Raw genomic sequence first — 131008 nt, 5'->3', positions numbered from 1 at the left:
TTTTGAATTCGTTGGGTTAGAAGTTGATTTTTATATTATAATATTTGGGAAAGATTGGAGGGAGATCTGAGAGGAGGTTTATGATTAGGGGTTAGGATTGTTGATAAAATTGTGGAAACTGTTGAAAGATATCTAAGGGGTGATCATTGTGTTAAGGGCTTAGTATCATCTATACAAACTCCATTCACTGGAAAGCCTGAGATGGCCTCCAAAAATTTAAGACAACAAATGGGAACGTGGTCTGTTCATTCCCAAAGTTTTGGAACAGTGGTACAAGAAATAGAAAAGGAATGGCAGATTACTATGCAAAAGACAATAATAACAGGGTTTCAGCAAGTGAATGAAGGTCTTAGCAAAATAGAAGATCTGATGAAAGTGACGAAAGAGGGGACATTAGATGCCAAACAAAACTTAAATGAAGCCGCACAAACTTTAGAACTGTCTTTATTGGGCATGACACCAGGTAACATAGATGGGATAGAGAGTTATCCAGTGACCTATGCAGCTGCCAAAATTAAAAAGCATTATGTTAAAAATCTCAAGAAAGCAGAGATACTGAAACAAGAGAATCTTATTGTGAAAATATGGGAAGTGACAAAAATGGATATTCTGTCAGATGGGCTGAAAGACTGTTCAATTCAAAAGGAAACTGAACGATGGGATGTATTGTATAAACGGCTGCAGTTATCAGATAGTGTTGGAGTAACATAGAATTAAACTAAAATTAAATGATAAGATGAAAGCAGGAGGGTAATCAAACTGTGAAAAAGCAAAAAGTTGATTTGTTATTGTAATAGAGCATACACTGAAATGAGAACTTAAATCTGGAAGGCAGAAAATAGTAAAAAGAGTAATCTGGAATTTTGATATGGCAATATGTATAGAATGGATGTTAGTATGTTATTGTTTCTCCTCTTCCCTCTTAACCTCAATTCCCTTTTTCCTTTTTGTCAACCCTTGTTAAAAAAAAGTTTAAAAAAAAGAGAAACAGGCAAGTAAGGTGTTTAAAAGTCTGCACTGGAGCAGGACTGAACTGCTGGGAGCTTCAAACAGGAATTTGCAACCAGCTACTTTAAGAAATCATGGTGGCGCTGCAGGTTAAACCGCAGAAGCCTCTGTGCTGCAAGGTCGGAAGACCAGCCGTCGTAAGATTGAATCCACACGATGGAGGGAGTTCCCGTCGCTTGTCCCAGCTCCTGCCAACCTAGCCATTCGAAAGCATGTAAATGCAAGTAGATAAATAGGTACCACCTGAGTAGAAATGTAACGGTGTTCCGTGTCTAGTCATGCTGGCCACGTGACTATGGAAACTGTCTTCAGATAACCGCTGGCTCTATGGCTTGGAAACGAAGATGAGCACTGTGCCCTAGAGTTGGACACGACTGGACTAAATGTCAAGGGGAACCTTTACTTTATGAAGTGCAGAGTTCCAGGCGCTTCCCACCTTGTAGGCAGACACCAAGGTCTCATATCTCAGAAAAGGTGAGGAGCAGATCTAAGAAGGAGCGGCATTCTCAGCTGTGAGAGCAACATGACTTGAAGTGATTTGGGAAGGGTTGATATTTCTATGCATTATCCTGAGTCAGTCCCAGGATATAAGTTTCCAATTTACAGTTAAATAGCTGGGATCTTTCTTAATTACTTAAAACGGGCGGGGCGTCTTCGGTGGGGCAGGAGGTGTTTTCTGAGAGGAACTACTGTTGGAAGGCCCTGCCACCAAAGGGAGCTTGGTCTACTCTAAGGAGTGGAGCAAAGCTTAGCAGAGTTTTGCAATCTGTTTTTTAAATACAGTATGTTCTATTTCAGGTACAAGCACACAGTCATTATCTGCCATATACACGTGTGTACAGTATATGTTTATAATATAGATAATATTTTATTTTAATAAGGTTTATTATTACAGTTTCATTCAGATCTGTGCTCATGATGGTAAAATAATAATTTTGTTTTGTAACTTCAGTTCAGCATATGCCGTTGTGATTGAGGCTGGATTAAAGATAGTTATCATTAATCAAAGATTACAGTTCATTTCTTATAGAACCAGTTCAAATCTGCTTTGAGAACCCTGCAGTTTAAATTTGGTTGCACTGGGAGAAGAAACAGCAGGCACTGTTTAAATAACAAGAGCCACTGAGGCTGTTTGAATAATCAAGGGGGTTCAAATAATAACAGAGAGGTTGATTGACTGATTGATTACAAAGGAAGAGAAAACTCAGCTTGCAGGCATTTAAAGGAAGACATCTAAGAGGAAGTGGTGGGTGGACGGAGTACTAGACTAAGCATGGGGAGACAGGGGCTCTGCTCCCTGGTGGGCCGTGGAAACTCACTGGTGGTAATGGGGTGGAATGGGTAAAACTCCCCATTTAGCAGTCTGCTGCCAAATTCCACACCACAACTTTTTTTTAATTAAACAATTCCAACAAGTGGGGGGGGGGGACATGAAGCTGCACCTTCCTCCTGTCCCCCCAGAAAAAACGTTTTTGAGGAGGATGTCCCTGACACGCACAGGTTGGTTCCCCCCCCCCCCCAAAGTCTCATTGAAAAGATACATGGGGAAATGGTGGCTTTGGCCTTGGTTGTCAGTTTGATAACAGCAGCAAAAAAAAAAGAATCTCTGTTTGCTTCGGTTTGGAACACGGGGCTCCCTTCCCTTCCGTGGGGCTGTATTTTTTGGAATCTGGGACACGGCTAGTGCGATTTAGCTGGCATGCTACAAGCGAGCTAGAGGTAGCCATCCATGTGTAACTAGAAGAGCTCCAGAAGGCTGGCGCTGTTTCATCACGGAGAGACTCGATGCAGGCCATTGCCCTCAATTCTTTGCTTCCTCAGACGTGATGGATTGGGGTCCCTGCAGTAGGAAAGCCGCGTCCAAAGCCCAGGGTGACATCATTATTTGCCAGGCAGTTTTCAGAAGTGTGATGTTCTGGTTCAACAAGAGTCCAACTCAAGGTTGGGGGTCCCAGAGAGAATGGATCCCTCATAGGGACAACTGCCACACCTTTCAGGTCAGGGGCTGGGGGCAAGCTGCCCAAGGAGGCAGCTCTCCTAGGGATCCCTGACTGAGGAAGCAGCTCTCCTGGGGATCCCTGACCGAGGAGGCAGCACTCCTGGGGATCCCTGACTGAGGAGGCAGCTTTCCTAGGGATCCCTGACTGAGGAGGCAACTCTCTTGGGGATCCCTGACTGAGGAAGCAGCTCTCCTAGGGATCCCTGACTGAGGAAGCAGCTCTCCTAGGGATCCCTGACTGAGGAGGCAACTCTCTTGGGGATCCCTGACCGAGGAGGCAACTCTCCTGGGGATCCCTGACTGAGGAGGCAACTCTCTTGGGGATCACTGACTGGCTGCCACTGGGCATGCAAGCTGCTGGTGAGCTGGTCATTCCTTCCCTGTGAGTAAGGCTTTATAGGAAGAGAAATCCTTTGACAGACCCCTGAGATCATCCTGAAATGCCAGGCCTGGGTTTCAGCTGATTTTTGCATTAGGAGCCCCCCCCCCCCCTGCCAGATTATTAGGTCAGCTGCATGTATGATGCCAAAGGTATGTTCTTTGGGGGCAGGTGAGTTTTCTGCAGGTATACACCTGCACAGACCAACACATTTAAATTGGATTTAACTTAAGTAGTTTGCCTTCTGCCTCCACACCTGCCTGCAAAAAAGCAAGGGGGGGGGCTGAGCAAAGGGGCTTTGTGTGAAAATGCCTGTACAGTAGATTAGAAATCAGGAATGGTTTTGTTAAACTTGGGGAGTGAAGGGTGTTGAGCAGTCCCACAAATGTCAGCCACAAAACCTTGAGCTCTGGCTCTCCGGAGGAATGGTGGGAGCAGAGTCTGTTTAAACTCTGTTTGCAAGTGGAGACAAGACTCACTGAGTAGGAATTCTCCACGGCGACATTACACGGGAGAAAGGCATCGAGAAAACCTCTCTGGGATGGCAGTCATCTCTCTAGACATAACAGTCCAACTCTGTCCACGTCAGCCGTACCTTGGAACTGCTGCCCAAGGGATGAGCGTGGTTTGGTGACGGTGGCGGGGCCTCGGGATCCCTCTGCGCTTAGTCAGAGAGGCAGGAACATCCATGCTATTTGTGAGAAGATGTACTTAGGGGTCTACCAAGTGTGATAAGGGCATGAAAGCAGGAGAGAGAGCGAGAGGGAAGGAGATCTTCTCCGTAGTTGGGCTTCCCACCCTCCCTTTCCTGAGGGTCGCCCTGCTTAAAATGAGCAGGAGAACTGTCCCATCTGTTGCAAAACGGGGTCTGTTGCCGGTGCCTCTCTGTGTGCGAAGGGGCTGATCAGCCAATGTCATGGTGGTTCTTCCAGAAGGACATGGAGCCCTGGACACTTCCCTCCATTACTTTATTCACCACCCTGGGTCAAAGTGCAACAGCATTGCCCGCGACCCCTCTGTCTCTTGATGCCAAGCCTGCCTGCCTGCCTGCCTGCCTGCCTGCCTCCTGTGGATGCCCAGGGGCGGGCGTGGGCATGAAGGCTGTGAGGGCCAGCTGGCCTTGGGCATGCCTCCTGTTCTTCTGCCAGCATTGCTCTTGGGTGGCTTTCAGCGCCCTTCCCCACCCAACAGGCACGGGACCCTCTCCTTGGATATGGTACCAGGTACTCCCTCTTTCTTCCTTCAAATCCTTCCCTGCTGCCCCCACCCCCAACCTCCCAAACCTTCTGCAAAGCCTTCAGCAACTCTCCTGGCACTTCCCAGCCGCAACCAACACAGCGTTTGCCCTGCCTTGCCCTGGCCTTCCCACCCCCCCGACCCCCTCCCCCCGGTCATATTCTCAGTTCTCTCTCCGGTTGTTGCTTTTTGCTTCCAGAGAAGGAGCTCTTTTCCAAGGAAACTGATGCACAGTCTTGGTGCACCTTAGCGATGAGTGACTCTGTGTCTTATCTGGCATGTCCTTCCTGATGGGCTGCAGCCCATGTCTGCTGTTGGCAGAGTTTAGTAAGCTCCTTGAGGGCGAGGGCCTACTTTTGGCTGCGAAAGTGGGGCTGTGCTGTTTTGTAGGCCAACCCAAGGGCCTGCAGGCTTCGTGTACACAAATGGTGTGTATTGTTCAAATACACAAATAATTGAACAATAACAACACCCAAAGGGAACAGTCAGCCAGTCAGCCTGTAGAGAGGAACGATCACGGGGTGGCGAAAGGGGATTGAAATTGCTCTGGGTTTTAAATCTTTAATCAAAAAGCTTCCGGGGTGTGTGTTCTTGTTTACACCCAAAGGCCCTTTGGTCATCAAGACGGGCAGGACCAGCTGGCTTTGGAATGATCTAGTCCAGGAAGGAACGCAGGTCTTTTGAATGAACTGATAAATGAGTGGGTATCAAGGGATCAGCCATTTAATCAGCAGTTATGGCCACAGAACGGCTAATTACGACACCCACATGCTTTGCCTGGCCCACCAGCACGTGCTTCTTTCTGAGCCTCCGGCTTGCTGCACGGGGAGGTCTCCCAGTGTGCTTTGCGGTTGGTGTCCCATATTTTGCCGAGGCGGCTGATGGGAAACCATTTAAACAGCGGAAACGGCTAGCTTTTCTGCTCCTGCTCAAGCCACTAAGGCAACTTCTGTATCTTCTCCTACAGTGGGTTCAGTCTGAACCCAGGACAGCCGTTCACTTCTGAAAGTAAGAGATGGGATTAGAGCCACAGAGTTGATGGGTGAGGAGAGGGGGTTAACCCTTTGGGATGCTCCTCCTACTCTAATTAACACCTCCCCCCACTGCCCAATGCTATTAGCTGTAGAGGAGAAAATAGTGGGGCTTTCTCCCTCCCCTACCCCCTCGCATGCCGAAAGGACCTTGAACTGTCTAAGCATGATATTCCTATAGGTAAAGGTTCCCCTTGACCTTTAGTCCAGTCGTGTCCAACTCTAGGGCATAGTACTCATCCCTGTTTCCAAGCCATAGAACCATTTACATGCTTTCGAATGGCTAGGTTGGCAGGAGCTGGGACAAGCAACGGGGGCTCCCTCCGCTGCATGGACTCAATCTTACGACGGCTGGTCTTCCGACCTTGCAGCACAGAGGCTTCTGCGGTTTAACCCGCAGCGCCACCACGTGATATTCCTACCCGATGCCTAACCTGGCTGTCAAAGGTCTCTGAGCAAAACCCAGGCCTGGTGGATGACCTCTGAACAAGACTTGAAGGAATTCCAAGTATGGATGGTGAGTTTTTTAAAGCCCTGAATGGTTTGCACCCCAGCTCCTGGAAGGAGGGTCTATTCACCCCCGGACAGCTCTTAATTGAGGCACCCTCCCCAACATTTTGGGACGGCGCCTCCCTCCTGCTCCTCAGCTTGCAACCCACCCTGAGCCAACCCTTGTAAGAAGAGCCTGCTCCTGCTTTCGGATGATCTCCGGGGCTCCTTGCCTCAACCCAGCCCTTGCGATCCCCAAAGCTGCGGAGGATTCCCGATCCTCTTTGGGGGTGGCCCCATCCTCCTCCAAAGGGAACTGGTTGTCCCCTTGGGCGTTTGACACCTGGTGACTTCATGGCTTTGGTGTCCCGTCCAAAGTTGTTTTTGTGTCAGCTGTTGACTTTACTGTATTTATCTTGATGAGAATCTTATTGGTTACACCCATGGAGTCACCCAGTCAGACTCTAAATCTCATGGCTCAATGGTTGTCAGTTAAGAAGTTCCCCCAGGGACATTTCCTGTCGCTTAATCAATCCTGCCACTCAGCCCACAGCAGGGGAAAAAAATCTAGGTTGAGGGCACTTTGCTGCCCAGATTTATGCTGTTTGTGTGATGCTGGCACTAAACTAGAGCAGGACTTGCAGCCATAGTTTTAAAGTGTTTTTTGGACACAGTCGTTGAATGGTTTTGGGTTCTGAGTGTCAGGTCCTTTTGTCCGCTGCCCGAGAGTTGGGTCTGTCTGTCTACCTGTTGGGTCTCCAGGCCTCCTCCTCATAGAGCCGGTCTCAGCGAAGCTGGCCTGAGGAGCGAGCAGGAGCGGGAGCGCTTCGTGCAGAGTGACCCGGGGCCCCCTCCTAAGCCCCGGTGGAGCGCAACGCCGCCTTCCCTATAGTACCTCCGGGGGTGGGGGTGGGGGCATCCCTCTTTCTGGCTTCGGTTGTTTCTCCGGGGCTGCTTCTGCTCACGGGACCTCACCTGCCGCCCAGCAGGAAATGGTCTCTCGAGAGAGGGGATGATGGCGGGCAGGATTCGGGGAAGGACGCCTGTTGCCTTCGGGTGGGCAAGTTCCCTCGTGGACTACAACTCCCAGCAGGCACTGCGGGCCGAACAAAAAGGGGAACTTTTCGAGGCTCTGGCCGGGCGCGGATTACGAACGCCACCTGGCCCGCCCGCGCAGGTACCTCCTCGGTCAGCCCACGGGAGTCAGTCAGGGCGGCAGCCGTTTGCCAGGGAGAAAGCCCGGGCGCCCCGGGAAAGTCGCGCTGCCAGAGGATCGGGCGCAGCGCAGTTCTCCCCGACCACGTGGGGGGGCGTGGCTTCCCCTGACAGCTGTCTCTCCTCCGCACCTGCGTGCCACGTGGACCCGGCCCCGCCTACCAAGGGGGGCGGAACCTCCCGCAGGCAGGTCGGAACGCTCCTTCATTGTGACGTCACGGGGCCTCCCGCGGGTTTTCCTTCGGGAAGGCCGCGTGGCCCGCGCAGCCAATCAGAGGGGCAGGGAGGCGGAGCACGCGGGGGGGGAAGACGCTGTCTCCGCCTCCTAGAGACCAATGGTAGTAGAGCATGGGCATGAGTGGCTGTAGGATGGGCCATTGGGGGAGACGGCTGGGCCGGGCAGAGGCTATTGGGGGCCCGGAGGCGGGGTTGGGGGAGCAGGGGCGGGGCGACGGGCGGGCCCGAAGGCGGCCTCCTCGCGCGCCCTCGCCCTTCTGCCCAATGGGAAGGAGGGCTTCGTCGAGATGGACGGCGCCTGGAGCCAGTAGCGGCGTAGGGGTGGTGCAGGCGAGGACGTTGCTAGGCGGGGGCGGGCCCTCTGGCTCCCCAGTTGCCCCGGCGAGCGAGACGTGACGGGCCGGCCCCGCAGAGGCAGCGCGAGAAGGGGCGGCCGGGGAGCCGCCGGCGGTGAGTCGCTCCCGGGGGGAGGAGGACGGGCGGCGGGGGGGGGGGAGAGAGGCGCGCCGGGGGGGGCAGCGGCGGACGGGCAAGAGAAGGAGGCAGGCGGGAGGCCCCCCCTCCCTTGTGCGGTGCCCCCCCGCCTTCTCGGCCCCGAAGGTTGGCCCCTGGGGGGGGAGCCCTGGCGAGGAGGGGGGGTGGGCGTGTGTGTGTGCGGGGGGGGCGGCCCTCCGCCAGGGTCTCCCCTTTCCCTGCCTCTTGGCCGGCGGGGGGGGGGGCGCGGGGGATGGCGGGCCTCGAACTCTCCCCCCCCCCGTCTTGGATGGGGCTGCGGAACCCGGTTGGCCTCCCGTGGAGGGTTGGGGGTCGGCCAGGGGGAGGCGGGTCCGGGAAGGGCGGCGGGAGGATCCTGGGACTTCAGAGTCGACCGAAAGGGACGTTTCTGTTCTGGGGGTGGGCAGCGGGGGGGGGGGGCTGGGCGCCTTTCCTCCCTCCCTCCTTCCCTCCCTTCCTTTTTCCTTCCTTCCTTCCTTCCCCGCTTTTCTTTCTTTCCTTGCTTTTTTTGCTTCCTCCACTCTCTTTTCCTCCCTCTTTCCCTTCTTTTTCTCTTTTCCTGCCTTCCTTCCTTCCCCGTCTCTTTTCCTTCCCCCTTTTCTCTCTTTTCCTCCGTCTCACACTTCTCTCTCTCTCTCTCTCTTTCCTTCCAACCTTCTCTCTCTTCTTGCTTTTCTTGCTTCCTCCGTTCTCTTGTCTTTCCTTCCTTCCCCTTATCTCTCTTCTCCTCCCTACCTTCTTTCTCTCCCTCTTTTCCTGCCTTCTCCGTTTCTTTTCCTTCCTTCCTTCCTCTTTTCTTGCCTCCCTCCCTCCCTCCTCCTCCTCCTATTTCGAAAGGGGGGGCCTGTTTGGAGGTGGCAGGCGCGCTCTGGCGGGCGGGGGGGGGCGCGCGCGCTCCCGGCGCCGGCTGTGTGGGCTCCGGGGGGGCGGGGGCTGCCGGTGGGCATGGCCGCCGCCGCCGGCGCCGGGGATTATCCACCGCGCGGGGAGCAAGCAGGCAGATGCCACTCGAGCGCCGCGACGGCAGGCTGGTAGCTGGCTCGCTCGCTGGCTCGCTCCTCGCGCGGTCCTTCTCTCCCCGCCTTGCTCCGGAGCGCATCCCTGCCCGTCCGCCCGGCTCGGCCAAACTTGGCTTCGGGACGCCGCCTCGCCGAGCCGTGATCGCCGCCTGCTCGCCCGCCTGCTCGCCCGCTTCCTCGCCCGGCGTTTGCTATGCCTGCCATCCTGCTCTTCTGGAGCCGCGTGGAGAGGTAGGCGAGTGACTTTGCCCCGCCGCGGAAGGAACTTCTCTCCCGACTCCGGGTCTCCGATTGGGCCGCCGGGGGGGGGGGCGCGCGCGCGGGGAGGAGAGACCCCTCCAGGGGTCTGGGCGGAAGAGCGCGCGGTCTCGGCCAGGGAGGACCGTCGGCGGGTGTCGGTTCGCTCGCCCGCTCGCTGGCTGTGGCCGGGTTGGCCTGGAAGGGGGCTGCGGGGAGCCCCCCTGCCCAGGATGGGGCGCAGCTGCCGGTCCTCCCTCAGCGGGCTGTCCCTTGGTGGAGGGGCGGCGGCGGCGGCGGCGGCTTACATCCTGCGGGCCCGGGACCCCCCCCCCCCCGAGCCGTGGACGACCGTGCCACGGAGGCTAGACAGAGGGCAGCCGGGTGCCCCTGCTCTGGATGGGGGCTGGAGGTCCGGGCGCTGCGAGGAGGGGAGGCGCGAGCCTGGCAGGGGGGCCTCTGGCCCGGATGCCCTCCCAGCGGCGCTTGACCCAGCCGGGGAGGGGGGGCTGGCATTCCACCGGTCGAGTCCTGCCCTCTTCCTTCCCGCCCCTTTCCGCCTGGCGGGCGGAGGGCTCGGAGGCGATCCCCTGGCGGAATCGGCCCTGCGCCGGATCCTCAACAGGTGTGGGGCTCCTTTCCCCGAGGCCGCGTGTGTAAAGGGGAGGAACGGAAGGGCAGAGGGACCCCCCCCCCTTTTCCATCCCCGGTTGTGTAACTGGGGAGAGGGACGGGGCGCACCAGCGAGGGCTGCGCCTCTTCCTGAGCGCCAGGCAGGAAACCAATGAGAAGCGCGCTCCGGGCTGGCGTGGAGTTCATTCAGCATTTTCGCTGGAAGCGAGGCGAAGGGAGGCGGCGGCGGCGGAGGAGGATGAGGATGATGATGATGAGGATGCCGGGCAGCGCGCGAAGGGAAGGCGGCGGGCAGGGGCCGGCCCGCTGAGCGCTGCGGGGCGCCGGGCTCGCCCTCCCGGGCTCCTCTCCGGCCAGGGGCGGCCCTGCGCCCTCCCAGCTCGGCTTCTCTCGGCTCTCCCTCGCCGGGGCCGGGCCTCGGCCGCCCTGGCGCCCCGCAAGAAGCCTCCCCCCGCGGCGGCCGTGCAGGCCATGTTCCGCTTCAAGCTGGAGCCGCGGAGGATGAGCGCCTGGGCGGGGAGCGCCTTCGTCCGGTGGCGGTGAGTGAGGCCCCCTGGCCGCGGCCCGGCCTCGCCCTCCCTCTTGGCGGCGCTCCGGAGGGCGCTCGGGGAGCTGGCGGGGGTGGGTGGGGGACCCTACCGCCGCCGGCCCCCGCCTTCCTCCCCCCCCCCGCCTTCCCTGCCCGCCGACCCGGCCCTGACCTTGCGGGGGGGGGGGGGCTGGGTCGGAAGAGAGGTGGTCTCCTGGGCAGAGGGCAAGGCAGGGCAGGTGGGGGGGGGGAGAAGAGAGGGCTGGGTCCTTGGGGGAAGCCCCCCTCCTGCTGCCCCCTTGCTTGGCTTGGTTTTCTAATCTCGCCTTCCGCCTCCTCCTCCCCCGGGGCTTCCTCTGTGGAAGGAGACGATGCTGGCAAGGGCCAGGGGTCTGGGTTTGTTGGGGTGTGTGTGTGTGTGTGTGTGTGTATGTATAGGTAGCTTTTGTAGGTGAAGGCAGTGGGGTGGGGGGAGGACATCTCTCCCCCCCCCAACCTGAGCCCACAAGAGGGTTCTCGAAAGCACACCGGGGCCGGGCTGTCGCCATGTGTTTTCCTTGCCACCGCACAGCTGGCTCCCGGTGGGTGGCAGGGATGATGCGGGACTGAGTCGTGTTTTACCAAAATCTGTGTGGGGGTGCCTTTCGGAGAGGACGGTAAGCCCGCAGGGTGACCTACACGGCTTGGCAGCCTTCCCTGCAGGCTGACGTCAGGCAGCAGCCCCCACACCGGGGAAAATCTCCCTGCTCTTCGGGTGCCCGAGCAGGGGTGGCAGCACAGCGTGGCTGCTTCCACGCACGCACGCACGCTCTTCTCGCTCCTTCTTTTCCTCTGCCTGGTGCCAGGGAGGGGAGGGCGAGCGAGCGGGCTTCCGAAAGACACCCCTATCTATTCACGCTGGGCTCCCTCTCCTTCCCTCCCTCCCTCCCCCCGGGATGCTTGCCCTTCAAGAACAAAGGGAGGGCACAGCCCAGACGCCTGTCCTCTTGCTCCCATTCTCTCTCTTAGGGGGTGGCTTGCCTTTCCGCTCGCATCGGCTTTCTTCCTCCGCCAACCCGGTGTACGCCCTGGTTTCTTTGAGATGATGCCGAGGGCGCGGAGTGTCACTCCCAAGGCTCCCACTGCCCCCCAAACCCCCCCTGGGGATTGTTGACGCAAATGGGGCTGGCCTTGTCGCACCCCACCACAGGCGTTCAAAGGAAACGTGGCAGCTGCTCTTGCCCCCCCCATTGAACGCTGTAGGTTCTTGGCATCTGCTGCAGTCACCAGCGGCGTGCCCCCGGGGGGGGCGAGGGGGGGGAAGCTGCTGGGTCTCCTCTTTCAAGCATTGAGAGCCCACCTCCTTGTGTGTTGTGTTCTGGATTTGCCAGTTGTGTGTCTCACAACAGAACTCCCACTGTGCTCGGGCTGGGTGGGTGGGAGGGGGCTGAGGTGCCCAAGTGGCGCTGCTGGTTCCGGCGCCCCCCCCCCCGCTGCTGGATTCTTATTTCCAGGGGGTGATCTCACTCATTCACGCAGGTCATGGCCACTTCAGTGTCGGCAACGCTCCTGCTCTCACACCCTCCCTGGTACACCACGCAGCCTCGCCAAAGCGTGGGTGGCGTGTGACGACACCTGCAAGGCACAGCGGGGGCAGCAGCAGCTGGGGGGGGGCTGAGGGCTCAGAGAAGGTTGTGCCAGCTTTTGTGTGTCAGCCTTGGGGTAGTGCTGGGCGGGGGCCTCAACCCGCTGCCCTTCACAGAGGTCTGGCTTTGTCCGTCCTCCCCGCTCTCGCCTGCCTGCCTGTCCTTGGCGGTGTCTGCTTTCCAGAGCGAAGCAGGGCCTCTGCTGGCTCGTCCCTGTGTGGGAAGCGGGCCCCGGAAATACGAGAGGCCACCAGGGAGCGCTGGGAGAGAATCCCGCCTTGAACCCTGGACAGCCGCTGAGAATCTGGGAGCTGAGACTCCCAAAACCCAGGCTGGGAGGAACAAGGAGCCGTCTGGGGCCAAAGCAGCTCCCCCACCCCACCCCGCGTGGTTCTGGTGTGCACCCCAAAGACTCTGTACGAAGGGGAGGGCTCTGCTGTCCTCCTGCTCTTGGCCCAGATGGGCAGTGGCCGGCCCAGCCCCTTTGTTTTGTCTTCTGGGTGTGGGATCGGATGTGGGCTGCCCCGGTTCCTCCACGTGGCTTGTGAGGACAGGGTGGTGGCAGTGGCAGCAGGTGGTTCGTGGAAGGATGTTGGAGGCCCGGGAAGTTCTGGGAAAAGGCCCGGGAGGTCCCAAAAGCTCTACTGGGACGTGAGCCGAGATGGTCTCCTTCGGGGGAGGGAGCCGGCCCCCGACCTTGGAGATGCCCCCTCCCAGAAGGTGAATCCCTGCCCCCTGCCCCACTCTGTCGTTGTCCAGAGATGCAAGGGGGTGGGCGGCCCTAGGCTTGCTCTGGAGAGGGTCTGGGCAAGTTCTATTTTTGGGTCGTGACCGAGGGATCAGGAACGGAGGTTAGTCAAACCTCTCGGAGGAAGGGGTGAGTCATCTGCCTGCTTGCTAGTGAATCCATTCACACACCCCAACCCCCTCCGCCCCCCATATTTGTGGTCAGAGGCCATTTCCAGGGTGCTGCAGCATTTCCCTGTGGTTTGCAGCCTCCTTTCAGCCGGGCGGGCGAGCGAGCGCTTTAAAAATAGCCTCCCACCATCGCAAGGCAGGCAAAGCAAGGCAAGATGTCTCCCGTCTAACAGCACCATCCTCTGCCGTCTTTCTGCTGGTACATGATGGGAACGTGTCCCCGCGTGAACTCCCCGCGCTGTATTGTTCAAAAAGTTCTTTTAAGGCAATCTGCAAAAAGCATGAAGGGGAAGGCAGAGCCGAGAGAGCGTGGGGGAGGGAGAAAGCCTTCTCCCTCGCTAATTAACCTCTCATTTTGCCCTACATGAAGAGGGCTGGTGCGCAGGTCCTCCCTCCCTGCACCTCGGGCTGCTCCCTGCCCCCCCCAATGAAAGGGGCTGAGGTTGAGAGGGACACCCCTCCCTCCCGCCCACCCACCCTCCGTCCAGGTTGACTGCGGGGTGAAATGTAAGCCAAGCAGCTGCGTTTCCTCTGGCTGGTCCAAGGATTGCCTGCCGGCGGGCTCTCTCTTTTCCCAAGCCTCCTTCCTGGCCCAGGGGCAGGCGGGCAGCCCGGCCCTCCCTCTCTGGTTACAGCGCGTCACGTGGGGCCCTCCAAATAACAACACAGCCTTCTCTCTCTGGCTGTGCAATTTGCCCCTGTAAATCTTGCCGAGAAAAGGTGAGTAAAGCTCCTTAAAACCAACTTGCCTTTGGCCTTGCCAGCCCTGGAGCCGGGGGGATTCGAGCAGGCGGGCGGGCGCAGGGGGGCGGGCGGGCAGAGACTTTGCCCTTGACATCCTTGAGTAGCTCAGGTGTGAGCAGAGGTAGCGAACAACTTTGCAGGCGAATTGATGCCGGTGCTCGGCTTCCCACCCCTTCCTGGACCTCTTGGAAAGCCACTTTCCTGACCTCTCCCCTCCTCCCCGTTTCCCTCTTTCTCTTCCTTCTCTCCGCCCTTCCAGGAATAAAGAGTCAGCAGCAGCAGCTGGGACCGTCTCCACCATGGGGAAGGACTATTATAATGCCCTGGGGATTCAGTCGGGAGCCAACGAAGATGAGATCAAGAAGGCCTACCGAAAAATGGCCCTGAAGTATCATCCTGATAAGAACAAGGATCCCAATGCGGAGGAGAAGTTTAAGGAGATTGCTGAGGCCTACGATGTCCTGAGCGACCCCAAGAAGCGGGCTGTGTATGACCAGTACGGAGAAGAAGGTGAGACGGCAGCCTGGGGGCGCTGGCCGCCCTCTTGTCGGGTTTCCCCGGCTGTCTGTCTGCGCGCAGGGCGAGGTGCACCTGGTTGGTGGCTCCCGTTGCTTCTCCCCTGTCTTGCTCACACCCAGTGTGTGCCGGGGGGGGGGCATTATTCTCTTCCTTCCATCCCTCTTTGCTGTCGGTGACTAGAGCCCCCCCTCCTCTGCCCCCTCCCCCTCTTGCTAGTCCAGATAAGTGGGGAGGCTTGTTTGGGAGGGGGCAGGGGGCTAGAATTAGCCCTTCTTCCTAACAGTCAAGATAACGCGGGTGGAGAGGAGGGACGGTTATTAGCAGGCTGATCTGTGGGTGTGAGTCTCTTCCATGGGGGAGCTGAGCTTGCGGGGTGTGTGTGTGTGTGTGCAGGGCAGGCGCACTTCCCGCCTCCTCTTTTGCTTCCTTTTCAGTACATGCTTCCCTCGGTGTGTTTGTGTTTCAGAGCCTTTCCCAATTTTAGTCATCGCTCCTGGTTTCATAAGCAATCCCGAGCTGTTTGGCAGAGAGCGCCGCAGGCCTGCAGCCCCCCCTCCCCTTTCTTTTTTGCTGAGGGTGGGGGAGGACGGGAGCTGTGAATAGCAGCGGCGTTCATGAGCGCCTGTGTCAGTCCCGGGCTGCTGACGGCTGAGCGGCAGCTCCAGAGAAACAGCCTCCGGCTGGCCTGCCACCTTGGGAAGGCCCAGTCTTTGAAGGATGCAGATGCGTCAGAAGGGTCTCTGCCCTTTGCTTTGCCCGTGTTCGGTTTCCCTAACGCCGCTTGTAAAAGAATCTGGAGCAGCTGCAGCAGAATCTGAGGGCAGCCGGCAGTGGCTACCAGTGGCCTGCGAAGGCTTGTCTGCACGCGGGCATCGGGGTCTTGAGAAAGCTCCTCTTGGCAAGCAGAAAAAGTGTCTTGGGTTCACTTGGGGGTCTGGGAGTGGTCGTTAAAAAACAACCTCTCCAAACGGTGGCCGATGGGCATGCCCGCCAGAGTCGCAAACTTCAGAGGCTCTTCTATGAACTCCACTCGGGTTGTTTGAGAAGCTTCGCTAGCTTTGGATAGTAGGAAGAGCACACCCGAGTTATATCTCTCCACGGCTTGCCTGCGCTCTCGGGAACGCTTTTGAAAAGGAGGTGTGGGAAGGGCGGTGGAAGCCCTGGGGCACGAGGGGGAAGCCGGAGGGCGATCCTCTGCCCGGCCAAAGCGCTCTGCTCCAGGGGCTCCCCGGCCATGGGGGAGGGGGGGATCTCATTCCATCCGAATGTCGACTGGCAAGACGGAATTGCTGCAATTTCTACTAAAAGCTCTGAACCTGTTCCCTGCGGAGATAAGTGAGGTTCTCCCGGGGGGCATTGGGGGGGGGGGAAGAACCACCTTCAAGCAGACCCCATGGCAATGCTTGGGAGTTTGGGGGAAATTGCCAGCGAGCGTGATAGGGGAAGAGGGCTCTGGTGGAACAGGGGTTGCTCACCCATCTCATTAATCGGAGAAGTTTTGAGATGGGGGGGGTGAAGCCCCAGCAGCTGAGTGCCCCTCTTCTGCCCCCTCAACAGGAGGCCACACTTTTGTCCTTTGCTCCCCCCCCCTGGCGATGGCTGAGGAGGAGGAGGGGCAGTCACAGAGCCTGCACTCGGCCAGCCGGCTGTTTGCTATTAAAAGCCTTGCAGCTGCCGGCCGGCTGGCTCTGCGAAAGAGGGACCCAGAAATAGCTGCCCTGGCAGGCTCTGGAGGAGACTCCTTTTTGGCCTCGGTCTGTTTTTCGAGGCCCCGGGCCTCGGTCGCACCGCCACCCCCTACAGCCCTTACGGTCAGGGGCTTCGGGGAAGTTGCTTCCTTAAGCGGCTGTTTCCTTAAGCCTTCGCTTGACATAAGCTGCCTGCCTGCCTGCCGGAGGGATGGACGGATGGATGGACGGCGGTTCCCCCAGCCCCTGTGATAGCTTTAGGATGGCCTCCTCCACGCTGGCACCCTCCAAGTGCTTTGGGGCCCAACTCACAGAACACTGGCTGTGGGATTGTGGGAGCTGTAGTCCAGTCCACCCAGAGGGCACCGGCTAGGGGTCCTCTGGCCCTTGACTTTCTGGCTGGGGGATTGTGGGAACCGTCGTCCAGAGGCATCACTTTCCCAAGCTCTGGGCTGAGGTGGGTCAAAGGGTTGCTGAACCCCTTCGGGCCACCAGGCAGGAGGAGGAGGAGAAGACCATGGGCTGGTTTGGCTGCTAGCCGCCTCTTTCTCTTATGTCCCCTCGGTGAGTTTTCCTCCTTGGGCTTTCCTGGCAGAAACGAAGCCGGAGATTAGTATCTCTGTGGATTTTCCAAGGAAGGTCCGGCAAGGACCTGGAGTCCCTGCTCTTGGCAGCCCCTGATTCTTGACTGGGAAGGGCCTCTGGGACAGTTGTGCCAAAAGCCAATCTCTTCCGGAAAAGGGAGCTCCTTGCCGCAGCCCAACGCTCTCTCAGCGTTGCCCCCAAAAGAACATTTCAAAGAACGTTTCCAGAATTCTGGAGATGGCGGCTGAAGTGGGGGGTGGGGGTGGGGGCGGTGGAGTGAAGGGGGGGCAGGGCTTTTCTTGTGATATTGCAGACTACTGCAGGTTGGTGCAGCTTCCTCTCCGGCTTCTAGACCAGCCTGCAGAATCTTGATTTTGTAGCAGCGCTTCCCGTGTCTGTGAACACTCCTTTGAGGGACGGGTCTTTCATTTTTTAAAATTTTTCTTTCAGGCCTGAAAACCGGTGGCGGTACCTCTGGCACGCCTGGAAACACCTTCCACTACACCTTCCACGGGGACCCCCACGCCACCTTCGCCTCTTTCTTCGGGGGCACCAACCCCTTTGACATTTTTTTCACCAGCGGCCGTTCCCGGATCTTCAACGGCTTTGACCACGAGGACATGGATGTGGACGACGACAACGACGACCCTTTCACGGCCTTCGGCAGGTTTGGCTTCAATGGCCTTAACGGCGTGCACCGGCGGCACCCGGAGCCCATCCACATGCGCCGGAAGGTGCAGGACCCGCCCGTGGTCCATGAGCTCAAGGTCTCCCTGGAGGAGATCTACCACGGTGCGACCAAACGCATGAAGATCACTCGCCGGCGGCTGAACCCAGACGGCAGAACGATGCGGACAGAGGATAAGATCCTGAACATTGTCATCAAGCGCGGCTGGAAAGAGGGAACCAAGATCACCTTCCCAAAGGAAGGAGACGCCACCCCGGACAACATCCCCGCCGACATCGTCTTTGTCCTGAAGGATAAGCCCCATGCCCACTTCCGGCGGGACGGGACAAACGTCATCTACACGGCCACCATCAGTCTTAAAGAGGTAACTGGCTGGGGCTTTCTTCTCTGGGTTGCGTTTCTGCCCATCTCGTGGTGCTCTTCCCCAGAGAGGTAGGGACACTGCAGAGGCTGGGGGTTGAATGTATTTATCTTTGCATTTTTTTTCCTGACCGTGGGGCGCCCCACAGTCCCACTGTATCAGTATTTCTTCTCACAAGGAGCCCTTTCCCTTCTTTGGGGAGCGAGGAGAGACCGGATTGTCCCCTGTCAGGGATTTGGGAAGGCCTCACCCTGTTTGAGCAGGAACGCTGGGTTGTGCGTCATGAGCCACCCATGGGGGAGCGAGCTGCACAAGCCATGCTATGTTTGTAGGTGTGGGGGCCTGCGATGTGGAGGCAGGAGGGCTGGCATGGAAGAAGTGCCCGTGGGCAGGGGCTATGGACCCTGAGCGGAGGGGCAGAGGAGGAGCGGAGAGAGGGTTGCTTTGCAAGATGGAAGGGCAGGCTGGCGGGTCTCCTTCCTTCCTTCCTTCTCCGTTCAGGTGGCAGTGTGCCTTCCTCCAAGTTCTTTTGGCTCTCTTTCCCTTATTTCACGGCCTGGTGGGGGGGGGGGTCACAGGAAGTGGGGGACATGGGGAGGAACCCTTTTGCACAAGAGCAGCTCTTTTGTCTGTAAAAAACAAAGACAGAAAACATAAAAAGCAGCCACACAAGAGCTGGAGGAGAGACCCAGAATCCACCCTGGCCCACGAACCTTTATGGGAAGGCCCAGCAAGGCAGACCAGAACCCATCAAGCCTCTGGGTCGTCTTCCTGGGGATAGGAAAGGAACGTTTGGGGTGGAGGTTAGATTAGGTTAGAAAGAAGGCAGCCAAAAATGGGAACGTCGTGTATAGAGATGATGCCTGTTTGGGAGAAAGTGAAGAGTGAAGGTCCAGGCCCCATCTTCTTCCCCCCCACCCCCAATAATACTGGAAGCTGGGGGGTCACGTTCTTGTTGTTCAGCACGGAGGAGAGGCAGTCCTCCTTCCCCTAAGAGTCAACTTTGAGGCTGAGTTCCCCAAAAGCAGCTGAGGGTGGCCAGCTTAGAAGATGGTTTTTGGGAGAGGGAAGGGGTGAGCGGACAGATTTATGAGGGGAGGGGCTGTCAGGAGGTCTGGGTTCCCCCCCCTGGGGCAGCTCCTCCTGCCCCTGTCAGGGGGACACCATGAGGAACGTGGGCTACCTGCATGGGCTTATGGGGTTTGTAGGTGAACATCTTGGTTTGGTTGTGCATGTTTCCCAGCCGTTCCTCCTGCTCTTCTGCAAGGCCGTTTTCATGAGCCTCAGTTCAAGCCAAGGTTATGCTGGCTGGAGAGCTCCGGGGTTGAGGTCTCTGGCTGCAGAGCTAGAGGTTGGGGGTTTGATCCCCCCCCCCAATGGGGCCTCCTGGGAGAAGAGCCAGCCTGGGTGGCCTTGGGCCAGCGGCACAGCAGTCCCAGGGTGCCCCCTAGAAGAAGGGAATGGCCCACCCCTTTATAAGTATTCTTTATTTAGAAAACTCTGAAGAGGATCACTGTGAGTCAGAATTGACTGGTCAGCACATGATTATTAATCCACAAAAGCTATGGACCACCCCCTCCCCTGAGATTTTGCCCTTCCTTGATTGCCCCCCCCCTTTGCCCTTCCCTCCCCTCCCCTCCCCGGCCCCACCGTTCACTAAGAGAGGTCTTGGTTGGCTTTGGGCTGGACTTCAAGGCCCAGGTATCCGCTTTTCAAGGTAGAAGCCACAACCACCTCCAGGCCCCTCCTTGCCCTACTTCTTTCCACACCCGACCCGATTCTGGGCAAGTCCGCTGGGGTTGATACCAGCGTGGGATCCTGCTCTTGGAAGGTGACCTCGAGGCCATCCAGTCCAGCCCCCTCCGCTTGCCAGAAAGGCAGAGATGGCCACCCCACCCATCCACTGTTTCAAAACCTCCCCACCTTCTGAGGCAGGCGGTCCCTTCCAGGGTGGCTCTTGTGACTTCCCTCTTGGTGGAGTGCGAGGTTGTGGGGGAAGCCTCAGTGTCAGTGGGGACGTTGAGGGGGTCATAGAGGGAATCGCAGGGGAGTTTTGAGATGGTGGGAGAGATGAAGAGCAGGCGTTGCTCCCTCCCTCTGGGCTGCCCTGTCTCCTCTTCACCTCCTCGTATGGGTCAGGATTCGTTTGGCAACCCTTAACGTCCCGTGGGTTTTTAAAAAAACCTTGCCCGGCCGCTGCTGTTCCTCTCCTGTTGAGGTTGGCAGGAGAGGGTCCTCCAAAACTCTGCCTTCCTGGAAGTTGGCCCCGTGCATGAGTCAAGCCATAAGCCTCTCTTGGCTGCCCTCCCTAACCTTTTCGGAGCTGCCCGCCGGCTGCCCCGGGGCCTCTGCCTGACAGCCAAGCCAGCTGGAAGAAGCAGGGAGGGCGAAGGCAGGCGCCACCCTCCTCTTCGGGTGGCTTCCCTGGAGGGAGGTTGAGCTGTGATGCCCGTCTCAGTTGAGCCTCTGCTTCTGGCTCAGACTCCCCCCCCCACCCCGTGCTTTGCCCAGGGCGTCCTCTCCCAAGCCCCTCTCCTTCCCAGCCTCCCAGGGCCCCCAGGTGAAGATTTCCTTTTTAGCTGGTGGTGGTGGGTAAGTGGTTGGTTTCAAAGCAGATGAGTGCACCGAGAGGAGCCACTTCCTTCAGGACACTGAAGCCGAGCAGCAACGTCACCCTGTTGTTCCCAGGGACAGTGGGGCCTTTGTGAGAGAGCATGGCCCGTTTTTGTGTCTTTTACAAATCACTTATTAGAAAAGCACAGGGCCTGTGGCCAGTTAGGTTTAGACTGAGTATTTTTTGTCCCCTGAAGGTTAGCTCAGGCCCCATTGTTCCAGAGGGAATTCGGAAACCACCGTGGCACATGCCTTCTCCAGACTGGCACCGGAGGGCCCGGAAAGAGCGGCCTGCCTTCAGCTTGGCACGGGGTTTTCGCCCTCTGGGCCTCTGCGCTTCTGCTGGCCTAACCCTCACCCTCTTCCCGTCTCTCTTGCAGGCTTTGTGCGGCTGCACCGTGAACATTCCCACCGTCGACGGGCGCGTCATCCCCTTGCCCTGCAACGACATCATCAAACCCGGCACGGTGAAGAGGCTGCGTGGCGAAGGGCTGCCTTTCCCGAAGGTCCCCACGCAGCGCGGAGACTTGATCGTAGAGTTTAAAGTCCGCTTCCCAGAACGAATAGCTCCTCAGACCCGGCTGATCCTCAAGCAGCACCTCCCCTGTTCCTAGAGCCTGCCTGCCCGCCCGCCCGCCCGCTTGACCTCCGGGCAGCAATCCTTCACATGCGCGCGCATGTGCAGCAGCGCCCTGTGCCTGCGCAAGGCCGGGGGTTCAGCCGCGCCTCTCACTGCAAACCTCACCCCCCCCTTTCCTAAGAGTCACTGACCTGGCTTGTAGGGCTCTCCCTTTCTTTCCTCCCCCCCCCCCCCAGCAGCTCACCTCGCACGTTGCAGGGGGTTGCCTTGCTGGGTCTGGTGTGCCAGCTTTGTGTGAGCCTTGAGCCCCGAGCCTGCCCTCTCCCAGCCACGGAGGGCCTTCTGCTTTGTGTAGAGTCTGGCTGGCAAGCCACCGACGATGGACGTCATGCCATGGAGTGCGAGGGGGGTGTCCCTGATGTAAATAGGACTCTGGCGTCTCCTCTTCCCCGCTTCCTTCCAGGCGGCCTGGGAGGTCTTTCTTAGGGTGCTCTTTCTTTGCCTGGGACCGGGGCAGTGGCTTTGGTCCTGAAGGCAGTCCTTAAGGCCTTGGAGCTGGGGCCAGTCCAAAACTTGGCCCGCTGTGCCCCCCCGTCCGTCCTTTTCCACTGAAAGGAGATGGGCCCCTCCTAGCCCCTGCTGAGCAGACTTTCTTGGGCTCCCCAACGGAGCCAGGGCTGTACCCGGAAAACGCTCTTGGAAGATTCGTGCCTCTGCTGGCGAGCCAAGGCCAATTGCTTGGCTACAATAAAATGGGACGGAGAAGAGGGACCCAGCGGCACTCAGATCATTTTGGCAGGGCCTCTTCGAATGGATGCTCCCCCAGCTTTTACGCCCTTAGGAGCCTTGCAAGAACTGGCCCTTCCTGCGGCCCATGTTGAGTTCCCCGCTGCGGTTGATCCCGTCTTCTCTGAGTGGCCAAAGGGAGCTGTTGGCTTGCAGCGTCTTGAGAGCACAAGCGGGGGACGTAAGCGCTTGGGGTCCAAGGCTGCAGGGGGAGGAGGGAGGGAAGCCTCGGCAGGACGGTGTGCAGGGTTGCGTCCGTCCCCACTCAGCCGGACCGCGCGTGGAGAGGGAATGCGAGATGCGTGTGGGTAAAGACTGCACCTTTGAAAACGTTTCAGAGGGAATGCTTTTTTAAAGCAAAACTTAATCGGTGCCACCTCTGAATGTTCCTTCGTTGGCAGGGAGAACCCGAGGCCGGGACGTGTTCTTGAGCCTCGCTTTGGGGAAGGTTTAAAGCAGTTTTCCGAAAGGGACTTTTTTCTCTTTCCTTCCCCCCCCCCCCAAATTAAAATCTGGTGCCAAAACTGTCCTGCGTGAGAGTCCTGACTTTTTTTCTGTTTTTTTTTTTTTTTTTAACAAAAGACACAAACAATGTATTTATTCTGATCTGACACGGGGGAAGCTGCTTTTGGGCTTTCTCTCGGGTCTTGTTCCCTTTGCCAAGGACAGCCGGCCCCGTCGGGTGGCCCTCGCTTTGGCTGGTTTTTAGAGTTGACCCTGAGCTAAAACTCCTTGATTTTATCTGTGGTAGCTGAAGGGAGCGGCTGACCGCCCCGGGCGCAGCCGCCTGCTGTATAGCTGTACAGAGTCTAACATGTCCACGTGCCATTTTTCTTTTGAGAAGATTAAAACTGTTAGGCAGTGTTGAACTTATCAACCAGTTTGAATGGTTAAGACAATGCCTTTTTTGCCCTCCCCCCTGCAACACGTGTGTGTGTGTTTTTTTAAAGTACAAAAAAACTTAGGCTGATGACAAGCAGATGAGGGGGGGAGGTAGCCGCGCCATAGGGTTTTTTCTCCATTTCTGGGAGACCCTGAGTGGTTTTATAGCGTTTTTTTTTCTTTTTTGTATGTCTTCTTTTGTAATGTCCTGTATTAATATTTAAAAATAAAGTATTTTAAAAGTAGCAGCTGTCTGCGATGGATGTGTTTCCGGTGATGCCTCCCCTTCGGCCAGCAGGGAGGAGGGCTGGCTGCCTCGGCTTGTTGTCATAAAGCCAACTGGATCCAGGGTAAGAAGTTTCCATGCCCACGTTCCCAGTTGCCTCTGGATCTTCTAGAAACCAAAATACGTGGCCACACGACCCCCTTGAGACCATTCCCTTGCCCTCGTCTGTCTAGAAAGGTAGCCCCCCCCCAGTTCGCTGGGCAGCCACCTGGGCAGCTAGCCCACACCCGGTTGTGCCTACAGAACCAGCGGCATCAAGCTCACTGGTGTGTTTCCAAGGCAGGGTGCAGGCTTCTGGATCACACAAGCCTCTTCACGCTGGGCGTTCAAAGCACAGGTTTGTGCCGGGGTGAGCTAATGTGCAGCTCCTCCCACGAGGGTGGGAAGGAAGATGGAGATAGATAAAACATGCCGGGAGGGTTCGAGCCCGTGTTGCTGCTCTTGCACCGCCCAGGGAAAGTTGGCCTGCCGAGGAAGCCCCACGAGCGTGGCCCGTGGCGAGTGATTTTGGGAACTGCTGTCTGGCCATAGCTAAGGGCCCGAGGGTGGGACCCTCTGACCCCTGCCAAGCTCCGGGCTTGGTGGGAATCTTGGCGCCCAGCTGGCTGCTTGGGCTGGGGTGATTCTGAGCCAGAGGTAGCGCGGTGGGGGAGGGAGGCAGGCCTACATCTCAGGGTTCCGACCTCTCCTCGCTTCTTTGGAAGGTAAAAATTGTGCGCAGGCACGCCTGGGTGAGGTTCAAAGGTGAGCCCCATTCTCTTCACGCAGCTGGAGGTGCTTTTTGAGTTGGGAAGCACGTTGGCCGGGGCCTTGGTGTGAGCGCTGCCATGTTTCTCGGCTTCCTTTTCTGCATGATCTGAGTTCGCCTGGTCTTGGCTGCCCTGACTGCATGGAAAGTTTATAAGAGATCGTGTCCCCGCTCATGCCTGGAGGCGCCCCTTTTCCTAGCTGAATGCCTGGCCTGGTTTGTGGGGTGAGCAGGAGTCTGGCAGTGGATGTGGGGGGTGGGGAGGGGGCAGCTTGGAAGCCCTGCAGGAGGGGGGAGAGGGGGCATGTTGTCTCTTGCTGCCAGGCTGCATCTGACTTAACGGCAACCCTCATGGAAAGGCTTCCTGTTGGCCACCCCCACCCATTGTGAATTTTTGTGCCCAACTGGGATTCTTCTGGGTCCTCACTGGACCATCGAGCCACTACACCACGCTGTCCCTCAGGGTATTCCTCGAGCAAGTTTTTAAAGGGAGCATACAAAGTACAGAATCAGATGGGGGACAACGTTGCCATTTTTAAAGATTATTTCGATGCTGCTGGGAATCTGGCGGCCTAAATCCTAAACCTTGACCAGGAAATGGAGGATTTTCTCCATTAATCCCAGTCCCTTGGCACGGACAGACCTGGCCCTGGCAGTCATCAGAGTTTTAGGGTATGTTGACCTTGTGGGTGTCATGGGTGAGGGTTGGTGGTTCTGTTTGCCTTTGAGCCGCCCCTCCAGGAACAGACAGACATTGGAATACAGTACTGGGTTGGAAAACGTGGGACATTTCGGGCGGGGGGGGGAGGGATCTGATCTCCCAGATCCGAGCTGCCCGGGTACCCTTTGGGCCGGTCGCTCCTTTCCACCCTGACTTGCCGCTCCGGGTGGGTGGTTGTCTGGATGACCATGGGTGGAGGAGAGCCTTGGTCTTCCGCTTGAGCCCACCAGGAGAAAGGGACTCATCAATCACTAGTGGCGCCTGCATGGACAGGCACCTCACACACCGTCGTTGCCCAGATTTGCCAGTCGGAGGGGATGTGCCGTTCCATCCCTCTTGGCCTGTAATTGTACGTGTAGTTTCCGGGGGGGGGGGGGGATGGTTCAACAGGCTCAAACTGAACCTGGACAAGGCAGAGAGGTCTCCAGAAGGTTGTGGGGTGGGATTGTCCCTAAGGGGGTTGGCATCGCTCTCCCATTTCAGGAGCAAATTCACCATCTGGAGGTCCTCCTGGGCCCAGCTCTCTCTTGGGAGTCCCAGGTTGTTCTCGTGTCCAGATCAGCCTTTCATCAGCTAATCACTCAACTCCAGCCCTTACCTAGATGAGCTCTCCCTCAGGACCTTGGTGCAGGCCCTGGTCATCTCCCAGATCGACTACTGCAACACTCTCTACGTGAGGCTTCCCTTGAGGCTGGTCTGGAGGCGACGAGTGTGTCCAGAATGCAGCAGACAGACTTGTGAATATAGTCTTATCACTCTGGTTCTGGCTCATCTCCACTGGTTACCTGTTGCATCCCAGATCAAGTTCAAGATTTTGACACTCGCGTACAGTGTAAAGTCCTCCATGGTTTGGGCCCACGTTACTTGTTGGAGCATCTTTCCTTAAGCTTATCTGCCCAACCCTCTAGATAGATCATTCCAGGAGAGGATCCTCCGGGTGGCCACCCTGAGGGAAGTCGTCGACAGTAAGTCATCCACAAGGCGCAGGGCCTTCTTTGTGGTGGCTCCAACCTTGTGGGGCCACCTTCTGCAGAAGCTTCGCCTGGTCCCTTCCCTGTGGACCTTTAGGAGGGAACTGAAGATGTGGCTTTTCAGGGAGGCTTTCCACACCAACTCTAGCTGAACACTTTTGTCTGCCAGTTTTTGCATCATTGCTTTGAGTCAGCAGTTAAATTATTTTTAGAAGTTTTACTTGTATTTTTGGTTTTGCACTGGTTTTCATTGTAAACTGCCCAGAGTTGTGCCTTGCCATGAGCAGGAGCCCTATACAAATCCAACCAACCAACCCACCCATCCACCCCTCTCTGACGCACACCAGGACTGGCTTCTGAGTGAATCTGCATAGGATTCTTGCTGTTGATTAAAGGGCCAAATAAAGTGTTCCGAAACCTTTGGATTGGTTAAGTGGCAGTTTGATGCAAGCCGTTTTATACAATGCCCTGGATTGTCAGAATAAAACAACTGAACATGAGAAAAAGTTGGCTGCTGCTACTACTTCCCTGGATTCTTCTCCCACAATGACAACAAACTCAAAGCCTCGTCCTTTCCCAGGGACCGTCTGCAACTCACCGCTTCCCCTTTGGCACTAGGTCCGTGTCTTGAACCGACAGGGGTCAGGGCAGGCTCCCACCTCAGTTGGCCTCAGGTATTTCCCTTTTCCAGGGAGGGAGGCAGTCCTGCCCCAGGCAGGATGGCTCGACCATCTCAGCCTTTGGGACTGTCAGCCCCCATGGCTCCCAGAGAGGGGGTTCACCCAGAATTCTGTGGCCGTCCTTCTCTGCAGCCCTACCTGCTGACCACGTGGGTCTTAGGGGTTTCCCCCCACCTGACTATGTTACCTGCTGCTGAAGGGGTGTGTGTGTGTGTGCATTTGGAGGGGGGGTAGTTCATGCCATTTCAGGAGCTTGGCTGCCCTCCTCTGAGGAGCCCTTGACACATGCACAGTCCTGTGGGACGGGCTGGAGATATATCCCCATGGCTTAAATCCACACTTGCGCCCACCGTTCCAGAGATTGAAGAAGTTGCTTTCCTCAGCCAGACGGGGCGAATCTGGTTCTCGTTGCCCAAGGAGACGCTTCCCCCAAGGTCTGGCCTCTCTGGTAGGTGAGGGGTGCCCGTGCTCAGGCTTCGTTCTCAGCCTTGGCTGGTGGGTTGTGATGCCCTGCCCTGAACACCAGGGAGGGAGAAGGAGAAAGAGAAGGCGGAAATAGGCTCAGAGATGGTGAAAATATGAACTGGGCGCCCTCAGAGAGACCCCTCTCTGCCCCCTACCGTGTTCATGTGGCTTGCCTGATTCCCCGGGGAAAGCGGGCGGGGAGGCATCTCCCCCAAGGCCACCTGCTTTTGGGGTCCCACCAAGGATGGCTGGCTGGCTGGCGTGTTTCTCACAACCAGGAACTGACACAAAATCAGCCAGCAAACTTAGGAGAGCACCATCTTTGTGGGGGTGGGGTGGGGAATGACACTTTTTTGGGGGATGTATTCCCTGGCACTCATTCAGGCTGCTGTCCGTTGGATAAGGAACTGGGAACAAGGGCTCGGCAGCACTGGTTTCCCTTTCTGCCAACCAGGAGTGCTGGAAGTTGGCTTATGCCAGGCCGGAGCCTTGGTGCCTATCACAGCCCATCTCACCCACTCCAGGTGGCAGCAACAGGTAGGGCGTCTCTCCCGAGTTCCAGGCAAGGTGGATTCTTGGGTCTCTGGAGAAATGCCATGGGCTGAACCAGCAGGCAAGGCAGGGGCTCTGCTATGGAGTGACAGAGTCCCATCACAGGGAACGTGGTCCCTCCCCACCCCACACACTACTAACCAAGCCCAAATGTGCTGACGTAGCTTTCAAACCCAGAAGAAACTGTGTGTGTGTGTGTGTGTGTGTGTGTTTAGGGTGGTGGGCCCAGCAAGCAGCTTCCCTCCTATGGTGGAGGAAGAAAGGAAGGGGGCTACACTTGAGAAGCAAACAGTGGCCTTGCAAAACCGGTGGAGGGGGGCAATGGCTGGGGCTGTTATTCATTAAACTGGGGTACTCCAAAGAGAAGATGGAGGAGACCTGGCCCACCATTCCAGCCATGTACCTGGGTTCTCCCAGGAGAGCTGGCATGGATTATGATGACTGATGGGTGTCCCCGACTGCGTTACTTGCCCCCTTCCAAAATGCAATGCGAAGTCCCTTCTAGATTGCCTGGAAGAAAACTGGGGTGGGGGTTCTTGGTTGGAAGGAAGACACCCCCACAGTGCTGTAATGTGGTCCGGGTGCCCTCTAGCGGCTGGAGAGGAAAAAACAAGAGGAGTAGCCCAGGTTGGTCAAGGTTTGCCTGTCCCAGATGAAAACTTTGCCTCCCCCAAGAGGAAAGCCACACAGTTTTGCAATCTGTGGAGAGAATTAGGGTCCACGTCTCCATTTTGTGGTTTGAAAAAAAGATAGAAAAAGCAACTGTTGAAGAGGAACAGCACATATTTATAAAAAAAGAAAGAACAACCTGGTGATTTTAGAAATCGTCCCCAGCCCCCATGGGTCTCCAGCGGTCTGGTGGGAAAAAGAACATTTCCAAGAGAAGGCCGGAGTGGATTTCGGGCTCCTTTGAATGGGAGCAAACCCAACTCCCCAAATCCAGCTGCTCTTCTCGCAGGAATCCAAATCAAAGCATACCTGCCAGGTGATTATCTAAGTTTTTCTTGAAGGCCTCCAGGGTTGGAGCGCTTGCCACCTCCCCAGAGGTCATGGGTTCCACGGTCGTACTGCTCTAACAATGAGGAAATCTGGCTTCCTTAACTTGAGCCCACAGTTACGTGTCCTGCGCAGAGGGAGGACACTTCGGATGAGAGAAAGCCAGCTCTAGGGACCGTGTGTCTTAGCATTCTGCAGCCAGCATGAATAAGGCTCCAGCTTGGGGGGGGGGGGTGGATCCTGGGAGGCACAGTCCAAAAGGTGAACCTTCCCCCACCCCCACCCCCAAGCTGTGTGTCCTCAGGAGAAGAGCCAGGAAGCAATGCCTCCCGCATCCAAAGGGGCCTGAAAATCTCGAGCTGAAATCTCGAGACGACCAGCGCATGGGCCAGCGTGGCGAGGGATCCGGTGTGAAGGTAGGGACACAGCTGGGTGACCCGCTTTAGGTGGAAATAAGCGGAATGGACCACTGACACTACCTGAGATGTCATGGATAGTGATGGGTCCACAAGCACGCCCAAGCTACGAACCTCATCCTTCATGGAAAGAGTGCCCCCTCCAAAAGGGTAGGGAGGCCCACAGACACTAGGGGCCCCCAACCACAGGATTTCCATCTTGTCTGGGTTCAGCCTTCTTCTGTTGTTCCTTATCCATCCCAGCACCGCATCCAAGCAGCGCACAAGGGACGGGATGGCATCCACTGCAGAAGGAGGGAAGGAGAGAGCGAGCTGCGTGTCATCCACGTATGGGTGACACAGAGCTCCAAAACTCCTGGTGACCTCCCCCAGTGGCCTCGTAGAGATATTTAATAGCATTGGGGTGATGACTGACCCCTGCGGAACCTCACAATTGAGAGTCCATGGAGCAGACAACATCTCCCCAAGCCGAACTTTCTGAGGACGGTCGTCCAGGAAGGATCGAAGCCAAGCCAAAGCCATTGACGGATGGATGGATGGGTGGATGGATGGATGGATGACCTTGAACTGCCACTCCCAGGCTGGTCCATTCCATTCTAAGAGCTGCCATTCAAAACCCCCACAACAATCTCAAGCACCAGTTTCATTTGCACCCCATCTTTCCTTCGAACGATGCTGTGGGTCAGTGGTTCTCAGCTGGCACGTTCCGAAACTCTGGTGGGGCACAGATTGGTGTGGGGTTTGTAGGACCGCAGAACGGAATCAGAGAAGAGACCCCCGAAGGTCATCACATCCATCCCTGTGACAAAGCAGGACACCCACAGCTCCGGCTTCCCTGAGAGAGAGAGGGGACCTTTCGTGAAGGAGAGGCTGCCCCCCCCTGCTCCCGAGGCTGCCTGCCCCACATTGCAACAGCTCTTACGCTCAGGAACCTCTTCCCAAGGTTTAGTCAAGGTTGCCTTTCTTATCCATGGCTTCCTCTCTCACGGAGCCACAGAAGCATGGCCTTCTCTGCCTTCCGTGGGACGTCCCTCCATACGTTTCACATCACTTCTCAGTGTTGTCCACATGGGGTTAAACGTGTCCTTTCTGCAGCCCCTGGCAACGGATGCCAAAGGGATCTTGCTGGTCTTGCATACCAGGTTGCCCTTCAGGTGAGGGTGGGGGTGGGGGGGGGTGGGGGTGGGGGTGAGAGCTGAACGGACTCGTTTCCGCTGCATTTTTGCACCCTGGTTCTCCAAGTAGTGTGAGTGATGGGGTTGCCAGTGGGGAGGGTTCACCCAGGGTCTGGGTTTCCTTCCAGGGAGGTGTCTGTTGCCTTGGGGGGGGGACGTGCAGAGGGCGTCATGTTACCGGCCAATTTTGGGTTCCGGCTTTCTGGCGAGGAAATCAGGCAGAGACAAGGCAGCTGAACCAAAGGTCCAATTTTATTCAAATAGCAAAGAAAGGGCAGCTGAGACTTCTCTTAAAAGCAGAGAAAGACACCCCCCCCACAAGAATACAGTGTACACATGTTTTATATGATACAGACAACGAGTCCTAAAAGTACTATAATTCTATTGGTCATTTGTATCCCAACCTTGGATCTAGTTCCTCATTGGATAATTAATGGCAATTATGGTTAAATGTAAGAAAATATCGTATTATGTCTCCTCTTTCCTTGACCTATGTCCATCATGCACCAGGGATGATGTGCCTAAAAGTCTGGGGCATAGAGTATCTATTTCCCTTTATCTCTTGATGTGTCTATGTCTTGTCTTCCTGGGCCTAGTTTCTCTGAGGCCTGCGGTTTTCTCTGCAAAGGATTATCTGTGAATGTTTTATCTAGTTACCTGAAACATGTGTGAATGTTTCAGGGCCGAATTCTCCGGAGGCCTGGTTTCCCTCCAAATGTACTGTCAGTTACTAATTCATTGATCAATCTTAAAATATAGTTTCAGCTTTCCTTGGTGTCAGTAAGGGAGTACTATTTGCAGCCATAACAGTCCACTGGATGCTGCTTCCCTATTTAGGGTATTTTTTTTGGGGGGGGAAGGGGCTTTTGTACCCGTAGAGGGCTCCTACTGTCCAGGGGTCAGTTCCTTCTCATCCTCCAGCCTCACCCCACCTGAGTCCTAGCTTCAGTTCTGCCTCAGGCACTAAACTTGTAAATGGCATCATCGTCATCGAAGAGGTGTGGGCATGGGTAGGAAGCTGTTGCTGCTATGCACACCCATGTAACCCATCAGGACATCATCATGGTTGAAATCCTGTTGCACAGTTTTACATTTGTGCATGATGATGCGCCAGCAGGTTTTACGGCTCATTAAAAGCTCCCCGCCCACCCTGCCCAAGGTTCAGAGGCTTCTTAGGGATTGTTTTTAACCCTTGGGGGGGGGCTTTGGGATGTTGAGGGAAGACGGCAAATCTCTGCCATGAGTCTTGGTCTTTTCTGGAAGGCTGTAGCACATTGTACAACTTGGGGCAATTAATCTGTGCTTGATATCAGCCTTGGTGCCATGAATCTTTGAAGAACATCACGTTCTGAGCACCAGGTGGGTTAGAAGGGTTGCGTATTAACACCCACGGAAGTGGTTACGTTGCATGGTTATAAAAGGTCACTTACAAAGTGTGATGTTGGGGGACTTCTGTCCAGCCTCATAGCCGTCATGCTGTGGGGCGCTTCGGGGTTCTGTGCTACCCCATATGCTCTTTAACATCTATAGGAAGTCATTGGGTGAGGCTGTCAGTGGTTTTTGAATGGGGTGCCATCAGGACGTGGATAAGACCCCCTCCACACATTAATTGCTTTTTGTCAGAGGAGTTGAGTGAGGCTGTCGCGGGCTGGATGAGGGCCAGTCCACCGACACTGAACAAGAAGCGGCCCTGGGGTTTGGTGGTTCCCCTGCTTGGGCTGTCAATGCATTTTGGATGGCTTTCGCCCCTCCTAAAGAAGGCAGTTTTTAGCTGCGGCTACCTCTGTCACATAAAGAAGGCTGACTGCCGAAGTATTGATGCTTTTGTATTGTGGTGCTGGAGGAGGCTCTTGAGAGTCCCCTGGACTGCAAGGAGGTAACAAACCTATCCATTTTGAAGGAAATCAACCCAGAGTGCTCACTGGAAGGACAGATCCTGAAGCTGAGGCTCCAAGACTTTGGCCATCTCATGAGAAGAGAAGACTCCCTGGAAAAGACCCTGATGGTGGGAAAGCGTGAAGGCAAGAGGAGAAGGGGACGACCGAGGATGAGATGGATGGACAGGGTCATCGAAGCGACCAACATGAATTTGACCCAACTCCGGGAGGCAGCAGTGGAAGACAGGAGGTCCTGGCGTGCTCTGGCCCATGGGGTCACAAAGAGTCGGGCACGACTAAACGACTAAACAACAACAACAACAGCACATCTGTCACTGGAGGCCTAGGTGGACGCCAGGGCTCACGGCGGAGGTGACCAGCCCAGTGGGTCTACCGGTAATGGTCATCCCTGGACAGGGATAATCTGGCTGAAAACAAGGGCCCTTTTTAGACCCCCGTGAGTAGGAAGGCATAACCAGAAATGACACTTACGGAAATGATTCATGGGAAGATTTATTTACATTTACCACAGAGAAGAGAGAGAGAAATCATGAATGTTTTTTGTTGTTTGCTCGGAAAGGATGACACAATTTCAAGTGAAAATCAGAACAGCAACATTCTATGGAGAGAAAGATAACATTCACCAACCTCAACCCCGTTATTACATACCAGAATTTTCCCACGCAGGGCAGACTATGATTCCGCTCTCACGAAAGCCGTTTGAATAAAGAACAATGGCAGACAAACTGAATTCACTCTTCAAAGGAGGTCTCCTCTGCCAAGGCCAATGAACTCAGCAGCCGCTTGAAGTATTATCTAGCACCACCTCAACTCCCTCTGGCCCTGACTCTTAGAAGCACACCCACCCACCCCCCGAGTTCCCAACGATGCAGCAGCAAAACTGGCACATTGAAATACTGCAGGATTGAAACAGAAATGAAAATATTGTATCTACCTAATCCAACGCAGGGGTGCAAAGAGCTTTGGCCTCGTAGGTCCGGATAGGGAGGTTCAGCAGAGCCTCCTCCTGGATCCCAGATTTGGGGGGGGGGGGCTAGAGAGGCTCAGCAGGGAAGTTGGTTGGGAGACGGACGGACGGACGGATGGATGGTTCTCAGGAGAAGGGAAGTCCCCCTTCTTTGGAAAGGCAAGGAGATCAGGAGCCAAGATTTTAGGGAGAAGAGCGAGGGGAGGAAGAAGCCTCTTCTCAGGGTTCAGTGGGTTTTTGTTCCATCGATACCCCCCCGAAAGTTTCCTGCTTTCTGATTGGCTCCTTTACTTCCTCCCCCAGTTGCTAACCAGAAGATGGTTCCTCATCATGGCTGAATGCCATGGTGGGGCCGAGCCCTGTGGTCAGGTCAGGTCCTGCTCAGACGACTGAAAGGCACTCCTTTAGCACAGATGCGCCCCAAATGTGCAGCAGCCGGGCAGCCGGGACAAAGCTCTTTCCAAGGCCGGGTGGCCCCGATTCTGAAAGAACTGCAGGGAGGCCCCCTTGTGCTTCTGGTCTGAGTTCAGGAGGGGGAGGTTGACATGTCAAGCCCTGGACAGCTTGGGACAAAGTTGTGTGCCTACGTGCATGTGTGCACATGTGTGTGTGTGTGTGTGTGTGTGTGTGCGCGCGCATGGGTTATGCCTCTCCTCGTTTATCTGTGCCTGGTTGTTCAGGGGTGCTGGGAGAGCCCTCCTCTGTGTCTCACCACGAAGAACGGCTCAACAAGAGGAGTCACATGCGCACTCCCTCATGGCCAAATGCTCAGGCGAAGAGGCAGGTTTTCACGTGACACCTTCACTAGCTCTGCTTGGGTGTCATGTTTAAACCTGGGGGTTCACCTGAGCATTTGGTCATATGAGAGAGAGATACACATATGTGTCAGATACTGTAGAGCAGGGGTTTTAAACGCAAGTTACCTGGGGGCCGCTAGAGGCTGAGTCTGGGTGAGGCTGGGACGCATCAGATTTTCCGCCAAGCGGAGCAAGAGCCCAAGGAAGCCGCCCAGGAGTTTCCTTAGCCAGCAGACAGGTGGGCTGGCTGGCAGGCTGCAGTTCTGGATGGAGGGTGCAAGAGGCGCTGTCTTGGGAGAGAGCCGGCGAGCGAGGCAAGGCTTTTTTTTACTCTTGACAGCAGAGGATGTGTGGACACTTTGGGGGGGCAGACAAGGCGAGGGCCACAAACTATCATCTGGGGGGCCGCAAATGGTCCCCGGGCCACATGTTTGAGACCCCTGCTGTAGAGGTTTTTTTTTCTCTCTCTCTCTCTCCCTCTCCGTGTGTGTGTGTGTGTGTGTGTGTGTGTGTGTGTGTGTGTGTGTGTGTGTGTAGCGGTGTGTACCTTTTCCAACTGGAACATGTGCTTCTGCGTTTTTGCTTATATTCACCTTACGTGCAATTGGTCCCCCAAAGAGGCAGAAGGAAGTTTGCGAAGGGCTGCAAAACGAGGAATGCACCGGGTGGCTCTTTGCTCCCTCGGTTGCCCAAGACGGATCGCCCCTCTTTCACACAACACCTATGTTGATCAACCTTTTTATTTTTTGGCCTCATGCCTCCTCCATTCAATCCGCTCTCGTCCCCCCCCCAACATGCCTCCCCTGGTAATGTCATTTGAAACCTGAGCTCTTGTCCCTTGTCCCTGGGAGAGGCTGGGAAGGAGCCCTTGGTTCTGGCCTGCCTGCCTTGCCCTTAATCCAGCCCCGTCCTTTTGGGGGGTGTGGTGGGGTGGGGGTTAAAGAGGGTTTTTTTGCTGGATATGGTGGTGGGGAGAGGTGAAAGGGGGAGGGATGCCGAGTGGCACTAGCCAGAACCAGCAAGCTCTACGTTAGGGCTGTTAGGGCTTAACTCTGTGATAAAGCACGATAAAGCAGGGCAGTCCCTGCACAGTGGAAGGTCCTCCAGGGAGGCTGATGAAATAAATGCTGGCGGAGGAAAAATCCATCCTGGAGTCATTATTTCCCCCTTTTTTCTAACTTTCCATCCTGTTCCTGAAGTGCTGGTCTGTTCCCTCCCAGGACGGGGCAGGTGAAAATCACTCCGCTAGATACGCCCCAAGCTTGGAAATCCACTCTGGGCATCGCTGTGCCAAGCACGGCTGGTTCCTCGTGAGAGTGCCTGGCTTAACTGGAGGTCGAATTTACTCTGGTGAGTTTCCTCCATCTGTTTTGTGGTGCATCAAGTAGAGATGAAGCCACTTGCATGAGAGGATAACCCAGTCACTGAGCCCCAGACCTTTCAAACAAGGGTAGATGGGAAATTCCAGGGACATTAATGAGTCCTGTGTTGTAGCGGTTAAATTGCGGTACTGCAGTTAAGATTCTGCCCACAGTTCAGTCCTGACAGCCACAGGTTGACTCAGCCTTCCATCCTTCCAAGATCGGTAAAACCAAGTACCCAGCTTGCTGGGAGGAGGGGCGGTGCTTAGCCTACATCACTGAAAGGACAAAATGCCCAGAGGATCTTTTAATTATTATGGGGCAGTAAAGAAATGTAAACAACAACAACAACATTTAGGGATTCCCCATTTAAAGATTGTCCCAAACTTCTGAAGCCTTGCTTCGTGTTTGAAAATGCCTGTGGCTTATGGAAAGCGAATGGCTAGCCAAAAGCCAGTGTACGCCGGTGGAAGGATTGGGCCAAATGGCACTTCAGGCTCAGTCTGGTCTTTCTTCTTGCCACAGACCAAGGAGGGTCGGGCATCTGTGGCCCTCCAGATGTTACTGTGGCCTACGAACTCCTGTCCGCCCACCCCAGCGCAGCGAATGGCAAGGTCCTGTGGGACCTCTGCAGTTCAAAATTGTCTGATGGCCCTATTTGCCCAAACCCTGCTCAAAACCTCTATATCAGTGGGGGAATTTTGGGACATGTAGTCCTACACATCTGGGAGAAACCAGGGGGCAGAAGGTTCCTCCGTGGAGTATACCTCCCCTTTCATTCTATCTCTGCCCCACTTGAGTCGGGAGACCTGTTCCTAAGTCCAAAAAACAAGGCAGCCATTCAGAAAGCAAAGCAAAGCAAATCGAAATCAAAGTGTGCTGCTTATATCCCATCTCATAGCACTTAAAGGACGCTCTGGGCAATTTACAATAGGCACATTGCCCACCTCACAGGGTACTCCTTTTACTGGATGGATGGAAGGCTGAGTTGACTCCAAGCCAGCTACCTGAGCCCGTTGGGATCCAACTCAGGTTGTGAGCAGAGTCTTGACTGCAGTTACTGCAGTTTAACCCTCTGCGCCACAAGCAATCAACAGATACAAGGGTATCAATTCACTTATGACATTGTTTGCATTTTATAGGTACAGATGAAGGCTGCCCTTCAATCGGAGAACTGCCCTCCCTAAAAGAGGATGTGTGGCCACCTGGCCATACCCACCTTAAGACGGTGGGGTGTCCTTTTCCCTTCCTCTTACCCCTCCCTCCCTAGGCCACTTGTGTGGTGTTTGTGGTCTCTGCTGCCGAAGGGGAGTTTGAAGCTGCGAGGGGCCAGATCCAGAACCAGCTTCGCTTTGTCCGGCACCTGCGGGGGGGACGGACACACGATTGCCTGCGTGAACAAGATGGACACCAAGCAGCCTCGCTACAGTGACAGGCGCTTCGGGAAGCTCCTGGAGGGGGTTGTGGGGGTGCTCCGGGGGCTGGATATGAACCTCAAGACCCCCAATCTCCTCCCCATCTCAGCCTTGGACAGGGACAACCTGTACGAAGCCCTTCGGATGGTAAGGCTGGCCACCTCTTTTCTAAAAGTGCTTTGGGGAGGGGGAGAGAGTGCCGCCTGCTGCTGCCACCACCTTAGCCCCCCCCCCACGCCTGGGGGAAGCCTGAGGGCCCCGTTTCCAAAAATCCAATTTTGGGGGTGTTCGGGGGGGGAGAGCTGCACTCTTTTCAAGGAAGTTGTTTTGCAGAAATGACCGTGGCGGAGAGGGTGGATTGTCACCTTGCCTAGATCAGGACGTTTCCCAAAAACCTGGAAAGTTAGTTTTTCGGACTACAACGCCTCGAATCTCACAGCCGGCATAGCATCCACAGCTGGGAATGTTCCTTCTCTGTGGGAAACGGGGCCTGCTGGCCATGCTGGTTTGGAAGCTGTTGGGTGTCTTGTTTATTGCATACCTATTAGCAACCAACCAACCAAACAGATCAACAGCACCCAAAACAACTGCCATCAATTGACAAAAGAGGGGGGAAAGAACACTCAGCAGAGAGGGGGGGGGCTCTTTTTGAATTCCAAAAGCTGGAAGGAATGATGGGTTGATGCTCATCACCCCAACCTATAAAAGTCCCTCCCCCAGTCACAAAGTACATACAGGGAGCATGCCAGGTTGCAATTAAAACTCCCAGTGGAAACCTGGGAGGAGGCCCCGGGGGCTAGCCCCCTCCCCCCCCTGTCATGGGAAGAAGAGTGAGTTGCTGTGTTTTGAAGGCCATGGGAGGGTGACTGGGTGGGAGGAGGGGGTCCCAACGGATGGTCTCTCTCTCCCCCCCCCCCATGGCTGTCTGCCTTGCAGATGCTCCGGCTGGAGTACTGGTGGAAGCTGGGAAGCCAAAGAGGAAGATGTGTTGGGGTCGCCTTGCACCGGTTCTTGGGCTTCGTCCCCAGGGAGAAGCCGAGACAGGACTTCCATGGCCCTCACCCAGGTGAGAAATGGGGGCCTGCCATAGCGCCGGGCCAAGGTGAAGAGGAGGCGGTCGAACCCGGGCTTCCCCTCTTGTCCTGTCCTCCTGGATAGATGGGTCTGTTGGTGGCCTAGCCTCAGAGCCATCCCAGTTTGGTGGCCTCCTGACCTGTGGCCCCAACCCGACGTGGCCCTGAATGTGGACCTAAAAGTGCAGGAGTGGGGGAGAGTGATCTTGTGAAGATAGTGATGGACTTAGGCCCAGGAGATCTGGGTGGATCTCCCCCTGCAATGCCGTGGAAACCCATCGAGAGGGTGGGGCCAACGGGAAATCACCCCTTCCGCCTCTGCCATGCCTTGGAAGCCCTCTTAAGGTCATCCTGAGTCAGAAGCTACTAGACTGCCCAGAACTGCTTATAACTGGGCACATTGGGGGGGGGGGGGGGAGAATGGAAATAGCAGTCTGAGAGGATTATTGAGGAGGGGAGGGGGAAGAGGAGGGGGGAAAGTGTAGGCCTTTCCTTCCTTGCTGTAGCCCCCCCTGAAGGAAAACAGGTGTTCCTCTGGCTAGCCCCCCCCCCCATTTTCCATGGGTCTCAAAGGCTCCAGGGTCCCTCCTCTGTTTCCTCTTCTTAAGGCTCTCCCTCAAGGAGTGATAGGTAGATGGAAACAGGTTGGTCCTAAGAAGAGAGGCAGAAAGTCCAGTTTCCACACTACAAGGACAGTGCAATGACTGTGGGGGTTGGGGGATGATGGGTGTTAGAGTCTGCTGTCTGGGTTGGGAACTGTAGCTGAAGGGAGCTGCACCCCCAGGGTGACCCTCCAGCCCCCCCCTTTAGAGCCAATGGTCCTAAAGAAGGTGGTCGCCCTGAGCAGAAACCCACCCCGGTGGCGGGTGGACTCTGCCGTGCCAAGGAATGGCTTGGCCCTCTCCCAAACGGGACTCAAAATGCCAGCTGAGGAGGGTCCCCCTCTTGCCGGAATCCCTCTGTGTCTTGGGAGAAGGGCCTGCCTCCAAAGCCTTCGCCCCACCCCACCCCACGGAAACATGGGATCTTCCGAAGCTGTTCTATCCTCCTTTTGCAGGACAGCTGACCGTTGGGTGATGCGTCCACCTGGCCTCTTTCTCTGTCTCTCTTTCCCCCCTCCGCTCAGGCCTGAACAGAGAGAGCTGGACGTCTGCCCACCCCCAAGGCCAGCCCTGGCCGAACGCTCCTGGGCCCTCCAAGGGTGTCAGAGGGGAGGCGTGGGAGCAGGCCAGGGGGCGAGGGGGCAGAGCGACTTGACCCGAAGAGAGACAGGAGGAGCCCTGGGAGAAAGAGAGAAGCCAAGGGGGATCCTGCATTGGGGGGGGGTTCTGTGGCCCACCCACCCCAAGCCTGACAGTGTCGGTCACCCCCCCCTTCCTGCTGGAGCAGAAGCCTCTGGTCTCTTCTCGGCCCCTCTGGCTCCAGACCCCACCTTCTCGGCAGCCTCCTCCTGCCCCAGGGCCTCTCAAGCACCCCCACCCTGGTCTCCAAGTCCCCCCCCGCCCCATCCTGCCTGAATCTTCGATACAGCCCCCTTTCCCCCTTCTCCCACCCTCTGTGGAGTACCCCCAGAGCCCTTTCCCCCACTGCCCCCCCACTCGTTGCACAGCCCCTCTCTGCTCTCTGCTCAGAGACCTCTTCCTCAGGACCCTGGGGAGCCGGGGGGGGGGCACCTGCCATTGGCTCCCTGGGCTTGGGACCCTTGCATCAGGCAAGAAACAAACAAACCAAAACCAAAACCAACAAATAAAAAAAAATCTTTTGTCTCATAGGCTTGCACCGGCTAACACGACGACTCCTTAGAATGCCGCAGCATGTTTTGTGATTGCAGCTGCCATGAGCAGAATTTGGCCAAATTATTTGGGAGAGCCACAACTTCCAGCATCCTCCAAGCCATGGGTCCACGGGACCTGCTGGCTGGCAGACGACAGGGGCTGTGCTCCCCACCCACGAAATGTAACTTTTCTTGCTCCGGCCATGAGTCTCCACTGGATGGTGCTGTCGCCCTTTTGGCAAGTGTGTCCTAGAACACATTCTGCCGCCAGACTCATGGACATCAAAGATCCGGGAGGTGGAGCTGCTCAGCACGGAGGAAAAGGGTCAGCAGAGCCCTCCGTCCCCCATCCTAAGGAAAGGGAAAGAAAAGGAAAATAAATCCAAGGAAGAGAGACGAAGCGGACGGGGGGGGGGGGGAAGGAACGGCTTTTTAAAAAAGCAAAGAGTTAAGCAGAATGTCTGTATCATCACAAGCCTTCGCTTAGCAAAAGGGTGGAAGAAGTCCACCAAGACTTCAAGCGGCCACAGGCAAGGGTTTTTGAGGCCTTCATAAAGTGGGACAGAGCGAGGCTGTTGCGTCTGCAGGGGAACATGCTGCCCAGCGCAAGGCCCCAGGTGGGAAAGCAGCAGGTTGGGTCAGATGAGGACAGGATGAATTAGCAGAGAGAGAGAGAGAGAGAATGAGAGAGAGAGAGAAGAAGCTGATGATGAATGGAAGGAAGGAAGGAAGGAAGGAAGGAAGGAAGGAAGGAAGGAAGGAAGGAAGGAAGGAAGGAAGGAAGGAAGGAAGGAAGGAAGGAAGGAAGGAAGGAAGGAAGGAAGGCGCTGATGATGAATGGAAGGAAGGAAGGAGCTGATGATGAATGGAAGGAAGGAAGGAAGGAAGGAAGGAAGGAAGGAAGGAAGGAAGGAAGGAAGGAAGGAAGGAAGGAAGGAAGGAAGGAAGGAAGGAAGGAAGGAAGGAAGGAAGGAAGGCGCTGATGATGAATGGAAGGAAGGAAGGAGCTGATGATGAATGGAAGGAAGGAAGGAAGGAAGGAAGGAAGGAAGGAAGGAAGGAAGGAAGGAAGGAAGGAAGGAAGGAAGGAAGGAAGGAAGGAAGGAAGGAAGGAAGGCGCTGATGATGAATGGAAGGAAGGAAGGAGCTGATGATGAATGGAAGGAAGGAAGGAAGGAAGGAAGGAAGGAAGGAAGGAAGGAAGGAAGGAAGGAAGGAAGGAAGGAAGGAAGGAAGGAAGGAAGGAAGGCGCTGATGATGAATGGAAGGAAGGAAGGAGCTGATGATGAATGGAAGGAAGGAAGGAAGGAAGGAAGGAAGGAAGGAAGGAAGGAAGGAAGGAAGGAAGGAAGGAAGGCGCTGATGATGAATGGAAGGAAGGAAGGAGCTGATGATGAATGGAAGGAAGGAAGGAAGGAAGGAAGGAAGGAAGGAAGGAAGGAAGGAAGGAAGGAAGGTGCTGATGATGAATGGAAGGAAGGAAGGAGCTGATGATGAATGGAAGGAAGGAAGGAAGGAAGGAAGGAAGGAATGAAGGAAGGAAGGAAGGAAGGAAGGAAGGAAGGAAGGAAGGCGCTGATGATGAATGGAAGGAAGGAAGGAGCTGATGATAAATGGAAGGAAGGAAGGAAGGAAGGAAGGAAGGAAGGAAGGAAGGAAGGAAGGAAGGAAGGAAGGAAGGAAGGAAGGAAGGAAGGAAGGAAGGAAGGAAGGAAGGAGGAGTGGAGATGGAGAAAGGGCAAGAGAGTGAAGGGACCCGATTTTGCAGGGGGATTCCCAGCCAGAGGGATGCGTCAGACACAGGTGGCTTAGACAGCAAGTGCCCCTGGATACGGCAGGAGTCAGAAGGAAGGGAGCAGACCTGGTTCGGCAGGCACTTCTGGAGATGTGGCGTGGAGTAGGCATCTGGAGGCCATGGTGGCAGGGCGGTGAAAAGCAGGGGCCGCGTGGCCTTTTGTGTAAGCACTTATGCCATTTATGCCCTCACTGGTCCTAGGACATCTAGTCTCTTCTGCACACAGTCAAGATTCTGTATCTTTTGATTAGCCAACGAACACATGCTCCTGATTGGAACAAAATCCTGATGATCAGTGAGGCTGTTTTTCAGCATGGGAAAACCCAGGGAAGTATTGGAATACCCTGCCCAATAGATTTCAGTTTCTGAACACAGACGTGTAAGGCAACCAATGTGGAAATAACTATGGACCGAATGGCAATGCTGAGCATGGAGGAAAGGAGTGGACGTTCAAGTAAAACATTGACACCACCAGTATGGCAGAAAGTCTGTGTGGAGGGACGTCTTCACCAGGCGGTGTGGAAAGAGAGCCCTCGGCCGAACTGAGCTGGAGCAGGGGGCCCTGAGCGGAGAAGGAGGGACCGCAAAGAGCGAACGCTGCAAACCCTTTGGCCTCAAAGAGGGCAACTCTCCCTGGTTAGGGCTGGCCTTCTTTTGCTGGGAGGTGGGCCCTGAGCCCTCCTGTAGTTTGACTGTATGCTCAGGAAGGGGGGAGGATAGCTTTGTGGTGCCCAGCTTTTTTTCTGCCACTGTGGCTTCTGCCCCGGTGAACCAAGGGAACAGGACACGGGAGACTAAGCAGCCCCTTGGAGGACAGGGCGAGCTTCTCTGGTGGCAACAGAACAGGCGCTACAAAGTTGATAGGACATCTGGGGCCCTGTCCCACTTTGCATAGGTTTGAGTACCCTCGTCTTCTAGGTAGGCTTTGGCATTCCGGTCCCCTCTCCATGGTCCTGAAAACGTGAGGCTCCTCCTGGTGCTTCTCTCCAAAGACCAGTCCTGAGTTACTCCTTTCAGACTCCACTTGGAACCGTCTGCTTCCTCACAGCCAGGTCCCTCATTCTAGCCGGTTCCTGTTCATTTTCTGTGTTTTCAGAGATTTGGTAGCTTTCTTCCAATCAAGAAATCAGAAGGAGACTGAGACTTGGAAGGGAATCTAGAGAAGAACTAGGAAAGATCCTTAAGTGAAAAAAAGAGAGAGCTTTGCTGGATACCAACACCAAGGCCATCTGCACTGCAGTGTTTCTGGTTACTTTGTGTGGTTGTGAAACCTGAGCAATGAAAAGAAATCTGCTAGGAGACAAAAAAATCTGCCTCGCTTGAAATGCGGTCTTGGGAGGCGGACCCTACAGACTGCCAAAAAGATGAACAAGTGGTCCTAAACCAAATCAAACCTGAACTCTCCTGAAAAGTTAAAATGTTTATACAAGGCTATCATATTGTGGATACATGAGGAGAAAACAAGGATCTACTGGAAAAGACAATAATGCTAGGAAAAGCTGAAGCCGGCAGGAAAAGGAAAAGACCAAATATGAGATGAATTGACTCTCTAAAGCAGTGGTTCTTAACCTTTGTTACTCGGATGCTTTTGAACTGCAACTCCCAGAAACCCCAGTCAGGACAGCTGGTGGTGAAGGCTTCTGGGAGCTGCAGTCCAAAACTCCTGAGTAACCCAAGGTTAAGAACCAGTGCTCTAAAGGAAGCCACAGGGTTGAGTTTGGAAAATATGGACAAAGCTATCAATGACAGGACCTTCTGAAAGTGGTTCATTTATAGGGTCATCCTACTCATAATTGGGAAGTGAGCTGACGGCATGGGACAACAAGGGGAACTGCCAGCTTCTGTTGGAGTTTTTATACCCTCTCACACGCTGTCTGCGGTTTGTGCATCTGAGAAGGTCCTTTCAGGGCTGAGGTGACCCTCCATTGATCCAGGACTAACCAATCATTCCCTTCTGCCTCTGAATTCAGAGGAAGCCCTGCTTGAGCTGGGATGGTATGTTGCTTCCCATCAGGAGAGGTCATCATTTAGTTGTTTAGTCTTGTCTGGCTCTTCGTGACCCCTTTATGGACCAGAACACGCCAGGCCCTCCTGCCTTCCACTGCCTCCCGGAGTTGGGTCAAATTCACGTTGGTCGCTTCGGTGACCCTGTCCAGCCATCTCATCCTCGGTCGTCCCCTTCTCCTCTTGCCTTCACACTTTCTCAACATCAGGGTCTTTTCCAGGGAGTCTCCTCTTCTCAGGAGAGGGCCAGAAGAGGTAGAATTAGTCAAAAGACTGCCAAGTCACTCAGAAAATGTCCTGCTTCTTTGGGATCCTGTGATCAGCCAGCCCAGGCTCTTTGAAGAAAGGCCAAGGTGACACCAGAGATCGTTCATGGGCTTACTCTCTGGAACTGTTGCCGTTTTACACCAGGCTCAAAGGAAGACGGGCAGGGAGCTCCCTGCAACACACACAAAGGGTGAAAACCCCACTGGGCTTCTCTCCCTGAGGACAGGCTGGCCTGAGCACAGCCAGTTGGCACCACGGCAATCCAGGAAGCCATTAAGGGGAAGAGATGCTGCCGAGAGTCCCGTTCTCCCAGGTGCTTCTTTGTTTTCCTTTGCTTCTTGCTGCTCTGCGACCTCACGACCTCCGCTGGCTGAAGAAAACCCCGTTGAGCAGAGCTGTAGCCTCAGGAGGACGTCTCTGAGCCCTGGAGAGCAGAGGAAGATGGGCGACACAGGAATGCCAGTTGGCCGAGGCCGTCCTCCGTGCCTTGCGAGAAGCGGGCGTCTCTGGGCCACACCAGTTCATGCCAAACAAAAACCAGGTAGCCTTGAAGGTGCCACCAGACCTTCTGCTGGTTTCACTGCCAGAGGCCAGGACAGCGGCTCCTCTCAAACTTTGCTGAGGGTGACTTTCTGACCACATTGCTGTAGACCATCTTGTTCCTTGTACCTCAGGAGATCGATAAAGGACGTCCTGTTTTTGGGCCACTTTTGCCATCACAAACCACCACAAGGATCAGCCATTGTGCCCCCCCTTTTGGTTCCCTGGGGCATTTCCCCCCCCCCCGTCCTGCTTCTCCTTCTCTCCTCGCCCTTCCTTGCCCCTTCCTGCCTGCGAAAGGTGGCCCACGGCCGTTCATGGCCTGCTTCTAGAACACCTCACAGTCTCTGCTTCGGCTGCGAGTGTGTCTAAAGAATGAATTCTCCCTACAGGGAGCAAAACCTGCTTTCACTAAACGGTGCTTTTATCGATCCTGTTATGAGTTTCCTTTTGGAGTCTTCATAATTTATGAGCAAATGGGTCTTGTGATTAGACGCTCTGCAGTCATAGGAGCTCTCCTCCCGTGCAGTCGCTGGGCACATTTGGGATCTTGTGTGTTCCATAAAAAGTCTCCTGAGAACAAAACAAAACAAAACAAATACTGTGTGGATGTGTGTTGCAAGACTATGCTGCCTACACACCACGGCCTGTGTTCAAAAACTCCCTGTATGGGAGGAATCTCAAAACATGTGTGGGTCCACACACCCTTGTCTGGAGAGTCAACAATGCAAGGTGACAACTCCACGAAATGAAGGCGAGAAAAGAATTATCCCTCTAGAGAGATACTCCTTCAAAGCTGCTGGGTCTGTGCAATCGACTTGCAAATAGAGCTTGCCATTTATTGCCGGGTTGCCAGTTCCCAAATGAAATCAAGCTAATGTGTAATTTGCAGAGCTGTGGGGAACCTTGTGCCGAGAAATCAAATGTCTGTTACCCCTTAAGGGGGCTTTGCTTCAAACTCTGAAGCGCCTTCCTTTTATAGATTGCCCACAGCTTATTCCCTCCCCCACCCGGGCCAGCATCTACAGAAAGCCAATGAGGGGAGCTAACCACTGCTGCCGCCCCCTCCTTATTTATTTATTTAAAATGTTTTTTGCCCCATCTATCTCTTTAAGAGGACCTCCTTTGTCATTCTCTGCCCCCTTTGCTGCCTTTGGGGAGGGCAAAAAAGAGAGGAAAATGGAGAAGAATGCCATGCCTCAGGGCTCACTGTCCCCATCCTTAGCTTGGGAGCCCTCGGGTGCGTGAACCCAGGCAGGTGGGCGGTGGACAGGCTGCGTTCTATCCAAGAAGACGCTCAACTTCATGGCATCTTGAGAAGGAAGAGTTACACAACACACTCAAAGCAAAATATCAATGCAAGGCCGAAATCTCAAGCCTTTGGGTGCAAAACGGAAGGTGGTACAAGAAAGAAGAAAAAGCTTGCAGGCATTTTTGGATAATTGGCCTGGACAAACAGAAGCAGGGAAGATGCAGTCAGGATCATCCTTCAGATATGGAACTACTGGGGTGCGTCAAAGAGGTTCAGAAGAAGACCAGCCTATGCATTACAAAGGTAAAGGTTCCCCTTGACAATTTGTCCAGTCGTGTCTGACTCTAGGGGGTGGTGCTCATCTTCGTTTCCAACCCATAGAGCTAGCGTTTTGTCCATAGACAATCCTCCGTGGTCACATGATCAGTGTGACTAAACATGGAACACCGTTTACCTTCCCAATGAGATGGTACCTATTTAGCTACTCACATTTTTGCATTTTGCATGTTTTCAAACTGCTAGGTTGGCGGGAGCTGGGACAAGCAACGGGGGCTCCCTCCGTCGCATGGATTCGATCTTACGGTGGCTGGTCTTCCGACATAGCAGCACAGAGGCTTCTGTGGTTTAACCCACAGCGCCACCACGTCCCCCTTATATGCTTTATAGACTACACGAAAGCCTTGGACTGTGTGGGTGGTGAGAAACGGTGAGTTGTTCTGAAAGAAATGGGGGGGGGGGAGCCTCAGCCCTCGCTTGCCCCAATGCATAAGCTGTCCTTTGGAGAAGAGGCTATGGTGACCCCCCCCCCAAACCTCCCTGTCTATTCAATCTGCAGTAGATACAGAATGTATGCAAAAAGGTGGATTTGGTTCAGATGAAGAAACAGTGAAAATTGGCAAAAGAAGCATCAGTAATGCAAGATCAGTGAGACAAAAATGTAAGATAACCTCAAATTACTGGCAGAAAAGAGTCAAAACAACTGCTGAGAAAGATTGAAGGCTGACGAAGAACGTGGAAGAAGCAAGTTGGAAAGCGGACGTAGAGTGGAACGTTAAGGCAAAAGGAAGGACTGCAGGAGAGATGATGGTCTTTGTCAGGTGACATCAGGTTGCCTTCAGACTGCCCGTGGTCCTAATACTGCTTTGGAGGTAACACGAGGTGTTAGAGGACTGGCTTATCTGGTCCCCTGCGTGAGTCTCTCTGGCTGAGGAGGGATTTGAATCTGGTCCCTTTGGGTCCCAATCCAGCACTCCACCCCTTATGTAGCACTGGCTGTTACAGAATAGTTGTACAACTTTGATGCTGACAATGAAGAAACGAAGATTGTTAGGGATTTTCTGTACTTTTGTTCCAACGTAAGTCCAAAGGGAGGCGGCAGCCAAGAAATCAGAGGAAGACTGAGACTCATTAAGGGCAGCCATGAAAGAATTAGAACAGATCCTCAGGTGTAAGGAGGTGTCCCTGGAGGCCAAGGTCATCTAAGCTCTCGTCATTTCTGACACCCCTTTCTGATCACCATGCGCAGATGTGAAAGTGGGAGGGTTAAGAAAGCAGAAAGGGAGAAACAACAATTCGTCTGAGATGTAGTGCTGGAGGAGAGCTCCGTGGATGCCCTGGATTGCCAGAAAGAGAACAAGTGGGTCCTGGAGCAAATTGTGCAAGGGGGAGGCACACAGCAACATCCACTGCCGTCCTAGGCACCCTCTTGTAGTGTCGCTTGGCCGCAAGGTCTGCGTCCCCGGTCTTGCTGCATCTGACTGCCTTCTCTGAAAAATGGCTTGTTACCAACAAGATGTGGGCCTGCCTTGGCAAGAGGGGAGCAGGACCTTTCCCTCATTCACAGGGTTTCCGTACATTGGATGTGACTTGACTGGAGAGAACAGCACCCGAACCCAAAAAGACACGAATGGTCTTCCCTGGCGGCTGTGGGTGACAAGTGCCTGCCACTGGAAGTGGCCCGCAGCATCCGCGTCATGCCACTTGGGTGGGTGGAGGGAGCACGTACTCCCTCCCCTCTGACATCTAGCAGCCCCTGAGGTTGAGGTGTGAAGGTGTACCTCCTGTTCCAAGTCCGACGGAAGGGAGAGCAGGCACCCAGCAGGCCCGTGGGAGGGGCTCAGGCACTGCCACCTCTTCCCTCCCTTTCGGAAGAGCTGGGAAACAGGAGTTTTGCTACAGGGGGATGAACTGGGATGAAGCTCAGGGAGGGGCTGACCGGCCCCCCGCTCCTTTCTCTCTTTCTGTAGGCTTCAGAGTGGAGGTCGCTTTGAACTGCCTGGTGGAGCAGAAGGAATAACTGTGCGCCATCAAGTTGATTCTGACTTAGGATGACCCCTTTCAGGGTTTTCCAGGTAGAGAAGACTCCATTGTGGTTCGCGTTCCCTTCTTCTGGGACTACCGTGCAGCTTGCCCAAGGCCACATACGCTGGCCCTTCTGGGAGGCTCAGTGGGGAATCGAACTCCCAACCAGATGCCTAACCTACTGAGCTATCCAGCCAGCACATCGGGCACAAATACAGCACCTGATCCATCCCAGAGGGAGGCCCTGGCTTCATGAAGTATGTTTCAGCTCTGCACTGGATTGATGATAGTGACATTGAGGATGACAACACAGCTCTGCTCATGAGCCAGAGCTGGACTTCCCACACGTGAGGAGGCCCTTTTCCCTGCCGACCTGCCCCTTCCCATCCGTAGAAAGTGACGACAGAGAGGAGAGGGGCAGGATGCTCCCCCCTCAGTGGCCTGAGCCTGTCTGGGCCGGAAAGGGCTGAAGAGGGCTTGCCAGTTTAAGTTGGAGCAAGCCTTGCCCTTGTCAACCCCTTTCTGGTGTGGAAGATCGTTTTGGCTTCCTGCTGCCTGTGCCGTCTGCCTTGCCACTTCTTTTCAGGAACAGTGGGGTGGAGTGGGGGATACCCCAGAACGAGAGAACCCTAGAACGCCAGAGATCGTGGTGTGGGGAAGGGGCCCCGAAGACCCTCGGGTCCAGCCCCCTGCACCACTTCCTCGGATTTCTCTTGGGACCTCAGCTTCTCTGTCGCACCCCCCAGGCTGAAGGGGTCCCCAGAGGCTGGCAAGAAAGTGGTGGGAAATGGCTTGTCCAGCCCCTTCCCCTCTGCTCTGCTTCTGTGGGGTGAAGGGCTCTTGGCACACCTGCAGTGAAGGCAGGGGGGGAGGGGGTGCCAACAGGGGGGGAGGGAGGGAGGAAGGTCAGCAAGGCCAGGCCAGCTGGAGTCCAAAGGAAGGGAGGCCCTCCACGGAGAGCTGTGAGCGAAGCTTCCTCCTCCTCCTCCCTGGGCCCTTCTTGGCCCCGTCTGGCTTTCCTGGAGAGACCCTGGGCTGGGGAAACTGCCTGATCTCTCTCTCTCTCTCTCTCTCTCTCTCTCTCTCTGTGCAGGAGATGGAATATATATCATCCTGCCTCCTTTAAGTCCCTCCTGAAGAAAGCTGCTGCTGAAATATTGAAGTGCATCATCCTGCCAGGCTAGAGAGAGGTCCCTGGGGTGCCCGGATGGGGCCGGAAGGCCCTGGCCAGGAGGAGGGGGAGAGTCACCCACCGAGCAGCTCCCAGCTTTCCCTCTTCCTGCCTTGGGTGGCGCCTGCCTTCGTAGAGCCCCCATGGCGTAAGGGCACCCGTGGCCTTTGGATCCTTTGACTGTGTGCATCCAAAGGGAGGGAAGAGCAGGCCTTTCAGCTCAGCCACAAGGCTGTGTTCAGTTGCTACCCGATGCCAAGCACACTCCTCTTTCACCATCTGCAGGGTTTTCTGGACTTGCTCCGTGTATCAGTGAGCATTTCAGTGCTGGAATTTAGCCACCTGCCAGACCCTTCCAGAGATCAGAACCTGGTCCCTCCTTCTCACCAGCCCAGTCTGGCTCTCCAGCGTCTAGGGAGCACCCCACACCTGCCCCCCTTGGCTCTCACCTCACTAGCTCCCTGCCTTCACCGGATCCTGCCCTGCAGGAAGGCAGGGTGGGCGCTGACCGTTGAGTTAAATCTGTGGGATTTAAATTCCTCCTTCCCAGGCTTGATCCTGATCACTTACCGTAATCCAGGTGGGTGACCCAGGTGGTAAAGGAAGCCAAGCCCTCTGAGGGAGCAGGTAGGGGGTATAGCCCAGAGAAGGGAAGGCTGAGAAGTCGTGCCATGCCCATCTCTAAATACTTGAAGGGCTACCATGGGGAAGAGGGAGCCAGCTGGTTTTCTGTGGCTCCAGAGGGTAGGACCGAAGTGAAGTGAATTCAATTGTAAAAAAAAAAGTGTTGCTTAAATGTGAGAAAGAATGCCTTGACAGCCAGAGCGGCTTAGCAGATGAATGGGCTGCTTCTTGGGACATGGGTGGGTGTGGGTGCCGCCTTGGAGTTTTTTAAACAGAGGTGGGATGGCCTCCTGCCCGTGATGCGCCTGCTGTGGATTTTGGAGCGGGCTGGGCTTAAGAACACTCGGGGTCCCTTTAAGCTCTACCATGTATGCTTCTGTCTCCGGTTCAAGCCTTCCTTTCTTCCCCCACCTGCAAAGCCAAGCCGAGGGATGCAGCGATCTGTGGCTAAGCTTCCAGCCAAGACTGGGATGGCCTAGCAGTGCCTCCCAGAATGATGGCGAGGGAGCTCTGCCTTCCTCCACCCATCCTTTAATGGGCCAAGTGTTGCATCCTGGCAGCTGCTTTGTGCCCGTGAGAGCAGCCAGACGTGACGGAGTGGATGGCTTGCTCCTGGCTTTCGCCTCGCCTGACTTTCCCTCTACATTTCCTGGGCTGGTGTCAGCGGCAGTGCCGAGGATCCATATGTCACTCGCTGGCTGCACGGTTGGGTGAACGTCAGCCTGGATCAGAAGCTTCTGATCAGGCTCTGCCAAGAACAGCATGGGAAGAGTGAAGGGAGTCTCCCGCCAGAACAGGCAGCTTGGAGCCGAGAGGGGACACAGCGAAGAAGGGAGGGCAGGGGACGGAAGCCGGGAGGGACGTGGAATGAGCCCCAGCTCTTTTGGAACTGAAGACAGATCCTGGGGGTGGAGAAACTGCACAAGTGGGATCCCTCTTCCTCCTCCTCAGAGGCCCAGAAGGGCACCCATCGGAAGTCCCGCCGTAATGGCCTTGCCAGCTGGGAAATCCCAAGCCAGTTATACTGACTGGACAGATGTGGCCCATGGGGACCCTTTTAGCAGCAAAGGAAGAAACACTGGGATGGAGGAAGGCGGCTTCTCTTTTGCCCCGTTTCCTCCCCTGACAGGGATGGGGTTGGGAGTTGAGTTTGGATACCGTGCGGTGTGGAGCGATTCTTTCCTTGGCTCCTTCCAGAGGAACGGAGAGGCGACCCTGCCTGCCTGTAAGACCTTTTGCAGCTCTGCCTGCCAAGCAGGGCAGAGATTTCCAGCCGATTCTGGACCGGCTGATGGGCCACAAGGGCAGCTGACTCCGGGTCAGTGCAAATGAGTGATCACGGTCCCACCGCCAGAGACGGGGCCTCCATCTCTCCAAACACACAGCGCGGCCCTGCGGGGGTAGGTGGGATGTCTTCCACGTGTCCGGCCATGAGTCATCGGGGGGAGAGAGGAGTGTGGGCACCTAGGCAGTGCCAGGAAGCTCCTTTTGGATCTCACATGGCTTTGGGCTAGCTCCAAGAAAAGGAGACACTCTCCGCAGACAGATGGCCCTTGGGACTCAGCGCCTGTCCCAACCATCCTGTGGGCCAGGCCCAGGCAGAGAATCACACATGCTTGCCTCTCCATGCCCCGGAGCAGCAGGGGGTTCCCCTCCACAGCGGCACCATCTGAGCATGGACGGGGGGGGGGCATCCAGTGAAGAATGCAGCACCTTGGTCGTTGGCTTTTGTCCTGAACCCTGACCCATGTCTCCAGGGGGTGGAGATGATGTAGCCAATGCACGGAGCCCTCTGTGGGGAAAGCCGGAAAAGGGGAAGGCAGAGATTCTCATGGTGCAGCTCCTTGCCTACCGCCCTGATTTGCACAACCCCCAAAGGAAATTGCACCAGATTTATAGTAAAAACGACAGAAAAACAAAAAGTGTTGAATTTACATAATTTATTCAGATCACAGAGTTCAGGTTCCCTTTGTACAGAACTGAGCAGGCACCCTGGAAGGACAAGGAAAGGGGTTCACAGGCCCCCCTACCCTCCAAGCCTTGCTCATGGCTTTATGCGTCTCTCCAGTGGACAGCCAAAAAAAAAAGGCCAGCTGGACATCTCTAAAGGAGCCCTTCAGAAGCACGTTCCGGGCACCTGGGCGGCCCTTCTCCATTCTGTCACTTCTCTGAGCGCCCTTTTACACCAAACAAGGGTGAGCACCCGCTGATGGGGCATTCCCCTGCAACGTGTCAAGTCCCCTCTAAAGGCCAGGCGATGCCTTCCACAGGTGCCACAGAGATCAGTCTGCCCCAAGGTGTGTGTGTGTGTGCGCCTGTTGGGCAAGGGTGGCAGGGTCTGAGATGTTTTGCCATTGAATACTTACATCTTCTCTTCCCAGGGCAAAAGGCTCCCTCCAGAAGAGAAACGGGCAGGATGCTCTCCTCCCTGTCTCCTGTAACATTGGGACCCAGTCGGGCCATCCCCGGAAGCTGAGTGATGGAGATTCAGGAGAGCTAAAAGAGGATACTTCTTCACTCAGTCACACATGGCTAATCTGTGGAACTCACTGCCACAGGGTGCAGGGATGGCTGTCCACTTGGACAGCTTTAAAAGGACACAAGACAAATTCTCAAGTCTCCACTATTGTCCCTGCAGCTGGAGGGGTGGGCTGCATGGGTGGTGGGGACTGAGGGCACAAAGAAGCCCCAACCAGAAGCCAGCAAGTCCCTTAGCAGACATGACGGCACCAACCGGATTATCATGCTTGGCTTTGGGGCAAGCATGGGAAGCTCTTGCTGACTTCTGGGACACGGGTGGGATGTGTGCAGTGGCTCAGGACTTGTCTGAGCTCGGCCCAGCTGTGATGTGTGGGAACTCAGATCAATTCAAGAGGGCCCATCTTGACTGGTGGGGCTGTGGGAGCCAGACATGGCTTGCTTTGAGGCACCACGTGCCCCCCCCCAATCAATTTCAGTCGCCCTGTGAGGAAGCGTGCCGGGAACTCTCCCAGCGGCCACGGTAGGGATGAGAGACGTGAAGAGGGTGACCTTCTAACAGCCAAAGGTCATCTGATGGGACAGGAAAGAGCAGGCCGGCCCCCTTGCCTCTCCCTGGATGTAAGGCAGGGATTTAACCAGAGCAAGAGAGGCCAAGACCTCACCAGGGAGAGTGCGCATGGCCTCCTCGGGAGGAGAGCTCCTCACAGATGCCAAATCTAACTAAAATTGTGGCAGAGTGGGAGTTGGCTAGGAAGAACACGTGGAGGGTGGCATGTACCTTTATGAGTGTGCACGGGAATATGAACGGCCCCAGTAGGAGGGTGTGTGTGTGGGGGGGGGGGGGAGGGAAACAAACTCCTTCTTCCATCCAAGCAGGCCCTCCAGGCAGAGCCTCAGGGTGTGAGTCAAGGGTTTAAAAAAAAAACCCGATGGGGACAGCAAACCTCCTCTGGTTCCGGGTGAGGCTCCTTTGAGTTTCATTTCTTGGTTTCATCTTCTCAGCAGGACTGCTGCTTACTTCTAGGAGGTGCAAAGCAGCTCACTTTTGTTTGGCAGTTCCTCACGAGGAGACAAGGCTGGCATCCTCTGGTGCTGCGCTGTGAAGACCCTGCAGCTTTGAAGGGCGGCCTCTTTCAAGGGAAAATGTTTTGCCAGTCTATACCTCTGTGAGCAGTCTGGGCCTTCCCCCCCCCCCCCCCGCTCAGCCAGCCTCTTGAGAGAAGTAAGGAAAAGGGTGTCCGTCTGTCACCCCGACCCTTGAGACCGGCAGGTTGGCTGTATCTGCCTTTGCCCCCTACCGGCCTCCCTGCTCTCGTTCACCGCATCCCGGATCTGGAAAACTATTCTCAGGTGTGCAGAGCTGCCGTATAGATGCCCATTTATATCCTGCTAGCAATGGAAGGTTTGTGTGGGGGGAGACCCTGAGGTGCCAGCTTCAGTTCACAGCCTCTCAAGAAGCTGAGCTGGTGAGGTTTTGGCCTGGCGGCTGAACTACAGGATGGCTGGACTCAGGGGAAGGCAGGCTCCTCAAGTCCTAGAATAATGGAATAAGGGCCCTCCTCTAAGCCCAACCCCCTGCTCAAGGCAAGAATCCTAATCAAAGCAGAATGGACAGAGGGTTCCCCAACTTTCTCTTGAAGGCCTCCAGCATTGGAGCGTTCATCAGCTCCCTAGGTGATGAACGCTCACCTAGGGTCCCCTTGTCATACTGCTCTAACAGTTAGGACGTTTTTCCTGATATTTAACCAAAATCTAGCTTCCTGTAACGTGAGCCCATTATTGTGTATCCTGCACTCTGGGATGATGAAGAACAGATCCCGCCCCTCCTCTGTAGGACAGCCTTTTAAGTATTTGAAGAGTTCTTGTGATCTTTCTCGCCTGTAGCTTTACTGAGCCAAATGTTCACTTGGCCTGCATCCTTCTGAAAGTGCGGTCCCTGGAATTGGACAAAGCACTCAAGATGAGGCCTAGCCTGTGCCATATAGAGGGGAAGTGGTACTTCATGAGATTCATAAGCTATACTTCTGTTAATGCATCCTAAAATAGCACTTGCCTTTTTTTGCAGCCACATTGCACTGTTGGCTCAGATTCAGCTTGTGATCTACAGCAATTCCAAGGTCCTTCTCACTGATCATTTTAGTGATGTAAGTATCCCCCATCTTGTAACTCTACATTTTTTTTATCCCTAGATGTAGAACTTTGCATTTATCCCTATTAAATTTCTTTCTGTTGTTTTCAGTCCAATGCTTATATTTATTAAGCTCTTTGTGAATTTTGTTTCTGTCTTCCAGGGTATTGGCTATTCTACCCAATTCTGCATCATATGCACATTTGGTAAGTGTTCCCCCACACTCCCTCATCCAAGTCATTAATAAAGATGTTGAAGAGGATCCGACCTAAGACTGAACCTTGGGATTCCCCATTTGTTATCTCCTCTTAGTTGGAGAAGGAGCCATTAATCATCACCCTCTGAGTATGACGCTATAGCCAACTGTGTATCCACCTGACACTTGTTTTATCCAGCCCACACCTGGTCAGCTTGCTAATCACAAGATTATGGGGCACTCCATCAAAGACTTACTTGAAGTCAAGATATATTATGTCTACAGCAGTGGTGTCGAACTGTGGCCCTCCAGATGTTCTTGGACTTCAACTCCCAGAAGCCTTCACCACCACCTCTGCTGGCCAGGATTTCTGGGAGTTGAAGGCCAAGAACATCTGGAGGGCCACAGTTCGACACCACTGGTCTACAGCATTCCCACTGTCTACCAGGGAGGTTACCCAATTCAAAAAAATGATAGAATTCATCTCTTTCTTTAATGCATGTGCACACCGGCCAGCTGGACCAGAGTTTGGGAAAGTCTCTTTTTGCACTGCCAACTCCCAGAATCAAGCCAGGCTGGATCATTCCCAATTGGGCATTCTGGGAGTTGTAGTCCTATAAATTAACTTTTCTAAGATCTGAGTCTCACCATAGGTGAAAACCAAATGATTCTTCCTTCTCTTTTCCCCCTCCAGCTTCTTGAGGGGGGGCATCTTATGAGTCCCCTTGAAAGAAGCAGGTCTGGGGACTAGAGGAACCCTTGGTCTCATCCTGCAGTGCTCTTCTGCTGGTCTTCACATCACTGCATAGGGTCCAACACTGAGGATGAGTGCAATCCACAAAACCAGGGTGAGAACCACCATCTTAGGGAAGTGGGGCTGCGTCCCTGGGAGGGCCAGGCCTTGGACCTGGGGGAAGGGAGGAGAAAGGTGACAGCTGGGGCAGGGCAGGGAAGGACAGTCTAGCTAGAAGCATGGGAGACTATGTGCGCATGTGTGTGTGTGTCTCCCCAGGTGCATCAAACACACAGGGTGACCCACCAGCTGTGCACACACTACCCTGGAATGTGATGAGATTCGCCATCAGCTATGAACATCTCATTCCTCATAGAAATCATGATCCCTGTCTCTCTCCATGGACACCTGCAGATCAGGACGGAGGTCAAACCGCATGGCGGCCAGAACTTGATAGACAATTTAATAGTGATCTAATTACTGCAGTCCGTAACTAGAAACTGGAACAGCCCGTTAGTCTCCAGTGATGGTACTCCTTCAGAGCCATGTGTTTGAGGAGTCAGTTTTGCAAAGGAGGTCCCCATGGCCAATCATAAAACAAAGCAAACTCATCTGCAAAATACGGGAGGTGAAAAGGACAAGCAGGTATCTTTCAGCACTTAAGGAAGGCCTGGCTCTCAAGATCAGTGACCTGCACCATCTAACTGCCGCCTTTGGAATAGTGCTTGCCTCTTGTCTGCCCATCCAGCTCTTTGTCTGTCCTTCCTTCTCCACCTCCTTGGAAGCCGCTGGTGGAACAGTCCAAGGGTCACATCTGGGTGGGTGGGTGTTTCAGGGCATGGTCCCTGTGCTACGTGCGGGAAGACCCTTCCCTCATGCTGGGGCTACCCAAGCACCAGGCCAGGCCAGGCCAGCCTCCCTGTTTGTGGCGGTCCTTCCCTGGAGGCATCACGTGGGTCAGCCCAAAGAAGAGTCGCCAGACCTACGGGGGCCTTCCGTTGCCCCAACGTCACAAGCAGTTCATGGACGGTTAACTTTGCCTCATGGCTGGCCTTCAGGAAGCCTTTTGGGGAGTGCTAAGGGTGGTCTCTACAGTCCAATGGGGCGGGGCAGGGTGTGGAGCAGGCTAAGCCACCAAGCCCACTTTGGGCCACCCTCTGCCCTGCTGAAGGGAGCAGGCCAATGGGTGCCAGAATGTCCTTCCACCAGGAAACACCCCCCCACTCCCCAGGGAGAGGGAAAATGGGAGAACACGGCCACCTGACGAGGGTCCAGGTGGCAGAGGGGGTCAGCCTGTGCCTCTTGTACAAACTGCAAGTTTTCTGGAAGCAAACAAAGATGGCTGAACTGATGGGTCATCCATTTCCTTAGGGAGGCCCATTCGTTTTCCAAAGGCCAGCCCAGCAAACACAGATGGGGGGGCAGAGAGGAAGGACCTTCCAGGACACATGCCTGGCTCTCCCTCAGGGAACACCTTTGCTTTGTCCCTTCCTGGTCCAGAGCAAAGAAGAACACAAAGTCCGTGCATGGCTAGGCCACCTCGCCCCCTTGGTCCATCAGAAACCAGAGGGCCGCAGGGACTCTCCTGTCGAGCCCTGTCCTGCCCCTCCCCCCCCCCAAATCAGAAGGTCGCCAATGCCTGAACCCTGGAAGCAAGAGATCGGCTTTGCCACACATAAACTCAGCCTTTGCATGGACGATGGAGATGAACGCTTGGATTAGGAGCTAAGCGGAAGGTGGGAAATGGGGCAGGGGGATATGTGGATCTGGACCACACTCACATGTTCATGTTGCAAAGCTGGCCAAAGTGGCAAAAGGTCATTTCGCCCACTGGCCGACCAGAAAGGAGAAAGGCAAAGCTTTCCAGCGATCAATCGAAAGGTGCCGTTCTGTCCTGCCCAAGGAGGTCTCACATATAAACGGGTGACCTGGGTGTAAGGAGAGAGATGAAAGATGCCAGCGGGCAAAGAGGCCAATCAACTTCTCAACACAGCCTGACATTGGGGGGGGGGGGATGTGGAACCCTCTGTGGCTCTGCAGCAATCCAGTCACCACCTGTATCAACCAATGGGGCGAAGCAGAGCCTGTGGCCGCTCCTCCCTGCCATGCTGCAAGGGGCCAAGACGATCTGCCTCCTGCCCCATTGCCCAACAGCCCTCTCATGCCAAGGGCCGGAGGTGAACGGCAGGGCTGTTGGGCCGGGCAGCCAGAATATAGATGGTGCTCTCCCTCAGAAACGTCGGCCAGTCCACAGTTCGGCTGCAGAGAAGAGAGGGAGAGAGAGCAGGAAGGGGATGGGTTAGCCGGGTGGGACCCAGCCAGCCCTGGACCCCCCATCCACCCCCCACCCACCCCTGGCACAAACTGCTGCTGGAACAAGGAGATCTGCCGGGCACCACGTCAGAAGGCCTGGCGCCATCGGTGGGTGAGGGCCGCCTGGGTGAGCCTGGACTGCATCTGGACCCTGAGAAAGGAACTCTTCCGGACCCCCATCTCAGGGGGTGGGTGGGTGGGTGGGCTTGCTGATTGGGGGGGCCAACCCCTCGGCTCCTCAGGACTCTCCCATGCCTTCCTCTGGTGGGAAAGGGGGAGCTCCGTGCAGGGGGTGCCCCTTCTCCTCCTCCTCCTCCTCCCCCCCCCCCAGTGTTCTCCAGGCCTGAGTGACAGGGAGCTGGCAGGCTCGGCGAGGGAGAGGCAGCCGCGAAGGGACCAAGCAGATGGTTGGAGGAAGCGTGTCGTGGAACAGCTCCCCTCTCCCTGGGAGGGCCCGTGGTGGCCCTAGTTTGCCAGCCCCCTCCTGGCATGACAGGGGCTGCACTTCTCGCTCTCCCGCCCACCCCTCACCAGCTGAGCTGGTGTCATCTCTGCGCCTTTGGAAGCTGCATCGGGTGGCGTGTCTTACTGCCAATGGTTGCCATGGAAATGCAGGAGTCGGATCTCTTAATGAGGCTGAGCTTATCACAAGCCCCTGCGTGGTGATCATTTCACTCATGTTGGGGAAGTCAGAAGTAGGAATCGAGGCAGGAGGGCGGGCATCTCGACCCATCCTTGATGGGTCAAGTGATTTGGTGGGATCTATTCCAGGTTTTAAACTCTACAGAGACCACCCCGTATTCTGGACTTGACCCCCCCAAACAGTATCAGCACCGGGGGGGGGAGCTCACTTAAAGTTCAGACTAAAACCCAGATTAGCTCTATTCCTCCTCACACCTGCAAAACAGGAGTCCTTGCTCCAATTCTCCTGACCCCTGGTCCAGCCCCGTCAGGACGGTGTGTCCCTTTAGAGGGGTGGGAGGTCACACCTGTACAAGCTTCCTCATGTGCAAATCTCCCCCCAAACAAAACAACCCTGGAAAAGTAGCACAGCAAGAACACACAAACCCCTCGAATTTTCTATTTACCGTCCTGTCTTCTTTAAGTCTCCCGGCCGGATAGGTCAGGTGCCCCCCAGAAGAAGACCCAGCCTGTGTGGCCTTGGGGCACATTTTACACGGGGAGGTCCCAGAGCGACCCCAGACGGAGGGGCTGGCAAACCACTCCAGAGCACTCTGTACCTAGGACCCGCTTGGAAAGTTTGGTGTTACGTCAGAAGCATCTTGCCAGCACATAATGATTCATTTATAATTTACTTCCCATGTCTCAACCTGTGTGGGCCCGGCTGAATTTCAGATCTACTCTTTGAGGGGCCAGATTCCTCCCAGCAGGCCTTACGAAAGGGAAAGGCTCCTTCTGCCTGCCTGCCGCAGGAGGTGGAATGGCCTTAAGCGATCAACTCAATGCACCGATTCCCTTGCGAAGGAGGCTGGATCCAAACTGTGTTGCCGACCTGTGTGGAGAGAGCCTCCCCCCCACCCACCCCGACTCACCTGGATGTCTCCTCTGGCTCTGTGCTCAGCAACACCTTCTCCTGGCTTTTGCTGCTGCTGCTGCTGGCTGGGCTGCTTTCTGAGATGGGACCCACATGGCTGATGCTGCAAGAGAGCGACAGACACCCTGGTCATGCTCAATGCCCACCGAGAACCCAGGACACCCTCCGCGGTTCATTCCAAATGGCCGCACACGAGGTGGACGCTGCTGTGTCCTGACATTCTGGTGAAGGAACGGAGCACCAACGCTCAGCCCAAGTGATCTGAACCACTGGGAAGCAACTCTCTGCTACATCTACATGTAGACTGGTACTCAGAACCTTCCCCCTTCTCTTTTGGAGACCACATACTATTCCATGTTCTTCTACTGATAGCTAAGAAGCAGCACACGATAGCACGGGCAAGTTAGAATACAGTCACGTCTTTGAGGGACAGCCTACAAGAGTGGCCTGGTGGCGGGGAGTCCCAGGGGCCCTGCCTCTCAGCTGGCAACGGTGCTGGCTTTGCCCAAATGCCTACCTGACGTTGCAGGAGGAGGTTTCCTTGTGCCGCTTCTGGAACCACGTGTGTTGGGCGCGTCGGCTCTCGGCCTCGCTGACCAGCCCGTCTCCGTGCTGATCCAGCGACAGGAATGTGGCGCGTGCCCGCTCCCTTTCCTTAATCGTCAGCAGGTGCAGCAGAGCATTCTGAGGAAGGAAATGCGGGCTGGCAAGGTGGGCGTTCTGCAGCCCAGAGAGGTCTTTCCAGGGCAGCTTCTACAAGGGCACCCGCCGGGTCCTCCTTGAACCAACAGGAACCCCACTGAAAGCAACTGGGGAAACCCCTGGCTTGTCATCCTCAGGCCAGACGGAAGAGGCTACCGGCCCGTGGAAACCGATGCCCCCCTCTCTGCATCTCGAGGTGAGGTCGGAGTTCACCGACTGCAGGCCACCCTACCTGAGAAGGGAACCCTGGGAGAACAGCAGGCCGCTTCTCGGAGGCGGGGGGGGGGGTCTTCGGTGCTCCAGGGCTCGGCAAGGCCAAGGTCCACCTCCAGAAGCAACAGGGCAGGCAAGAGGAGAGCTTTGTTCCTCTGTCTGAGGACCTTGAGAGCCACCGTCAGCCCCAGGAGGTTGTCCTGGGCAGGGCAGCAGCTAACTGTTCCAGGCCTTAAGAGGGCAGCTGCTGCCCACCAACTACAATACCCAAAATCCCCTAGTGCCTAGTCTACATGGCATGTGTCAATCAAGAAGTACCGTAATTTTTCAGTGTATAAGATGCTCCCATGTATAAGACGCCTCCACTTTTCTCACCCAAAATTTCTTTCCTTGCAAGAAAGTGGTGAGGGAAGGCGGGGATCAAAGTGCTTTGGTACCTGCTTTCCTTCTCCACTTTCTTGTGAGGAAAGTGCTTTCCCCCTCCACTTTCTTTGCAAAAAACTGCTTTTCCCCTACACTTTTTGCACTGAAAGTGGAGGGGGAAAGCTATTCCTGCTTTCCCCCTCCACTTTCTTTGCAAAACATGTAGGGGGCTCTTCATATGGGGGCTCTTCATGTGGCTACATGTTTTGCAAAGAAAGTGGAGGGGGAAAGCAGGTTTTTGCAAAGAAAGTGGAGGGGCAAAGCAGGAATTGCTTTCCCCCTACATGTTCTTTGCAAAACGTGGAGGGGGAAAGCAGGGATCAAAGCGCTTTGATCCCCCCCTTACTTCCATGTATAAATCTACCCTCCATTTTTCCTGTACAGTGGGGTCTTGACTTGAGAATTAATCCGTATTGGAAGGCAGTTCTCAAGTCAAAAAGTTCTCAGGTCAAATCTGCATTTCCCATAGGAATGCATTGAAAACCATTTGATCCGTATCTGCTCTTTTCTGTCCATAGAAATTAATGGGAAGCTGCTATTCTGCCTTTGACCACTAGAGGGGGATATTTTGTTTCTTTTTTTCCTTAGGTCAAGAAAGGTTCAGGGAAGGCAGGGAAAATACAGTCCAGGCAGGACAGTACCAGGCAGTCTGAAGACTGTCTCCCAATCCACTCTCTAGACGCTGGGAGGAGTGAGGAAGCAGACAGGCACCCTTTTCACTGGCCAACAGTTAACTGAAAGTTCACATTTTGCACTTTCCCTGCCTCCCACGTGGGTTTGTTTCAGTTCTTAACTCAAATCTAAGTACTTAAGTCAAGTCAATATTTTCCTATGAGAGCGGTTCTTAAGTCAAAATGTTCTTAACTCAGGCCGTTCTTAAGTCAAGACCCCACTGTCATTATTTTAGGAAAAAAAATGTCATTTCATATATGGAAAAATATGGTAGCTTTGCCAGCACAGGGCTGAACTTGTAGAACCACCCATTTAAAAAGCTGCCAGTCACAGGCATAAGAAAGACACACACACCGCCTCCGGGCGACAGGGGCCTGGCTTGGCTGGGCAGGGGTTTGGCCAGAGGCTTTGGAAAGCCAAGAGGACAAACCCCTGGGCTGGGTGGCTCAGTGGGCAGGGTCAGCAGAAAACAGCTCCCCTTGGGGTTCCAGACTCCTCCCCGTCACCCCCGTAGCAAGTGGAGAGCACCCACCTGTGTGCGCGTTCTCTGCAGCAGGAGGAGCGACTCGTGGGAGAGAAAATCTGCCCACTCAATCTGGCCCTTCTTCTCGGGGTCCAGCGCCGCAAACTGCAGGGTGTCCCGCTCCTCCTCCGCCTCGTCCCTGGGCTGCTCGCCTTCTCGCTGGCTGGCCAGGTGTTTGTAGCTCAAGAAATCTTCCAGGCCCAGCCTGCTCTCTGTGGGGCCACCAAACAACACAGGGTCAACCCAGGAGAAAGGGTGGTGGCGTGTGCACGCGGTCGGGCTTTCTGCTGTTGCCATATGAAGAGCCCCCTGAACTGTTCTGGGGGAATTGCAGGGAGGAAAGGGGCCACGCTGGCTGCCGGCGACTTACCAGGGGTGATGTTGCATTGCTGGAAGGCTTCGGAGAGGCTGCTCATCTCCTCCTCTGTGAGTAGCAGGTTGAGGTTGTCCTGGGGTTGAGATGGGTGGCAAGAGGGGTGTGTGGGGGAGAGGGAAAAGGATAATTTTTTTTTGTGTGTGGCACACATGTCTAGTTTTGCAAACAGATTGTGCAACTGAAAGAAATGTGCATGCTCAAGCACCTGCCCGGCATAATTTAGCCACTTTCTGAAGGGGAAAAGCAATACTCAGCAAGGAATGTTGGAAGCCTGCTACATGCTAAGAATGGCTTACTCATACATTTATGTATTTATTTAGCAGAGTTTGGGCCCAAACAGGATGTGCATAGCCTGTGATGAGTGAAAGCGCACTTTATGGTGCTGCCTTTTCCATCTGCAAAATCAGACTCCAAACAGGATGTTTCCAGAGAAACAGTCATGTATATCTAATAGCAGCTAAACAAAAAACTTATTTAAGGAAGTAGACCCTGATCCTCAAACACTGACATGGAAATAAATCCATTTGTTTCTGCGTTTTCCTTATTATACAAGCTTTAGAGAAATCCTGTGATTAAGGTCCTGAAGACAAATCATGAATCAAGGGAAGCTCATTTGCACATTCTGTGAAGTGAGAAAAGCTCCTACTGTGAACTCAGAGACTTTCAAAAGTTAAGGAACTTCCTGTTCTAAGCACATGGTATCTATAATGTCTGTTTCGTACTCCTTAACCTCAACATCACCAAAAAACTGTCCACTTGGTAAAATTTTGAGGTTAGAAGGGCACAACTGTGAATATTTACAGGGAAACCTGAGTTAGCTGGATCTGCACGAGAGTCCTTCTACCCACCCCATGAATTAAAAGTGCAATCTATGCTCTCTGACCAATGACTAAAGCACAATAAGCCACTTTTTTCCAAGTCAGCGTGTACCGGATTGAGTTGTTCCAGCCTAATACAAACTCAGAAGCTGATAGGGTCCAATTACTGGAAAATGGTGTTCCTACAGGAGTAATCACCAGAGCCTGGAAAAGTTATTTTTATGGCCTACAAGGCCCACACTCCCCAGCAAGCGTGACCATGAGTTGCTGATGGGAAGCTCAACCGCAGCCCGCTGGCTCAGTCCCTCCCACCTGCGACGTCTTCCCTGGTCATTAGCTTTCTCCAACCCTGGGGCCAGCCAGCTGTGTCAGACTACACCTCCCATCGTCCCCATGCAAACCCCATCATCCCCTCCCCACCGGGAAGGCAGAAGCCAAACGCCAGCCTTCTCCATTCCTCCCGGCACCCTCGGCTTACGCAGCAGTGGCAGCTCCAGCCGGTCTCCGTGTGGGCCGCCTCGAGGACCTCGGTGGCATCGCCCTCGGCCAAGAAGCCCATGCGGTGCAGGCAGCCGTCGTGGTAGACCCTCGTGCACACGCGGCAGGGCAGGAGGCTCTCTGCCGTCCATACCTCACACACTTCACACATCTCGTCATTGGTTACCTGGGAGGGTGGGGGTTGGTGGAGGTGGGGGAGAGAAGAAGGTGGCAGGGCGGGCTCAGCACAATCAAGACGGGGTTCCCCTTCCGGCACCTTCCTGGAGCAGGAGAGACCTAAGGGGCCCTTTCCAGGCCGGGCCCCCAGGCCAGTCTTAAAGCAAAGCAAAGCAAAACGGGTGGCTTATATACCGTGCCCCCCCATAGCACTTAAAGCACTCTCGGGTGGTTTACAAGCTCATGATGCAGAAGCCATATCGCCTCCCTTCCCACAGCCAGCTGGGTGCTCAATTTCCCGACCTTGGAAAGATGGAAGGCTGAGTGAACCTTGAGCCCGCTACCTGGGATTGGACCTCTAGTCCTGTCAGCAGAGTTTTGGCTGCAGGACAGTCGTCCAGCCACTGCGCCTGGGGGCTCGTCTTTAAGCCCCCGCTCCCTTAAAACCACAGCAACGGGCGCTGGGGGGGGCGCTCCAGGAAGGGGGGAGCGTCCGGAGCTGCCCTGCAGTGCGCCAGGCCCTTAAGATTCTTTCCCAGCCTTGCCTCGAGAGCCTCGGTGTTCACCCGCGCCTCCAGCCCCTGGACCAACCGGCCCTGACCCAGCTCGGCTTCCGAAACCAGATGGGGCGGGGAATGTTCCCGGGCATCCCGGCCGGAATGTTGCTCTCGCGGCGCGGCTGAGGCCGCACCTGCGACCCAGCTGAAGGAAGAGCCGCGGCCGCCGCCCGGGCAGGTGCTCTCTTGCAGATTCTGGCGCTGCTTCTCAGGAGGAGGCTCCCGGGCGGGTAAAACGAAGGGCTCCAATGTCACTCTAGGGCTACCTACCCGCACCAGGGGCTGTGAAACAGAACGGCGTAACGCAAAGGCCCGGCAAGAAGGCGAAAGTTGGCGCGCGCAAGGGGGGGGGAACACCTGGAAGAACCTCCTGGGATGGCTGTGCCAGCCGTCGGACAACGGCCTCCCGGAGCCGAGGGCGCGGCGGCCCAGAGGCGCGTGAGGAGGCCCGCGGCAACCGGGCGGGGCGGGGCGGGGGCTAAAGCAAGCCCGAGGTCCGCCGCCGCCGGGCCCCCCGACGGGCAAGGGCCGCCCGTTGAAGAGCTGGGGGGGGGCCGGGGCCGGCCTCCCGCGCCCCCCCCCCCGCCTGCCCCGCTCCATCTCGCCCTGCCTGCCTGCCTGCCTGCATGCCTGCCTGGGGGCGCCCTTCCCGGCGAGGGGTGCGTGCGTGTGCGCGCGTCTCCCCGCGGCGCCGGGCCGCCCACCTGCTCGCGCGGCTCGAGGGGGATCTCGAGCGGCTCGTCGTCGCGCGGGTCCCGCCGGGGCCGGACCGGGGCCGGCGGCGTGAAGCGCTTGCTGCCGCTGAACTCCTCGGGCTCCACGCCGCGCCCGTCGCGCAGCCGCGCCCAGGCCGCCCGACGGCGCCGCCCGCTCTCCGCCGCCGCCGCGTCCTCGTCCTCGTCCTCCTCCCGCTGCTGCTGCTGTTGTTGCTGCTCCCGCCGCGCCGCGCCGTCGTCCTGCGGGTCCCGGGCCGCCTCCGCCGCTGTCTCCGGGGGCGCCTCGTCGCGGCCCAGCTCCTCTTCCAGCGGCCCCTCGGCCAGCGTGCCCCGCCGGCTGGCCTCCCCCTCGGCCGGGCGCCGGGCTTTCCCCGCGCCGGTGGTGGCGGCGGCGGCGGCCGGGCGTTCGCGCAGCCCGTCCTTGAAGGCCGACACGGCCAGGCTGACCTTCTGCACCTGCTCCACCGTCTGCCGCTTGGACATCAGCACCCCCATGGCTGCGGCGCCGCCTCGCCTCGGTGCCCTGCGGAGACAGGAGAGAGAGGGAGAGAGCGAGCCCGCTGGGCCGCCGGCGCTCACAAGGACCCCCACCCCGCCCCGCCTCCGCCGCCCCGTCCCCTCTCGGGCCGGCGCGGAAAACACCCGGTGCCGCTTGAACTCTCCTCCGTCTGGCGAGCCCCGGGGCGGATGCCCTTCCTCACATCCCACAGCGTTCCCCGGTGAAGGCGGCAGAGCCTCGCGCCCCCCTGCCCCACTTTCTCTCGCACGCACGCGCGCGCGCCCAGGCACACACACATACACACACAGAGAATGAGAGTGGAGGGCAGGAGCTTGAATGAGAAAAAGTGGAGGAGGGTGGTGGATAGTGCCCAGCCAGAAGGAACCCTGTCCCACCACCAGGGTGGAGGCTGAACCGGTTTTAGGGCATCACAAACTTTCTGGAAGGAGAGGGTTGTTCCCCTCCCAGAGAGAGAGGGTCTCCTGCCCACCTGCCTGTGGAAAAGCTTCCGGCCCAGAAGACTTTTCTGTGGGTGGCCGTGCTCCTCTGTGTGCACACGTGTGTGTGCGTGCACATGGGTGACCCGTGTGGTTCATGGCAGCTTTGGGGCCTTTGTGGTCCAAGAGCCACAGCAGGGTCCTGAGGAGAGGGCAGGGCGAGAACTCGGGAAACGTGGGCTCATGTCTCTGTTAGGCCACGAAACCCACTCGGTCCAAGACGTGGTGGGCCTCTGGCTTCTCTTCAGCCTGGTGGCTGACCTGACAGGGTAGTGGTGGGGTGATGGGAGGGAGGGGGAGACCCACGTGAACTGCCTTGGGTACGTGGCCCTCTGCTAAGTCCCAACAGAGACCGCGGTCAGTGTAGGAAAGCCCCCCCCCACTTCTGCTCTGAGCCCCCCCCCTCCACGGCCTTTTGGGCATCCTCCTCTTCTGCTTTGGGCCAAAGGCAGGGCTGGAGGAGCGGGCCCCGCCCGAGGCCCCGCTGAAGGCTTCCAAAGGGCCCCCTTTTGGCTGCCTTCCCGTGAGCGTCTCCCAAAGCGGTCAGTCCTGCTGGCGGTGCCGGCCTCAAGAAGTGTCGCCCCTTTCCTGCTGCTCTGCCGAAGCCACTCAGCTCAACGTGAAGCCTCCCGTAGCCTATTTTAAGCCGAAATCGCTATTTTGAGCGGCAGAACCTGGGATTTTCGCCAGGCAATCTCACCAGCCTGTTTGCTGTCCTTCCCGAGGCCTCCTCCTTCTGGCTCTGACGGGGACCTTTGCCCGCCTGTCCTCCTACTCTTGAGATCTTGCTAAGCTCTCCCACCTCCCTCTTCACAGCAGCTCCCGGAGTTGCGATTCTCCTCTTAAGGAAGGATCTCTTAGCAGGATCCCAGGAAACCATGACCTTCCTGGCCCCGACTTATTTTCAGCCCTGACTTTTACTGCTCCTTGCAACTAACTTCCTACGCGGCCCACCTCCTTTCTGTGGTTTGTATTTTCAGGGGTCCATCCATGGGTTTTTAACCCTGTAACAAACTGATTAAAGTCCCCTTTGCTTCCCTTTTGATCGTTGAACTTCTCATCTGAGTCCCCTTGTTGATGTTTTCCCCTGTACCAATGCCTGAAAGCTTAGCTCCAACCCCTGCCCCCCTCCCCAAAACGGCAACTCTGCCTTTTAGGCAGCTTCTAGTCTTTGCTGAGCTGGTTGGATAGCTCAGTGAGATGGAGCACCTGGGTCAGGAATTGGATCCCCCCCCCCCGAAGAGCCAGCCTGGGTAGCCTTGGGCAAGCTGCACAGCCCCAGGGGAAAGGCGAACCACTTATAATGAGTATTCTGTATCTGGGAGGAAACTCTGAGAAAGATCACCCTAAGTTGGAACTGACTTAGCATCATGTCGTTATTTGCCGAGCATGCAGCAAGTTTCCCTCTTCAAGGGATGCCATCCCCGTTTTAGAGCAAAAAATATTTCATCCATCTAGTCATTTTCCTTATTTGCTCACTTACACAAAGGCCTACCGTAACATTTGCTCCACTTCAATGCTTGCCTGTTCATTAAAATTTCCCCCGAGAACTTGTTCCTGGAGAATGTGGGTCACCAGGATCAGCCTGCCTAGACGGGGCTCAATAAATCTGAATAAATTAAACGTTTTGGGCAGAACGCAAAGGAGTGGCTCCTCCAACTCTTTCATAACAGCTAGATGAGCAAGCAAATTCCAGAAACATGGCAGAAGATGAAAGGAACAGCTTTCCTGAAACCAAGCAAAGAACCATCAAACCACCAAAGATACTCCCTACGAGGCCACTTCGTTTGAACAAATGATATTAAACTGTCTAGTCGCCGTCCCCAACCCTGTGAAAGAGAGAGAGAGGGAGAGAACTGCTGGCTAGCTCAGTGGTTTAGGTATCCAGCTGTGGAGCCAGAGGTTGGGAGTTCAATTTCCCCTCTGGGTCTCCATGACAGGGGCTGGACTCCAATTTGATCTATAAGCTTCTTTCCAGCTCTGCAGTTTACAGAGTCTAAGAAAATTCCAAAACAATCAGACTTTTGACCTGGGAAGAGTTATAGGGCTCCAATCTTGAATTCAACCCAGCAAATTGAAGATGGTTTTGAAATGCATAAAATAACTGGAGCAGCCTTTGTCGACCTCACAGCAGCTCAAAAAGCTCTACCCCCTTACTAAAAATCATGGACGAACAGAAATGGTCACTGTTCTGTTTCAAAACCGACGCTTCTTTGTTGAATTCCAAGGGAGGCGCAAACGCTGGAGAAATCAAAGGAACGGCCTGCCACAGGTTAGTGTCCTGGCTCCATAACTGTTTAACATTTATACAAATGATCAACCTGTGGTGTTCCCATCCTCCAGGAGTTTCATCTGTGCTGATGATCTTGCCTTGACAGCCGAGGGGGAAACCTCTGAGGCCACCGAACAGCTAACCTCTGTGTTAGAAGAGCTTTCCTTATATTACAAAAATCAACCAGCTGAAACCAAACCCTTTAAAAACACAAGCCTGTGGCTTAAAGAACAGAGAGGAAGCTCTGAGTTAGCTGGGAAGGCAAGATTTTGGAACACTGCCCTACCCCAGAGTTTTTGGGTGCCAATCTGGATCAAACCCAACCCACAAAAAAAGTTGTCTTAACACTAAACAGAAAGTTGCTGCCAGAAAATAACATATTTAGGAAATGCTGGATCAAACTAGGGTGCACACCCACAAACAATATAAACGACAGCTTTGTTCTTCTGTACTCCACAGCAGAATAGGCTAGTGCCACATGGTACAAATCGACACATACCAAACAAGTGGATGTAACTCGTAATGAATCATGCAGGATTGTTACTGTCTGCCTGGAACCTACTCCCATTGAAATGGACTAGCATTGCCCCTTGAGAAATATGTTAAGAGGTGCTAGCAACTCATGAATGAAAGAAGGTAATAGAACACCAAACCCATCCAGTACATGGACACCAACCTCCTAAACAACAGCTAAAATTGAGGAGATGTTTCCAGCACACCTCTCAAGCCCTCAATACGAGGTGAGAAGAGACTAGGCTAAACCTGTGGAGAACAAAAGCTACACACCTTGCCGAATGGAGGAATGCCAAAGAGTGTCTCCCACCAGGACAAGACTCTGGCTGGACCATCTGGAAGTCACTCAATAGACTTCGAAGTGAAGTAGGAAGATCAAAGAATGATCCAGTAAAATGGGGCTACTTGGAGAGAGGACAAATATTCTGTGACTGTGGAGAAATTCAATCCATGCAGCATATATGTCCATGCAATTTATGCTCCACTATGTGTTCAGAAGATTATCTAGCAAATGGCTGAGATAATGCTATTGAAGTAGCTCGCTTCTGGTCAAAAATAGTTGAATTATCTTTACATTTTGTTTTTACCTTTATTTCATATACGTTCATAATTTTAAATTGTGCATCACTCTGATACAAGTAAAGAAAGAACGATCTGCCTAGATGTACAAATGGAGATAAAAAATAAATGAATGCAATTACTGTCAAGTTTCAGAAAGCCCTGGCAGGCATATTGTGAAAAGATAACGAACTTCGGGTGTATGAAATATGAATTTGAGTTTCAGAACTCTTCTATTCTTCTGTGAACTGGAGAAATCAACCTCACAGCCAAAGGGTCAGGGTGGAAATGGAGATTTTGCACCTCCACCTGATCTCCTGCTATAGAACACTTTGAAGGAAAGACTGAGTTGGGGAACAGATGCTTCCCTCCTTGCTTATCTTTATAGGAGGATATATCAGAGCGTCTCCAAAAGGGACCACCAGCATCTCTATCCCTGACTTGAAAGGACTCAGATGGATTCCTCCCAAGGAATTATGTGGGTCTGGGAAGGGGGAGGGGCATCATCGCAAGAAAGCTGCCTTTTGTCCTGAGGAACCATGAGAATGAAGTGGGAATGTTGGCCTGCCTCATAGGAGAACCTTGCTTGGCTCCCCTGCTGCTTGAAGTGGACTCAGTCTGATTCTCACATTTATTTATTTATTTATTTATTTATTTATTTATTTATTTATTTATTTATTTATTTATTTATTTATTTATTTATATATCCCGCCTATCTAGTCACTTAAGACCACTCTAGTCTGTTTGCCCTCTTAATATGCCATGCTGGGATTTTGCATGCTGTGCATTCCCAGAAAGATGCTGTTTCTCCACTCAGGTGGGAGTATAGCTAGGACGCATTAGCTTTTATTCTTTCCTGGTTGTTGTTTCCTGCCTGAATACTGTAAGTCTGTGTCCATATTTGCTTTCACTTTTTGAAAACCCATTTCTTCTAGCTGTTTGAACTTTCACCTTTTTATCCTTTTGAATTGTTTCTTTTCTCTCTCCCCCCCCCTTTCTAAATAAACTACAAAATAAGCAAGTTGTTTTATGTTAGAAGGGTGTTTTCTACAGCTCCGAAGAGTTGCATGTGAACCAATGGATTCAAAAGGCAGGAAAGGAGATTTTGATTATACCTTTGGGTGCTGAGAGCTTGGGACAGACAGCCCCTGGAGGCACTGGGCTACCTTTCTTGCATGGTGTAAATGTGTGCAACAGGATTGTGGCTGATACATTTCCAATCCCCAGACCTGTCAATTCTGTTTAATAATTATAAGCTCAGTATGGCTGAATTCCTGTTGTATTGTTTTTCACACGAAAGGCAAATGATGTAACGTTCAGCTGCTTCTAGCTGACAGTTAATGAGTCTCGGCTGGGATTAATTAATTAATTAATTAATTAATTAAATTTATACCCCACCCATTTAGACCACGTCTACGCTGGGTGGCTTACAATAAAAATAGCAAAAAAGCAATTAAAAACCAGCAATGTAAAACAATAATAATTATATTGTTCAAGATGGAAAAGATAAAGATATAAATGTAAAGATCAAGTAGTGAGAGGAGGGAAGGCATACTTAAAGAGCCAGGTCTTAAGTTGGCTCTTTAAAACATCCAGGATCCTTCAATGTGTGCCAAGCCAGCAGGCCCATGAGCCTCCGAGAATCCCAGCAGTGACTCATTAATTGCCAGCTAGAAGTCGCTGAACGTTACACTGTTGGCCTTCCGCACGAGTCATAACGTAACAGGATTTTAGCGTCTGAATACCAAATACTGTACTTGTAATAATGGCCAGTTGTACATTCTTCTTCTTGAAGTTCTCTCCAGCTCCACCTTTGCCTTCCAGATTTTTTAATTAATTGAGGTGAACATTGTAAAGCTGCCCTTGGCAAGATAAGCTCGCTCAAAGTTACATGCATCCCTGGAATCTAAGCCCAGCAAGGAGGAATCGTCCTCAGGCAACATGGCCTCATTAAGGCACATCTGGCCATCCACGCTCACGGCTTTCACCAGACAGACTTCAAGACGGTCCTGCCCATTTGGCCAACAAAACCAAAGTTTGTTGTTACTCTGGGTTAAAGGAGGAGAAGAATGAACACAATTCCCAGAGAGGGTTCTGTATCATTACACTAATACAACAGGGTTAGAGTCATTTTCACTCTGCCTGATAAACACCAAACAGTATTAGGTAATACCCACCTGAGAAAATTTGGATTTCTAACCCAGTGAACCATCATAAGCCACGGGCTAGATTTTCAGTTAAGGCATTCAACCTTTTCTACTCCCTCCTTGGTTTCTTTACTGCTAGACCTCTCTCTCTCTCTCTCCTTTTTTGCAATGTGTTTTCTTTTATTTATTTATTTATTTATTTACAATATTTTTAGCCGCACCATTGCCAGTGGCTTCAAAACCGACACGAGGGGCTTTGGACAAGAGGGGCAGTGCAGCTGTGAGCCTCTTTTCCTCAGGTGGTCTGGGAGGCAAGGGTGGTCAGGAGCAGGAGAAGAAAAAGGAGGAGAGGGTTTCCCTCATCTGGCTGGCCATGGCTTCACTAACAGACCCCCTTCCTCCAGGGGCTTGCCTTCCTTTTGTCCCCCCCACCACCACCCTCTTTCTTTTTCTTGGCTCTGATGCAGAGAAAAGCAGCAGGGCCATTTTAACAGAAGAGATAGCAGCAAGAGAAATGTCGATGCAGCTCTTTCTTGCTGCCTCCACCTCTCCCTCGGCTTCCACTGGCAGCCTTCCAGAGTTGATTTTGGTTGTAAGAGGCAATAAAGGACCTCCATGGGAAAGAGACGTGGCCAGCCGCTCTGGCGTGACCGAGTTTGGCCAGCACTGTGAGCTCAGAAAGCTGCCGTGGGCCAGGCCAGACCCTCCCCTGGTCCCTGTAGATAGCCTGGAACGATCTGTGCGAGATAGAGGTGTGGCGCTTTGTGTTTCTGGAGATGTGCTCTGGGCGTGGTTATCCAGAACCACAAAGATGCCGCCTTCCGATTTCCCCTGCCCGGACTGGGCTCTCCTGGCCTCCAAGCGAGGTTCCTTTCCCAGCTCGAGGAGCCCAGGTCTTTCTGTGTGGGGCACCTGCCCTCTGCCTCCTGGCAAGCCGACATCCCTCTCTGAGCAAGAGGCCTCCTGTAGGTAACGATCCTGTCCCTAAGCTGGCAAAGGGGCCTCCAGGCTGTTTGTTCCTGAGATGTCCCCCTTACTCAGCTAGCAGATCCCGGACACGGTGGGACCAGCAGCGTTTTCTCCTTTCTGTCTTAAACCCATTATCTTCTCCATTCTGTCGTGTCCTTCTGAAATCCATCTTCGGCCAATAAATAAGGAGAGAGGGCTGGTCTGTGGGAACAGGGAACAGCACCCCACGGTCCTGCCATGCCCTCTCCTTTGCTGTGCTACAGAAGACAGCCTCTGGGGGTCCCATCATCTTTCTCCTGATCTCTCATAGGCAAAACCATGGCCAGGCTGGGGGGAATAACACCCCTGTCCCCGATACCACGGCTGAAGCCCTGACCCCGCTCGGTCAGTGCAAAAGTCCTCACAGAACACCTTGGAAGGAAGGCATGTGCAGGCATTTCCCACAGCCCAGGGAACTATCTATCCATCCTTCTGTCCTCCCACCCATCTGTTCTTCCTTCCTTCCTTGACAACTCTGATGCGTACTGGCTTGGGGGAAGATTGCTTGTTTGCTTTGAAGTGTAACTCTCCCAAGGGCTGGCATTTATTTCCTTGGATGAGGAGAGAGGATGAGAAGTGTCTCTTCGCCCACCAAGAGGGTTCAGAGTCTTGAGCTCCTCTTGGAGAACTCAGTTCCCCCCAACAACAATTTTTTGAATGAAGAGTCGCCTGCAGAGGAGAAAGCCGTGCCACAGGAAGGGAGAAGGATCTGCACCACAAGAGCAAAACGCTGCTCTTCTCGGAAGGAGTGCAGCCGGAACCGCTCCATGGGCATCTCGCAAGCTTCCAAAACCCTGCTAAGGTCAGAAGGATGACCTGGCAGCACATCACAGCAACAGCCGGAGCAACCACCACCACCACCACTATGTTCTGGGAGGGAGGGGCAGGGGGGAAGCAGGTCCCTGGATGCCTCCAGGGCTCCCTTTGACCCCCGCTTGCTTTTTCATCCCCCAATCGAACCTGCTCCCCCACTCTTAGTACCCTGACATCCTTGAAGATGAAGGTCAGATCCTTGTAGTTCAGGGCCCTTTGCCCGGAAACAGCTTGGAAATGCTGGCTCTTGGCCCCAAATCCCTCTGGGGAGGGGCGCAAATATTTGCCAGACTTGATCATGTACACCTCTCTCTTCCTCTCTGTTTATTTAAAACACTTATCCCCTGCCTCACACGCTGGCTTGCACACAAACCATATAGCCATATATTTTTGCCTAGCTCATGCACATCCACACAGACCGCATCCTGTCTGCAGAGGTTGCCCCCCCGGCCCCTCCCCATTGGCCCCACCCTTGGTTTTTGTCTGCTGCGCCACATTTGGGTAAGATTTAGGCTGTCATCTGTTACATGGGAAATGCAGAATTCCACCCCCAGGATTTGGCAGGCAAACCCCATGCCAGCTCTCCACCTTGCTCAAACAGGCGGCTTCCTCTGCTTATCACCACCACCATCACTGAGAGCTGATATGCTCATTATTGATCACTGGCTGAGCCTTGCGGGAAGTCCTCCTGCCTGATCCGGCCACTCCTTCCGCCCTGACTCACCACCCCTCCTTTCCATCCCCACAAAGCAGAGGGGGCTTTCCAAATGGCCAGTGCCTTTCTGAAAAATGACATGGACATGACAGTGGCGGGGAAAGCAGAAAGAAAGAAAGAAAGAAAGAAAGAAAGAAAGAAAGAAAGAAAGAAAGAAAGAAAGAAAGAAAGAAAGAAAGAAAGAAAGAAAGAAATAGAGAGTGGGGGGATTATATATGTTAGAAACAGTGTTGTGCCCCAAAACAGATTGGCAGGCAACTGCTGTAACCAGTTGTGTCTGATCCCTGTGACCAGCCCCAGTCAGCAATCTGGCTGCTGCATTTTGGACTCACTGAAGTTTCCAGACACTTTCCATAGGTAGCCCTACATAGAGAGTATTCCAGTCCTCCAGCCGGGATGTCACGAAGGCATGTGTCACTGTGGGCAGATCAGACCTCTCCAGGAACAGGCACAGTTTCAATGGTGCAAAGGCGCTCCAGGCCACCACCGAAATCTGGGCATCCAGGCTCAGAAACCAATCCAGGAGCCCCCGCAAAGCTGCATGCCTGGGACTGAACCCGGGTTGTGAACAGAGCTTTGACTGCAGGACTGCAGTTTAGCCACTGCGCCATGAGGCCACGCCGTGGGAGTGGTCAGCTGTGGAACCAGCAGATGCCCTGTGATTTTATTTTCACTTTCTCAGCCCTGTTCTCTGCTTCCTGGAGACCAGTTTGTGCTTTGATTTAAGGACATCTTTTTCAAGGATGGTTTTTTCTAGGATGATGGTTGGGTTTGGTTTTGTGTTTTGAATTCTGAGTGACCTCAGGGGAAAATCACAGAGATGTGGGAACCTCACTCAGAGGCTTCAGTGGCAGCTGTTCCACAGCCTCTCTCATCCCCACAGAACAAGCAAAGAATGTGGCAGGCTTGTATGGCGGATGCTGGGGAGATGTGCCTGACCCACCTTCTGGGAAAGGACGGCCGGGCAGAACCCCAGGGTGAAGCGATCGCCTGCCCAGGAACCAGGAAATCATCTAGTCTCTTTCCTCCTCCTCGGTTACCGATTACAGACTGAATTGCCTTCATGACGGTTCTTTTGCTAATCACTTCCCCTCTTCGGCAAGCCCAGCTCTGAGAATCAGGCAGGCAAATACATTCATCGCTTTTCAATTTTGCAGAGGTGCCTGGCAAGAGGGCCGAAAGACTCTTGTCTCTTAGCACCTGCCTTTTTAAAAATCTGTCTGTCTTGCTTTTAGCATGCTGTTCCTTCCTTCCTTCCTTCCATCCATCATCAGTCCGTCCTTCCTTCCTTCCTTCCTTCCTTTGACTGACTGACTGACTGATTGATTGATTGATTGATTGATTGATTTTTATACTGCCCATCTGGAGAAATCCACTCTGGGCAATTTACAAAAACAAACAGGCTATTGGCAGGGGAGACTGGGCTTAATTTACCTCTCTGAGAAAATCCCATGGTGGGAGAGCTTGCTCTTGAGGAATATGTGTCTCCCCGCTCCTTAATGTGATGTTTGAGTCTTCATCAGGACTTCATCAACAGGCAAGTGCTTAAAAGGTCTTGTAGCATTTTCCCACTGAACTTTGGTGGCAAACCCAGAAAACATCCAATGAGATCAAACAGAATGCTTTCCTTGAATTGGGTCTTCTTGATGGCCAGGGGTGTGTGTGTGTGTGTGTGTGTGTGTGTGTGTGTGTGTGTGTGTGTGTGTGTGTGTGTGTGTGTGTGTGTGTGTGTGTGTGTGTGTGTGTGTGTGTGTGTGTGTGTGTGTGTGTGTGTGTGTGTGTGTCACGGGGGAGTTCCCAGTCATGGATATCTACGAGCCTGGCTTCCCAACCCATAAATCAAAGCCACAGAGAGCCTACGGAGGACAGGAAGGGTGATGTGGAACAGCTGCAGAGCTATAAAACCTCTGCTAGTAAAAGCACCTGCTCCCCAGGTTGGGGACCCTTTCCTGCAGCTTTCCGAAGAGGTCATGCTGGCCTCGTGGGGCTCCAGAAGGGGAGCCTAACCTCTCTCTGCAAGACCAGCCCTCATCAAGGGAGAAGCGGGGGGGGGAGCCTGTTCTGCCTTCCATGTAGATTCTCTGCCTAGCAAAGATTACACAAGAGGAACAGATCACCCACTGAGCCGAGGGCGAAGCTAATGCATCCCTCTTTCCTAATTAATGTATGTCTAGCTTGTACTTTAATGGAATTCTAGCTGGGAGCTTCATCTGGCATCTCCAAAGCAAGGCTGCCGTTGGAACAAAAAAGCGGGAAAGGCCATTGCCGACACTGCTGGGCAAGTAAAATCCATTTTCTCCGCCGCGCTCTTTCCCTTCCTTTGTTGGGCCACAGCTGGAGATCTTGTGAGATGAGGACACGAGGAAATGAGAAGAAGCGGGCAGCTGGGTGAGATCCGGTGTGGGTGGGTGGGGGACATTGGGTCCAGTGCCTGGTTCTAAAACTGGCCAACCAGCTGCCTCTCAAAAGGCCACCAGCAAGCCTTGAACCGTCCTCTTCCACGGTTCTTCCCCTGCAGCGCCTCAGTGCTAGCCTGGTTCAAAGATCTCGTGCCTTGCTCCGGGTTGAGGCCTGGCCTGGACCTCCGCTGGTCCAAATGGATGAGTAGATATTGCCATGCATCCCTCCCCCCCAGCCCATCCAAGATTAAGGTAGTTCCACACAGACACCCCTAGATCTAGAGCAGTCGTTGCGGCCCTCTCTTAGTTTGGGTCTCCCTTCCCCTGGAGCACGGGGCTGAGCTCTGAAGATCCAGAATATGAGGGAAACATCAACATGCTGGAGTCTGTCTGGAGGAAAGTGAAGACGCTGGGAAGATGGAAGCTGAGCCCTCTTCAGCTCCGAGAAGGGCTGCCACGGGGAAGGCAAGCATGCTTTTTCCCCTGCAGCCACACAGGCCAAACCTGGAGCAACAGATTCCAGTAGCAAGACAGGAGACTTCACGTAAAGGTCAGGAAGAACTTCCTGAGAGTAAGGGCTGTTTAACTGCTGGAATGGAGGACCGAAGAAGGTGGGGGACTCTCCTGTGTGAGGCTGGCCAGCTGTGGGGCAGGGAGGTCGGAGCTGTGCATTTCCTATGCAATTGCCCAGCAAGGGGCTGGACTGAAAATGACCCTTAAAGTCAGGGTCCCTCCTGACTTTACAGTTCTGTGGATTCTGTCTTGGGACAAATGATGAAATCAAATCAAGTTGATGTGTCAGAGCTGCAGAGGGAGGGAGGGAGGAAGGGAGGGAAGAGGGGCCCTCCTGGTGCCTGAGGGCATTTGGAGGAAATGCTGCAGGCCATCTGCTGGTTAAACCCCTTTTAAGCCTGCTGTGGCCCCACAGAAATTCATAGAGCAGACCAGCTCCCCCCCCACCTCCCCCAATACATAAAACACTCTGTCAGCCTGCATGCTTTGGCTGAGTCACAGATGAGACGATAATGACATCAGGCCACCTGTAAAAGGAGAAAAAAGGCAGCCAAGGAAATAAGTGTCTTTCGAGAAGGGATTGGGGAGATGGCAAAGAGAAGTCAAGAAGTCCCGGCCCAGACCCCAGGCTCCCCCCCCCCCCACCGAGAAGGTCCAGGAAAGGAGCAGTTCCAAAATGAGCCTGGTCTGAGAGGTGCCGGCACCCTGTGACCTGCTCCCCAGCCCTCCTCTAGGACCTCTGCAACACGGCGCAGGACCCTGGACAGGGGAGAGGTTCAAGGAGCGCACCTCCCGAGAAAGCACTCTCGGTGGCTGTGCAGGGACTTGAACCCCGACACTCCTGTCCACGACACCCCACTGGCTGTGAGGAGACACACGGCATAAAGTCAGATTTCCGGGAAGGATCGCCAGGCGAGGGCGAGGCTTCCATCAGCTTGTGAGATGCGCCTGGTTCCCTGCTTTCTGGCAGGATGGGGGAGCAGTGCTTTGCTTTGGTGCCTAAAAGTATTCTTATGAATAATTGCAGCGAAACGGCCCTCGTCAAAATAAACCAGCCAAAGCAGCGCTGGAAGCCTGCCAGCTGAGCCCTGTGTTGTTGTTGTTGTTGTGTGTGTCTTTCTCCTCCCAAATTCACTTCGGGCAGTAGCTAGCAAAAGGCGTGCCAACTGAGGCGGGCACCTAAGGGGCTGGCATGCCATTTTGCAGGGTCATGTTGGCCCACAAACAAAGCACGCAGGCCCAGCGGCACACGCCAAACACAGCACCGCCCCTCTTCTGCTCCTGCTAATCTCAAAAGTTGCGACCAGGAAATGCAAGGAGATTTCCTTGGCACGTTTTGCGCGGGACATGCATGGCGGCTGCACATCCAAGAGGCTCTGGGGATTGGAAAAATGGGTGTCTGTGGGTAGAAGAGGTGGGTGGGTCTGTCCTCAACAGCCCCCCCCCACTTTCACCCACGGCTGCACAGTCAAAAACCTAACAGGCAGAAGACAATAGTGCCATAGGCAGCTTCTGGGGAAGAAGGGAGCAGACGCTTTGCATGTGCTCAGAGGCACTCATTTAGATCTACAAAATAGATTCTGGTGCTGAATCCCAGATGATGATGAGCACGTGATTTTGACACTCCGTCACAGGTGCAAAGATAACGGGAAGCCAGCCATAGTGGCACAAGCAGATGGAGCTGGAAAGCAGCCTCTGAGCCGCTGTGGCTGGTCCCCTGGGCTAGAAGGCTTCCCACCTGGGCATACAGAAAGGCACGCCCACCTGTATGCAAGGCCAGCCATTGCATGCGCCTGGGTGCACCTCTACTCTGAGTCCACATGGAGCTTTTTCTACATGCAAACACCGCAAGGGATCTGTTGGGTTGGCTTGAAGGCCCCCCTGCTTCATCTGGATGGATAGAAATGCTGTAGCCTTGAGTGAGGCTCTTGGTCCAGCTAGCCCAGGGCTACCAGCTTGGACCACCACCAGCAGCCGTGGTGTCTCTCCAGGGTTCCAGGCAGAATGGCTTCCTAGCCCTGCCTGGAGATCCTTGGCAAAGCCTCATGTCATCCCCTCCAAGGACTAGCTAGGTCTGACCTCACTGAGCATTTGAAATCAAGAGAGACGAGGGGGTTGAGGGCAGGCGGGTGGCCTGGCATTCTCGTCTTCAGGGGCCGGCAGTTTTGCCTCTGGGAAGCCCTCAAGCAGCATGGAAGTATTCTGCACCTTCCTTTCATGCCCTGAGACCCGACAGGCACAGGCATGCACTGCCTCTGAGGCCAGGAGGCTGACCACCATGACTGAAGCCATGGAGGGTCCTAATTTCTAGTTATGAAAGACTGACTGAGAGCCACCTGACTCACAATGCTGAGCCCCCCCCCCCACTCCCGGACTGGCCAATTTCTACCAGGAAGAGCAGTTACCAACATCAATTCCCAAGCAAGGTGACGAGGGAAGCTTTCGTCAAAGTGTGCCCAGGCCAGTGGGACCCAGATCTGCTTGGAGTTGCTAATTGCCTGGCCGAGTGCCGAAGGAGGAGAGAACCGTCCACGGGGTTCATGAAAATGCCTGCTGTTGAACTGTGCATTGCTTAGGGTTGGGCTGAGGGAGGCAGGAAGGGAGTGCGATCTTTGCTCACTGCTCCCACCTCCCGCCAGCCAGCATCTCCCTTTCAAGAGCCAGGGCACTGTTTTAAAGAAAAGAGGAGGCTGAGGAGGTACAGCCCCCCCCCCCGTGACAACCAGGGAGATCCCCCTGTCCTCCCGCCCGAAACCTTTGCTCAGAGTTGGGTAGAGTTACTTTTTCAATGAGAGCAACAGTATTATTAGACCTTTGGAAGGGCCAAGCTGGCGGGGGCCCCAGGGGGTCGTGGGATCCAGCGCCTGCCAAGGAAGCCCAGGGAGGAACCCGACTCTCAGCCTTCGGTTCCACAGCCAGAGACCTGAACCACCGGCCTGCCCAGCAGTTTGGACTCCTCAGAATGCCCTCGGGCTGCGTGGCCCTGACGGGCAGAGGATTCTGGGGCACGTTGTCCAAAGAAAACAAAATGTGACACAAGGTCGGCCTTTTTTCCTCCGGCTCCAGTGGCCCAAGACCTTCTCGAGATCTGCTGGTGCCATCCTTCCCCCTTCCTCCTTGCTGCTGCTTTGGAGGCCTGGAAAACATTCCCCCCTCCAGGTTTTGTTCTTGGCCACCTTATTCCAGAGCCTCAGCTCTCAGAGCAAATGGACATTTCCCTGCAAGACGCCAACTGGCCCACTCAGAGGAAAAGCCAACCGCCCTTTGGCACATGACCCGTCAACAGAACAGCAACAACAGCCTCCAACCGCTTCCAACCCAAGAGTGGATGCAAAGGAATCCGATGGCCCATGCTCCCTCAGCTAGCACACGATTCCTGGCTCTGTCACAGTGGCTGCACAGGTGGATACCCAACAGGGACAGTCTTCCAGCTCTTTTGGTAGAGTGCTGGGAGCTATATCTGTTGAATTTCCACCCCCGTTCAGAGCACCGCGAGTGTTTGGCAGCCCCATTGGGGGAGATGGCCTGCTCCCCAGCACGGTGAGGTCATGCCTTGAGAGGAAAGCCAGTGGCGAGGTCTGCTGGACCTCGCCCTTGGTTGCAATGGCATCCCAACTCAGGCGCCCAGTTGGTCCCAGATGCCACCCAGCCTCTTCTCAAACAGATGCACGTGTATCAGCAAAGCCGTTCCTCCTGATGGAGCCATGAGAGTATGCCTGTGGCCAGCGTGCAGACTGCAAAGGGGAGTGGCGGGGGGGGGGGGGCAGGATAATTGAACAGGGCATACCTGGGTCCTAGAGGTGAAAGTGAACCCATATCTAGATCAGGAATGGAGAGGATCCTGGCTAACAGGAGGGAATCTAGGACAGAGGAAGATATTCCAAAGGTGGGGAACAGAACTGCGCAGATGTGTGTGCGTTCTGGACTACAACTTCCAAAATTCCCCGAAAGCTGCCTGAAGAATTCTGGGACTTGTTGTCCAAAACACATTATCTGCATGCCCCTCATAAAGACTGTCCCTCTACATGAGTAGAGTATCTTTTGTCACGCCCATCGCTAGCTCCTACTCTCAGATTAGGAAAAAAAACACGGCTCTCTGTTCTGATGACTCACGGCTGGAATGTAGTAATTGAAGGGTAGAACCTCTTCAAAAGGAAGAGACTAAACAGGAAGGGAAGAGGAGTAGCATTATAGGGGAAGGATGTGTGTACACCTGCAAGAGAAATGCACGACCGATCTGGAGCGCAGAAAGCAACAGCCGTGGCGTGAGACTGGGTGAGCTGCTGCTGGTGGGGCCCTCTACAGACCTTCAAGCCAGATGGAAAACGGGCAGGGTGGCCCCCCCAGAGCAGATTGCTCCAGGTCCAAAGGGGAGGGAGACAGGGGCAACGGCAGGCGTCCACAACCCCAGTCGTTTTTGGAACTCCAACTCTGCCAGGAATGTAGGACCCAACCAAGTCCACGCTGGCCTCCATCTTCCCGACGGTGGAGGAAACCACAAGCAGATCAGCTGGGACTGGCCAGGTCCTCCCCAGCAGGGAGCACTCCATATGATGGCCAGAGTGGAGCACCCGGGGTGGAAGGAACCAGGCGGGAGCAAGTGTTGGGTGAGATTCCCAGACAGATAAACTCTTGAGAGGAGGGAGCGCATGACGGACAGTCTCAGTTTCCTGAACCTCTGATTCTGAGGAAAGAAATCCAAAACCTTTCCAGCAAGGAAGAAAAGCAAGAGGCATCTGAAAGAAACGGTGGGTTGCACAAAGTCTGCTTCCAGACGAGCGAAGGTTTCAAAGCGGGCAGGAAGTGGGAAGAGGACAAGGAAGAGGACCGGAGGGGCCTGCGTGTGCAGAGAGGAAGCGAGAAGGGCTCCAGCTCGGAAGGCGCTCAGACGAGCCAGAGAGGCTGGGAAGACAGAACAAAAAGAGGATTTGCAGCTCGGCTGTCAGCAAGAGGATGAACGAGGAAGCAGTAGGTGTGCTGCATGGAAACGATGGAGAAATATTAATGGGCGCCAGAGAGAGAGAGAAGGCGGAACGGCTGAGCTCCAGCATTGCCTCCGTCTCCTCCTGAAAGGAAAACAGCACACAGCCCAAAGGCAAGGAAAAGACAGGAGACGAGCCAAAGGGGGGGGGGGTACGGGAACACCTGCTACTTAGGATGATTCCACGTGTCTGGGGGCAGGGGAGGTGCCTTCAAGGGCCCTTTGAGGAACCTACAGGTGTAATCCCAGAGCTTCTGTCTACAATCTTTGGGGATTCTGGGAGAACAGGTGAGGTCCCCAATTCCAAAAAAGAAGGCCCAGGTGCCATATTTCTCCAAAAATAAGACAGGGTCTTATATTAATTTCTACTCCAAAAACACATTAGGGCTTATTTTCAGTGGGTGTTTTTCCTTTTTCATGTACAACCATCTACATTGATTCAAATACAGTTGTGTCATCTTCTTCTAGTTGCTACACAAGGGTGGAGGGCAGGGTTTCACTTCACTGGGGCTTATTTTTGGGGTAGAGCTTTTATGACAATCATACTAGGGCTTATTTTCAAGTGAGGTCTTATTTTCAGGAAACAGGGTAACTACAGCCTGGTCAGCCTGAAAGGAAAGGTTTCAGAGGTGACTGAACAGGTGGCCCATGAACATTTAGGCAGGAACTCTGCCGGAGCCTCAAGATGCCTTCCTGGGCCTGGAAAAACAGCGATTACTTGTGAAGCAATGATGCTGTCACACCCCGAGTGGGAATCCGTCTTAATGCTTGTCCACTGAGCCCAGGATTATCTGCTTCGAGTGGCAGCCGGAGGACTCTCCAGGGTCTTCTCCAGTGCAACCAGATCTTTTCCGCTGGCGCCTCTTGTCAGGGACTGAAATGTGTGGCTGCAGGGATGTCAGCCTGATGGATGTGCTTCTGCAAGGAGCAACACAGCTGCGCTCTCCCTGAGCCGCACCCCCTCCCCGTATGCACTGGCTTGAGCAACACATGGACTGTGTCCCCCATCAGCAGATATCTGGATAAATGCAATTTCCAGAGAAGCCGCAAGAAGCAGGTGGGGCCAGTGCCCTCTTAGAACTAGCAAGCTTATCAAGACGATTGTGTTTCTACAATTGTGTTTCTCATATTGCAATAAATCCAAGCAACCTTATGTTTCCCATAAACATAGGAACTGCAATCCTGGGACTGAAGATCCTGGTTCCATGATCTGACATGGAGGTAACGGTGCAAAAAGCACTCTGCACATGCTCCCATACTCTTTTTTTTTTTTTTTTAAAGCAAATGAAGCCATTCCTGTTCTTTAATCTTCTGGGTTACCTATTCCAGGGCTGACAATCCTGACAATCAAATTTAGCTGCAGAGGATTGAGCTCTGCTAATTCCTGGCTCAGATTATGTGCTTTCAGGAAAACGCCCTCTGGGGCCAATTCATTTTACTGCCCGAAACACAGAGAGATGGATAAACTTTGGGATCAATGAGACATCAGCTCCTTTTATGCCTCCTTATACCCAGCCTCATCTGTTTTTCCTGGCAGAGGGCCTAAGCCAGAATTGAACACAGTTTTCCAAATGCTTTAAAACACACTCACTCACTCACTCACTCACTCACTCACACACACACACACACACACACACACACACACACACACACACACACACACCACACCCGTGCTTTTGAGACCAATATAATTACTCCCTATGCCTTGAAAGCACCCACTTCTGTGCATGCTATCTGGGGGGGGTGTCTTTTGAACTGCTAGAGCGCCCCTCCCTCAAGCACATAGGGCTCCTGCTCATTAACCCCCTTCAGCCATTTTTCGGAAGCCCTGCAGCTGGTCAGGCCATTACCTCTCATCAGCTGAAGGGCATCCGGCGGCCCTTCTCCATCACATGCATCTCTGGCGCCGGCCACTTTGTGACTGGTTGACTGGCTGCACTGCTGCCCAGGTGGTCAGCATAGTAACCCAGCCCTCTCTCTTAGGACCCCCAAAGCTGGTCTGTGGTCAAAGTGGGAGGCCAGCTCCCTCTGGACTGGGTCGCAAATCCCTTCCACTCAAACCGTGGCTTTCCTCCTCCAGGCTGCCATTCTCTGCACCCTGCTTTGGCACAGCAAGCCCCTACCCAGTCAGCCTCTCCTGAATTGCTGGTGAGATGTCTTGGGGGCTATCAAGCTATGAAAGCCCCAATTCCCCCTCGGCCACTAACACAACCTTCCTCCTGCGTTTTGACCTGGCACTCCCCCCTCTCTCTAGCCCCCCCTCACTCTGCATGGAAGAACAGTCCCTTTCTCCAGGCAATGTGAGACCAGCCACTGGGTGGGTCTGCAGGTCAGAGGTGTCACCTGGTCTGTGTGTGTTTCTGTGGGTCTCTCTCTGTGTGTGTGCCTGTCCCTTCCTACCGTTCTTACAGACCGTAGTGGCCAACTTTTTCTGGCTGCCATTCGGGGGACAGGATGGGGAGAAAGAGGGAGCCCCACAGCAGGAGGCGGCCTGTGCTTGGTGAGCCCCAGAGCAGAGCTTGGGTCAGGCTCTGGGGAAGGGTCCCAGGAGACCCAGGGCAGGCTCCTCCTCTGGCCACCCCGCCCCCACCTTCCATGCATCGGGACGCCCCTCCATGCTTCTCGCACCCAGAGCACTCCCCAGAGGCCAGACGCCGAAGCTGCCGCCTAAAGGCCGAGGCGCCCTCGGTCTGGTGGCCGAGGGGCCGTTGAGGCGGTGGGGGCTCGGCGGCGGGGTTCTCTAGCCGGCTGATGCGGCGGGCCGGGGGCTTCCTGCTCCTCCCAAAGCAAAGCTGCTCCACCGCACCTCGCCAAATCGGCCGCAACCTGCCTCGCGGGGGGGGGGAGAAAGGGGGGCAAGTCTCGGAGATGCGTCCTGCGAGCGAAGCTGGTTGCAAAAGATTCCTCATTCGTCTCACGCCCCCCCCCCCGCGCGGCGGTCCCAGCAGGGATTCTCCCCATAGTCCCGCTCCCTCAGGCGGGGACCCCTCTGGACCACTCGCCCCTGGTACCATTTCCTAGCATCTTGCCAACCCCAGACCGCAGAGTCCCCAGGCGGGCAGGCGGGCAAGCAGGCGACCCGCCCTGTTCGACACGCACACCGCGGGTCCCCCGGTGGGGTCCGCGGTCGGCGCTCAGCTCCTAGGAGCCTTTTGCCCCTGGCCCCGCTCCAGGAAGCACCCACTCTCCTTCTCTCCCTCCCTCCCTTCCCCCCCCCACCCCGACCCCCGTCTCGGTCCTCGTTTATCCCTTCTGCGTTGCCAGCCTGGCGCTCGGTGCGCTGCCCGAGAAATCCCCCTCCCGGCGCCCAAGCTCGGCCGGGGCCCCGGGAGAAAGCCTCCCCGAGACCTGGGCAGGGCCGCCCTTCTCCCGCGCTGAGCAGACGTGCCCGGGCCTCGCTCCGGTTTGGGCACCTCCCGGCCCCCGCGCCGCCTGCCCTTCCGAAGCGCCCCGAGCGGGGGGGGGGCGGCCCTGCTGCCTCCTCCCTCCCTCCCTCCCTCCCTCCCTCCCTCCCTCCAGCCCCTGGCCCCCTCCCCCGGGGCTGTGCCCGGCCGCAGGGCACCCTTTTCCGCCGGTGATCCGCTTACCTGCGCGGGGCTGCGCCGGGCCCCCGCCTCGGGCGCCGCCTAGGAGAAGCCCCCTCACCGCCCCACCAGCCCGGAGGGTCCGGCAGCCGGCGAGCGCGGGACGGCGAGGAGAAGAGGGCCGGGCGGGCGGGCAGGCGGGGCGGCGGTGGAAGCAGGACCAGCCGGGGAGCCGCTCTGCCCCGGGAGCCGCGGCGCGCCCGAAGCGCAGCCTAGCCCAGCCCAGCCCAACCTGGCGCAGCTCAGCCCGGGAGGCAGCGGGAGGGCGGCGGGCGCGGGGGCGAGGTGTGCGGGGACAGAGCCGGGGCGGCTGGGCAGGCGAGGCGCCGTCGCCGCGCCTGGGGACTCCTTCTCTCCGGCGCAGCAGCGCGCGCGCACGGACCCGAGGAAGAGGGAGGGGAGGGAGGCGCAGAGTCACATGCCGGGAGAGGAGGGGAGGGGAGGGGAGGGGGAGGGGAGGCCCCCCTCATCCGCGAGATGCGCGGCAGGCAGGCAGGCGCTCGGTCCCTGCACCAGAGCGCGCGGGCTCGTGGCGATCCGCATCCGACCACCGCCCCCCCCTCTTCCCCTCCCCTCCCCTCGTCCGCTCCGCTTTCTCGCATTCTGACGGGACCAGGGAAACCCGGGGACCTCTCCCACCCCGGCCCCGCGCCAGCCTCGGGAGGGCTTGGCATCCCTCTCGCTCCCCGCATCTGCCGCCCGTCCGCCCCCGGACTCTGCGGCTCCGGCCTTGGGATGGGGGAGCCAGAGCCAGGCACCCCCTTGGAGATGCGGGGCAGAGCCCTTCCCCGCGGGGGCTTCCCGCCCCCTCCCCCGCGCAAAGGGGGACCCCGTTGCTTCCTCCGGGCCACCGCCAAGACCGTCACGAACGCGGGTCGGGGAAGGGGGGAGGGAAACGGGGAGGGGGGCGCAAAGCCCGAGCAAGCGCGGGTGGTTCCGAAGCCTCGTTCGCCCGGAAGGCTCCCTGCCCCGACCCTTCTTCTTTGCCAGGGTGCCGGCTCTGGTTTCCTTGTATTTCGTCCCCATCCATCCATCCATCCATCTCAGGAAGGGCTGCACAAGTCTTCCCATTTGCTCATCACAACAACCCTCCCAGGCAGGCCCAGGGGGAGGAGGAGGAGCTTCATGGCCCAGCGGGCATTTGGAGGGGAGCTGCCAGGCCACCATCAGAGCCCGGACCTTGCACAGCCTTTCTCTGGGGGCTGTGCAGCTGCCCGGGGAGAGGGTTCTCCCCAGCACTCCTCTGCTCGGGACTTTCCCCAAAAGGCGTTTGTTGCCCCACTCCTGGTCAAAGGCGGCTCATCTTCCGGCCGAGGCAGAGTTCCCCTCCCAGTGGCAGGAGAGACCGGCTGTGCTCCACCCCTCAGGAGGTCACCTCTCCTGGATGCAGGCCAGCACCTAGGGCTGTTGCGCTCCTGGGTTCTTCCTATCTGTTCCTCTCGAAAAGCTGGCCCTTCTTGGGGCGGTGGAGGCTGCTCTGACACAGCCAGCAGCCCCACTTGGGTGCACAAGTGGCCGGTGGGCTAACCAGTGGCTTGCTGTCAGTTCTGGCTGGCCCTGCCAGAAGGGGCCTGGCTCGGGCTCTTACAGAATGTCCCGCTGCAAAGGAAGGAAGGAAGGAAGGAAGGAAGGAAGGAAGGAAGGAAGGAAGGAAGGAAGGAAGGAAGGAAGGAAGGAAGGAAGGAAGGAAGGAAGGAAGGAAGGAAGGAAGGAAGGAAGGACTGATGATGGATAGAAGGAAGGAAGGAAGGAAGGAAGGAAGGAAGGAAGGAAGGAAGGAAGGAAGGAAGGAAGGAAGGAAGGAAGGAAGGAAGGAAGGAAGGAAGGAAGGAAGGAAGGAAGGAAGGAAGGAAGGAAGGAAGGATCTGTGATGTTTGCTGTTGCTCAGCTTCCCTTCCCTGTCACTGACCATCCATGGTGGCATTTTTACCTGTGATGGAGTGGCGTCACCTCTCTCCTAGTTAAGGCCTCAGAACTTTTTGATTAGCAAGGACCATTAATATCTTCCGCCCACCCTCTTAGGCTTCCCTGTACGTATTGCCTCTGATCGTGTTATTGTTACTGCTATTCTTTAATCGATTAGCCACCATCTTCCCATTAACTGGTTTGCCTGCTCGACTGATTCATGGGCAGCTGCAGAGCCCCCTTGCTCCTCTAACTCCATCTCCTCCTGGCATGGCTGCAGGGCTGCATTTGTTACCTGGCATATGGGAAGCCACCCGGGTGCCTCCTCCTTCTGCGTGGTTTGCAGGGTTCTACCCAATGGAAAATGGCAAAAAGGTAAGCAGGCGTTGCAGGAGGAGGCCCAGAGGCATGACTGATGGCTGGAAGATCTCGGCTGGTGGGCCTTCGCTAGATGACTTGATGGTTGGGGGGAGCCGGGGCCCTTTCCATGGGTCAGAAATGGTGGTGGCCTTCTGGATGTTTTTGGACTAGAGATCCCATCCTGCATCATGGGTGTGGCTAATCAGAGTTCTGGAGGGGAACATCTGGATGGCCCGCATTTCCCAGACTTGGTTTCATGGTGCAATGGCCTTTAGATTCTTTGCTGGGTTACGGACAGGCTTGGTCGGAGATGCTGCCTCAAGGTGGAGGGGAGGGCGCAGAGCCTGGTAAGTGGAAGAGAGGTTGAGGTGGCACCTCTCTCGCCTGATCCTCGCTTTATTTTTATAATTTTTTTTTTTACATAAAACCCAGCAGACGTGGCCTTTCCATCCACGTGTCCTAGGCAGGGGTGGGGTGGAGTGGGCAGGCTGTGCATGGAAGTTGCTCCTTTTACACAGGCATGTGTGGAACAGATACGTGGCAGAAGAGACACAAAGTTTGGAGGGGAGGGGGGTGATCATTGTTCCCCTTCTCTGCAGGCCTCCTTTCATGATGCTGCGATGCAGCCCTCTTTTTTTGCCTCACTGATGGTTCTCCAGGGATTTTTCTTAGCAATATTTCCCTTGAAACTGCTTTGCTTTTCTTTCTTTCAATCCCCCCTTGCAAAAAAAATAATAAAATAAAATTTAAAAAAAGGCTACTGCCTTTCTGCCATTTAATTAGGCTGATGGCCAGGAGGCTGCCAGCTCTTGTCTGGGCTCAGCTCTGCTTGGGCAACTGCTGTCTCATTCACAGAATCTCTGCTCCAGCCTGTTGCCTGGCATCAAAGTCTCTCCCCCCCCCCCCGCAGACTGCAGGGAGGCTGCAGGGGGAGGCAGGAGGCGCATGAAGATGCAAGGCCACCCCTGCCACAACCTCTTCCAGACTTGCTCGTGCTGTGGATGAAACGTGGTCAATTAATTAGTTCACTTTATCTGGCCTCCCCCGTGTGTTATAACCCGAGGTGATGCTGGCTCTCGCAAAATAACACGGCTCGCTGCGACTCAGCAATGGTGCCGCTCAGCCAATGACGGGCGAGGCGTGGGCGCAAAGCGAGCCCCACTGGCATTTTACTTGTGCTGCTGAGTTTGTGATCTTGTGCCGAGCAGAGTGTCTGAGGGTCCAGCTCGGCCCAACCCAAAACCCATCCCTTGAGGTGAAATCCCATTAGCATTGCCTTTGAGATGCCTTTGAGGTGGGCTTTCATGTCTGGGGAATGAGAGATGCCAGGGAAGCCCCTGCTGATCTCCTGAAGGCCAGTCGCAAGACAGGTAAGCTCACTGGCAAACTGCAGAAGGCGAGGAGCGTTCCTTCTGTGACCACGGGGCCTCGCCCACGTCCGGCCATGGGTGATCTGGAACGTACAGTTCAGCCTGGGAAGCGGGGGGGGGGGAGAGGTTCAACATGATGACCATCTTGGTCCATCTCTAGTCCCAGGGATAGTGACCTGATGCCTCCCCCATGTTTGGGACCCCAAATCCCATGAGCCCCCCCCAGCCAGTGTGGCCAGTGGCCAGGGACTGTGAGGGCTGAAGATTCAAAGCTCTGATTGTCCACCATGATCGAAGCCTCTCCTAGCCTGTTTCCCCTCGGACGGGTTGTCCAATGCCACCCTGTCCTCCTTGGCCAAGGTTGATGGGGGGGGGGTTTCCAGCCCTGGTGATCCCTCAGCTCCCTTTTAAAAAAATAGGATGGGGCAGTTGGAACCCTCCACCCCAGAGCCTGGGAAACACATCTCCGTACTGCATTTCCCAGACACCCCTAGCCAGCTTGGCTACTGGCCGTGGTGGCTGGAGATTCTGGGAGCTGTAGTCCAAATTGCCATTTCCAGCCTTTGGCCCACGGAGCGCGTGGTGCCTTCGTGCAGTCAGATTTGCCTTCTGGCCCCTCCCGACAGGAACCTCCTGGAAATGATCCTCTTACTCAGCAGCCCTCTGGCCCAGCAAGGGGGTAAAGGGAGGGCATGATCCCACCAACTGCAGCCGCTGAGTGCCAACAGAGGAGGGGGGTGGATTTGCAGGCTGCTTCTGGGCTCGGACCAGGCGCCGTATGCAGGTGGGCCCTGGGCAAATAAGCCATCTCCGGGCAACCAGCCCACTTGCCTCTTGGTCCCTTTCAGAGTGCTCTTCTTGTCCTCTTATGCCAAAGGCAGCTTGGGTCTTCCTGCCCAACCCCCACCCCCACCCCCGCGCAACTGAGATGCTTTCCAAAGTCCCTGTACGTGTTCCATCTGGAGCAAGGTGAGTGGCCGGGGGGGGGGCGGAGAGGGGCCTTCCTGAAGGCATCACCTGAGTGGCACAACAGTCTCTTGAGATGCAGCTGTCCATCTTTGCCAAGCAAGGTCCGTCCTGGTTGCCCAGATGGCCCACAGTAATCTCCGGGAGCCCTTTCTACCTGATCTCAGCAGCTGTTTTACCATGTATTGCTGACATATTGTTCTGCTGCATTTACTGCACTGGATGCTGCTCTCTCTCTCTCTCTCTCTCTCTCTCTCTCTCTCTCTCTCTCTTTCTCTCTCTCTCTCTCTCTCTCTCTGTGTGTGTGTGTGAAAATTCTTACAGCATAATCCTATGCATGTCTAGTCAAAGGTGAAACTGATAGGACACCCTGGGAAGGAGTTTGCATCCTCGAACCTGTTAGCAGCGGCTTTAAGGTCTTTAAAGAAAAGGCAGAAAACTCTTAAACAAGGGGAACGGAGGAAGCCCATCCTTTTTTTGCACTGGCTCAAAGGCTGTGTCTTCTGCAGATCAGATGGCTGCCCACTTACTGGCAAAAATGTCTGCTCTGCCCAGTGGCCAGTGGGAGGGGAAGCAGGGGCCGATTCCCTTCTGGGTTGCTGTGAATTTTAAGAACACAGGATGTAGCTGCAGGAATCTTGTGTAGGGTTAACAGAACCGAGCTGTCATCTGGGCCCATCTGGGACAAAAGGGTGTCTTTGAATGAACGGAAGATGTGCAGAGCCCTGCCTCACCACCGGTAGACGTGATGCGCCAGCCCCAAATCCATGCCATGGGTGTCTATCGGCAGTCCCGGTTTGCTTCATGGTTTTGTGGCAAGGATCCCTGGAGCCAAGATGGGTCGGGAGGCCCTTGTTGGCACTCTGGGCTGTGCCAAGGGGCGGGGGGGGGTGTAGCACAGACAGCAAAGGGACATGTCTGTTTAAGGCCTTGGCCTACATTTTGCAAGGCCTCCTGTGCTGGCAGATATATAAATAAGTCTCTTTGTGCTACGTACTTTCAAGTACCTAAAATCCTCGGCAGAACCTCCTTCCTTAAGTCACTGCTTGTTTTCCGGATGCGTTTCTCATCTCTTTGCCAAATGCTGCGAGCAGTTTCAGGTCATAAAGGAAGTGTGAGGGGGTGGAGGAGAGAAGCAGCAGTCCCCCACCTCCCACCCTCCCCCAGGCCCCATTTCTCAGGGGAACAGCTGTATCGTGACTGACAAAGGAAACCCCCCACTTCCTTCCTTCCTTCCTTCCTTCCTTCCTTCCTTCCTTCCTTCCTTCCTTCCTTCCTTCCTTCCTTCCTTCCTTCCTTCCTTCCTTCCTTCCTTCCTTCCTTCCTTCCTTCCTTCCTTCCTTCCTCTGCCCACCCTCCGAAACCTTTACAGAGTGAAAGGCTTCCCACCAGATGAAGACAAGACTGTGCCACCTAACAAATGAGGAATTAGCTCCAATGCTTGCTGGCTCAGCAGGGCCTAAGAATCTGCCACTATCCATCTTCCTTCCTGGCAGGCAAGGCAAGGAAAGTGCAGAAGGCAAGCAGGAAAAATTATTTGCTCCTTGGGATAGGCAGGGTGGGAAAAGTTTTTTGGGGATGGGATGGGCATACTTTCTTTCACCACAAGATCCATGATTTTGGCCAAACCATTGGACCAATACACACAACAAAGAATAACCCCTTCCCCCTAGATGCACAAACACAGAAGTGGCTGATAGACAGAGGGAATGCTGTACATGTAGTATATCTTGATTTCAGCAAAGCTTTTGACAAAATGCCCAATGATCTCCTGATTAGCAAGCTAACTAGGTGTGGGCTGGATAGATGAAGTGTCAGGTGGGTACATAATTGGCCACAGAGGGTGATGATTAACGTGTTCATCTCTAACTGGGAGGATGTCACAAGTGGGGTACCCCAGGACTTAGTGCAGGGCCCAGTATTATTTGTAACATTTTTATTAATGACTTGAATGACGGAGTGAAGGGAATACTGATCAGATTTGCAGGTGACACAAAATTGGGTGGAATAACTCATACCTTGGAAGATAGAAACAAAATTCAAAGTGATCTAGATAGGCTTGAGTCCTGGGCTGAAAACAGCAGAATGAAATTTAACAAGGATAAGTGCAAAGCACTACACCTAGGGAAGAAAAACCCAAATGCACAGTTACAAGTTGGGGGATACTTGGCTCAGTAAAACTATGAGTGAGGAAGATCTTGAAATTGTAGATCACAAGCTGAATAGAAGCCAACTGTGCATTGTGGCTTCAAAATAAGGCAAACACTGTTTTGAAATGCATCAAGAGAAGTACAGCTTCCAAATCCCGTGAGGTACTAGTTCACCTCTATTCAGCACTGGTTAGACCTCATCAAGAGTACTATGTCCCATACTGGGCACCTCACTTCAAGAAGGATGCTGACAAATTGGAACAAGTTCAGAGGAGGGTAACAAGGATGATCAGGGGGCTGAAAACCAAGCCTTATAAGGAAAAACTGAAAGAATAGGACATGTTTAGCCTTGAGAAAAAGAACACTGAGTGGTGATAGGATAGCACTTTTCAAAGACTTGAAATGTTGTCATGAAGAGGAGGTGCAAAATTTGTTTTCAGTCTTCCCAGAGTCCAGGGATCAAGTTACAGGAAGCCAGGTTTGGGCTGAATATTAGGGAAAAGGTTCTGTTAGAGCAGTACGGCAGTGGAACCAATTGCTCTGAGAGGCAGTGAGCACTTCAATACTGGAGGCACTCAAGAGAAAAATTTGACAACCATATACTTTGATTGGGATTTTTGCCTTGAGCAGGGGGGTTGGACTCGATGGCCTTAGAGGCCCCTTCCAACTCCATGCTTCTATGGTTCTGTGATCCACTCTGCAGACCATCCTCCATCAGAAATGCAGAAAAACTGTCTGTGAATACAGCTATACAAAGAAAAGTTTGTCACTCTTTCTGGCAGTCACGTTGAGAGACGTAGCTTGCCACAGAGACTGGCGAAACGTTAGGAAGAACAACCTTCAGAACACGGCCAAAGAGCCTGAAAACCCCACAACAACCATTAGATCCCGGCCATGAAAGCCTTCGCGAAGACATAGCTTTGCTCAGGTTTGGAAGTCCAAGCAGTCTGGAAGGGGCTGCCAAAGTCTCGATTGTTGTTGAATGCTGGAGGAAAAACAGGACCATGGACAGCTCCCCTCTCATTGTGGAAAGAGAGAGAAAGAGCCCACCCCACCCCTGCTCTGGTGTCCGATTTCAGTCCTCTGGTTCTAGCCCAGGATCTCGTTGCAGCAGGATTGAAATTGCCGGCATTTGGCATTGCTCACCCAGATCACCAAGACCTCTTTCAATCCCTTAAACAGAAATTGGCGCCCCACCCAACTTTCTGTACAGAGAACATGCTGTGCAGCTGCCAACGCTTGTCCAGGTCTGCTTCTGAAGAGAAACCACGCAGGAGACACTAACCATCATTACAGCTACCGTCTTAATGCAGAGGATCACATGAAGTGCATGTGCATGCATGTGTGTGTGTGTATAGCCGCCTAACCTCCTCCTCCTCATTGTCTTGCCAACCTGTGGTCCCTAAAGCTCTTATCCACTTTATCCTATATTTCACAGCCAGCTCCCCTCCTCCTCTCCTTCCCCCAGATAATGGTGGAATGGATGAGTGGTTCCAGCCCTTTGTGAGCAAGGACTAGGTTCAATCCTGCATGTGGAAACCCTTCTCACTTTAGGGGGAACTCCAGGGAGGCCTTCCAACCCCTCTGGGTAGCCACCTTCCATAGTGCTCTTCCTTGGCCTGTGGCTACCAGAGCGTTTCGTCAGGTTCTCATTTGTACCTTGGCAACAGTGCCAGGGCCCATGACCTCCTGTCAAATAGAAGGGGAAGACATGGAGGCAGTGACAGAATTTACTTTCTTGGGCTCTATGATCACTGGAGATGGTGACAGCAGCCACGAAATTAAAAGACGCCTGCTTCTTGGGCAGGCAATGAGTAGACTTATCATCAAGAGACCAAGGTTGGATTCCTTCAACATCTGTATGACAAAAGGGCACAGAATGTGTTGGGAGATGGCCCTTGCAGATGCCACTGAGCGGCAGCAGCCAGGATTTGGCCAGAACTGGGAAAGGTTGCCTTTTTGGACCACAACTCAGAGAATCCTCCAGCCAGTGGTTGTGTGGATTCTTGACGACAGCTTCCCGAAAGGTAAGTTCCAGATTTCACAACGCCTTGCTCCCACACTTTCAGGAGCGTCGTCCCTGCTGTATGGGCTAGAAACATGGCTTTCAATTAGAATCGGACGATAGCAGCTGAGTGCTGCGCCCCGTTATGTTTGTTCCAGCAGTTGTGCAGATGTGTGAATGGTGGAACCAGGGGACCATGTGTGTATGCCACGCTCCTTCCTCTCCTGGCCTGAGGACAAAGTGCCTCCCAGCCCCATGTGTACACAAGTGCACTTCCCAGCTTCTCTCTGCCACAGGAAGAAGAGCGGGAGTCGACTCTTAGAAGGAACGCTTGTTGATGTTCTCATTTCAATAAGGAGGTGGAAAGGTTAGGAAGGGAACTGGGTCACCCTGCTGTCTGAAGCACCCAAGCGTGCACCGCTAGCTACCAGGGCACAGAAAACCGTTGGGAGGGAAAGGAAGGCAAGAACTGATGCTGCACCACATGCATTGGGGTTGCTAGACAGGGCCCTGGGTATGTGTGTGTGCATGGGCACGCCGCCGAGCCCTTTTCGCTCTCCACAGGGGGTTGGTGAGTCTCCTGCTCTGGATGTTGTTATCTGTTTACTCCTCTGGGGGAGGCAATGAATTGCCGATGCACAAACACTGATGTTGTTGGGCAGGGAAAATCCACCAGGAAGCAGCTCTTCCCTGCTCATGTTATCGAGAGCTGCTCCACCACCCTTGTGCTGGACAGATCAATTGCAGATCAGTTCCTCTTCCCAGGGAAAGGGAGCAGGGAGGGTTTCCCCATTTGTGCTTGCACCATTCTGAGGGTTGGTATTACTCCGTGGGAGTCCCCAAAGGCCTGGCGCTTTAGCAGGGTAGGGAATTCCTCCACCAGGTGAAAACCTCCTCCTGGAGATTTTCTAGGGAACCCCTCTTTAAAATCCTAGTCCTCTGGGCACCTATAGGCAGGGCCTGCCAGGTCCTGGCCCCATCTCTCTTTCTCTATCTCTGCAATGGCCACCTGGGACTCCAACGCAGAGCCCGACTTTCCAAACAAGCACATCCTTTAAATGGAAACGCAACAGGTCTTCCTTGATCTATTGTTAAATTAAAAACAGGATCTTAACATTTTGCAGATTTGAGGGGCTTGTGAGTGGTTCCAGTGATTTTTATTGTTCTGTAAGCTGGCTTGAGGTTGCTTCAGAGCAGCAGAACAGAGGTTTTCAAAGACACACACATTTATCAGTGGGCACCAGATGGCCATTTGGGCTGCTCACTGGGATGTGCCTTGAACCCCACCTACCTTCACCATAGTAACAGACAGGGATGCTGGACTGCCCATTCTGAGACTAGAGAAGGGGAGCAGAAGCCCCACACCGAGTTTTGGGTGTCTTAGGATACTGCTGCAAGGCACCTGATGCCAACATTGCACCTGTTTCTGCCCCTCTGTGAGCACTGATCAACAGCTCCAGAAGACTGTCTGCAGTATCAGCCTCACCTGAGGGGTGGTGGGGTGGTGGGATTCCAGGGGACACCTAAAGTGATCCATTGGCTAGATCAGCAACCAATCCATCAGCCAGGTCAGCAGGGTGCCAGCTCCCAGGTCCATCTATCATTTCTCCTACCAATTAATTAGCCAGTCCACCTTCGATCCAACCCAAGTCAGAACTCATAACAACAATCATCCTAATGGATGTTCTGCATTTTGTGCTGCCTTGAGATTAATAGAATCCTGGCAGGCAGAGAGCATGGGTGGGGGTGGGGGGCGTGGAACTGAGCAAGCAGGGCCCAGGGTAACTCTTCTGTTTGATGTCTTGGGGGTAGGGGGAGGAGAATCCACCCTCTCTGCACAAATATCCAGGTTTCAGGGGGGGGGCAGCAGCCATGCATAAGTGTGCCAAGCCAGCAGCCTCCTATTCCTTGAGGTTTCTGAACTAAGACAGGAGACCAAGGTCCATGCGGGAGGGCATTGGATCCGAAGTGGCCCAAAGCAGCTCTTCCAAGCCATGAGAGGTTGGCAGGCTGGCTGCACACTAATCACCCCTCCCTCTAAGGAGCCCCCAATTTTTATCCCCAAAGCTCCCCATGTTCAGGGCAAGAATGAAGGCAGGACGTGGGGTTTGCCCTTTTAGGCACTGTATCCCTCCCTCCCTCCCTCCCTTTTACTCTCCCTGCGCTCCCCCCAACCAGCCCGACCTGCACTTTTCCTGAAGGGAGTTTCACGTGAAGGGCCTTCTCCCAGGGTTTCTCTTCAAACATGTTCGGAGCAGGTCCCAAAAGCAGAAAGGGAGACTGGAGGACACTTCCTCTGGGATGCTGAGAAGTCCATGAGAAGGGAGGGGTGGGAAAGAGAGGCCTGGAAAAGCCATGAACAGTCCCCAGACCGAGCTTGCCCATTGGGGTTCAGGGCTGAGGAGTGGATGGAGACAGAGGTGAGGAGGACAGAGTTTCTCCACCGCACCCCGTTGGCTCCCTCTCAGCGTCTTAGCCCTTTGGAGAAGGCATCGCCCGACAGCAGCAGGACCTCCATCATTGTGGAGGTTAAAAGATTAGGGATTGACAGCAGAGCTTTTCAAGGTTCCCACAGTAGGATCTGTGGGAGTAGCCAACTGGAAATGAGCTTTTCCATGCCCTTGGAAGGGTGGAGGGTGCTCTCTCGCCCTTGTCTGCCCCTCCTTAGGCTGCCCGGAGGAGCCTGACCACTTTTGCTCCTGTTGCCCCTCAACACTGTGTCCAACCTTCGCCCCTCCCTCTCTCATTCTTCCAACAAGCAGTTCCAGAAGAGCTTTGGGATCAGGGCCAACCCTACAGAATAAGGCTCCTTCTTGGGGACCTTGAGGTATTTAAAATGGAGGGCAACCCAAGCTGTAACCTCAATAAAATAATGGCCAAAATACTCTCACATGGAACTGTCAGCCATCCTACTCGGCCCATTTGAATCAATGGAACTTGTTGACTCCTCAAATACCCACTGATTCAATGGGCCTGCTCTAGTGCAACTTATTTGAGTAAGCAACAGGATTGCAGCCTTGACGTTGAAATCCTCCAATGTGACCTTTTGTGACTTGAGGGACTGCTTTGCACAGAACAGTTTCCTATCAGAGAAAATGGCTGGACCGAAACATTGTGCTTGTCAGCGTTGATGGATGGCTTACTAGCTGGTTTGCCTGGGATCTCAGAAAAAGCCCCTCTTGTTTCCTCCTGCATCCCCTTTGCAGAATTTCAGGGCAAAAACCGTCCTTTGCAAAAGCGGTATGCACTTTGTTTGGTTCTGCAAAAAGATACAAACAAATGGGTTGATTGCTAGAAGTGAACCTGTCCCTTGTGCCGGTTTGTGTGCTTTCCTCCTCTCCCTCAGACTCTCATCTTGGCTTGGAGCCTTTGAGCCTTGGCACATCATTTCCAATTTGTTTGATGCTTCATCCAATGGGGATGTCTTTCTCCGTGTCTGATCTTTCCTGGTGTCCCTTCACTGTTCGTAGGGGCTGCCACTCATGGGTGTGCAGATGGTCTGCTTCTGGCTGCCTCCCGTCTTCTGGAGGATGAGACTTCCCAACGCAGATGTTTCTTTTGCCTGCCAGTTTCCTCCCAGATGCTCTTCCCTGAGCATCTGGATTGTGGCCCAGATTCTCTAGGCTGGAGGCAAGAAGCTTTTCTCCTCTCCCCCAGGCTTTGGCTGGCTTCCCTTCCCTTCCATGGGGAGCAACATCTGCCCCTTCCATCGGTCTCAGAGTGAGAAGGCTCAGGCTTGCCACTTCAGAAGAGAAAAGACCCCAAACCAAAGCAGTCACTTAATTCCAGCACCTTGGTTAGCTCTCGTGAGGTAGCCATGTAGGTCTGTTGCAGTGACACCAGCAATGCGTCCAGTGGCGTCTTGCAGAGGTTGACTGTCACCTGGAAAGGACTGATGCCAATTAAGCACATTAGCCCCCAGGGTGGCCCTGGACTCTTTGCTTTGGATAAGGAACTGTCACGGCACAAAAATTCAGTAATGCTGTATGGCTATGAAACTGATACAACTTGGTGGGCAGAAGCAACTTCAAACCCTGACTTTACCTCCCTGGAAAGGAGCCAGCCCTAAGGGTTCAGGGTGGCTGATCAAGGGAGGTGCCCTTCCACCTGTGTGGCCTTGGGCAAGCCGCATGGGGGTCCCAGAGCACACCCGAGAGGGAGGCTGGGAAGCCACTCGTGAGGCCCTTGTAGCTAGTGGATCTTGGGAGGCTTCCTGTAAGTCATAGACTGCTTGATGGCACATGATTAGTATTAAATGGCTGTGAATCCCAGGAAAAAAGAGTTTCTCGGGTTCTGAAGCTGCCTTTCCAGTCTCTCCGGCCCTGCGTGTGTGTTTCCAATTGGGGGCGGTGAAGGGAATGGAAAGCTGAACTAGAGAGATACTTGCTCTGGTGCAGCATTGCTCTTCTGATGCTGTTGTGTTCCTCATTCAGACGTTCTGCCTTTGCTCGCAAAGGACTGCAGGTAAAAATATGTACGGGTTGTTTTGTTTTACAGTGTCAAGGCAAGCTCAGGTGGGAGGGAGGGCTGGACTCTCACACTGAGTCTGCATTTCCCACCAGGATTTCAGAGGCAAAGTAGCGCTGCTGAAACAATCAAGGCATTGAAACAGAAAAATGAACGTGAAGGTCATGGGAGTTCAGGCTTATGGGGCCAGGGTTATGCTCCTGCGCCAAGGGTCAGCCCTGACCGTGAGAAAAGGGCCCGGTGCCGGGGGGTGCGTTTTCTGGAAGCCCAGTTGCTGGAGAGGTTGCCACCAGGATGGGAAAAGGAGAGGGGACTGAAAAGGGCATTTCTCTTACAAGAGCTTACTTACAGGATGACCACGTTTGTACAATAATGAACAGTGTGGATCGCAGTGATTTATGAAACCCTGGAACCACACAAGACCCAGCTCTTTGGAGAGCTTGGAAAACTGGTGGGTTTATTTTGGACTCAAATTCCCACGATCCCTCGGGGTGGTGGTTGTTCTCTGGATCTCTACAACTCTTTTGGGCACTTGTGACTCAGGAGGCACTCAGTGGGGGCTTAAATGGGTCCCTTACAGGTTAACGTGGCTCCATGTGCAACAGGTTGATTGCAATTTGATAATACTAAGAGTCGTAGTCGTGGCAAGGATAAAAAATCGAGTCAATACCAATTTCTTGTAACCTTTTTTAAAAGGGTTTCCAGGCAGAGTAAACTCAGAAGTGGGTTGCCACTTCCTTTTTCTGGGGGTGCCCTGGGGCGGCCGTGCAGTTTGCCCAATTTATTTATTTATTTATTTGATTTATACCCCACCTATCTGGACTACCAGACCATTCTAGGTAGCTTCCAATACAAAATAAAACAATAAAATACAAGAATGTGCATAATCATTCAATAGCAATCACAATAAAATAAAGAAAAAATAAAATAGGGGAAAAAATAAAGAATTCAAGAATTGGCTGGAGGGAAGGCCTGGATGTATAACCATGTTTTTAATTGGGTTTTAAAGACACACAGCATAGGGGCCGCACGAATCTCCGGAGGGAGGTTGTTCCAGAGGTGAGGAGCCACCGCCGAGAAGGCCCGGTTTCGAGTCTTTTCCCTTCGGGCCTCCCTCGGTGTCAGGCTCCTCAGCCTCACCTCTTGACTCACGTGGGTGATCTGGTTAGACCTTGGTGGAAGCAGGCATTCTGCCAAATATCGAGGTCCCAAACCGTTTAGGGCCTTGTAAGTAAGCATTAAAACTTTGAAGTCAACGCGGAAACAAATGGGCAGCCAATGCAATGTGGCCAGCGTTGGAGAAATGTGTTGGTATTTCCTCGCTCCGGCGAGGAGTCTGGCCGCCGCATTCTGCACCACCTGAAGTTTCCGCATCAGCCTCAGGGCAGCTGTTCTCCTGGGAGTCACAGTGGGGGACCCAATGCCCAACATCTGGCTCCTCAGCCAGGAGCTCCAACTCACTGAGCTAGTCAGCCTCTTCATTCGTGGCTTGCAGTTCCACCACTGGCCCAGCTGCATCAACACTGAGGGCATCACAGGGAAGAAACAAAGCTTGCAGCCCTGCCTCCTTTCTTCTCTGCCCTATTTCATCCTCAGAACGTTTCCCTTCCCTCCCACTGTATATGGAGGCTTCCCCCCCTAGTGCTCATCGACAAAAGCTGCAAAAAAGAGATGCTGGAAGGGACTCTTCGGTCCACCTGCGCTGCTCCTCCTCTCCCTTGGATAAGCATCTGGGTTTCCACCAGTTGCCAACCAGAACGCCAGGTTCCCTCTTGGCAGTAACTCCTCTGGCCTTGTTCTTACTCCAAGGCATTCAGAGTTTCTGTGGCTTAAAAAAGACACCACTTAGTGCCATAAGATGGGGCAGGAGTCATGAGCTAGCATGGGTCTTGGAAAATGACTGGGCAAAGTTGCTGGAAAGAGGCCAGCCTAGGACGTATCGGTCCCAAATGGCACCTCCATGCTTAGAGGCAGTCTATCTGTCTATCTGGATTATTTAATATCATGCTGGGGGAGGGGCAAAGGCAAGGGGGGGGAAGGGCCTTAATGGCCCCACCCTGTTTGGTGACTTCTTGAGGCATGTCTCCCATCGCAGCTGGGTAGAGCAGACACAGCAGCACCCATCGGCCCTCCTTCCATCCTCTTCTCCGGCTTTGTCTCCTCCGACTCAAGCAGCTTCTTGCTTTCTGTTCCTCTTTCTGCTGTGCTTCATCAGTGCTGCTTTCCCTCCAAGGCCTGCTGGAGTAATTGCATTGTTGATTAAGGAATCCCTCTAATGAACCTGAAATTATAGCCTCTAATTGCATCTCTGTGTGATTAGCAACCAGTGCTCCACCAGCGGCGGGCGGGCGGGCGGGCTGTGGATTGTCACTGCCTGGCACGCAGGAAGACAAAGGCCAGCAGCACCAAGATCTCTCCGGAACATGCCTGATGAGATGTCTCCTCTCCCACCGCCACCCATGCCTGGCCCCCACAGACCCACTGCCCTGCCGGCGCTCCTCCCCACTCCCCGGGGGCCAGCTTCCTCCAGCAAACCATCTTTTAGCATTTGTCAATATTAACGCAGCTCACAACGGTGCCTGAAGGGTCGGACTTGAGGCAGAGGAGGGGAAGCAATGGACGCGTGACACGCCAGACCATCAAAGACCTCAATGCCCGCTGAACCAGGAGGCCCACCCCTCTCCCTTTGCGGGGGACTGTCCTCGATATGCGATGGTCTACTGCAGGGCGGTTCTCTTTTGGAATTCAGCCTCCTCTTGGCAGTCCTGCTGTGCTATTCCACCTTCACCGGTGATCCTGCCGCGAGCGCCCGTGTCACAGGGCAAAATCCCCAAACGAATACAGATCCAGGGTCACCAATCATCTAAGGGCTGATGTGGGGGGGGGCTCGAGCCAGAGTGACCACTGAGGAAAATGGGGGTGGGTAGGTGGGTGTCTTGTGGGGCCCGGGTCTCAATCCGTGCAGGTGTGGGAGTCTCCTTGACGTCTTGTGCTTCCTCCTCAGGGACCCTCCGTTTCCTGGCCATTTCAGACCCCACTGCCCTCCTACAGGCTGTGCCTCACACCGTTGGCAGTGGCGGCTAAATCGATGGTTTTGCTCAGACCCGGGGAAAGTTCCTTTTTCAGACGGGCAGAACGGTGGTTCAAAAAGAAGAGGAAAGGAAAAGGAAAAGGAACTTTTCCCCAAGCGGTGACTCCATGGCTGCCCTTCGGAGTGGACCAGCGGGAATGGCCAAACCCAACCGCGCTCCTCACCGCGGGCTCTGGCTCCTGAAACTGTTTCACAGCAAGGAAGGATGTGACCCAAGTGGCGGGGGGGGGGGGAAATCACATTTGTGAATCACTAAAGGAAAGGATGTGGGAAATGAGGTGGCATCAGCAGACGCACCAGCAGAAGCATCCTAGCCACATCCACCCAAAAGAGAGAGAGAGAGAAACCAAGAGGGAGGGAGGGAGGGAGGCGAGGTTTGCCCCAACAGACAAGCGGCAGGTGTGGGGACTTGAACGTGGCCAGGCAGATGAACGAGACAGAAATGAGCCAAATAAAGTGGGAGATACGAAACGCTCTCCCGGTTTATGGGCTTGGAAGGGGGAGGCGGGATGAGGGGCTGCCACCAGGCTCAGAGGCCAGGGCTCATCCAGTGGAGGTCCCTGAAAGCAAATGGGGTGCAGCTCAGACGGTCCCACCCGCTCACGGTCCTGCCTCCTCATTTGGGTCCTGCCTGGGTGGCCCCTCCTGCGGCTGCTGCTGAACTCCCAGCCCCGTCCTGTGAAGGGGCGTGTGTCTGCTTTGGTGGGTGGTGCGAAGGGTGGACAAGGGGAGGTTGAGATTGTCCACTTTGGCCACCGATTCTTCTTGCTGCCTGGGGCTCCACTGACCACAAGCTGCGGTGCCTTCACCCCTCCAGCCTCAGTAACCCACGGCTCAGGAGGATGGGGGGGGCAGGAAGGAACCACAGACCACGTGGTGGTCTTCCCGCAGTGCTCAACTCTGGCTATGAACCCGCCGTTGGCATATCGGATCCAGAGGTATCATATGGTAAGGCCAAGAGGCAAGGAAGATGATGGGAAGAGAGGACCCGGTTCTCTCTGGCCTTCCTCGCCAGGGTGGGCAGCCTGTGGCCCTCCGGAGAATCTCTGCAGGTTGCCAACCCCTGCTTGACTGAGCTCCCCTGTTCCTCCCGCCGCCCTTGTTCTGACCTGGGATGGATCGACAAGGACGCTTCCAGCCACACCAACTCAGCTTCCTTTCGGAGCTGCCGGATGGAACCATCCCCAAACCTTTTCTGAACCATTTTTTTGTCAGTGTTTTCAGCCAATAGCAAGCTTCGGATGCCTCCTACCCCCCCCCCCCAGGTCTTTCTACCTGGTCAAAGTGGCTGGAATAAAGGCTTGGTCGCTTTTTAAAGGGAGTGTGTGGAGTGAGGCTCATTTCAGCTAAGCCTGCACATTAATCCATGGCTTACTCAGCATATGCAGATACATATTTAAATAAATAAACATATGCATATGAGCAACTGCCATTTCCTTGCCCTCTGGGAGAAGGGGCCTGGGCTTGCCGGAGGCGACAGTAATAACCAGCCACTTTCTCTGAGTGCATCTCTCCCCACCGCCACCCCAACGCGCACACACATATACTGGGGTCACATCCAAGGCATCAGCCGGGCACTCCTGCAGCCCAGCCCAGCCAGTTCTTTCCACGTGTCCTGCCGGCTTCGCTGGTCCTGGAACACCTTGCCCCACCCTGGCCAAGCCATTTAGCATATTAAAATTTCATCAGCTCATCTGAGGCGGAAGCAAAGGAGGCTGGATTGTTTTAATCACAAGATGGTTGCATCTTAAGCCAGCGGGGAAGGGAGGCCTGCAGGAGCCACCAAGGCTGTGTGGGGTGGAGAGAGCAGGGTGGAGCAGGGAGAGGCATGCTCAGGAGAACCACAGCCTACTGGGATCGGTAGGTAGGTCCTCGGCGCAGGAGACCCTTCCACCTGGCCTTTCATGGGGCCCCGGGGGCCCCGTGTGCAAGACTCTGCAAACCCAAAGCGGCATGAAGCTCACAGGCATTCCAGAGGCCGAGAAGGGATCCAGCTGGTGGAGAGATCGTTGGCGGGGAACCTCTGCTTGCACGATGCTGCTGTAGTCTCTCAGATCCAGCAATTATTCAGGAAGTACAGGGCATTTGCCCACTGGAGGCAGACGGAAAGTGTCTCTCTAAGTGATGAGAGTGCGTAGCCAGCATACCCGTCTCTCTGCCCTGTCTGATGCAGCGTTTGGGTGCATGCACAAAGAACATGCGCGATGCTCAAAGAGGCCACACATGGGGCCATGCTCTACATCTCCAGTTTCACACTGTGTTTTGCATCTTCACCTTCTTTGTTTTTCTTGGTTGGCCTATTTCCTCCAAGTTACAGCATAATCTCCATAAAGAACGGGTCTTGTGGGCTAGACCTTACAGGGCTCTTTTGGACCTGAGCAGAGAGGTTGGTGTTACCCGCTAAAGGGGGTTATAAACTCCGGCGAAGGACAACAGACCATGATGCACCCGACCAGCTGTTATTTATGCCAATTTATTAAGATACACAGCTAGGGCCCAATCTCTTAAAGCAGAGAAGAGCCCCGATATTGATTCGAATCAGAATTATATAGCGTTTTACACAAAGAGCCATAAAGAGAAGTATTACGATTGGTGCCTTGAACCCATACCTTTCAATCCTGCCTGTTATTGGCCAAAGATATTTTGTAAGTTCAATCTATTGGTCCCGTTTGAATTTCCCATGTAGCATCTCGTGTCCCTTTAACCTAAAGGTCATCTTACACCCCAAAAAGAGTCATCATGTCTACTCTGAGCGGATAATTTGATTCCCCACCTGCAGATCCACTATGGGGTCCCCTGGTGGGATTCAGAATACCCCAGGATCGCGTCATTGTTCCTCCCCTGCTTCCAGAGCAAATACTGCATCTGAAGTTGCATGTGCGTATGGAGGCCGTCCCTGCATGGGCTGTGTTTGGCCCTGAAAGCCCCCACGTCCTCTGGGTGATGTTCTGTATGGACATGCATCAGCCCAAGGATTTGGATCATTGCAAATATGACAGGCCGATGGTTGGTCCTGGTATTGATTATGCGGACATGCTTTCGCCCAATGAGTCCCCACAAATTCGACACCCATTATCCCCCTTTTGGCCTCCCCCTGGAGTACCTTGATTATGATTTCCCCCACGACCTTGTCCTCTTCCCGGCAACCCCGTCTCCCCCCAGATACTTGAACTATATTTTTAGACTTGTTTTACGTTCTTTAGAGAAATGGCATTTGGTGTATTGTGCTTTCTCTTTTTCGACTGCATCCTAAGGGGGGTTCCATTACAAGAAAATACAGTGGTGCCTCGCTTAACGAGCGCACCGTACAACAAAGAATCCGTATAGCGATCCCTTTTTGGGGATCGCTATACGGAGCTGCCCCAATCGCCGCACTCACTTTGCGACGATTGGGGCGTCCGGCGGCCATTTTGGAGCCGCCGATCAGCTGATCGGCGGCTCCAAAATGGCCGCCGGATGACCCGAAATGGCCCCCGTCAGTGTTTTCGCGCCCTCCCCTTGCTTACCGAGGTCGCGAAAACGCTGCGGGGGGCCATTTCGGGTCATCTGGCGGCCATTTTGGAGCCGCCGATCAGCTGATTGGCGGCTCCAAAATGGCCACCGGACCGCGAAAACATCGCTGGAGGGGTAAGTTTGGGCGCCTATTGGAACACATTAAACTAAGTTTAATGCGTTCCAATAGGCTTTTCCTGCCCCGTACAGCGATGTTTTCGCATAGCGAAGGTTAATCCGGAACGGATTAACCTCGCTGTACGGGGCACCACTGTACTATGATTCATCTGCAACAAGAGGTTGTTCGTAATGCTGCTCTACCAGATTGTTGGATATGTACTTATTTTCCTTTTCACGGTCGACTTGGCTTACCCTCCTGGCCGGTTCCATTGGACCTTTTGGATTGGTATAATAAATCTATAGATGCCATTGAGGTAGGTCCTTCTGAAATTCCCCCATTCACATTGAGGGGATCCCAACATCTTGCCCCTATTTGTTTTAACCGTACTATGGGAATAGCCCCTTCCTTAGGATTATGGCACAATTGTTCCCTTACTTTTCACTGGGATGGGACTACTTGGATGCTGGAAGGCGATCCAGTCCCGTTTTTAAATCATAGTCATAATAGTACACAATATACTCTTTACTCTTTGTTTTTACATTGGGGTACCTTGGGAAGACCTGGCACCCCCCCCCCACACACAACCACCACAGGACTTGCAGTTGTGGAGAATCCACACATAGGTAAGAGGTGCTTGCCTCTTCTCTCTCTCTTATACTTACACGTGTGCCAACACAGACAAACACAGAGATACACACACAGCTTGTGACAACCTATTGCTTCTAGAAAAAGCCCTCTCTCTGGCAGGGCAGCACGAACTGGACAAACAACAGGATTCTAAAGAGGAAGTGAATTATAAATCTCCAGTTAATATTAACAAACAGTGTTTACGAGAGAGGAGGCAGCTGCAAGAATGGCCTGGATGAAGGCCCTGGGCAGGAAAGGGGGATGGTGACACTTGGACAGGAGTCACCAAAGGGGAGAGGACGCAAATGGGGGCCCCTGAAGGCTTTGCTTTGCACTGAATCTGCCGCCTCCAACTTTCACGTCCTTCCACCCGTGGCTGTTGCACCTGGCCTCATCGTCTGGCTTTTTCCCCCTTCTCTAACTTTCCCTCAAATCGCATTTCCTCTAAGCCTCAAGAAGATACTACAGTTTTAATTCAGATTATTAATTATCTATGGAAGCACTCTGTTAGGAGAAGACCCCTTTGTTCGGCAGACAGGGAGCCTGAAGCCGGGTTCCCTGCAGGCGTTTAAATCCACCTTTGTTTCTCTATCCTCTGGAGCAACAAAGCAAGCAGAGGCTGAACTTAAAAGTGGGGGCGGGGGGGTGGAGGAGGAGGTTATTAAGACTTACAGTATTTTAGAAATGCATTGACAGCAATGCCTAAGGGGATCCTTCCTGCAGGTTCTTCTAACAGAAGAGAGCTGGAGGGTTCTTGCTCACTTCTTAGGGATCCCCTCCTTAAAGGAAGCCACAGGCTTGAGCTTGCAAGAGGACAGCAGGACTGTGGAGGACCGGACGCTGTGGCGGTCACTCGTTCTTAGGGTTGCCACGAGTTGGAGGTCACGAGTCGGAGGTCACTCGGCAGCTCTAACAACAACAGAGGCGTGACTCCAGCCGCCTGTGTTTTCTGCTCGGGGATCACAGTTTGGCTGCTGTTCCCTTTTGAGCATCAGGAGGTGCTTGTTCTGGAAATAAACCATGGGAAAGCAGAAGGTTTGTGGACCCCTCGCTTCTCGGGGGGGGGGTGCTTTTGGTCCCATGAGAGCATGCCACCCCCATCACAGTGGAGCTTCTGCCTAGATGTTGTGGCCTCAGGTCCTGGGGGGGTGCAGCGCAGAACTCTCCCCGCTGGGCATCCCCACAATCCTGAGGGTTCGTGGCCCTGAGGTTCCAGCTCCACCCACAGACATCCTTGGACTCCCAGAAGCCTCCAGCCATCCGAGTCCAGAAAGGTCATCCCCTCCAAGCACACTTTTTCTGGCCGCTGTGAAAAGAGAAGCACCAAATTAAATCAGGCCATGTTTTCTGCCCCCCTTTCCAGGCTTGCCCTCCAGGAGTGGAGCTCCCGGGAAGAGGGGCAGAGGGGCAGAGCGGGCTAGCCTGTGCCCCCTCCCCATCTGCAGTCCCTCTCTCGCCTCCCCCCTCTCCAGGAAAGGGCGCCTCCTCTCCTGCCTCTGTGAAGGGACCAGCCAGTCCCGGGCAAAGAGATGCCTTCCTCAATCTGATCATGCCAGCCTACAGCTTCCCTCATGCCCAGCTGGTGTCCTCCAAGAAGCGGGGGTGGTGGTGGTGGTGGTTCAGGAGGGGGCAGCATGACCTTGGATCTCCTGCTGGTGGATCTTGCAGAGCTCTGAGCACCCCCTCACTCCCAGCCCCCCCCCCCGCTCAGAGGAACGGGTGGGCTTTCCAAGAGCTCTCCAGGTATGGCAGATTCCACTCCCCTCTCCCCTCAGCACTGGACCCTGGGGGGGGGGGGGAACCGGATCCTTTTCTTTAAAAAGCCATGATTTTCCAAGGGGAGTGAGAAGCCAGTGACACCTGCCACCAGAGCCTGGAGTTCCCAGTGGTGCAGGAAACATCCTTCCAGCCTGTTCCTTGAGGCGGTCCAGCCCTACCCTTTGGCAAAGAGAGGCGGCAGCAAAAGCTGGGAGGTGCCGATGGGATGACGCTTGGGGAAGAGGGCCGCACGCTGCGGAGGGCATTTTCCCTTCGCCAACAGGGAGGACAGCGTAGAAAAGGGATCTGCTGTGATTCCATCTCCCGGAATCCTCCGCCCAACTTGCCACGCACCATCCTGGAACAACGAGATTCTGGGACTTGCTTGTAGGCCAGACAAGGACTTTTTGCAAAGTCTGGAGGTGGAAAAAAGAAATTGAACTGCTAGTTTTGCTGGTTTGTTTGTTTGTTTTTGAGCGAGCGAGAGAAAGAGACCACCTCACACACACACACACACACACACACACAGAGATCCAGTTCCCCCGCCCCATCCCAGTTGCAGAGACACGCTGTATGCAGCTCAAGGTGACATTGCCTGCCCTCCATTTGCTCCTCCAACCCTCAACGGCAGAGACACCAACCCTAGAATCTATCCTCCCCCCTGCCTCCCCCCACCACCACTTTCCATCTGCAGCTGCATTTTGAGAATCAGTGTGATTGCTTCTTTTCAGCCGAAGTGAATGCCAGCGCGTTGCACCCATGGAGCCAAGTGGCTCTGGAGCAGGTGCCCGCCGTAGCCCAAGGCAAAGCTGAAAAGTCATGCTGCATCGCACTGGATGGAGGGATCGGAAGAGGAGAAGGGGGCTGAGAGGCCCCCAAGGTACCCCAAGGGGGTCCTCTCTAGGTAGAAAAAGTTCTCTCCACCTGCTTAGATACACCTTTGTGGGCTCTGAATCTACACGCTTCATACTTGAAGCCTTCTAATTAACTCTGTTTCAAAGGCAAACGTGGAAGAGGCAGACAAAAGGAGTTGATCAATAACTGCCGGAACAGCTGAGAAGGAACAGATTCATTTTCTTGTTTGTTTGGGGAATTACGCCTAGCTCTTACGTTTCCAGGGAAAGGATTCTGAATCGGTGAATTTTTAATTCAATGTTTCAGACTGCTGGGGTGGCTTAAAAACAGGCTCCTGTTCCCCCAAATGTTACAAGGTTCCTGGATACTTTGGTTGCTGGGCTGAGGATTGCCTGTGGTTTTCTCTTGATCTGTTGACATCCACTGGAATCACAAACTGACCGAGTCCTGTGTTGGCCTCTACGTGCCTCACAAGGGTCTCAAGGGTCCGGCTGGGCCAAGGAGACTGGCACAAATCCCTTCTCCTCTGGATCCACCAATTAAGCCAGGTGTTCTCCTGGCAAAGGGTGCCGTTGCCAGTTATTTAACTGGGATAATGAGGTGTGGATTTCGAGCTAATAGATCCATGACTGACATGGTATTCTCCCTCCGACAGTTGCAGGAGAAATGCAGGGAACAACAACAGCCACTCTTAGTGGCCTTCATAGACCTTACAAAAGCATTTGACCTGGTTAGCAGGGATGGCCTTTTTAAAATACTTCCCAAGATTGGATGTCCACCCCGTCTCCTTAACATCATCAGATCCTTCCATGAGGGAATGAAAGGCACTGTAGTTATTGACGGCTCAACATCAGACCCCTTTGACATCCGAAGTGGAGTGAAACAGGGCTGTGTCCTCGCACCAACCCTTTTTGGGATCTTTTTCGCTGTCATGCTGAGGCATGCCTTTGGAACTGCAACAGAAAGTGTCTATCTCTGGACTAGATCAGACGGAAAGCTGTTTAATCTCTCCAGATTGAGAGCAAAGACCAAAGTCCAACTGAAATGCATGTGGGACTTCCTCTTTGCAGATGATGCAGCCATCGTTGCCCACTCTGCTGAAGACCTCCAACAACTCATGAATCGTTTCAGCAAGGCCTGCCAAGACTTTGGACTAACAATCAGCCTGAAGAAAACACAAGTCATGGGCCAGGGTGTGGACTCACCTCCTTCTATTACCATCTCCACACAAGAATTGGAGGTTGTTCATGACTTTGTGTACCTTGGCTCAACCATCTCTGACACCCTCTCCCTGGATGTCGAGCTGGATAAACGCATTGGCAAAGCAGCTACCATGTTCTCTAGACTCACAAAGAGAGTATGGCTCAATAAGAAGCTGACGCCACATACGAAGATCCAGGTCTATAGAGCCTGTGTCCTGAGCACACTCCTGTACTGCAGTAAGTCCTGGACCCTTTGTGCATGGCAGGAGAGGAAGCTGAACACCTTCCATATGCGTTGCCTCTGACGGATTTTTGGCATCACCTGGCAGGACAAAGTTCCAAACAGAGTAGTCCTAGAACGAGCTGGAATATTCAGCATGTATACATTACTGAAACAGCGACGTCTAGGTTGGCTTGGGCATGTCGTGAGAATGGCTGACAGTCAGATTCCAAAGGACCTCCTCTATGGAGAATGAGTGCAGGGAAATCGCCCCAGAGGGAGACCCCAGCTGCGATACAAGGAGATCTGCAAGCGGGATCTGAAGGCCTTAGGGAATGGATCTCAACAGATGGGAAACCCTGACATCTGAGTGTTCAGCCTGGAGGCAGGCGGTGCATCATGGCCTCTCCCAATTTGAAGAGACCCTTGTACAGCAGACCGAGGCAAAGAGGCAGTGCCGAAAGCAGCAAAACCAGGGAGCTGGACAGGGGACAGATTGGATTTGTCTTCAGTGTGGAAGGGATGGTCACTCTCGAATTGGCCTCTTCAGCCACACTAGACGCTGTTCCAAGTCCTCCATACAGAGCACGTCGCCATAGTCTTTCGAGACTGAAGGATGCCTAACTAAATGAGGTACTGAATAGGTGCAAAGGGAGGCAGGAAAAGGATTCTCCAGCTAGGTCCTGGGTGCCTCTGATCCTCTTCGGTTCTTCACTCTGCATAGCATCTAAGCTAGTATTTGGGGGATCCAAAACTGGTCAGAGTTAAAGGGAAGGCTTGGGGGGGTGTCGCAGCTGCATGGCCTGGGCCAGGTGGGCACCACCCACACGCTGTCCCTCTCCGTTTGACTAATGCCCTCAGAGAGAATGCAGATGCACAGAAAGTACCTCAAAATGGCAGATGCAGGGGAAGAGGGGGATCAGGAGACAGGTCTCTCTGGGTCTCTCAGGTGCTCCTAGAGGCATCTGGTGGGGCCACCGTGAGTTCCAGGGAGCTGGACAAGAGGGACCCCCGGCCTGATCCAGCAGGGCTCTTCTGAGGTTATGTTCGTAACAGCCCTCCTGGTGGCAAGTCAGAAACTCTAGCCGTCTGTGGTATCACAAAAGGACACTTTATTTTGCGGGAAGGCCTTCTTTACATTTAGACCCTGCTTTGCAGCCAAGGTGGGCTAGCTTAAAATGGTTGCTGTATGTGCTCAGCTTGCTTTCGGCACATGGTAACCGGATGAATTACTGGCCTCCAGAAGCTCATAATGAACAGCCCTGCTCCGGTTTTGCAAATGCCAGGCTGGGGCTTCCCTTTATTGGCAGCACTCCATCTTTCACTCGGTCTTCCCCTTGGCCTTCCTCAGGGAGGCAGGAGAGAAACCTCAGAGTCTCCTTCTGCAAAATTCTCCTTCCTTCTGGCCCAGAGATTTGACTTCCTGCTTCCTGGGGAGTTACGGAGAGTGATGCAGATCAATTCTCTGAGACCTGGCCGACGTAAACAGAAGGAGGGGGAGCCAACTCTGTTGGCAAGAAATACATCCCCATCTCCTGACGGGAGGTATACCTGGATTTTGCCAACCGAAACCGCTGCCAGCAGCAGCACCAGCATCAGCCACACAAGGTGGCCACACATTTTGCAGTTAAGATCTCGGCCTCTGCCTCCAGGCTACAGAAATCATCAGGAGGGCGGGGAGGGGGGGGATGCTTCATCCTTACAGCCTTCATGCTCACCATTTAAAATCAAGGCACTCCTGTTTCCCCTTCCTCTTCCCTTATTTTTATTAATCCCCAAAGCTTACATACTCTCAGTCTCTTTTGATCAAGGGAAAAAAAAGGCACCCAAAAGAGACTATGGCCTGGTATGGATTCCCAGTGCAGGTACTGACCAAATTAGAAGCTTATTCTTTTTAAATGATCGCTGATCAAACTTGAGACCAAAGCAGAGCCCAAGCCCGCCCCTCTCCCCCACCTTCCCTCCCCAGACGTCCTCTCCTGCTTCCAACTCCAGGTGGAAAAGTGCGGGCTGGGGTGATGCTTCTGGCATTCGCAGGCCAGCAACGGCCACCCTCTAGCGGCTGAGAAGGGGACTTGCTGAGGGGTGCAAGGTGGAAAGAGAGCCTCGCTTGTCAGGGAATAGTCAGAGGGACCGACTGCAGTGGCAGCGGTGAGCCTGCTCTGCTGCCCTTCATGTTCGTTTTCTAAGGGGCTTGAAGGAAGCCCCCGGGGAGGCCAAACAGGCCAGGTCCTCTCCTGGCCACGTGCGACAGTCAAAAGTGCAAACTGACCTACATGTGCATTCCATGCAAGACTCCTTCACGAGAGGGTTGGAAGCCCCGGAGGCTGGCTTCTAAGGAGTCACCCCACCAAGCCCACTCTTTGCTGACTCTGACTGGCAGCCGCCAAGGTTCTGCAGAACTACAGAGAGGAATTTTTTCCAACGCTACCCAGAGGCATGGCGAGGGATTGGACCCAGGAACTTTCTGCAGGGAAAACGCATGGGCTCCATCCGGGAAGGATGTTCCCTCCCCAGAGTTCAGCACCGCAATGTGGTCAGAACTCCCCCTCCTGTTCCCTACGAACAGGGCGAGTCTTCCTGCACCTGGAGGACTCTTCTGCCATTCCTTGCGGGAAGGGGTTGGCCTGGGCCCTGGGGCACCTGATCTGCTGCAGGGAGTGCGGCTCGCAGTCGGCAAGTGCGTCTGCGCGTGGGTGGAAGAGGGAAACATACCCGAAAAAGGAACAAAAACTGCTTGTTTGCACCAATTCTGTTCATGCGTAGGTGGAAGCAAAGAAGCCCAGCGACCATCCAGAATCACAGCAGCCGGCGACGATCGTTCCTCTGAAGAAACCCCCAGGAGTTCACGCCAAATGGAAAGCAGTTATTCCGAAAGGGGCTGGCATCATGTCTAGTTCCCCATTTGGTGGTAAAAGAGCCACCCAACCCCTGATAAGTAAATCATTAAAGCCTGGAGCAGCAGCACATGAACCCTTCATTCCGGTCAAGGCAGGTTTCCTGATCGGTCCAGATTCGCCCGTTGCATGCTGAACTTTCCATTTGAAATCCCAGGCATATCAACTTCCAGGGAAGCAGGGGGAATGCCACTGAGCATTGAAGGGAGCGTGGACTTTGCCCTTTCTGGTGCCTGATTGGTGCCCATCACACCCGTGACTTAATCAGCTTAAATTTCCAAATGGGTTCAGGGGGACCTCCTGCTTTTCTTCCCACTAAGCTCAAGGGAGCGTTCACGGCTGCTCTCCTCTCCACTTCTGTTTCACATCACCCTATCCGGAAGGTCAGGCTGATGGAAAGGGACAGGCTCAAAGTTGACTCAGAGGGTTTCATGAGGATGGGGTGGGTCTTGAACCCAACTCTCTTGAGGTCCAACATTCTAAATGTTCTCATTCTTCCCATCCAGCATGGACGGAGAGGGCGTAATGATGCAGCTCAGGAAGAAAAAAGACCCGGCCTCAAGGTGAGGGGTCTTGGAGGCTCGATGTGCGGGGCTCCTTCGCTGCTGACCAGCTCCATGCGCTGCCTGCAAAGGATGCCCTGCGACTGGGAAGAGCAGGAGGCTCGCCACTCACAGGTGCCCAGTGCCTCAGGCCCCACCTCTGCCTACGCCCGTCCGCCCACTCCCTCATGAGAGTCCAGATCCCTCTGCCTATGCGCACAGCTCCCGGGTGGGCCTCTCTTCGTTGGTGGGCCAGGGGACTCTGGAACAGCAGCCCAAACGGTAACAAGCTGTGCATCAGGCCACAGGGTGAAGGGGTGGCGCAGAAGAGTTAGACTCCTAGAGTCACTGAGCAGGAAGGGGCCTCGAAGGCCATCCAGTCCTACCCCTGGCGCAAGGCGGGAATAGAAATCCAAGCAGATCTGAGAGAGAGTAGCCCAATTTTGCTCTTGAAGGCCTCCAGTGCTGGAGCACTCACCACCTCTCAAGATCTATGGGTCCTGTGGTTGTACTGCTCTGACAGTTAAGAAGTTTTTCCTGATATCTGGCCGAATTCTGGCTTCCTTTAACTCGAGCCCAAGGTTGCGTGTCCTGCACTCTGGGATGACTGAGAACAGATCCTGCCCCTCCTCTGCATGTCAGTCTTTTGAGGATTTGAAAAGTGCTCTCCTATCTCCCCTCAATCATCTTTCCTCAGAGCTAAACTGGCCCAATTCTTTCAGCCTTTCCTCATAAGGCTCGGTTTCAACCACCCCCCAATCATCCTTGTTGCCCTCCTCTGAACTTGTTTCAATTTGTCAGCATCTTTCTTGAAGTGGAGTGTTCAGAACTGGACACAATACTCCAGGTGAGGCCTAACCAGTGCTCAAAAGAAGGGAACGAGTACTTCACAGGATTCAGAGATTATACTTCTGTTAATGCATCTTAAAACAGCATTTGCCTTTTTTGCAGCCACATTGCATGGTTGGCTCATATTCAGCTTGTGATCTCCAACAATTTAGTTTATTTGACAGGACTATGTCAGCTTGTCCCAGAGATAAATAATAAATGGCCCAAGTAAAGAGTTAAAATTGTTTCTATTCAGGGCAAGTGGGAGGGGGTGAGGCCCATGTTCAGGCAAAGCACATTGTCTGCCTCATTTCCATCCGGACCATCACAGACCCTTAGAGACCCTCCCCTGTGACTCTCCAGTGGCCCATTAATGGATGGTTGTTGTTTTTTCATAATTGAGAAAGGAAATAATCACATAAATCCACCTTTTTGTTACTGTTTACATCTAATCTATATATGAAGCTGGACATCCTAGGGCTGGAAAAAAAGGCCATTGCTTCAGATCTGAGACTCACTGCAGGAATGCAGGCTTTTTATTGCTGTTACGTGGATGAAGGCAGCCTGGCTCAACGTCGTTTGGTCTCACGGCAGCCTACGGTCCCTCGGGAAGCGTGACAGGTAGGTGCTTGCACGGAGAGAACTGCGCACGTCCCACTGCTATGGGTCAGAGTGGGCTTCTTTTAAGGGAAGGGCCGGAAGCTGGAAAGAGGAAGGATAATGCTTAGGTTTAAGGAGAAGGGGGTGTTCCAAACCCTGCTGGAGAAGCGGCACCAAAATTGCAATGAGTTACACTTGTAATCCCAGGACCCTGGAAAGTAATTACCCGCAAAATGACACTTTTAGAAAGCAGGTCTTCGTTCTCAGAAATAACTAAAAGCAAGAATTGCTTACGTCAGCAAACAAACACGTTTGGCTATCTTCACGTTTAGCAGCAGGCAGCCTGGCCAGAGCCAAGGCGTGAACAGTGTAGAGTTTGTTCTTCACCATTTCATGAGGCTTCATCCCCGTCACTGTGCAAGAAGGAAAAGCCACACCACTCAAGCCATCCTTGGTTAAGTCACAGTCATCATGTAAGGTAGTTCTAGTTACTGGGAAAAAGAGTTAGCGGTGAGTAACTAATACGGCACGTGGATATAGCCAGGCCGGGCACTTTGCCCCAGGGAAGAGGGCTACTTCTAAGCCCCATCCCTTCTCAGCTGTGCAGGACGCCCTCTCCCCTGGTCTCTCTCCCCCCCCCACACACACACATACACATCAGGCTTTTTCACTCATGGGTGAGTGGGTGGGTGGGGGAAAGGCCTGGCAAGGGAGGACTGACCCTGGCCCTTCACTTGGACCTGGAGAGCTTTTCACAGGGAGGGGCGCTTGCTCTCTCTCGGCCTGTGCCCCCGCGGTGTGTGCACTGTGGCTGCACGGGTGCACTTACCCACGTTATCTACATTGGAAGCATTTTTCTGGGGGAATCCCTGGGGTGTCACACCGGCCCGTCCTGTGTCCTGCAGAGGAAAAGAGAAACAGGGGAGGGCTGGGGAGAGAGGGGGTGAGGGGGAGACCCTTCTCTGTCCCAGTGCCCCCACTTCATCGCCTCCAGCAATGGGCTCAAATGCCCATGGTTGGGTTTTACCCAGAAGGTCTCAGATCCTCCTCCTGGGTGGCTCTTGGTTCATCAGCACCTCCCACGCCTTCAGAAATGGAAGGACCATTTGTGCCGATAAAAACGATCACAACACAATCAAAATATGGGGGGGGGGGATGGCAAGGCCCTCCCTCTGGCCCCAGTCTTGGTAACCAACAGCAACGCCCCCCTCCCCACGCTCTTCCCTCCTGCCTCCCCTCCTCACCTCTGTTGCCAAAGGAGCTTCCTGCAGCTTCACACGCCGTTGCACCCGCTCGGGTGGTGGCTTGATCCTCGGGATTTCTGATGCTACAATCTCCTAAGAAGAAGGTCGGGGGCCGGGGTGGGGGATTTGGAGGGGAATGGAAGAAGGCTTTACATATTGATGACTGATCCATTGACTGATTTAAAGCACTTGATATATCAGTCTTCCAAGGCATCCATTCTCAAAGCAGCTTGCGATACCACACTTCAGCAGGTGGGATGGTTGAAATCAACCCACCAGGTCGTTTATGGGGAGGGCCCATGACCACCACGGTGTTAGTTAGTTAGTTAGGCATCCTTCCGTCTTGAGAAACGATGGTAACATGCTCTGCATGGAGGACTTGGAACAGCGTCTAGTGTGTTTGAGGAGGCCAATTCGAGAGTGACCGTCCCTTCCATACTGAAGACAAATGTAGTCTGTCCCCTGTCCAGCTCCCTGGTTTGGCTGGTTTCAAGATGGCCTCTTTGCCTCGGCCTGCTGGACAAGGGTCTCTTCAAATTGGGAGAGGCCGTGATGCAAAGCCTGCCTCCAGGCTGAATGCTCAGATGTTGGGTGGCTCCTTAAAAAGGTGTGTGAGAAATGCTGCCCGCTTTGAGACACCCTCCCTGAGGCTGTTCCTTTGCCATCCTGTAATGCCAGCTCCTTCCAAGCCGGGCTGCTGGTAAAGCCCCCCCCCCCCCCGGTGGCACCCGTCTGGCTGTGGTTGCGGCTGTGCACCCACCGGACCTCAGGCCTTCCCAAGTTCAGGAGTCTTGAGACACGGCCGGTTGGCCTGCCCGGCTGGTGCAGGGACCACAGCTGCAAGCACGTGGCCTCTCCCTCCTCCCTCCCAGCTCTGCTGTGTTGTTTGCGGGTCCTTCGGTTTTAAAAGGCACACAGCGGTAACCTGCTCATCTCCTGGCCCCCGCCTGCTGCAAGCAGTTTCCTGGGAGGAAATGTCCCACAGATGTGGTCTGCTGAAGGGGGGGGGGTCATGTTTGGAAGCCAAGGCTCCTGGGTCTCTGGCCAGGCCCCTCCTGGTCAAGACCCAAAGGCTGCATGAACGCAAGGGTGAGAAAATAGAATGCACAGGTTTCCCGGGACGTAGTGGACTCCTCTAGGAAGAGCAGGGGGGGGTGGCCTCTGCCAGCGAGAATGGCTGGGGTGGGGGAAAAGGGACCTATTTAGCCCAGGAGGGAGGAGAAGGGGTTTGGGCTGACCCCGGCAGCCTTCCTTTTCTCTCCAGGGATAAGGCTAGGAGGACCAACGGGAAGCAGGCTGCGGCTTGAGTTTTTGGAGTGTCAAGCTCACAGCCCCCCCCCTCTTAGCAAGAAACTGAGGGGGCAGCCGGGAGGGGGGAAACCTTGGTTTTTTTGGCTCACTGCAAGAAATCCCTTGATAAACCCTGTGGGATTTCTTGGGTGTTTCCTGGCCTTTTTTTCTCCCCCCCCCCAAAGAAATTATAACCATCTCTACACAAATTGGTGGTGGGTCTGCCTTCCATTGAATTCACCAGAACCCCTCGGGCATTCAGCGGCACATCATCTGGGCCAGAAGAAGCAGCCGTGGGCAAAATGAGAGCAGCGAAACCTTCCTCGTCCAGAAGAAAGTCTCAGCGAGGAATCTCAGGGTGGTGAGGCTTAGAAAACTGCCCAGAATGAGATATTTCTATTTCTTTTGGCGGGCTCTCCGCATTCTCTCGTAGGCCTCTCCGAGGAAAACGAAACACAGCAGAAAAGGTGATAATGTTATGCAAAGCTGAATATAGAAGGAAGACCTTGCAGATCATCCCTCTATATGAGACAGGCTGACTCGTCAAGGAAACCCCAGGCTTATGGTCGTTAAGAGCTGAGGGGGGGGAGGGGGCTGTAATCTTCTGGAGGTCATTACCTCATAGGGTCACCCTCAGTCCAGAAAGGACTCAAAGTACCTAAGAGGAAATTCTCAATTGTAAGAGAGCTGTTTGACCATGGAAGGTGTCCATTCCTTCTTCCTACCAGTGGTGACCTTCTCTCCCCCCCACCTCCAATTTTCATTTCCTCCATTCCTCCTTCATTCCTTTTTTATTATGACTGGGTTTCCGTATTAGTGAGGGAGAACTGTGTGAAGGTGGAACAAATTGGCTGGAGGTGGTTTCTTCCTCTACACGACCATCGTTCTCTATTTCTGCTCTCTGTCGCCCAGATGAAGTGTGAAAACGTGGCATTTACAGCAAGATCCGATGGGTTCACGTATTCCATTTAGTAATGAGTTCTTTTTATATATCAGTGGGTTTCACATTTTTATCGTCCAAACCGGTATAACAGAGCACAGGAATTTTTCTGAACGACACTCTCCCCAAAATCCTCCAGCAAGTGAGGCCACTTAGAAGAGAAGAGTTGACCCCAGGGGTGGGCTGGGGTGGGGGGGTTAGATCACTTTAAAAGGGGTTTTAATCCAAGTAGGTAGCTCTTCTCAGTTCTGGGAGAAAGTGAGGTTCCTGTCGTGAATCTGAACCTGAGGCTCCCTTCGGAGGGAGGCCAGGCTGGCCCCCTCCCATCTTGGCCAACCCCCTCCTGAAGCAGGAAATTGACAGCCCCCCCCCCGAGTCTGTTGAGGAACCTCCAGTGAAGGAAAACCCACCCCCCTCCGAGACTCGTCTGTCCCATTGCCCAACGGCTCTTAAGGTCAGGCAGTTCTTCCTAAGGTTTAGCGGAAACCCTAATTTTTGGAGATTTGAAGATGGCCCTCGCTGCCCTGTGGGATCCTACCATCTCCTCTTCTCTGAGGGAAACAAGCCAAATTCTCTCAGCCGTTCCGCTTGGGGCTTGGATGGCAGGCCTTTTACCCTTCCGGTCACCCTCCTCTGGGCATGCCCGTTTGTCAATACCCTCCTTCAACGGTGGCGCCCAGGACTGGCCACGGGGCACCAGGCGACCACCGGTGCTTCCTTGCACCCAGATGGTGGCCTTCTGTTGCCTTGCGTTTGCCTCGCACCTCATCCCACTCCTCTTGACTCATGTTCAGCTTGTGGCCAGCATGTCTGCGTCACCCTCTGATACTCAGAAGCTAGAATGGAGCCCAGGCTCGCTTTGATGGCCCTACAGATCGGGAAACGGTGCTCCAAACTCCAGCCGGCTAGTAGGTCCTGGTCTGCTCCCTTCCACCCCTTTTGCTCCCAGGAAACCAGGCCTGAAGGCGCTTTGCCAGATTACCGCATTGGGTGGAGACGGTTTGCATCTCCCATCAGCATGAAGGAGGCCTGCTTTCCATGGCCGCCCATTCAACTCAGGGGTGGCCTCTCGTGAATACTAATTGCAGGGAAAGCTGCCGTAGCAAAGGGAGAAGCCGCGAGCAGTGGATAAAGGTCGTGCTGCCAGAATGCAAATGACCCGAGGATATGTCTATTCACAAGGACAGCCTGTCCGCTGGATGAACCCCAGCCAAGCCTGGTGCCCCCCCCATTGCAATTAAACCCCCACCCCACCCCCACCCTTGCTGCCCTACATAAAAGGTGATTCCCTCAGACTTCCAAGTCCCACAAGCAGAGATCCGTCACAGCAAATGGAGTCTGCTTCTCTCTGGTGCAAGAGGAGGGCGCCTGCCCTCTTTGGCCCTTAAAAGTGAATTGGTACCCTCCGCTAATCAGCAAAGGCTTTAGTTGCTTAATTTGCAGTAGCCAGTTTTAACTTCACTCCAGCTGACCATCCCCCTGTCTTGGTCATCTCTGGCCTCCTCCACTGGTGGTCAAGGAACCAAAGGCCAACGTGCTCCCCCCCTCCACCTGCCAAGTGAACATTTGCCGGGGGGGGGGGCAGATATATTTTTCTGTCCAAAAGATCTCCTGTATGGAGAATTAGTGGAGGGAAATCGCCCCAGAGGGAGACCACAGCTGCGATACAAGGATATCTGCAAGCGGGATCTGAAGGCCTTAGGAATAGACCTCAACCGATGGGAAACCCTGACATCTGACCGTTCAGCCTGGAGGCAGGCGGTGCATCACGGCCTCTCCCAATTTGAAGAGACCCTTGTCCAGCAGGCCAAGGCCAAGAGGCAGTCCCGAAACCAGCCAAATCAGGGAGCTGGACAGGGTACAGATTGTATTTGTCTTCAGTGTGGAAGAGATTGTCACTCTCGAATTGGCCTTCTCAGGCACAATAGATGCTGTTCCAAGTCCTCGATACAGAGCACGATACCATAGTCTTTCGAGACTGAAGGATGCCTTCGATCATCATAACCCCCATACTCCCCTGACCAGTTTGGCCAGCAATCATGCCAGGTGGGGGAATCTGGATGTTGGGATAAAAAAGGAGCTCGGATAAGCTCTTCTCAGGAGGAATGAGATGACAAGAGGGAAATCAGCTTGGCCCCACACAAGAGCTAGAGAGGGAGTGGGTCTCAACAGCTGATGGGGGGGCACCTCGGTCTGCAGATTTACTGGAGGGTTTGTGTGTGTGTGTGTGTGTGTGTGTGTGTGTTGTGTGTGTGTGTGTGTGTGTGTGTGTGTGTGTGTGTGTGTGTGTGTGTGTGTGTGTGTGTGCGTGCGCTTTGGCTCTCTCTCCAAAGAGAGAGTCCAGCGATGCTATTGTCAGTCTCATTTTCCTGCCCCAGATGATCCACCCGGGGCTCTCAGGCGTGTGGGGCCCAGTGCCCATGGCTTGGCTTGACGGGGACGGGGGACTCCTGTTGTTTTCTGATGTTGACTTGTTCCCAGTTGTTTAAGGCGCTTGCATCCCAGCCTGACATCTCCCCTTTCAGGGCGGGACAGAAGCCCTCCTGCAGAAACCAGCCATCGCTAAAGGCTTGGCTCCCTCTCCATGATGAGAAGGGCTTATTTCACCCCCCCTCCCCTCGGCTGCGTCTGCTTCCCATTATGCTCCGATCAACATGTCATGATGTGACATGAGTCCCTGTCAGAGGATGTGAAGACACTTCCTGGCAGCCTCCTCTGAACAAGCAGATCCCACAGGCTAAGAAAGGGTGTGAATCCCATCTCAGGCGCTCTGACGAGCAATGACAGGTTTTGCATGAAACTCTGGGAAGGAGCAAGGAGCACTTTACCACCACAAAGAGCCGTTCTGAGCTGATAAGGCAGCGGAGGAAGTGTGTGGGTTCCCTCTCTTGAGGCAGGGAAGGAGGAGGTGTGTGTGTGTGGGGGGGGGTGGAAAGCTTCCCAAGCCCAGCCCAGCAGCAGCTGCTTCCCCACGTCTGTCTGACGCAGAGGGATCCTGCCTGCCCACGGGGGCTGCCCAAGGGCTGAGCCTCTTCCCGAAGAAGGCAAACGTCTTCCTGCCTCGATGGCTTTCCTCTCCGTGGCTCCTGAGGCTGCTCCCCGTGGGCTTAGAGAGCCTTTGCCTTTTGCTCTGAGCTGCTTTATGGCTTTTGCACAGGTTGTTTGATGCCTCAGGGAGAGGCGATGGAACAGCTTCAGCAGATAAACACAAGGTACCAAAGATAAGAACAGCTTCTTCCCTCATCAGCACCTGTGGATGCTTGGGATCACCCCCAGCCATCTTTATGGATCCCTTTTTCTTGCAAGGAGGGGGGGGGGGCGGGGCGGGGCAGGGAGAAAGGCTCCTTAAGGCTCACCTGGATGTGCTTCTCTGTCCCCATGCTGGATTTCTCTGGTTCCACCTCGGACCTGGCCCCCTTCGGCAGCGGGGTGATGCTGGGCTAAAGAAAGAGGAGAAAGAGGTCGCACACTGCAGACTGGCAGCAAGCTTGGCCCGGGTGGGCTGAAGGAGGGAGGGAGGGGGGGAACCAGGGATGCCCCACCTGCTCAGTGCCAGCGCCTTCCTGCCTCAGCGACTGCTCTCTCAGGGCTGCCCTCTCCTGCACTGCTTTGGCCAGCTTCTTTTTCTGCAGGGAGAACAAGAAAAACCATCGGCAGGGCTGGCTTCTTTTAGGCCCAGGGACACACTTCGTTAGCTTGTGCCAGGGCCAAAGTGGGTGCGCCCCCAGGTGCCTGCAGGAAAGACCGTTTTCATGAGTTGGCTTCCATCCCCCCCCCTCAAATTGCAGAACCACTTGCTTTTGTTTTGTGGTGGATCTTTGCAATGGGAGCAGCTAAACATGGGCTTCCTTTGCATATAACTTCAATGTGTTAATGCATACATATAAGGCCCTAAACGGTTTAGGACCCCGATACTTGGCGGAACGCCTGCTCCCACCTAGATCTACTCGGATCACCCGCATGAGCCAGGAGGTGAGGCTGAGGAGCCTAATGCCAAGGGAGGCCCGGAATGAACGAACACGAAACCGGGCCTTCTCGGCAGTGGCTCCTCGCCTCTGGAATAACCTTCCTCTGGTTATCCGTGCAGCCCCTACGCTGGGCACTTTTAAGAGTCAACTAAAAACATGGTTGTATGTTCAGGCCTTCCCTCCTGTCAATATTTAATTCTTTCTTTATTTTTTCTTTCATTTATTATTTGTTTTATTATTGTATGTGTTATGGAATGTTTGTAAAATTCTTATGTTTTTGTACACCTTATTGGAAGCCGCCCACAGTGGTCGACCAGACCAGATGGGCAGGATATAAATCAAATAAATACATAAATAAATAAAATATAAATGGCTCTGGCAGGGAGCTTTGAAGGTATGGCGTGTCTGGAAGGAAAACCACTGTAATTGCAGAGAAATACGCAGGAGGTGCCGTTGGCCACGGGTGGGGCAAGGCGGGGACTTACCAGGTAAATGTTGTACCTCAGCATCCTGGTCCTGGCATCGGAGACGCTGGAGCCCAGCTCTTTCAGTTTGGCCTTCATGTCAACCATCAGACGGGCAGGGGGGTCCTGATGGCTTTGCAGCTGGGTCACCTCTGTCAGGAGGGGCCCCAAAGCTGTGTACAAGGCGGAGATGTGCTTCCTGAGGAAAGGCAAAAGGAGAGAGATACCCTAAGCGGATCTGTCGACACCACCTTCTACACGGGACCTGCAGCCCACACCTGACATCCCAACAGTCTGCTTCCAGCCACCCCAGCGACTGACTGCCCGCCTCGGGCAAGATGTTCTGAATTCTGACAATGTTTAACTTCATCCCCAGCTCTCCCGAATTTTATAATGTCCCTATTTGAAGGAGAGATTGGGAGGACCCTAAAACCTCCCTCCTTCTGACTTTTCAGCAATATAGCAAAGGCATTACTTAAGGAAGATTTTTGTTCCTGTACATGTTCTTATCTGTACCTGCTGGACAGCTCAGTGGTTGAGGCCTCTGGCTGGGAAGTCAGAATTTAGGAGTTCAAATCCCCCATTGAGGGGGGCTGGACCTGATGATCTCTAAGGTGCTGCAGAAAGAATACAACTTCTCTGTCTTCCGACGGGCATTTTCCCTGCTGTACGGCTGGTTCGCTGCTTTTTCTGGCAATCATACCACATCATTTTCTGGAGTGAACCAACTAGTCCCCAGAATCTTTCTACACACACTGATCATGGCATGGCCTTTTAAAAAAATTGATGTGGGTATGATCGCTCCATTTTGATTAACTTCCAGTGAGTGGGGTTGTTGTGATCGAAAGCGAGCTTGTGGCTGTCAAATGGCCTTCTGCTGTCAATTTGCCAATATTGTGAAGTGGCTTAAGAAGAGAGTGTAGCCACTTCACAATATTGGGAAATTAAACACTTCCTCTGCTTCATGAAGGGCGAGAGGAAGTAAATGTTTTTTTTTTTTTAAAAAACTGTACAAGGACAGCATATGTGTGCTACATCACTTTGAAAAGAAAAAGAAAAATTGAAAACTTCCTCCTGGAAGTGGGATGAGACAGGAGAGGGATTTTTTGGCACAGCCACATAACACATACAAAACAGGGAAATAAAAAACTTATATCCTCTATGGAGAATGAGGAGGAAGCAAAAAAAAAGTTTTTAACTAATTAGGATGGTGCTAATGTGCTGCATCACCCAAATATTTTTTTAAAATGAAATCTTCCTCCCAGAAGCAAGAAGAGACAGGAGGGGGCAAGGAGGGGGATTTTGTTAGTCTTCTTAAAGGAACCAGATCCAATTGTGTTACTTGAGGTGCACATGCCATTGGGGTGCACCAAATGGCATACCAGACCTCTTCCTGACCCCAACCGATCCTACTTAGTTTGCAGCCACCCACTCCAAATGATTCCATGCAGACAAGCTATGTTTGTTTTAAAATTTGTCTTGATCTGTCTGTTGGATGAAGAAACAACCCTTCTTTGCCAAAGGTCCATTCCCTATGAATTTGTACCACATGGCGGTTGGATTTGTCCCCAAAGGCACTCACATGGTCTCCTCGTCCAGCTCCTCATCTCCACAAGCGGGGTTCTCACTCACAGGACTTTGAGGCTCTGCTGTGGAAAGGAAATTGAAATGGGGAAGATGGCAAGAAAGCCTGGAGAGACGGATGCTAGTGGTGGCTGGTGGAACTCTACGTCAGCCCCCTTTTCTTGCTTCTGTTCACCCCCTGCCTCTCCCCTTTCCCTCCGAGGACCCTCCTCTGGATCTTGTCCTGCCCCATAAGATAGAGACCCATGGGGTTGTCGAGGGGCAGCCAACGCCTCATACCTGGGAGACTGGAGGGGGCAGAGCCTCTGTCGTCCATGACTTGAAGGCTGAAAAAAAAACCAAAGGTAGAAAAGGGGTGCATTGTGTGGCAGCTGCTTTTTTGGCTGGTATATCCCAGTGCACAGTCGAGGCCTGGGGAGAGTCTGCTGGGGCACAGGAAACATGCCACTGTTCTCAGAATGTACGTCTCCAGTCCTCATGACTTCAATGAGGGGCTTGAAACAACACAGACAAGGCTTGGTGCTCCTGGGGGGTGGGTCAAAGTGAATAAAGAGTTGTGGCCTGTGTGGGGAAGTGGAAGGGCGGGGCAGCATCTCAGTGCCCCTACAGACCTTCTTGTTCTTCCACTCTACTAGGGATCTGAGAGTAATTATGGACCTTTGCAGTGGCATTTTCATGTAATTTATGCAGAGGGCAGAATCCGGCTTTGATGGCCACAGCCTTCCACTTTCTGACTGCTGAATCTGGATTGGCCATGTGTAGATGCACCCCTCCATACACACACCCTCAACATTGTAAAACAAGAAATGGAATATCTAAACTAACTACAGTGGGCTGGAATAGATTTTCAATTAGACTTTACAAAATGTTTTACCTTGGAAACAATAAAGATAGTGATACAGGACACAGCACAAGAATTTAGGGACTATAATGCCAAAGTCTGACCAAGTAATATCAATCATGTAGAGTTTGTTTGCATAGCTTTCATTCAAGTCTAGGCTCCAACTACAGCTGCACAACAAGAAGAAACTGAATAATTTTACATCAGTGTCTAGGAGGAAATTGATTTCTCTCTCTCACACACAAATAAGATGTGCTGATAATCATAGTAAACAGAATGCAAAAGTAGGAAATAAAGCAGAACCAAACATCGTTGGAGAACTTGGCCTACAGTAGAAGGTAGAAGCAGGAGAGTGACTAATTAAATTCAGTGAAACCAGCAATTAATTTATTGCAAACACATGTTTTGGGCAACCAGACAGATCATTGTACCCCTGGATGTCACTGGACAGCAAACAGAAGAACCCGATAGCCTATGTAATCAAGAGTGGAAGTTGGAGAAGTTGTATTCTTTCTGCAGAAACAAGACCAGGAACATCCTGGAATAATTAGATTTAGATTAGGCATCATTCAGTCTCGAGAGACTATGGTAACATGCTCTGAATAGAGGACTTGGAACAGCATCTGGTGTGGCTGAGAAGGCCAATTCAAGGGTGGCAATTCTTTCCACAATCTGTCCCCTGTCCAGCTCTCTGATTTTGATGGATTTGGGACTGCCTCTTTGCCTTGGCCTGCCTTCAGGCTGAACGCTCAGATGTCAAGGTTTCCCATCTGTTGAGGTCCATTCCTAAGACCTTCAGATCCCGCTTGCAGATGTCCTTGTATCACAGTTGTGGTCTCCCTCAGGGGTGATTTCCCTGCGCTAATTCTCCATACAGGATATCTTTTGGAATCCGACCATCAGCCATTCTCACAACATCCCTGAGTCAACATAGACGTTTCTGTTTCAGTAATGTATATGTGCTAAAAATTCTAGCTTGTTCGAGCTGGGATAATAGCAGTCTTGCATATACTAATGCTGGGTATCAGTGAGAGAGAGGCTTTACAACCTATATGATTGGCACTAATTTGACTGGTAAAGTTCTTTTTCCACCTCTGGCATGTGAGGCAAGCCCCCTTTTCTGTTTGCTTTTGCTTCCATTGTTCGTTGATATCTCCTCTTCTTCCTCTGACCATCTTCCAAGCAGCAAGCCTGCAGAGTCTCCATTCAAACCCTTTTTATTCTGACTGTTAACTTCAGACAGTAACTATAAGTAAATACACCCCTTTCTACTTCAAATGCTCCTAAATTCGAAAAGACTGCACACTGTTAATATAAAAGAAATCAGATGAAACTGAAGAGCAAGATTAAAGCAATTGTAGGGCCAAAATAAAATTTATATAATACTGGGATTCTGAAAGATCAGCAGTGGAATATATCCTCTGATCATTATGTCAGTTTGAACCTTTAAAGGGATGAACAGTCCAAGGGCCTGGCTAGCTAAGGGCCAGCCTGGCTTTGGATAATTTCTGGATATGAACCTATTCAGATGTTAAGGTCTTCAGGAGAGGGTCTTTTCCAGAAGACCAACAGCTGCAGGGGCCCCCCGAACAGGCAAATAGGAGAGGATGCTTCCCTGTGGGGCTCCCAGGCGGTGGCATGGAATCACTTTGGAACTGTGTGATCAGTGGCCCGCTTCACTCTTTGTAAGAAGGGTGTAAAAAACATCTTTTTAGACTGGCATGTGTTCTTTCTTTCTTTCTTTCTTTCTTTCTTTCTTTCTTTCTTTCTTTCTTTCTTTCTTTCTTTCTTTCTTTCTTTCTTTCTTTCTTTCTTTCTTTCTTTCTTTCTTTCTTTCTTTTTACTGTGCACTTAGTTGATTTTAATGGTTTTCATAGTAGGGTTTCTTTTGTCTGATATTGTTTTGTGCTTAAATCTGGTTTACTAGTTTTTAAAATGAATTTTTAAGGTCATCTGTATGTGTTTGTGTGTGTGTGTGTGTGTGTGTGTGTGTGTGTGTGTGTGTAAGAGAGAGAGAGAGAGAGAGCGAGAGAGAGCGAGAGAGAGATCTAAAAAAGAAATACATCATGCCTCCAACAGAGGGCAGTGTAGGAAAGCTCTTCTGGAAGGAAAGGTGTCAAGCTGCTTGTTATCCTGGAGCAAAGGCTATGGTCCATCCATTCCTGCATCTGAGATGCTGTATGGAATGATTGTGCTTTAGCAAAAGGCAATGCAGATTTCACCACTATTTCCTTATAGAGAGAGATTTGATTCTCCATCCCCTGATATAAAAGCTAACACAAAAGTTCCAGTCTGCAGTAAACCATCTTGGAATTCTGCTTTCACTACAGGTCCTGCAGTTTCAAAACCGAATTGGGATGATTCCTGGACTTTTCTGTGATGATCTGGCTAGGATGATTTTTCTGCCCCTGCTCTGCAGCACAGAGCCTAATAAAATGTCCTGCAGGTCTTGAAATCTCATTTTTTTAATATACTAGTGGTCCAATAAAGTGGTGATCACGCAACTCCATTTTTGGAGAGATGTTTCAGAGAGCAGCGTGGGATACCATGTCACGTGGATGAATGGAAAGAGCCACCAAGATCCTGGTTTGCTGCTTCCAGGTTGTATAAGTTGGCACGGGACACCGGTGGTCAAGGGAGGAAAGCAAGGAAAAACAGATAGGCAGTTCATGGAAGGTGTGAACCCCCTCGTGCCTCCCTTCTTCTGTTTGTGACCTGGTGTCTGCAAGGGGAGTTTCCATCATTGGATCCCTAGAGCTGCGGGAGTTCCATTCTCTCTCTCTCTCTCTTGCTCTCCCATCCGCTTCTCCACAAGGTGTGATGCTGGGTCCCTTTGCCGGCATCTTAAGCCAATCTAGCTCTTGGTTTGAAAGGGTCTCCCCAAGGCCCCCACTTTGAGATCTCTTCACTCAGTCAAAGATCTTGAGTCCCACCCTGGGAAAGCCCACCCAAGCCCACGTTTCACAGAAGGGTGCTTATTCTTGCACAGGCATTCTGCTACTCTTTAAGTGTCATTTATTCCGTGTAGCTGAGCGGGAGAGCAGAAGGTAAGCAGAAACACTGCACGTCCAGAGTTATAGCGAGCGCACCAGAAGATCCCAGTTGGACACTGTGTCACAGGCAAGGCCTCCAGGAGACGGTGGGCCAGGCTTGCAGGAGTACCAGGGGATGAGGGCAAAGGAATTGTCATGAGAGAATGCAATCGGAAAACGACAGGCTGGCCTGCTTCTCCTTTAGCAGCAGGTCTCTGTATCTGCCGCTGAGCCCAGAGGTTTTTCTCCCTCATGACTCAGATCTTCAAGGCCACCCTTTTCATCTTTTGCCGGCTGCCTTTCTGCCCTTCTCTGTTTTCTGCTCTCTGAAGAGAGACGTATGGGGATTTGCTCCATGCTATATACAAGAGCAAAGCCATCAAGGGCATGTAAGTGTGTTTTTTGTTTCCTTTAAAGCAAGAAGCTTGCCGGCTGATCATCGTTTCCATTTCACGGGGTCTGGGTGAGCCTGGGCAGACCTCCCGTGCTTTTCTCGGCTCTAAGAGAATAACCCAAATGCTTGCAACAAACCCTGCTCCCGCTGAAGCCATGTCCCCGGCCAACCATGCAGCTGACCTTTGACCTGGGCCACTGGGAGCCCGGGGGTCCCGAGAGGGAAGCTGCGCGAGGACGGTCCTCCTGCCCAAGCGCTCTCTTTTCCACCTGACTTAGGAGGTTCCAGACAACGGGGCCACCAAGAGAAGGACTCAACGGAAGTGGCTCTCCTCTTGGCCTGACCCATCGAGCCCTGTGGCTTAAGTGGCTCGGGGATCACAGCATTTGGAGGACTGCTTGGTCCTGCATGAGCCTGCTCAAAGTAGGAGATCCTTCTGTGAAGCCCTGCTTAGAAGCCCTCGCCTGCTGAGTCCAGGGGTCAGAGAAGAACTCTGGAGGGCTCTCTGAGCGGAGGGGGGGCAACGGGCAGGCTTGAGAAGCCCCGTTAATGTCCAGAGCCACCCCCGAGAGGGTTCGGCCAGGGGTTCCTTGACCCATGGGGGTTTCTAGGAGGCCCACTAAAGGGGCCACAAAGGCAGGTATTTACTCCACTGGCCAAACGTCACAAGGCTGAATTTGCTGCCCTCTCCCTTGATGTCGTCCCTCTTTCCAGGGGTTTTTGGCCTCTCAGGGAGGCTCGTATGCTTTTGACCTGCTTTGCTGGGATGTATGTGAGGGGGGGTTAGGGTTAGAGCTCCAGGGTTCACATCCAGAGTTAATCATATCCTTTGCACCCTCTCTGGAAACTTTCATTACCTCTTTATTAGCTTATAAAACTAAAACCAGCCCAAAAGGCTCCCAAGGTGAAGGTGCTGTGGGGAAGGAATCTCTAGGGACCCTTTGCCACCTTCTGGGAGGTCTTGGCAAGGGCGAATTGTGCCTCCCTGTGCCAATTGGCTTGGCCCTTTCACCCATCTGGATAAGCCTTGACAATGCCAGTTTCCTCTTGTGCTTTTAACAGCTTTTGGTCCACAAATTTGAAATGGCTCTGGCAGGAGCTTCCCCCCCCCTCTTCATTTCATGCGAAAGGGTTTGTGGCTGTTAGTGACATCCTAGAGGAGGAAATATTTCAACTGAATTAAACGTAATTCATTCCCCCCCCCCCCATTTTTCAGAACACAGCAGCTCACCTGAAGGTCTGCTCACCAGTTGTCCGGAGCAGCCCACCTCCGTAGAAGATGACGGGTGAGGCCTACCTTACCGGAACCTCCGTTGACCTTCCTGAATCCTTCTTAAAGCTTCAACTGAGCTGCTAGCCTTTCCTAGCTGCTAAAGGGTGTGATGTCATGGGTGGATCTGATGACATCACAGAGGAGAAGAGCAGGTCACAGAACCTGAAGGAGGGGAAGCCAAGGCCCTGCCCCCCCCACCCCCCTTGCCCAATAGCTGAGGAAAAGTGACTTCCAACCCTCCATGTTGAGCTGGTGTCTGGATTTTGGAGAAATGCTGAGCGTGAAAAACCTTCTTCTTGGAAATGCAACTGTATGTGTAGGCTGGGGGAATTCTAACAGCTGCAATTTTTTTTTAAGACCAAATTTTTCAAACTCTGGGAAGACGTTGAAGAAACAAGGCTCTTGGCGAGGATTCCAAGCAATTTGTCAATCTGCTAATGTTTTTGTAAGGGACATTTAAGGGCAATGGGTTTATCAGCTCCCACAAGGGATGACTCATTGCCTTTGTGCAAGACCCAGTGGCTTCTGGCCATAAGCACTTACGCATGGCCACCGTCCAGTGGATTTAGTCACTTCCCTTTGTATTCCTATTTGCAAGATAGCTGGTTAGCTGCTCTTGACTGGAAGGTCCCAGATTGAGTGGACCTCACACAGCTTTTGACTTTTTTTAAAAAAGAAGTCCTGGGAAAGAGCCAGGTATGGGCAGGAGACTCTCCGGAATGGCAGCCGGGTTGGCTGTTTCAGCTATGGTGGCAGCAGCAGGAGAAGAACCTTGCGGCATATGCAAAGAACAAAAGAAAATAAAAATAAAATAATTGCGGGTGCCCAAGCTTTCATGGGCTAGAGGCCTCTACCCGAGATGCCTAGGCTGTGACTTTAAGCTAGCTGGCCCACGGTCCCATGGTACAGGGAAGTGGTTGGGTGGGTGGGTGGCTGCCAGAGGGGCTAGCAGGTGGTGAAATGCAAACCAGCCTTGCAGAGAATCAGCTCAGCGGCCACGCAACAAAGCCGCATTAACTGTCACACACAAAGGCCTGGATTCCTGGCAAGCCGTCAGAACACAAGGCGCAGGACAGAAGCATCACACCAGGATCCAGAGGTCAGTGTGGGACAGGAAGATGGCTTACATGCTGGCAGGCCTATGGATCCCAGCTTCATGACTGGCACAATGAGGTCCCGCAGTAGTGTTGCCTGGACAGATGTGTGTGTGTGTTTGTGTGGGTAGAGTGACCACTGCGAGTCTGCCACAGGGTCTGGTCCCCATGTTCAGGTCTGCATGTGTGGCTTTTGTTGCTAGAAAGGAGCCATTTTAGGTTTGGGAGGAGGTCTGTCTGTTGTCAAGACCAGCCAATGGCCCAAGGCCCGGGAAATGGACTGGTTGTCACCCTGGGAAAGTGTGTGTGTGTGTGTGTGTAGGTCTTGGAGATACATTTTAGCTGGCGGCTCTAAAAGAGGTGCTCTGCCATTTTCCTTTTCAACTCGATCTGATGTTATGTCTTACACATCTGGCCTGGTTCAATTCCTTTTCCACTCTTTGTGTGAGGGATGTCCTTTGGGAAAGATCTGCCAAAAATCATCAAGCAGTGAATCTCTTAGGCTAACAAGTCTGAACATATGTGGCTCTTGTGGGGCTTGGCTGGACCCCGTGGATGAAGCCGGAAGCCTGTGTGTGTGTATGTTGCAATCAGCAGTTGTTGTTTTTTAATTTAAAAAGGGGGACATTTATACTTTCACCATAATTTCAAAACAGTGAACATGATGAGCAACTGATTTAGTTTTGAGCTGATGGTTGAGTGAACGTTATCGACATCCTGGTGGAACTTCCGTGGAGAATCCCCTCCAGATGGTAAAGATCTACCTGAGGTAGAAAACAAGAGTGGGAAAAACACTCTTCCATTTCAACCATAAATACATGGGCTATAAGATATATATTCAAAACTCAAAAGACACTATGAATTCACACAAGAGAGCCTGGAACAGCTCTCTCACTGAACACCTGCTCCCAGGAGTGACTGAGGTGTCTGCTTCTACATACACTCGGACCAGCGTGACAGCCCTGGCAGGTTTGCAAAGTGGGGGAGAGTGAAACCGAGCCTGTGAGGGGTGCACCGATGGCCAAGCACTGTATGTGACAGTACTCTGTTGCCTTTTGCAAGGGATAGTCCTTCATGACTTCTGATAAAATGTCCATTTCTGCTATTTCCCGTATCTTTTCAAT

The 131008-nt window shown here is 53.9% G+C and overlaps 3 protein-coding genes across 8 annotated transcripts; 1 reads left to right on the top strand and 2 right to left on the bottom strand.

Moving 5' to 3' along the window:
- The first annotated feature begins 7893 nt into the window (after positions 1 to 7893).
- On the top strand, positions 7894 to 22741 carry DNAJB5 (DnaJ heat shock protein family (Hsp40) member B5). Of its 4 annotated transcripts, none has more exons than XM_072993053.2 (4): positions 7894 to 8044; positions 14054 to 14304; positions 17037 to 17638; positions 20629 to 22741. In XM_072993053.2, the coding sequence occupies exons 2-4, from the start codon at positions 14094 to 14096 to the stop codon at positions 20860 to 20862; spliced, it is 1047 nt and encodes a 348-aa protein (XP_072849154.1). In that variant the 5' UTR covers positions 7894 to 8044; positions 14054 to 14093; the 3' UTR covers positions 20863 to 22741. The 4 variants fall into 4 exon arrangements, with proteins under 4 accessions (XP_072849154.1, XP_020656366.3, XP_072849153.2 ...); XM_020800707.3 differs by lacking the exon at positions 7894 to 8044 and adding an exon at positions 9040 to 9339; XM_072993052.2 differs by lacking the exon at positions 7894 to 8044 and adding an exon at positions 10027 to 10517.
- A 27929-nt stretch (positions 22742 to 50670) lies between these two features.
- On the bottom strand, positions 50671 to 84690 carry PHF24 (PHD finger protein 24). Of its 2 annotated transcripts, XM_072993051.2 has the most exons (8): positions 84308 to 84676; positions 63794 to 64328; positions 62357 to 62542; positions 61055 to 61133; positions 60694 to 60896; positions 58669 to 58835; positions 58150 to 58254; positions 50671 to 56542 (listed from the first exon to the last, which is right to left on the bottom strand). In XM_072993051.2, the coding sequence occupies exons 2-8, from the start codon at positions 64298 to 64300 to the stop codon at positions 56443 to 56445; spliced, it is 1347 nt and encodes a 448-aa protein (XP_072849152.2). In that variant the 5' UTR covers positions 64301 to 64328; positions 84308 to 84676; the 3' UTR covers positions 50671 to 56442. The 2 variants fall into 2 exon arrangements, with proteins under 2 accessions (XP_072849152.2, XP_072849151.2); XM_072993050.2 differs by lacking the exon at positions 58669 to 58835 and having other exon boundaries at positions 84308 to 84690.
- A 28976-nt stretch (positions 84691 to 113666) lies between these two features.
- On the bottom strand, positions 113667 to 125557 carry LOC110082834 (uncharacterized). Of its 2 annotated transcripts, none has more exons than XM_072988918.2 (9): positions 123530 to 125557; positions 123249 to 123315; positions 121688 to 121865; positions 120777 to 120860; positions 120591 to 120674; positions 115005 to 115097; positions 114590 to 114659; positions 114055 to 114251; positions 113667 to 113862 (listed from the first exon to the last, which is right to left on the bottom strand). In XM_072988918.2, the coding sequence occupies exons 1-9, from the start codon at positions 123609 to 123611 to the stop codon at positions 113821 to 113823; spliced, it is 897 nt and encodes a 298-aa protein (XP_072845019.2). In that variant the 5' UTR covers positions 123612 to 125557; the 3' UTR covers positions 113667 to 113820. The 2 variants fall into 2 exon arrangements, with proteins under 2 accessions (XP_072845019.2, XP_078241307.1); XM_078385181.1 differs by having other exon boundaries at positions 114055 to 114173.
- Positions 125558 to 131008: the final 5451 nt, after the last annotated feature.

The sequence above is a fragment of the Pogona vitticeps genome, chromosome 2 (assembly GCF_051106095.1).
Source record: "Pogona vitticeps strain Pit_001003342236 chromosome 2, PviZW2.1, whole genome shotgun sequence".
Lineage (NCBI taxonomy): Eukaryota > Metazoa > Chordata > Lepidosauria > Squamata > Agamidae > Pogona > Pogona vitticeps.
This window is presented reverse-complemented; position numbering and strand designations above follow the sequence as displayed.

Bases quoted from the DNA above. Each gene is read 5' to 3' on its own strand.
- PHF24 (XM_072993050.2), bottom strand. From the start codon at position 64,300: ATGGGGGTGCTGATGTCCAAGCGGCAGACGGTGGAGCAGGTGCAGAAG. The intron at 60,897-61,054 runs GTAAGTCGCCGG...GTGGCCCCACAG, and splicing joins GCAATGCAACATCACCCCTG to AGAGCAGGCTGGGCCTGGAA. The intron at 56,543-58,149 runs GTGAGTCGGGGT...TCTTCTCTGCAG, and splicing joins GAGCCAGAGGAGACATCCAG to CCGAACTGTGGACTGGCCGA.
- LOC110082834 (XM_072988918.2), bottom strand. From the start codon at position 123,611: ATGCACCCCTTTTCTACCTTTGGTTTTTTTTTCAGCCTTCAAGTCATG. The intron at 123,316-123,529 runs GTATGAGGCGTT...TCCTTTCCACAG, and splicing joins TGCCCCCTCCAGTCTCCCAG to CAGAGCCTCAAAGTCCTGTG. The intron at 121,866-123,248 runs GTGAGTGCCTTT...GCCTTTCCTCAG, and splicing joins GAGCTGGACGAGGAGACCAT to GAAGCACATCTCCGCCTTGT.
- DNAJB5 (XM_072993052.2), top strand. From the start codon at position 10,450: ATGTTCCGCTTCAAGCTGGAGCCGCGGAGGATGAGCGCCTGGGCGGGG. The intron at 14,305-17,036 runs GTGAGACGGCAG...TTTTTCTTTCAG, and splicing joins TGACCAGTACGGAGAAGAAG to GCCTGAAAACCGGTGGCGGT. The intron at 17,639-20,628 runs GTAACTGGCTGG...TCTCTCTTGCAG, and splicing joins CCACCATCAGTCTTAAAGAG to GCTTTGTGCGGCTGCACCGT.